We start from the raw sequence: 140,901 nt of genomic DNA, 5'->3' as shown, positions 1-140,901 counted from the left end.
CAGGTCTTTGATGGCAATTTGACTGAAGTTTGTTGATTCAGAGAGCTAATAAATAGTTCACAATTATTCTACAAGATCTGCATGACATGTCATTAACCAAACCAAAGAGAAAGGTGGGAGCTGGAGCTCTGCTTTTGTTGTTTGAAAGGCTAAAACCAAGGAATACCAACAATAATAGCAATTTTTGTTGAAGCACGGTTCTTTTTGCTTAAATATTTATTGCTATTATGCTTATTTTCTAAAAAACCTTCATCTTCACCAATATGATAAATATTTGTTGGGCATAGGGTGAGCTGGATCATTTCCCAGTGTATTTGGAAATAGTGAGAAATGCTTGAAACTTCCTGTGATGATTTGAACCTACTCTTGACTCCTTTTTCTTTTGAGTAGCCCTTTTGTCATGTTCCACTGCTGCTCAAAGCCTGGAAGCTCACAAATAACATGTTCTGTCTGGAACTCTGCTGTTTCCCACGTGGAGAAAGCTGCTCATGAAGCTGACGGTGCTTGTCCCAGCCCTAAAGGCACAGCTGGGAGAGAGACACGGTCAGTGGCCAGGCATTTGGGTGACACTAAATGGTTCCTTGTCACTCCCCACGCTGGGATGTGGCACCTGAAGTGCTCTGGTTGAACTGCTCACAGAGATAGGAAGAATATGTGCATTTCTAATTTTCATTTCTTTCTATGTCGGTGTAGAAACCCAGGTGAAATGACTTTACAATTCAGTGCCATTTTCCTCTTTGTTCCAGTGTTGCAGGATTTGGGTTTTATTTTTGTCTAAGAGAGTTTGGGAAGGCAGTGACTGCACAGTAATTAGAGACCCCATTTGGCTGCATTTCGACAGTTTGGAGGATGTAATTAGCTCCCGAGCCAGAATAAAGATGTACATCTCCAACTGTATTTCATCAAAAATGTGACTTGGTCACTGCTCAGTTTTGGGGTTTAATCTGAGGTTGTCTGCATATTGCAATTTGAGTATCTGCAGGATGTGTGTGTGCCATCCTGTCCTCCCAGCCCATTCCCTTAAACTTTCTTAAATCTGCTTTTCCTTTTGACAATCACACCACAAATGTTCTCTGGGAACTGCGGGTGCCCAGATCAGCTTGGGTGGCATCCTGGGGACACCCAGGTGTGGGTGTTGGGTTTCCAAATTCTCCTTGACAAAGTCAGTGGGAACAGAACTGACAAAAGCTGAGTCCCTCAGAACATCCTTTCTGTGTTTTATTTCCAGTCATGGTTAACTGGGACTCTCATACATTAGACAGCACTCAGAAACAGGCCAGAAGAAAATATAAAAATCCAACAAACTCTTCTCTTATTAGTGATTCCTTCTGCAACTTCTCTAACTCTGGGACTCCTGCCCAGCTCACCAACCCTCTGCAGTGTGAGCCCAGCGTCACTTTTCCATGCCCAGTGGGGATGTTTCCACTGGACTTCAGACACAAACAGGAAAACCTTCCTTCCGGCCACGGTAAACAACATTACCTCATCTCTGATACTATTCTTCTCCACGGTGGTTTATTGTAATGGGATGTTGGACACAATGCCAGAGGTTCAGGAGCTCAATCCAAGGTCTGTGAGCCCTGGAGAACAGGAGGAGTATCCACCCTGTCCCTGCACTGCGGGTTAAGAACCCGGCCAGAGAACATGAAGGCTGTAAGACTGTTGGGCCTGGCAGAGAGGTTCATCCTTTTTAAAGGAATGCCAGTAGGGAATGAATGCTCTCTGTGCTCCCAGCAAGGTTTCCTCCAGCACCAGCGAGGGACCAGAGCGCGCTGCTGCGGATCCAGCTCCCTGGAAAACAGCCTGAGACAGCGGGAAGCGCAGGAGGAACGGGCTGGGCTGGAGAGCAGCGACCAGCCAGCGCAGGCTGGGAGAGCTTTACCCTGGGACTGCTCAGTGCTGCCAGCCAAATCCTGCTGCTGCACCACAAACCTGGGCTGAGTGCAGAGATTTCTGTTCCATGAGAGACGCTGCAGTCTAAGAAAGACGTGTTTAGTTGTTCCTAAAATGTTTGAAAGGCTATAAAAGTCTCTAGATGATATTGCCATTTCAAAATGCACTGTGAATGACAAAAAGAGCCCAGGGAGGTTGGTTTATTGTGCTCAAAGCTCTCCTGAAAAATCTTCCACTTTAAACATAATAAACCCCAAGCACTTCTGAATAAAACATGGGTATATAAGGCAGAAGGATGTATAAGTTTGTTAATATTCCTGCTTACTGTGTAACAAAGTATATGCTCCTATAAGCAAATTCCTACCTCAGTACAAGAGGGATCTGATGGAGAACAACGTAAAAGAATAATACATAGACAGAGGATTATTTTTATTAGAAATAACAATTAAAGAAAATTATTATCCCTTTTATGAAATTAAAAATACTTGTAGCACTTCTCAAATTAAAATGTATTTTTTGTTAAAGAGTATTTTAATAGAAATTTTGTCTGTTTTGAACTTTAAAAAATTAAGCTGTAATATTTCTAGTAGCCCATTTCCAAAACTTAAAATCAAACATTTTTGTTTAAAATCAAACAAGAAATTTCATTTCTGATGGTGAAACAGCATTACATTTATCTAAAATATCTCACACTTCCCATGAAACCTCAAAACTGTAATCACAATTTGAAAATTCATGGGTTCTTAAAAACATTCCAAAAATTAAACTTTCTGTGGCTGATTTTTATCAAGCTAAATGTCTATTCTTGTCACAAGAATTCCAAAGCATAACTAGTACAAAACTGTGGTGTTTTTTGGGTTTTTTTGTAGTGTCATTTAATTTAAATGGTGTTGACTTAAAATCCTGTTGAGAAAGATTCTGATTGATTCTGGCTCTTTGATTTTGTACCAGAAACAATCCTGGGATGGATGAGGATGAAGTGCACGTGGGAAACAGAGTTACATACATTGTGGTTGTTTCTGGAGGGTTCATTCATTTACATGTAAAGGAAAATTCTGTCAGGTTTATTGTAAATACTGTTGTAAATAATTTTAATGTTATTGGAAATAATTCTTGCTGAACAGCCCTTGGTTTATGGCTGTGCTTTCTTCTTCAGACACAAAGGAAATTATTACGAACACAAAGTCTTAAATTTCTTTTATGAAGACAGGTGTTGTTGATTTATCTGCAATTCCCCATGAAATACTGGCTCGTGGTTCAAACTGAACCTAACATTATTTAGGACTAAGAACAGTTTAGAAATTTCTTGAAACTGAAGAGCCTAATAGGCACAGACAAAGGAATATGCAAAGCAGGGAAAACGCATTGGGAAGCAATTGCAAATCAAATTATTTCAAGAAAACAACAAAATGCTGCTGGCAACAGTTTGTGTTGCCAGAGATGACAAGAGAACTGCACAGAGCTTTAAAATGGGCAACTGAGCAGGAATGTGCTGTGGCCTGCAGGGATGTGTCAGGGCTGTGCAGAGGAAGGAGCGAAAGAGGGGACACAGAGGACCTTGGCTGCAGTCACCTGGCAGAAACACCTGAAAAGCACCAAAGACCCTTCACAGCTACGGGCACGGCAGAGAAAAGGGGGCTTACTGGGGAGAATGGGGGGCAGAATGGTGAGTAAGCCAAGAACAGAATAAAGGAAGGCCTGTGGGTTACACACAGTTATCAGGTGTTGTACTGAACTTGGGCAAATGGTCAAGCCACTCTAAACATCTCCAAATGCACTGAGGATAACACTTGGACTGGGGCAGAGTATTTGGAAGGCTAAATGTATTTGAAATAAAGGACAAAATTCCTAACAGTGATGTCAGTGTATAAAAGCCTATTCCAGACAGATTCATTCTACCACAAATGCTCATCTACAGTCCCAGATCTGAGCCGTGCACACCCTGCACCTGTGGGTCTGCATGTCTGATATCTCACTAATTCTGGAGCAATTGCTCCAGCCGAGTCTTCCCTCTCCACTCTTTGCTCCTAGTTCCGTGGGGTTGATGCCGGGGCAGGGCTGGGTGGGTGAGAGGTGGGTGACAGGTGGGTGACAGGTGGGATCAGTGGGTGACTGGTGGGTGACAGAGAGGTGGGTGAGAGGTGGGTGACAGGTGGATCAGTGGGTGACAGGTGGATCAGTGGGTGAGAGGTGGGTGACAGGTGGGTGACAGGTGGGTGACAGAGAGGTGGATCAGTGGGTGCAGCACGCCCTGCCCTCGGCCAGCCCTGGGCACTGTTGGGCTCCCGGAGCCAGGCGTGGCTGGGGAAGGCAGCAGGACAGCAGCGTGTGCTGCACCGTGCGGGGAGGGGACAGCGATGCCAGCCAGCCCAGGACTGCCAGCTCCTTGGGAAGTGCCTCGGAGGGATGTGCTGGAGCCGCTTCCCTTGATCACACGTACATGAGTGCATTAGTCTGGCTGACAGTAACAACTCCGAGACCCAAACACTGCACCTCCCTTTCCCCAGTCTGTTTCCCATTCCAAATGAAATGTGAATACCTCAAGATGAGAATGCGCTGCACTCCCACCTGTGCCTGACTCCCACGCCTTTCAGTGTGAGTCTATTCACAGCAACAACCGTATGAAACATCCTTGGAGAATCTGACTCTGGATAGACTTATTCTTGTGTGAACAGTTTGTGGAACCAAAAATTTGGGCTTGGATTAAGTTGAATTAACTAAAGAGTTTCGCTGAGGAGTATTTCTAAGGACTAATATTTCATTTCAATGGTCTTCAATTTCACATGTTGATTGTTTTTTTTTTTTCCAGAGAATGAACTGGAATTAATAAAGATTAAAACTAATTTATTTGAGAGAAAAAAGGTTTTTCTCCTGCTTTCTTGATGAAACTAAGAGGACTTATTGTGGAGTTTTTGCTGCCCCTGGATATTTCTCTCTCACACTTGTGCTGGAGCACTGCTATGATGGATGGCTGTCATCCTGCCTAGGAGCAGCAACACTGGCTAAGGACGGGGACTCTAGAGTGTGTATCCATGGGTCAGTTGCTCAATTGCCTTTTTTCACTCTGTTTTGCAGTACTTTGTGAGACAGCAAATAGAAGATAAGGCCTAACCAGCAGAATCTTGCTGATTCTTTGAAGGAAGTAGAGAAGCCACAATGGAGAAGGGCAAAAAACCAAAATAATTTTGCAGCTGTATCTGGGTGCACTGAAAGAGGAGAGATGGTATGGCCAAGTTCCCGTCGGAAGGGAGGTGCAGGGAATGAGCCACAAAATTAACACAGCGCGGATCATTTTGGCAACGAACTCTAGGAGGAAAAATTTTTGAGAGATGATGTTTAAGACTAAGGGTGGGAATTAACTAATGCCTGGTGGTAAAAAGGACGTGCAGAAAGAGGAGTCATGGCTGACTGAGAGGTTACAAACTCAGGTCAGGAAAAGGACAGCGGGTGTGAGCCAGGAGCGGGAGAGGAGCAGGGACAAAGCGGGGGACTGAGAAGGCTGCGGGAGAAGCAGTGGGATTTGGGGGCCCAGCTGAATGGAGAACAAGTCATTCAACAAAGGAAGTAGAAAAGATGATTAAGATATAAATCAGGATCCTTTGGGGATCTGAGCAAGAAGTAAAACAAAGAGAAGTCAATTCAAGGAAGTAAAGAAATGTGGGAGGCACATAACAGAGCGGGGCAGCCTGCAATTGCTCCACAACAGAGCACACCACAGAATTCACACAGAAACACATTCAAAAAGATATTTCAATTCTTTTATATCATATTAAGCTGAGAAATGGTTACCAATATATCTCAGTTTCATTGTACAATTTTCCCCCAAATATCCTAAAAGCAGAGAATAGAAACCGAAGAGCTTTCACTTTGTGCAGGGCACCTGCTCAAGGGTGTGCTGAATGAGACCAAGTGCAGGAAGGTAGATTGCTCAGGATGCTTCTGCACAGTTCTGCTCTCCACCCCTGCAGGAGTCTGTGTTAATGTGTAATATTTGGATCACTGACAGGAATGTCACTGGTTATGGAAAGCACAGAGAACGATCTTTCCAGAGCTCAGCTGTAAGCAGAGGTGGGAAACAGAACTTTGCCTCAAGTTCCTGAGGCAGGCTGGAAGAAAGGTACCCACCAAACACTTGGATTTTGTATTGGGTACTTTTCATCAGAGTTTCAATTCAAGAAAGAGATTAAAATGAAAGCACAAGCACAATCATAAAATGTAATGTATCATGCATGAGCTGTAGCCTTTAAAAAGTATGAAATGCTTTCCATTTTGAAAAGCCCATTGTGATATCCCACTGCAGAAAGAAAATTCTGGAACATGGCTGTGGCAAGAAGGTTAAGGAAACAGACTGGAGGAAGTGTGAGGGTCCCTTATACCCAAAATGTTTGTTTTAGCACAATTAAGATAAGCTTGCAGCAATAAAATCAATGATCCTGTGGTGAACTAATGAGGAAAAGTGTGAGAAGATCTGACTAATAAAAAATGGAAATTGCATGCTGTGTGAAAAGCAGTTATCACCTCCAGGTTGTGCAGGCTCTACTATTCTATTTATTAGTAGAATACAGTAGCATACCACCACTACAAAAGGCTGCAGTTTACTCCTTTCTAGTCTTCCTCTGCATGAAAGAAAAGTTGAATTTCAGCCTAGTCTTGAGTCTACCCTTGTTTTCTGTCCCTCCAAATTGTTAGAGAAGGTGATTTATAAGCGGATTTCCCCATAGGAAATAGAAGAAATGGCTGTAAAAATCTTCCTTCCCCTTCATTTAACGCAGACTTGTTCGTGACTCCCGGCAGGTGCCTGCGCTCAGGAACAGGTATCACTGTGTAATTAATATGACTTAGTTATTTAATAGTATAAGTTTATAAGAGTAAACATGTGTAAAGAACACATCTCATTTGTCATTTACCAGTCATTTCCTCAAGAAGGAAAGTTTTAATAACCAGATATAAATGCACAATTTTTTTAGCTGACAATGTATGTAGATGCAATTATCTCTGTGAATTTTACACTGCAATATTTAGAGAGCACTGGGAAGCTGAGGCACATTAATGACAATTATTCAGAGGTGTGTTGGTGACACAGGTGCCTGCAGGACACTGGCTGGGGCCACACAGCGCAGGTACATGTGAACAGCAGATCAGCTCTCAGCAATATTTGCTGCTTTCTGGTGACATTTTCACTGGGCAGGCAACAGCTCCAGCCTTCGCTCTGGAGCTCATCTTACCGAGCCCTCAGCGCGCCTGGCCCTCAGCGTGTCACCGAGAGGGGCGGGGCGGGGCGGGCCGGGCCCGCCCCCTGGGGTACTGCGTTCCGATTGGGCCAACGTTCCCGCGCCACGTGGCGATTGGTCCGACTTTCCCGCGCTGCAAGGCGATTGGTCCGACATTCCGGCGCCGCGTGGCGATTGGTCCAGCTTTCCCGCGCTGCAAGGCGATTGGTCCGACATTCCCGCGCCGCGTGGCGATTGGTCCGACTTTCCCGCGCTGCAAGGCGATTGGTCCGACGTTCCCGCGCTGCAAGGCGATTGGTCCGATATTCCCGCGCCGCGTGGCGATTGGTCCGACTTTCCCGCGCTGCAAGGTGATTGGTCCGACGCTCCCGCGCTGCGCGGTGATTGGTGCTCTCCCCTGCCTCGGGGAAGGTGCGGGGCGGCGCGGGAGCTCAGGCTCTGAGGGGAGCAAAGATGGCGGCTGCTGTGTGTGAGGACAAGTCGCAGCACTGCGCTCACCCTGAGCTCCCATGAGCTTGATCTGTTCCCACAGCCCTACAGCCCAGTGCAGTTTGCCCTAAAAAAGCATAGCTGCCCCTCCTGTTCTTCTCCATAAGCAACTTCATTTTCAGCCTGTGTCTTGCTTCATAGCTAGGCATGCCAGCTCCCAGAGCCACTGAACTGCCACAAAAAGTGAAAGAGCTGTGAGGGGTGATATTCCCCTTCAGGTAAATAAATCTTCTATGTGCCCCTGCAGTCTTAACACACTAAAAAGTGACAGATTGTAGTAACACAAGATACCTTGTAGGACTTAAAAGCTGACTAATTAAAATTATCTTAGCAGTCATACTGTATTTCCAGTATCATACAACATGTTTATTGCTCCTACTTCAGAGTGCAATACTTGATGAATTTTAAAATGCGTTTATTTAAACATAACCATGGATGCAGAAAAATTACACATTCTGCTGAGGAACTTCTGATGAATTTCTCAGCTAACTGCACTCATAACCTACCACAATTTTTGTGCATCCCCTTCTGTAGCCTGAATTACTGAGTAACATATTAAAAAAAAAAAAAAAATAAAAAATTAAGGAGTATATGAAAAAGCAAAAGCAAAATTTGTATATTGTAAATTGAGTAGTGGAGACATGAACTTGCCCATAAGAGTGTAACTCTCGCAATGTTCTCTTGGAGAGTTTCTGTAAATGAGCTTTTTTCACAGAATCAGGGTAGGGGGTGAGACTGTGAGACTGAGATCAGGCTGCAGGATTGCTGTAGCTGGGCTCTGGGCGAGTGGAGTGTGGTGAGCCATCAGTGGTGTCCTGCAGGCTGCACGCTCAGGAGCTCACAGCTGCAGAGTGGGGAGCAGCAGAATTAGTTCTGCAGGTGAACTTGCCAGTCATGAGGACAACTGAATTGTTTGGTCATCACTCATGCTGTGTGCTCTTCCCATGCTTTTCTAGTGCTAGGCACTGCAAAGAGGAGAAACAACTAAGATGTGTAGTTGAAGAAGAAAGAAGAGAAATTCCTCTTCTGACGAGTCTTTTATATATAAAAATATATACATACATATTAAGTTGTTCTCCCCTAGCACAGTGTTGTAATGCTTGTGCTGTAAATGCTCCAGAAAGCTATCCAAATTTGGAGGAAAAACTACTTAATGATTGCTCGGAAACACAAAAAGCTACAACAATACAGACCATTCTGCAAGTGTAACACTTGTGCAATTGTCAGCCATCTTCACAGCTTCATTTTACATGTTTGTTGTAGATTTTGCACAGCAAAATGTAAAAGCTGTGCCGGACTATAAACTGTTGTATTTATAACATTATTTAGAACCACTTAGTTACTAAAAGAAAATTATCCCCCTCTCAAAACCTCACTTGTTAGAAAGGAATACAATTACAAAATCTCTATGCAGGGGTTCTAAAATACATGACAAAGATTTTATCCCTTAAGTATGAATGCCTAGATGCAATCTGAATATGTTTCTGGGAAGGTTTTAATTGCACACTGATAACAGGGTGTCTTTGTGGCAACACTCATTCATCGGATCATGATCAAAAAGCAAAGGAGTTGAATTATGTAGAGACCAACTTCCTCCTTGCTGTATTCCCATTGCTGCTTTCAGGGCAATTATGATGTGTTTCTGTGTTCCAGACTTTAGGGGAAAGAGGATGGGGGAGGGAAACAAAATCCTTTGGTAGATTTGACTCATAAGAAATGACTCTTTATTCACAAAGAGGTCTGGCTCTATTGCTATTCAGAAACCAAACAATACCCAGCTCAGCAGCTGGAATGAACCGGGGGTACTGGATCTGTGCAGAGGGATGTGGGGTCATGTGTGTCTGAACTGGCCATGCTGATTATTATTTTCAGCTTTGTGATTGTGGTTCAGTAGCAAAATACGTGCTGAAGTCAAGGAGCGTGGCTACCCAAAGACTTGCAAACCCCAGTGATGGCCCACAGAGCATTGGTGAATCTGAGCAACTTATATTTTGTCTTCTTTTTGAGGCTTCTGGACTGTGAGAGATAAGCTGATCTGGTATTTCAGATCCATGGTGAGATACTAAAAAAGCCATTGTTTAGTCTGGCAGCTTTATAAATGGTGGTGGGAATTGTTAACCTGGTTCTCCTGCCTGTGCTGGTAGAATCTGGTGCTGGTACTGAATGCTACCGGATGTCTTGTGGCCTTGGGAATGCAACTAGGGACAGCTTTTTTGATCTATAAATTTACCATGTTCTCAGAGATAAAGTTTTTTTCTAAGTTCATTCTATTCTCAAGCCATTTTTGGTGTGATCTATTGTTATCCAGGTTCAGAATCTGTTTTAAGCAGCATTACATACCCAAGCATGGGACAGAAGGAGTGGGCAGGAGACCTTTTCCTTAAAGCTGGGGATCCCTCCAGCAGGCACTGGCCCTGGTCAGTGAGGAGTCGGATCTTTGGCTCATTTGTACCACAGCCCCCAGGCTGTCAGACACTGAGCACCCTTTCATCCTTGTGACTTCAAAGTGCTGCTCAGAACTGGGCAGGAAGAGGCTTTGAGTTAGATCTGTAATTGAAGTGGGTCTATTAGTCTTGCCCTGCCTCGTCTTTTCAAAGCGTGTTGTCTGCAACTTTACAGCAAACGGATGTGTCCAGGTAGAGCACGGTCTCGTGGAATTATTGCAGCTCTTTTTAGCTATCTATAAATGCACCTTCTGGAATTTCATTTGAGAGGTAAATCAAACACTACCTCATCTCCTGTTACACATACTTCAGAAATATTCAGTGCTCTCAAAGCATTGGAAGTGAATTGTGTTATTACAAAGTTGGCCTTAGCGTTTCTGACGTGGCCCTGCGGATTTGATCCTCTTTATCCGGAGGAGCTGATCCGTGATCAAAAAGCCAAATGTGGAGTTGTGTTCTGGCGGTACAGGTACCTTGCTGCCAATGGATTGTCAGAGTTCAGAGCATGATCTGCTTTGGTGTGAGTTCAAAGTGCTGTTGGCATAAGTCCTGCTGCATAGAAGGGCAGCAGTGATTCGAGGTGAGGTGTCAGGGCTTTGTCCCCGCAGCCAGCCCGGGGTGTGCTGGGGATCTGGGACCACACCGGTGTCCCCACCATGGGCCCTCACACGTAGGGCAGGCAAGGCACACGAGGGCTCGTGTTCAAATCATGAGCACTGGCAGCTGTGTGAGTGCTGCAGGCTGTGATATTCTGCTGGAAATAGTGTTTCTATATAAGCTGATAAAAATGTAAGGCAGCCTTGCTGTCTGAGGTGGAAGTGAGGTGTGTGAAGGTCTGGGTTCTGTCTCATTGGGAGCAGCCCCTCTTGGGTTTCATCTGTGAGATTTCTGAATAATATGTAACAGAGGAAAACTGCAATTAAAAATAATCAGGGTTGATCTCGAAGGTGTCAGGAAAGGAAGTGCCTTACAATGCCACAGGACTTGGGATCTTTAAAAACCCTGTAAAATAACATTTTTGGAATTTCAGCTGCCTGCTAGGGATACTGGTTAACCCCAGCCACACACTGGCTAGAGTCAGTGGCTATTGAATATCAACCATCAGCTGCAGGAGGCTTGAGGTCTAGCAAAGTATTCAAGAATTCCTGACAGTGAAGCTGACAGTGAAGAAAAAAAAAGGAGAAAAGATGATCTGGGATCTCTTACTTACAGGAAATTGGGAAAAGCACACATCTCAGTGAGAAGCCAGGAAGCACATATATGTTCTTACTGCTGAATTTTCTGAGCGTTCCCAGCCCATGGGAAGTTCTAAAAAACATTCTAAAAAACATTTGACTCCAGATTCGGTTTCCCTCAAGCAAAGAGCACTGCTTTTCTGCCAGATGTGTGGCCAGAGTCACACCAGGAGCTGACAGGGGAGTTCCTGCTGGTGATGTTTGCTCTGTGTTGCCACCACTGTCCTGGCTCAGTCCTAAGCCGTGTTGGGCAGGAGCCAGTGGCAGCACCGTGTTCTGGGCAGAAGGGTTTGTTCTGGAGGGGAATGTTTGCACCTTTGCACTGAACCACTTCCTTCTCAAAACCTCAATCTGTGTCTTTCAGGGATTACAAGGTTCCATGTAGGAAAACATAAAGCTTTTGTTTTTCTTTTTACCAGAGGTGTTGTTTTTCCTTTGGAGGCTTTGCAGATCTCTGTGAGACTCCAAGCTCCCTCTGAAAGTTGGAGCTGTTTCACAAGGGTTGCTAAGGTGATGTGGTGGGAAGGAAATGCACTGGTAATTTGCTGTTAAGTTGTTTACAGGAGAATATGAATAAAATTTTACCACCTGAGCAAGGCAAGTGTCTATGTCTGAGAGTATTCCAAAAAGGCTTCACTAGAGAAGAAAATAACTGTACAAATGCTCAATTCATCGCCCCCAAGGATGATAAAATGTGATATCTGCAGGGTAGAGGCAGAAACATCTCATGTCACCTTTTCAGCATTTCAACTGGAATGTGAAACATTTTCATTTTGCTCTCTTTTCTTTGATTTTTAAATGTATTTCTATATGTGAATGGTTTGTCAAGTGTTTACTGGGGAATATTTAGTGTTCCAAAGTAGATATTACACTGAGTCATCACAAATAGCTTTACAGATATGAACAAACCCTGCTGCCCCCATGCAGCTTTCCTCCCAGGAAAACAAGAAAGCACAGCAACTCTTCAGTGGGGGAAAAAATTCTTCTTGAACTCCAAATATCAGGGCTGCCTTATTCCTAGGATATGGTAATTCCACATGGGATACCAGCATGTGCTCAGCATCCTGCCTTTTCCAGTGTTCAGTCTGTCATGTCTTAGAAGGAAATAAAGTTATGGCTCATGGGGGAGGTTTGAAGAACAAATAAAGTGGAGAGCCAATGCAAGGAAGGTCTCAGGCGTGTAAATTCTAGAGGGGAGCTGTGGCAGGGAGAGGCTGTTTGCCACTGTGCCATCTCGATTTTACCTGCATTCTTCATTTCCCTCTGCAGAACTGTTATTTGGGGATACTGATGATTAAGTGTGGTCCTTCAGCTGGGTTTTCTGACCCAGCAGAAGATACAGGTGATTTACCTGTCTAGATCTGTTGACTCAACCTGTAAAGAGACTGCTGGAGAATTGTGGATGAATTTCCCCACACATTTAAGGACAAAGTTGAGACGTGGCTGGAGCTGTGAGGTTTGCAGCCCTGTGCTCTGACCGACAGCTTGTTAAAGTCAATGGGACTGGTCATGAATGGACTCAGTCTGGGCTCTCATCCAGGTGTGTGATCACAGGGGTTTGGTTTGGATCACAGAGATGGGTTTTACTAACCCAGAAGACCTGGCTCCAAGTAAAAACACTCAAAATAAACACCATGAAATATTTACTGCCTTCTGCAGAGCGAGTCTGAGCCATCTGAAAACCTGTCAGAATTCAGACATTGCTGAATCTCCCAAGTCTGCCCTGCATTTGCCTTTGCTGAAGTCTCTGTAATTAAAATACATTTCCAAATCTTATGATTTTATCTATTCTGTTTCCTTTCATATTCTCTTAATTTGTCTTGCTCTATTACTCTTATTTTCAATACAACTTTGAAAGACAAAAGCATTCCCATGTCTAAGCCTTGACTTTCTGGACATCAGATTGATTTCCCCCCATGTTCTGGGCACAGTGGTGATATTTAGAGTTTTAATAAAGAGGTGAAGAAAAGGAAAAATAACTCAGTACTTTTCTGATAAGGAATGCAGATGCTGTGACTCTGTAAGTGAGATATTAATAAACCATTTACTGAAGCAAAAATATTCCCATTTGTATCTTTTTGTGCAAATTCTTACCAAGGAGAGTTGCAAAGAGGGCAAGGGAGAATTTTACAGCTTCTTCAGTTTCTTTATGATTACTAAGATTTCCTTTATGTTCTTCCAAGCAGAAGAAGCTGTTGCTTTTTTTTTTCTTTTTCTAAAGTAGATATAAAAAGCTTCACACCTTGCATTCTGTGAGTTTCTGTAGCTGTTGTAGGAGCATGCCTGGTGAAAGGAAAGCTGCTTTACACAACCGCTGTGGCAGTCGGACTCTAGAGCAGAGAGGGATGGCTCTGGAAAATGAGTGACATTTGTGTAAATAGAAAAACTCTCATTTCTTCACTGAACAAAAGTCCTCCCGAGAAAAGATTCTTCTAAATTTTAGGCTTTTGAATGAAATACAATCTGAAAATTCATATGTTGCTTGGCAAGTTCCATTTGTATTCTGCAGAGAGCTCGTGCTAACTCTCTGCATACATGCAGGTCTCATTCTGAAGGTAATTTAGCTTTTTTTCTCACATAGTAACTAAAAATGCAGCAATTAACTCCGTCTGTTTTCATCAGAAAAGGCAACAAAAATGAGATTTCAAAGGTGCCAAAATGAGATTGAGAGGAGATTTCCATTGGTTTTACCTGGTTCCAGGACACTGCTGCTTCAGGCTTGCCAAATATATCACTGGAAATATTTTATTGATAAAAATAGTCCTGTCTTGCATGTGTTTTTCCAAGGACATGCCTGCCATTTTCTGGCACTGCTCTGAATTTGAATCATAAAGAGCTGCACAAAGACAAAGCTGATGGAAAACAAGTTCCTTTAAGAACAATAACTCCTTATTCACCGCACACTGATTTTGGAGGTTGTTTTTTAGTTTGTTTGTTGGCTTTAAACACGAATGAATCTGCTTTCTTGTTTCAAACGAAGAGAGTTTTGCTGTGGTGAAGCAAACAGCAGAGGCAGAGTGAAGGGTGGGCAGGAGCTGGCAGCGAGTGCTGCACAGGGCAGGAGGGGCTGGGAGCTGCTGGGGAACAGAAGGCAGCACAGGCTCAGCTCCCTCCGTGGCACAAATCCTTCCCTTTCCTCCTTTCACACTTACTGAAAGTTGTGTTGATGTTGTAATGAAATCACACCGTTCTGTTCCAATGAAACAACACCCCAGGCCTGCTCACTGACTAATTCAAGCATCATCTTCACGGGCTAGTGTTTCAGATATTGGTTTTCATCCTGATTTTTGTGTGATATGCTATTAAATCATGCAAATAATCTAAGAACAACAAGCTAAGGTAGCAGGATGCTTTGACTTACTATAGAGAAATCCAAAATGCCAATGTAATTTTCTTTTTCAGGTCCACATACTAAAAACCTTTCTCTTATGATGCCTTTGATAAAATCAGATTAGGAAGGTTATTAAAACTGTCAAATTTCTTGAGAAGATGCTCTAGATCATATTCTTCCTAAGAATGTTTAAACATGCTCTTGATATAATAAAATAATTTTCACCCATTTTGATATAATCAGAAGTTTATGTATCAGTCAGACATTAGTAAATGGTGCTCAACAATGCATTCAGATTTCAGAGTCCTGCAGGGCTCATCCTCCTTTTGCAGGACAGTAAATACCGTTGTCAAAGAACAGAGAAATGCAGAGATTCCAGCTGCGTGCTGAAGGAATTTGGGTTAGAGAGTAGATGTGGGGGAGCTTTTGTGCCTCCTAATGCCCTTTGGTAGCTGAAGGAGAAGCAGATGAATGGAGCCGACACTCCGGTGCTCTGTTCTGTTGGTGTGTCAGTGGAATGTAAAAGCCGTGTGGAGCTGCACACTGGAATTTCTAAAGGATGGGGGTTGCCATGGATACACTCAAGCGACCAGATTGGTGTGAATGCAAAGCTCTGATTTCTCTCTGGCTGCAGGAGGATTTGTTCTGATAAGAAACTTGTGCTGCCGCTGTTTCTCCTCCCCCTCCTACCGTGCCTCCTCCTCCTTGCTGGAGCAATACAACTCTCCGATGCTGTGTGTGATGCTGAGGGACAATTCTGATCATGTTGCTCTGGATCTGCTGCCCACAGCTGGGATTCTCACATGTCAGGGACACTTCACCTAAATGTTATTTCAAATGAATGCTAGAACTAATTAATTTTGGGTGCTGTGAATTCCTAATGTTGTGAGAACCCCCCCTGTTGTCACACTGTGAGTACACATGAGTGTGCCTGTCCTTCCACGGCAGGGGGAGAGGTGCTTGTGCTGGAAAAAAATCTCTGTAGAGTAGATAATAGGGCTAGAAATAAGATAGAGGGGGAAATACCAGAAACTTCGTTGAGTTCATGGCTGGTGTGTTTTTCTTGAGAGTGGGAGTCCCAAAGGGGCTTGACAGAAGGAAATACTTCTTTGGAATGTGCAGAGAATTGGTATTGTGAGCAAAAGGGCTTCAAAGTTGTGTGGGAAGAGGACTAGGTCTCTGAACTCCTGCTGTAGTTCTGAAAACTTGTCCTCAGTGCTTGCCTTGCTCTTGTGTGAGCTGCAGTGCTGAGGAAGGGTGAGAAGGGCTCTCATCTCTGCCTGTCCTTCCGTTCTCTGTTCAGCTGCTGAACTCCTTGAGAGCAGAATCTCCATTTCCCGCAGCTGGAACGAGGTGAAGGTGTGGGGAGCAGCCACATGCCCAGATCTTGTGATGCCCTGATGGGCCCTGTCTGTGTCCTCTGACAGACCAAGGAGTTTACATTGCGTGGGGCAAACAGCTCCTGGTTTAAATGCTGTTTCAGTGATAGAAGCACTGATGTCTGAATTGAATAATTGACCCCAAACTGTAGCACATGAGAGAGAGTTACTAAAGTACACTGGCTGATGTTGATAGTGCTGCTAGTTCTGGAAGTATTTCTTCTTGATCAGCAAAAAAGTTGCTGAAGTCCTGCTGTTCTTCACCATATTTAGGGATTTCTCTTAGTTCAGTTGATTCCAACTTGGCTGCTGTACACTAAATATCCAGGTCCTTATGCTTTACATCCCTGCTGTTGGCCTGTGAGTCTGTACTCATTAAAACATAAGTAACATAACAGAAGTAGTTTGGATGGTGGAAGACCCATGTGTTAGCCCTCATGGGGAGACAGGGGGAACACAGGAAAAACCCTGTGTCCACTTGTATCCCTGCCAAGGAGATGGTATTATTTCAAATGTAATACAGCCAGAGCTGGAATGTTTCCCTTGCTAAATGCCTTTGGGCGGATGCTGCTATGAAATAAATTCTTGAACAGTGGATTGGTTATTATGAAAAATACTTTTCCATAAGGACCCATAATTTTAGAAAGCACTATCCCTTGGAAGAATAATGCACCGTGGTTGGTAAATTATTTCCTTTTAACTCTCACTATTCAGATCTTATTTGGTGAAATTACAAAAACTTTCCAGTTAATTTTTCCCTTTCAGACCCCAACTAGATCTGAATGGAAAGCTCGATTAACTTGCTGATAAGAGCATTAATGTGCACTGAGGATCAATGCTTCTTTGTAAGCTGTGAGTGAGCACAGATGAGTGTTGATGTTTTCTGCTTTCATTAATGAGCAGTTTATCTCAGTCTCTGTGCTGCAGGACTCAGGTGGAGCTGTCATTTCTTTCTGCTCATCAGAACTGTTGGATACAATGGGAATGTGTGATTAAGGACAGGCCAAATACCTCAGTGGGAGCAATGTGACTGTATCTATCCTGGCTTGGGGCAGTCTGTGTTTGTAAGCCTGCTGTCAGGAGTTGGGTATTTGACTCCTTAGAAACTAAGTATATGCCATAAATAAGTATAAATATTTCTTCTGAAAAATCACTGAAAATAGCTGAATGTTCCAGATGAAATTGTTATAAAGCCTGGAGCATCAGTTTAAAGAGTCAGCTGCCTATGAAGACACTTTTGACAGACTTCCAGCAATGGGTGGTGTGATAAAGCTCTAAACTCCAAAGATTTTATCTATTTTGTAATATTTTGGATTGTCTCACTCCCACAAAATTTCCTTCTTGGAATTCCACTGAGTGTGTAAACTCAATAGTAATTAATGGCAACTTACTCCCCATGTAGTTCTTGAACTTCTTCAAAGTATTTTCTACTACCAGTTTCTCTTGAAAAACTGCACATTTTTTTATGGTCTTGTGGAAAGTGCAACCTGCATTTGTTACATTTTTGCTGGTTTTGCAAAAGAAGTGTTTGCAGTGGGACCAAAGACAAGATTTTATATGGCTGTAAATTGACTGCAAAATTCTAAATTCCTGAGCATGAAGAAAAGTGAATGAATCAGTCTTTCAGTTCTGTCCTTAAGTGGTGATTAGTTTCTAGATTAAGCTTTTGGAGAAAAATATAAAAATTAGAAATGTGCAAGACCAGCCTTGTACTGAATCCCTAATAAGAACGGATACCATTTGCTCTTTGCATAGATCCTATTTCCTGGGTAGCTCAGTGCACAAGTATTTTACAGTGGAAAAGCTCACCTGGGTATAAAGTGAGGGTATAAACTGTGAATGGACCAGAAAATGAGATGTGTGGGTACATCCAGGTGCTGCTGGCAGCCTGGCAGTGGCATGTGCTGGGAAGATCTTGGGTTAAAAACCCAGTGTGTATAGGTTTTGGCATGCTTTCACAGGATGGTTGTGTCTATTTACCCAGACAGATACTGAGAATCAGAATCTTTCCCTTCCAAGGACCAGTGGCCAAAGCAGCCCAGAGGTGCCGAATCCCTCCATTTATTTGATTTCTCTCTTGCTTCAGATTGCTGGCAACTTACCTCCTGGGCCGTGCTGTGTGGTTGTTATGACAACTGTGCAGTTTGCTCCTAGCACTGCTTTGCCTCTTGAGTGTTAATATCTGGGATGCCTTGAGAAAAGGTGACAATCCTTGTGTGCTGACTTATCCCGAGCTGTGCTAGCCCTCACACTGACACACTGTCTCCAAACTCCCTTGTGCTTCAAACAAGTTCTCTTAATGTGCAATGAGAATGTCTGAGAGGTCTATTAAGGCATATTGAGAATGCTATTTAGTAGCAACTTGGGCTTTCTATGCTTTTATGAACCAGTTATGAGACCAGAATAGATAAGAGCCTAAATCCATGTTGTAGCTTATTCTGCAATTGTTTCCCTGTGTAGACAAGTACTCTGTATTGAGGAAAGCTGCAGGATTGGCAGTTTTCATGGCCTTGAGTGGCTGCCAACACCTGAAGGAGCTAAAATGCATCAACCTGTTGCAGAAAGTGGGAGAGAAGTTCATCCTTCACCTGATTTATGCCATTCCCCGTTTCCTGGGATTTGCTGATGGTGTTGGCTTAGTGTCACAATGGATTGCAGCTTTCAGGCACGCTACTAGAGGGAAATGTATATCCAGCTGGATTCTGTCTTGTACCTTATCCTCTTCTGCAGTCATGGTTTGAAGAATGTGAGGCAAAAACCACACAGTGAACGTGGAGGTTGGCCCCATCTGACATAATGAAATTTGTCTTCCTGGGCCATCAGACTTGATTAGAAATATTTTCACTTATGCTCACCACTTCAGAGCCCTTTTGTTTGTTTGTTTTAATTGCAGCTTCTGTAGTGAGCTGCCTTCCCTTTGCCCAGGCCCAGCAGGCAAGTTAGAGCTGCTCTGCTGTAGCCTTGCCTATGAACACCTGTGGAGAACGGGAAGGAGGGAGGGAGAAAGGCTGATGGGAGGGAGGCCAGGAGACAGAGAGAATTCTTTTCTAGGAGGGGATTTTTATTAGCTCTCGAGATTGCATTTATAAGGATCCTGGTATTGTGTTCTGTGAGAGGCTGAGACACATCCCAGGGTGATTCTTAAGCAGTTTCCATACTCACAGCAGCAGAGCTGTTCTCTGCTCACACCTTGAGCTCTCAGAGCCCAGAGCTGGACCCCAGGCAGGGCAGTTACACAAAGTAATGCTGAACCTCCCACAGAGGGACTTGATCTGGAAAGATAGTGAATGCATTTTACAACCTTCCTAAAGAGAAGTGAAATGAGCAATTGTTGTTTAACAGAGCAAGATGGAAACAGGTTGTTAAATATTTACATTAGGTGCAGACCTAGTGCTACTCCATTCCAGAAGAGTCTTACTGTCTGTCATTGACTCTGTAGGCCAGGCCATGCCTCTCCCTAGCAATTCTGAGCAATTCTGAATCACCATCCAAAGAGTTAGAAAGTGTCATGATCTAATCATGATCTTAACAAGCTGCTATATATCCGCAAACAAAAGAAGAAACCACAGGAGTATTAGTTTGGAATGTTTCTCAGATGAAAGATATTGCCGTTTGCCTGAACACAAATTATTACAAATTCTGAAGCAATAAAGAAGAAATTAATTGGTTTTGTAATCTTTTTGTTTTCCTCTGTCAATTAGAAATTGTTCCATTGTATTGCTCAGCATCTAACTAATTGCATTTCTTGTGGGGATAAGAAAAGAGTCAGTGAGGAGAATATGGAGAAAGGCACAATGAGGTTTCATCTATTCCAATTCTGACAGCCTCTCCTGAATCTCAGGGAGAATGAGGAGATCCTTTTCCCACCTTTGTGCCTGACTTAAGGGCCTGAGACAAATTCTGCAAAATTAAAATGAACTATTTTTCATAGCTTTGGTAGTCTTGGAGCCATGTTCTTGTCAAAACCTGAGCTTTTCTAACAGCTTCCAAGAGGTGCCCCAACAGTGGAGGGAATGTGTTCAAAGTCGAGTCTTTGAGAACTGACCTGGGTAACAGGAATAAAACCATCAATGTCATCCTGATTTTTGTTTGTATTTTGTCTATTTCCCCCCCTTCCCCTATGAATGTGTAAACTCATAAGCAGTTTTGGGATTCAAGAGCTGAAAATTCATTTGAATTTACAATTAGCCTGTTGTGGAAAAGACTGAAATTTAACAGGAGATGAAATAATTTGTGTCCCTATGAGTACACATGGCTTGTTTCTCAATGCTCAGCCACTGTAAACTCTTTGTGGAGGTATTTTCCACTTCCCTATTTTGAATTGCAGTAAAATGGAAAATATTTGAAATATGTCTTAAATTTTCAGTGGCTCCTATTATAAGCAGAAAAAAGGGGAAATAAAACTTCTTGAGCAGGAAAGACTCAGAAGAACAGACCAGGTCTGCTACTGATTATTTTTCTGAACAGAACTAAATTCTTATTTCCCAGAAGACTTAAAGCCTTTTTACATGACCTTTATTTTGTGTTTTATGAAAGTCAATGTACTTTACTTTTATTGAAGCCCTACTTTTTTATCTCTTTAGGAAAAAAAAACAAGCAAAAAAACCGCCCACCAGTGGCAGTGGCTCTCCTTCTACCATGGAGGAATCTAATTGTCACATTTAAGTTTATAAATGTGCTTAACAGTGGAGGAAATTGATAATTTAACTTAAATTTCTGTGGACAAGCCCTTTCATCTTATGCATAAATCTGGGGAGACTTTTTTAAGGAAACAATTTAAAGATGCACCCTAAAACTCCATTCATCATTTCAGTTAACTCTAGTAGTCAGCATGACTCTGGGGTTTTTATCTTTGGAGAAGAATTAAATAGAGTTAAATGTATATTTTTATTGTTTAACACTACTTTAAAATTTGCTTTCTGGCATCAGTCAGATATGCTGTGTGTTTCTCATTGAAGCTCAAATTCTTTTTTATTGTTTTGTTCAGCTTCTTATAACACGGTTGTGCCTCTTGGGTAGGCACAGCTCCCCAGGTTGCTCTGGGGCAGGAGCATTTGCTTTCTGGGATCTCGGGGTGCCCTTCTCTCCTGAGTTTTCTGATTTGAAAGTGACTTTAAGGTTTGTGGTTCTCCACAGGATTAATTTGGAAAGAGAAACTTTATCTGGAGTATTTTTCTAGGAAAGACATTAGGAGAAGTTATTTATTGTTTTCTAATCTAACAAGGAGCACCTGTAGCAGGGAACTGTTCTCAAATGTGCTTTCCTCATACTTGATTTATTTAGTTTATTCTTAATTACCATATTGATTTTCTTTATTTCTAAACCAGCATGTCCTATCATGTGAAAATGATTTGAATTATTAATTAATTTTTAAAATTAGTATATTAAGAATGACCACTGCTTTTGATGTATACAAAAATGTTAATTTCATAGTAAACATGCAAACATATCTTAGGCCTAAGTTCTTGCTGTTGGGTAGGGTGGCTGTGCACCAAGATGCAGGGAAGAATAGGGCCTCAGTCATCTTGCAGAGAATGAGATTCACATCTAGGGAAGGCAGTTTGGGAGGGCTGCTTTTGAGGGAGAGGCCCTGCTTTCTCCAGGGTCAGAATGATGTTCAGAGCCCTTGGAGCTGGCACTAAACTGCTCCAGGGTGTGTGAGCTGCCACAGAAGGAGCTGTTTCACCAGGCCATTTCTGCTCCTCGGTGAAAGCCGGAGAGTCCTGGGGGAGCTCTTTCCTCACTGGGCTGTGTGCCACCCCTGCAGCCCGACTGGCACTGTGCAGTGTCCCTCTGTGTCCTGGCAGCTGAGCCCCACGTGTCCCTTGCACTGGAGCTGCTGGCACAGAGCTGCGGGTGCCCATGAGCTGCTGCAGGTGACCTTGTCCAGCTGCAGGTGACCTTGTCCTGCTGCAGGTGACCTTGTCCTGCTGCAGGTGACCTTGTCCTGAACACACAAATGGCCACTCCAGCCTCCAGCTGCAGCCGTGGGCAGGGAGAGCTGGAGCTCCCTGGCCAGCTTTGTCACGGTGACCAAAAGCCAGGGGACTGCTGCTTTCCTTGCCTTTGCACAAAGCTGTTGCAGCCCCTGGCAGTGCCCCCAGCCCTGCTGGGAGGTGTGCTGTGGGACAGCTGCCATTGGGACCGTCACAGAGACCTTCCCAGGCCCACGCTGAGCCTGGCAAGTGGCCCTGGCACAGGTGGTGCCACCAGCCTGGCCAGAATGGGTTTTCTGGCAAGCGTGGCCCTGGGCAATGTCTGTGGGGTGTGTGCACTCAGCTGCTGGACAACAGCACAGGGTTTGTATTGAACCACTGGGTTGAAAATGTGTGAGAGAGCAGCGTGTGCTGCAGGAGATGGCAGTACTCTGGGTAGATTGTAGCTTGCAATCAAAAAAGGAATTTGATATAAAAAATAATAAGAGAAATTTCAGTGCACAGAGCACAAATCTGAATGTAATCCCAACTCATTGCAGATGTGCTGTTACTGACTGCTCAGAACTAGGAAATGTGCATTTGAAAGTGATGCTTGGATTTGGTATAAACTATTTATGAACTTTATGAACTTTATGAACTTTTATTTATGAACTCTGTTTGCTTTATAGTGAAATCTATTTAACCTCATAATGCACAATGTTACGATACACATTTTCAAAGAAAAAAAGCTGCTCAGCTTTCCTTTTGCCTTTTCTCAGATTGTTTGAGGAACTGTAGCTGGGGTTGAATGTGCCCTCTGCAGTCTGTCTATCTATTCTGAAGTCATTGGGTGCTCCAAATGGTATAGGGATTGATTCAGTACAAAACTATTTTGGGGGTTAAAATAAGGAGGAACTGAAATCACTGTGAAGCAGGAAAAGCAGAAATGTTGTGGGCCAAGGCTGCCTTCCTAGCTGTAAGGGCTTCCAGACATGCCACTCTGGCAGATTTCCTGAAGGCTGCTTGGCCCCAAAGCTCACAGATGCTGAAAGGAGCAGAAAATAGCACAAAATAGCACAAAATGCTTTAGCATTACCTTTGGGAACACAGTGACCCCCTCAGCCACAGCCCCCCTGCCTGCTGACTGTCCTCAGTCTGGCTTTGCAAGGACCTTATTTGTCTGCTTACAAATTCATTAACTGGTTTTTGCAGCTTCCCCTACCTCTCAGAAGACCCATTGCATCCAGTTCTCCTCTGGGTTTGGAGGTAAAGGTGCAATTTCTGACCTTGTGTGGGAGAAATCAAACTTACATGGAGTTTCATTTCATGCACATGTGGTAAGTTTCCTGCTGAATAACTCTGAGTTAACAAACAGTTGCTCAACCTCAGTTCTGAGTTCTGTATTCCAAGCATCCTGTGATTCAGCAGAGAAAGATTTTGTTGTATGTTCTTGCTAACTGAATTTCTGAGCTTCACAAACTTATGTCATAACTATGTGATGGAAGGATAGAAACCCCCAACCTTCCAATACTGACTGTGTACTAAATTAGAGAAACTAAAGCAATATGATAGTCATGTAGTAGAAAAAAAAATTAAAGAATACATAGCAGCCTTGGAGAAATGAAAAAACATGTTACTTTTAGCAGCATATGGATGACCAGTAAGGCAAAATATGAGATATTTCCTTTGCTAACATCATGTTTTGGAAAAGCCTAATCATCCTGCAGAAATGAAGAGGAAATCCTTAAAGCTGAGGTGGATTTAGCTGGTGGAGGGGTCAGTTGCAATTTAGTCTGGGCTCTAGGAAAGTGATGGTTGAGATTAGAAAGTTTTCTGATACATTTATGAATGAAAAAGTTAAAATGTGAACGAGGGGAACATAAACGTTGGCTTTTCCAGTTCCAGAGTTGCAGCCTGTGTGAGGAGCCCTGCCCAGCTAAGATGAACCTTGTCTCCTCCATGGCTGGGATTTCCAAGGCATCCAGCACTCAGGGGAGTTGAACACTCATAGCAGCTTTCAGGAAGTAAATTTAGAAACAGAGTTCTGTATCTCACTATGGGCAAATCCAGTCTCATTCCTCCTCAGGAAGAGCAGCACGGTGTTACAGGTGATTGCAGCCACTGCCAATCTCTCAGCAATGAGCTGTTTTCTGGAGAGGCAGCTGCCAGGCCTTGTTTCAGTTTTAATCTGACTCTGCTGAAAATGTCCAGGTGCAGCACCCAGCCCTGAGGGATGGTTATGTTATTCTCACTGGCAGTCTCTAGTTTTCAGAATTCACAATTTGTGACCAAGGAGAATGAACAATGTCCACTAAAACAATTTGAAGTACGTAATGATGGTCTATAATTAAGTCATGATCTCTTTCTAAACTACAAACCTTATAAGAGCCTGACCTTTCAGAATTCAAAGCCTAAACTAAAAGAGATTTACAGAAGTATTTTTTTTATGTAACCATTATTTAAATTTTCCACTCTGTAATTAAATTTTGTCTCTTTGCAAAAGAGAATGAACTGTTCCTGAAAAAGCTTCTCATATGCTGAGCAGTATAATTAGAGAACTAGTTCTGCAAATGTCACACAAAAAATGACCTTTAATGAAGCAGTATCAAATGAAAAAGCTATTAAAGCTATGCAGCTTGAAGAATAGCTAAAAGTTGAATTATTGAAGTGGGTCCTGGTCCTGCTGCTGTTCAAATCCCCCATGTGGGCTCCTTCCTGTGTGTAACAGAGAAAGGATGAGAACAAATAGTCGTGTGGTGTACTTGGCACAAGAAATTGTGTAAGAGCTCGTGAAGGAAGAATTTCACTTTGTGCCACCACTGGCTGCAGGAAGATGCCAGGATCTGTTACCTGCGGGGCCTGTGAAGAAGCAGCTTGTCTTCAAGGACAACCCCAGTAGGAATGACTTCTTTTGGTGTTTTACCTCATGGATTTAAAAGTATTTCTCATAAATCAAAACACAAGATATAATTTTAGAAACAAATCACAAGCATCAAAAATCATGCTGTGAAACATAGACAGTATAATGACTCAAACTTTTTTGTTGCTCATTGCAGTTTTTTCTTTTTCACATATTTTATGTGTCTAAAGAATCACCTCAGACCAGGTTGATTTTTCCTTAAAGTTTGAGTCATTATATGGAAATAAATGTGGAAATATTATTGGGGGGGGAGAAAAAAGAGACCAAATACACTAATATTTTTATGTCCTCTGCAATCTTTTAACATTATGGCTTGAAAAGGCAGGTGGCAGGGAATGTTACAGGGTGGTTATGGCTTGTTAAGGGTACGAGCAAATGCAGAAAGGGAGCGACTGGAGCCGTTCCATGCCCTGCTCAGTCCTGGCAGCGTGGGGCAAAGCTGTGCTGTGGGTCCAGCAGCCTCAGCAGGGTCCTGCAGGGAGAGCAGGGAGCTTCTCCTCCTGCGGGCACGGCCGGAGCGTGCTGGGCACCGAGTGCCAGCCAGGCTCTGCTCAGAGGAGCTGCTGCTCCCCAGCTCCCAGTGAAATGCTAGCCACCTTTCCAAGGGAAATCAGCAACTTCTGATTCATGCTCCAACGTGGGATGGAAATTTTTAGATTGCAATTTTCTTTCATTCTGTAAGAGTTTATTGGGAAATAGCACTGCTGGTCCATCAGAGTCCTCAGACACTTCATGCAGGAAGTTGGCACCAAAACTTTATTTCACAATGTTTGAGTTTGTGATGATTCATACTGCAGAAGTAGTTAAATTTTTTCCTCCAGATTTCAGCCAAATTGCATTTCTGTGCTAGGGGTCCTTTTTTTAAAAAAACTTTTTTTTCAAGAAAATTTGTCAGGGTTTACCCTGTCCCTGAGAAAGATAAAGGTTTGGATAATATCAGTAATTTTTGGCCAGAAAAAGCTCTTTCACTGGAGAATTGCTGATTCAGAAGAAGCTGTCCAGAGCTTGCCTGTGAACCAGCTGCCCCATCTCCATGTTCCAGTCTGGTTCCAGCCACCAAAGCAGGGCTGCAGTTCAGCTCCCAGCCAATTCCCTTGGAATTTTCCAGGTGCAGCCCCAGGTTCATCCCATCTCTGACATCACAGCAGGGTTTCGATTGTCTGCCCTACACAGAGGTAGTGCTGGTGTCCCTTTTTGTCCTTACAGACAGGAGTGGTCTGTGGATAGAGTACCACAACTGAGAAATCTCTGGGATTTGGGAGCTGATTTGGTGTCCTGCTCTGGCACAGATTTTCTGTGTGGCCTTCAGCAAGTCTCTTACCACGTCTGTGCTTTACTGTCTTTGTGTCCAGCTCTCAGAAGTGAGATGGTTATCCACACAAGTGCCTTGCATGTTGGAATTTCCACAAGGAGCCCTTGGAGTTTCATGCTCTGTCCCTGCGGTGCCTGATGCTTTTGAGGCCTCTTGGCCCCAGCTGTTAGGCTGCTTGTGAGCTGTGTAAGCACACAGGTACCAGTTGGATGGTTTCCTGCAGGCTAGAATTCCCTTCTCTATAAAAATAGAGAACTCGTATCCTACCTCAAATCGAAGGTGAGGATTTCTGTTCCTCCCCACTGCCCAAGGTAAGGTGAACACTGGCAGCAAGTAACCAATCTACCTCTGCTAATGTGTTTGGGTCTAGAAGTTAATCACAGACCCAGAGCCTAAATTCCTTCTACACCTTGACCTATTTCATCAGTATCAGGAGACCATCAAAAATGATATGACAGTAAATGGCTTCAGCCAACAAGTTCTCTTATGAAACGTGTTTCAATGGTTGCTGAAGCATCAAGCACTTTTCTCTTTAGCTGTACACTTAGCTGGCAGTGTCTTATTTAATCTTATTTACCTCTGTTTATTTGATCCAGTAGTGTAAAAGCAAAGCATTTTATGGAGGAAATAGATGTTGTTTGTTTGTTTGTTTGTTTGTTTGTTTTTTAAATGAGTAGTGGTTTTTTTGCCTCTTTGGTCTTGTTTACTTTGAGTCAGTGAATTAATTAAAAAAGGCTTTGCCTGTAAGTGCCTGAGTTGCCCCCTTCAGATTCTTGGGTTTGAAGTCAGACAATTGGTCCCCTGCTCTGCCAAATCCAGGCTACAAGCACTGGAGCTGTGTTTGGGGGAGGTGGCTGCCCACAAACTTCTGGGCACTTCAGTGTGTCCTTGCACTTTGAGCAGAGTTAGCAAACAGTACCAGAGCTGGTGCAGCCAGCCTTCGGTGCTTCACCAGCTTCTGATTCTCATAGATGTCATTTGGTTTGCTGCGTGTTCAGGGAGCTTTTGCACCCAACCAAACAAAATACTGCGCTGACTTTAGATGTTGAGGGAGACAGGAGGCCATGGAACAGATCCCTGACTCACGGTGGTAATTTTCTCCTGTTTCCTCCCTAAGCCTTTGTTTGCCGACTCCTTGAGGGTGGGCTTCTGCTTTGATGTTTTATTGTCTCTCAAATCACTGGTTTTACTTTTAGCACCAGTAATTTTTGGAGTGCTTTGGAGGGAGGGGGGAAGGGAGAAAAAATAGATGTAGTAATTATTAATGTATTTGGTTGGATTATGAAGTCTCAAAGCTCATTAAAAATGAGAAACCATGGCAACCTCGACAATCCCTCCTACACATATTATATCTACCTTACAATGTGCAAAGTACATTTAGTGAAGAGAAATAAAGCATAAAGAAAGGGGAAGAAAAAGCATTCACTTTTTATATTACTATTTTTAATTCTCAGCTCATGCATACCAACACACTTGTGCTGGCAGCCCTTTGAACTCTTCCACGTGAAAAATAAGTAACTGATTATTAGATCTCTTTTCAGTATTGTTCTTTATTCTCCTGAGATTTCCTATGGTGCATTTTTTGTAAAGGACAGATTTTATGGGAAGTTTGTAGCTGAAGAAATGTTTCTCTGGTCTTGTCCCCTCCTGAGGCACTGAGAGTTTGGGGCAGTCATGCTTCTCCTTGACTCTGACTTGTACTCTTCACAAGTATAAATCTAACATTAGTGCTGGTCATCTATCAGAAGAAGGGTGAAATTGCAGCTCTCTTAAGATCAGTTAAAGGATTTTAGAGAATACTGAGTCTTACATCCAATTATGCCTATTTTCTGTTTTAAAATAGAGAACATTTGCATCTGAAACTTAATTAAAACTGTTACAGCAGTTTGTGTGGAACAGAAAATAACAGTGGTAGATAAGGCAAAAGTCAAGAGGCCGTGACCTCCATCAGGCTTTCCTGATAAAGGTTTTTCATTTTCTATGTCTGCATTGATCCAGGATGTTTTGGTAAGAACTTGGAATAATGACCCTGACATCACACTTGAACTGCACTGGCCTGCTCAGGAAGTTCTTCCTGTATTACAGCTCTTCAAAAGGCACGCTTTCCGTAAGGGTCATTCCTTCCAGGCTTATCCATGTTCTCTGCACAAAGGGCCTGAATTCAGATTTCTCTGTTTAGTAAGACACTGGAATGCAATCCTGATGAATAAGGCCTAGAAAGTGAATACTGTCAAACAGAGCACGTGGCTGAGCTCTCTGACAGCCCGAATGAACCGTTGCAGAATGGAGCTGTCAGCATGACTGTGAGTGGAGAGGAGTTCTGGGCAGGGTGTGCCCAGTGCAGTGGGGAGGGCAGCCTGGCACAGCGGGAATCAGCTCCGTGTGCTGCCACAGCAGCTGGAACGTGTTTCCTCTCCAGAGCCCACGTAACCAGCTGGAAGGTTCTGCTTTCCTCCTTTTCCTCGCTCGTCTCCAGTGCCCTGACAGGACAGGATAACATAGAGGTGTAGGAGTTCCCCAGGAGACAATAAATTCTGCAGAAGGAAAGATACTGGGACCCCCTCAAAGGAATTTGAGGTCACTTGCAGTGCAGGGGTGAAAATTCCTTACAAACAGGTGGGATTTACAGCTCCCAGGCACACATTTTGGGGGTAAGTATGGGAGTACTCCTTCATATGCCCAGCAAGGGCAAAGGCTTTATTTAACCAGTACTGGTTAGCTGACTCCTGGAATTTCCTGGTAGGAAAGGAAAGAGCTCCTGGTGCCTGGAGAAGTCTCCAACGAGAATGTATCAGACAGCCCTCCGTGTGGGAGTACTGAGTGTGTTCACAGTACATGCAGTACCAAACTGAAATAGCACGTTTAGCACCCTGGAGACTGCCTGGGGACACTGATGCTTTCTGTGCTTTCTTTGCAGTGAAAAATAACATTATTTGTTTCGGCAGAAGGCTATTTTTATATTGAGGTGGTGTAACAAGCTGGGGCTAAAGGAACCTGTAGGTTAGCATAGCCACAGGGCCCAAGAGGATGTAAAAATGGGTTAGAGAGCTTCTGAGGAACAGTTTTCCCAAATGCTATGCATAGGAAGTTAAGAATCCCAAGTCCAAGGTTAATTAATTTTATTTATCTAATGTACCATATGCACACTGTGCTCATGGCAACAGTGTATGAAATTTAGGGGTACAGTAAGAGGCAGCTTAGCACCAGGGAGCTGAGCATTAATGATCTGCTCCCCCCCACTTCAGGCCATTACAGCACCTGGGTTAAACTGGCATAAAACCCACAAAAGGATAGAAACTGAAGAGATTTTTACCTCTGTGGGAATTCATAAAATCTGATCATTATTGCTTCCTTAATGGTTTATTTTAAGCAAAAGTCACTATTGCTTTAGCAAAAGTCACTGTGGCTTTTCAAGAAAGAATGAATTCTGCTGTTTTTCCTGCCAGCTTGTTAGGAATGGCATGTTCTATTCCTTTGCTGAGGGAATAATACTGAAATTATAAGGGTTAGCTGTAACTGGAACAATGAGGAAAAAGAGATGGCATATTTGGGATAATATTAGAGAATAAGGATGCTGCTGTTCCAGTGTGTGTGTAGTCCATTATCACCAGTACTTGGAGTGGTTTGAGAAACAGTTGCTTAGAGTGGAGACAGATGCCTACCAGAAATGAAGGATCAAGTTGCTGATGGTTGATGCAAAAGTTGTGCACCTGAGAATTACAGCCTCTGCAGTGTGTTTTTTACTGACTGGCCCAACTTCTTGCATGTGTAACCCATTATAATTCTCATTATGATTTACTATGTAACCCATCTTGATTTTTACATTTGAAAAATTTTTCAGCTCAGTGGTTTGTACAGTGAGAAATAGCCCAGGCTGACTGTACCTCATCTGGGGACATCTTTCCAATGCTCAGCTTTCAGCATGTGACCTTCAGTGCTGTCCAGGAGCCACTTGCTTCCCTTTTCCAAGAGCTATCGCTGCTTTTTTAGCTGCAGTTTTTTCTGTGGCCTTAGATATACTCTGTATTCTGAGCTGGGATTTAAGATGAAGCAATTATTTCAGCTGGTATTTTGCATGGTGGATGATTGATGGATATATTGGAATGGTAGGATTTCTTGTCTTGTTTTCAATCATTATTACTCTTGCATTTTTTCTGGTTTTATAATCACAGTTCTCACTTCCTATAGCAACACCAAGCTCCTTGGTGGAAGAGTCAATTCACACTGAGTCCTGGATGGATTCCCTGGCTGTTGAAGCCAGGTAGGCTTCAAAGATTTCATTTACCATCACAATTTTACCTCAGAATTTCTGAGGGGCCTTGAAGAGCATTTGGCTCAAATGCATACACTTAAAATTAGACAGTTTAAATTACTTAGCCTGGCAAGTGGCTTCTGTGCAGTTCTCGTTGGGGATCCAACCAGATCAGGTTGATTCTCTCTGCAGTACACACTGCTGGGTGTCACACGGTGGTTAGCAGGAGGCAGACAGATAAAATAATTATCTATTGTGTGGGCATAATTACAGGAGTTCATGTTTTATTAGTAACCTGTGTTCAGGATTTTCCTATGTGCATAATTACAGCAAAACACACGAGTTCTTTGCTCTCTGTTGACTGCACTGTGTGATGATGAGCTGGCAGCAGCCCCTCTGACCTTTCACCATACAGATAGTGTATGGAAAGCTGGAGCATGTTTTAGTCACTTATCTCTTTTAATACAGTAAACATGCTGCAGTACAGCAGTGCACCATAGCTGTTGGAACAACTAGTTAAGATGTGGTTGTCAAAATCAATTAACACATTGATTTTCGATGTGTAACTCTTACTGCTTTCAGGTATTCTAGCTTAAATAGGTTTTGAGGACAGGGTTGTTGAATATGAAGGGATTTCTGGTTTGGAGCAGTTGTGAACTACAAGCTGGGGAATAACTTAACCAATGAGTAGTTCTGAATGGCTTCCTGATGCTCACACTTTCCTCCTCTTCTGGGTGTAAATGTTTTCTCCCTTAATGTGTCCAGTCTCCCCTACCCTGCCCCTGGGGTAGGAATTGGCTCCCAGCTGATACAGGGAGAACACATTTGTGAGCTCTCCCTGTGGCAAGATCCTCCCGGCCCCATCCTGCTTTCTCCTCTCCTTTCAGCAGCATTCCAAGGCGCTCTGCAATCGCCCCTTCAGGCCCTGAGGCAAACTGTTCAAGGCATGCCTTTTTATTTCCTCTAGATCATGGAACTTCTCTGACACAGAATTATTATTGTGGCACATAATTATGATTGGATGTCTTCATCATATAATTTCATGATATATAATGAGCAGCAAAAGCTTATTTCCTCTGCTCTTTGAATACTGAACTTCTGAGATTAATTAAACTGATACTGAAAATGCTTTTAATTATATATGCTGCATAAACAGCACTATTAAGATCAGATGAGAATATTATTGCCTGAACAGTTTCAATTTTTTTTTTTAAATATCCACTGTGTGTTTTATATTCCTGTTTAAAGAAATGTGGGGATTTTGGAGGGGATAAAAACCTCCCCAGACAGTGGATGGGATACTGAAGGAATACCTGAATATTTGCTGAAGCAAATCAGCTACTTTGCTCTAATTGCAGTGTGTAAAAGCAAGAGACTACAAAATTAAGAGTATTTTATTTAAGTAAATAAATGCTTTCACATGCCTAATCCCGAATCTTTGTAGGCAGGAAATTCATAAAGTGTTTTTTGATCCTTCCTTCTAAAGCTGTAGTCACCCCAAATGAGACTGCTAGTGATGCCACTGCCTGAGGCATAGGAATGGATGTGCTTTATCCAGTGTCAGATGTGTGCCATGTACCTGCTAACCCTGTGTGAACAGGATTAGAACTGGGCTTTGGTGACTGAGTTTGGGAGAGAAATTTCAGTGCACTGACAAACACCTCTGTGAAATCATTCTGGTGCAAGAAGGAATCTGAATTTCATAACCCCAAATTTAAGGGATGCACTACCAGAATGGAACAATGCCATGTTTAACTTTCAAGAGATATGTTGTTGGTATTTTTTAAGATTATTCAATATGCAGCAGTAATGTAAATGAGGCCAAAAAAAATAGAGATTTATGTTTTCAATACATTATTTGGTGTTCATGGACTAAGCACTGCACACCCTGAGCTGGGATTGCTGCCTGTTACCTGATGGGCAGTTTAACCATGTGAAAATTATTGCACCCTTACTCCTGCACTTCCAGTGGAAGTGAGCAAAGTCTTCTGGAGGCAATGGACATGGGAAGGAATGTGTGAAGTGAGTATCTGTCTCTCAGGAGTTTCTTCTGAGTGGAGGAGGGACCAGGAGGGAATTCCGTGTTGCATCTAAGCCATCACCTTTGACAGGCCCAGGTGCCTGGGGCATTTTGGCTGTCCTGGAGCTGGTGGCAGCCCCGGCTGGGTGGCTGCCCCGTGACAGGGCTGTGTTTCTGAAGGGAGCCAGCTGGGAGGGCCCTGCTCACACACCAGCTGGCCCAGTCTGTGTTCAGATGGCAGCACAAGGCTTGCGAGGCACCTCTGAACTCGCTCTTCACCTCCAAAAACAGGAAGAGCAAAGGCCAGGAGCAGCTTCCCCTTCTCAACCCTTAATGCAAACCTCAGGAAAAAGCTAAAAATGAAATTAATGGAATTTATTTGTGAGCTTGTTGCTACACCTTGATTTATTGGCCTTTTGTATCTTCTAACTGATAGAAGAGGAATCCTATAAGCTGGGATTGGTCTCAGTAGCAATCTGTTCTCCATTGACTGTCACTTTTTAAGTATCTGTCTAGTTACATCTCTGATGCCCTTTTCAGTGAGTATTTTTAGCATGCCAGCAGAACACAGGCAGAATAAACTTGGACTTTTTGGAATACCATTTGTTCTCTTGTGTTTCAGAAGACTTAAAAGGTTGACTAAGAATTACAGTTCTGTAGACCATGCTGCTTTGTGCTGCTGTCTTTATCCATCTGTAGAGCTCCCCCATCTCTTCCACAATGGGCATTTTGGTGTCTGTCAAGTGCTCAGGAAAATGAACTCATTTATGTTTTCCTGTCCCTCTCACTAGTCATTTGCAACCATTTGAAATGGATGTGTATTTGCAGCAGAGAAAACTCAAATTCACTAATTGATGCACAAATACACTCATTTACATGCAATTTGGTTGGGTTTTTTTTTTAAATGCATGTATTTGCATAAATAAAACCTCTTTCCCAAATATTAGTGTGAACAAAAGCCGTTTTCATGGATGCCAAAAAATGGCTGAATAGAAAAGCCAATTCAGAATTTGCATAATAGTTACTAATTGTTTTCCTTGCTATTAGCCTGTCTCTGCTTAATAGGCAATATTGGCTTCTGTTTCCTTTCTGGGTGCAGTCTGATGCAAGAATATGAGCTACTGTAGAAGTATAATAGTTGAACTTACCTGGTGTGCAGTTCTGGGGCCTGGTTCCACCCAGGAGCAGAGCAGAGGCTCCGGCAGAGGACATCGTGTGGCCAGGAACCAGGAATGTACTTCCCTCAGTGGGGGACAACCAGGAGATTATTTATTCCCACAAAACATTAGGAGGTTTGGAGAAAATCTCAGTTTTTCTTTGGGGGAAGGAAGATCTATCTTGGTTGCAGCCAACATCTTTGGTTGAATGTTTTGTTCTTTCCAAATGGTATTGCTAAAGCCTCTAGAGAGTTTAGGAGAAACACACACAGTTTAAAATGGCAGTAAATAAATAAATAAACAAATAAATCTCTGCTTTGCTCAAGTATATTTTGTCAATTTCCTTTATTTAGAGATACAGAGAAAGATCTCACATGTTTTTACTGTTCTTGGTATTTATTGCAGCGTTCCTGTGTTAAAATGTGGAAGTCAATATGGCTCAAGACCATTAAGTCAGACTGAGCTATCAACCGTCTGCAGAAACACAATCTGGTTTGCTGGGCAGGGATTTATCCAATAGAGAACTATTGATTCTCCTTATAAAGAAAGGGAAGAAGAGTAAAACAGGTATGTTTTATGCTAGAGAAGGAAGGATGATTGCTTTATTTCACGGATGTTTTGCTGCACCTTAATAACCTCACTGTTAAAAACAAATTGCTTCACTTCAGTGGAGTTGTGGATTCCAATGTGCCTGCCTGGAGCAGCAGGAGGAGCAGGGGAGGTGGAACCAGCTGTGCTTCACCTGCAGCACGGCCCCATGGCAAAGGGCTTGCCTGCACTGGGAGGAAAACACTTGGGATTATTTAGAGCATGCACAGTCAAAGGATTCAGAGAAGCTGTGCAGATTTAGGAGTTGGAGAAGTTTTGTAAAGCACAGGAGAGAAAAAAGTCAAATGGCTTGTTTGGAGGATTTATTGGGAAGTGTAACTTAGATCCCTTTTTAACTCAGATTTGTCTGTCAGCATGGAATAAAGTCTGGTTTGTGCTACAGCAGTTATTAATAGAAAAATTGCATTTCCTTAGAAAAAAGAGAAGCAAGAGGGTAATTTTGGCCAAGTTTGTCTTCCACAGCAAATTGCAAGATTTGCAATTAATCTTGAGAGGAATGAATTGGATTTTTTTTTTTAAAGACCAAATTATAGAGGGGACCTGATAAGTTTGTATAATATTTATTCAAGTATGAATACAGAGAGGAGGAAACAGTGTATCTGCATCTGTATATACATCTTGTCACTTGATACCCTGAAATTCGATATTTAGGGATGAAATACCGTAATCAACAGACCCTCATCCTCTTAGGTCCAGTATAGCTTTGGAGAGTTGGCATTCCTTGTCAGTCAGTGTTCATTTTTCCAGAGCCACCTTGGGCTGCAGTGGCTGGCTGTGAGTGTGCCTCGGTAAAGGCTTATTCAGCCCTGCTGCAGCCCAGCTGGGCTGGTGAGGGAAGGGGCTGTGCCCTGGGGACGTGCACTGTGCCACCAGCACTCCTCCTGCTACCCTGCAGCCAGGGGCAGAGCTGGCAGGCGGCAGCAGCCACACTGCTGCCTCTTTGTGTCATCAGGATTGAGACATCCCACTAAGGACACCTCCAGTCCCATCTCCAGTGCCACTCAGCAATCCAGGCAATTCTGGGGGTGAGAAAGATTTCTTCCTTTATTTGCAACTTTCTTTCCTTCTCTTGCCCATACTTCCTGCTTTTCAAAGCAGTAGTTGTAAAAGAATTTCAGGAAGTCAATCTATTATCAGTCTTTACAGATGTTTCTTCAACTTCTTGCCCCTTTCTGAAGTAAATCTGTTTCCTTTGAAGATGCAGTGCCCCTTTCCATGGCCCCAGTGGGAGTTCAGCATCCCCTGAGCAGGGCTGTGACCGGCCTCAGGAACACCCTGGTGAAGTTCTGGTTGGACATACGCTGCTGTGTTCCTGTCTGCTCAGGAAAAGTGTGACATTGTGGTTTCCTTGGTAAGAAACGTATCTCTGTTGAAAAGGAAACATATTTCCTTTTGGAAAACGGTGTCACAAAGAAAACCTGAGGCCACTGAAAGCGGCGAGAGTGGAAGTGCTGTGTGTGACAAGGTCTGTGCCCTGTCCCCCCGGACATGGCCCGTGCTGGGTCAGTGTGCCATGAGAACCACGTCACCCAGCACACAACTCACTGCACTGCCTTCTCTGGGGTGCTTTTCACTCTCAGCAAATTTCAGGATGTCTGACAAAAGAAAAGGGATTAGTGCTATCATTTCCACTGTGCAGAGGAAGAAGTAAAGCAAGGAAGGGTTAAATTTGTAGGAAAGAAAAGGCAGAGTGCAATGCAAGATTCAGGTCTCCTGAGACCGGTTTTTCTGCCGCTCTGTTACATCCTATTGCCATTTATAAGGATCCATTTTTAGAAATAGATGGTGAATTGGAGCAATAGAGATGAGGTTTAATTTCTTTATTGGCTAGTGATGTTCATCCCTTTTTGGTCAGTTGCATTGTCCAAGGTGCCAAAAATATTTTGTGCAATCTCCTTTTCCTAGAAGATGTTTCTAAACTCTTTATCAGTTTTAAAAAATCAAAGATGAGCAAGTCAGTTGGGATATTTAATTTGTATGTAGTCATTCAGTAAAGATCAGCGTAAAGGCTTTATCCTCTGCAGTTTTTAATTTCATGTAGGTAAGGAAAAGCTACATTAATCTTTTCCTGTGTCATGCTCAGCAGGGGTCACCATCCCCACTAACCTTTTGACCCAGGTGAGTCTCGGCCTAGTTGCTTTGGAGGTGTGCAGTGAGGTGCTGTGGCAGGTGTTGGAGCTATTGGTGTAAACACCTCAGGTACCCAGCTTCTCTAAAGAGCAGAAATTCCTTACTTTAATCTCCTCATTCAGCATGAAAAAAAATTATGATCTAAAAATCAAAATATACAAATGCAGTCTTGGCAAGATTGATGATCCTATGTTTTAATCAAGGTGATTAAAATGATGAGATTTGTTTATTATTATTGCTACAAGTATTGGGGAATTTTCTTCTGCAAAATGCATCTCTCAATTTAGCATTCAGCAATCACCAGTTCTCTCTAAATCTGTGGTATCTTGCCCACTTTTTTAACCAATACAACATAAACCTATGGCATAAAGAGGCAGGAATATCAGGATCAGTAAAGAACTAAATTCTGATTAAAGTCTCTTGATATCTTTTGCTTTTGTCTGTATGCCATTGGTATAAATTGTCATTATCATAATTAAACAAAAAAGGCACTGTGAATTTCGTATTCCCTTGATGATGCCACAGAAACAATATGCATGAAATAAATGTGATAGTTGCTATAAAGTCAACTTCCACAGCAGCTTTTAAAGTTTGCTGTAAAAGTCTTTGGCTGTTATGCTGTTCATAGTAAATTCATCTCTTCCTTTTTAGTTCATTGTATATTTTGAAGTTATAAAATTAATATTTACAGCTGTGTTATTGTATTACTATGTTACTCATTACTGTATTAATGGACAGTTCATCATAAATAGAAATAACATTATATTCTCCTGCAGCTTACTTAGTCAATGCTATTTATTTCTATTATTGTATTATTTCAGAAATGCTCACCTTAAGACCACTTGGAAATCTGTAAATATACTGCTGCTCTTGGGCAGGACTTGAAATGTTCAGTAGCTTCAGAATTACAGACCAGCTTCCCTTTGCTGTTAGAATATGTCAGCTAAACATAATCTTAAATAAAATTGGTATACCAGGTGCCATGTGTAGAGCAGGGTGTGTCTTAACACATTGTATGAAATGTGATATTTTAGACAATATTTCACTCCAAGGAGATATTTCATTTAAACCCTTGATGATTTTGTATTTGCCTCTTATTTTCTTCCAAAAACTACAAGTCTGTTTTGACAAGAATTTTACACATAGAAACACTAATAGCATGGTAATTCTGCTCAGAAACTGACAGTGCACAACCGGCATCGGGATAACCCCTTTCCCTGGTTGGAATTACAATCAGCCTCCAAAACTAATGTTTAGGAGACATTGTTAATCTGCCTCGTGCTTACTCACTTGAACAATAAGATCAGGATTCCCTCAGGCAGAGTGTAATAATCATTTGTCACTTTTGGGAAAGGACGTTTCCATTTATTAATTTTCACTGACGGGGACTTGGACTTCAGCAGTTGTAGTTTTTGAGCACACAGTGTTTCATCTGATTGAATTTTTCCCAATTCATCTGTGTTCCACGAATTTTGTGGCAGAATTGTCAAGACTCTAGAGCTACATCAAAAATTGTGAGCATCAATTGGGCTTAATTCAGTGGAAATTTTATTTCACAGCCGGTAATTCCAGAGCTGCTGGGTGTAGCTGTCCCGGAGCGTGACGCTGGCTGTGAGGAATGGTTTTCCTCCCGCAGGATGCCGGCTGTGCCTCGCGGCTGTGCCGGCTGTGAAATGCGCTCAGGAGACACCGGGGAGCCTTTGCAGGAGCCAGAGCCGGGGCAGGAAGCTGGGGCTGCTCTGTAAAATCCCTGGAAAGCGAAGGAAAGAAGGGGCCAACCCCTGTGGCTCCCTGCTCCGAGTGCGTGGGCAGGCAAAAGGAGACTGCTGGACATGGACCACGGGAGATCACAGGGGTCTTTTCTGTGTGGCAAAAGAAGGAGTCTGTTATCCAAGGAGAAGGGGTGGGGAAACCATTATAGTCTGGAGAAATTTTAAAAGGCTGTAAAGAAAATGTGGGAGATCACGGTGTAGAACACCTCATACAGCATGTCATGTGGCACAAGAGAAACAGGGACAGCCTTCAGGAAACTCTCCTTAATCTTAGGAGTGAGCAAGTGGATCTGCATTCTCCCTGACAAGGGTCAGATCCCAAATTAATCTTTGAGTCTTTGTACTTTTATACTTTATGCTGTCTTGATGTCACCTGAGCAAACAGTCCGGACTGATAGCATGGCATAGCTGGATGTTTGCATCTCCTTCTGCCCTTCCATCTGCTCATGGGTCAGATGTATTTCTGATATTAATTTAAAATTATAACAACGGTTTCTGGGCCACGTTAACTTCATTATTAGCAGTGTCGAGCAGAATACCAAAGCAAAATTGGAAGAAAAAAAAGATTTTGAAGGCAGGGCTTGACTGTGTGTTATTTTTAGCACTTTTTGGAGTGACTGTTCTTAACTGCCAGGAGCTGACAAGCAGGAGAAACACAGTGTGAATCAAGATGTTCACTTGTCATCTGTTCACATGTTTAATTTGTGAATTTGACATGCAAATGGTTCCTGTGCCACTGGTGTTGATGTGGCTGAGTGATGTACCAGCCGTGCTGCTGCCTTAGAGCAGCTCTCTGGGGACAGGGTCTTGCAGAAACGGGGGGTTCTGGCCATGGCCTGGAGCCCTGTGGGGCTGGGCATGAGAAATTCTCCTTGGGTTACCAAGGCAGGACATCCTAATTTGTCTTAGTTCTCTGTTGAGAATGTGCTTGTTTAAAATTTTTATAATAAAACTGGAGAAATAAATCCCAAGGGGAGCTTTCAGAAGTATTTTTATGTATGCTGAAAGTGGGAAAATAGTCAAAAATCTTCCAAAGAGGATGAATATTTTTCACTCTCCAGAAGGCTCCAAGATGTTCAGCAGGAGACAAAACGTGGTGTGGTGCTCACCTAGCCCAGGCATGGACAGCTAAAGGCTCCAGGCCCCTGCTGGCCACTGTTCCATGTGCACATGGGTCCTGTCTGTGACCACCACGGGAGAGAGGACTTGTCACACAGAACACAGGGACAGGCATTAAAAATCAGCAATTGTTCCAGCAAAGGAAACTGAATAGATTCCTCAAATAGTAGAGATGCAGAAGGAGGAGGAGAGTAACTGGGAGAAAGAATGTGTGGAGATGGATTATTGCAAGAGAATGAAGGAAGCTACAGGTGAAAAGTGAGGTGAACTCAGAGATAAACTGGCTGAATTTAGCAGGGAAAACAACCATACCTCACTGAGTCTGGAAATCAAAATGTCAAGAGGTTGTGTTAATAGTTTTATGATGTGCTTTGTGGCATGTTCCAAGCTACAGCAATTTCATATAGTCAGAAAGACAGTGGAAATGTTTCCACTTGCCAGATTTTCCCAAGGCTTTCTGGTTTTTAACACTTTCTTGTCTGTGGTATTTTTCCATATGGCCGAATGATTTCCCAGTACAATGTGTGTGAGGGCTGAGCAGTGGGTACAAACAGGGTCTGACAAGATCTGCAGAAGAGTAATCAGCATCTGTTAACACCAGAGCTGACAAGATCCAGCAGCAAAGCCTGCAGAATGACAGAAGGGCACGAGATTCCTGAGCTGCAAAATGTTCAGGATGGCTTGCAGCGAGGATTTGCACTCCTACCTACATACACACTGCTCTTTGTGCAATTTTATGTGATATTTTTGTTTGTTTCTGGCTGATTGCCTGGGTTTAGTGCATGGCTTGTGCAGCAGCCCCGTGAGAAGGGCTCAGCCCAGCTCTGGGGCTCCTTCCTGGCTCTGCTGGGAGCAGAAAGCACTGCTGCCCATGAACTGACACTCAGCAGATTCTTTTGCTTGGTTTTGGCTTTTTATCTGAAAGAGAAACAGCTCCCATGTTTGTGTGCAGTAGTAGGGAAAAGGTTCCATTGCCTCAGGCCTTCGGATAGGGATGTTATTCCAAAAGCCTCAGCAGCTGATCTGGCGAAGGAACAGGAAAACTTGTATTCCATAGTACAGCTGGACTCCAATTCTACTGGAATTTTAAAGCACTCGTTTAACATTTTCTTCTGTGATTCAAGTTAGCATTAAAACTCTGACAACAGCTGTTGCTTAATGCAGAAGTGGCAAATAGATTTTAAAATCCAAGACATTTTCTTTCCCAAATCACTTACATTCTTTCTACAGTACCTGAAATGATCATAAGGGTTGCTGCTGGCTCATAGAGCTAATGAATTGGATTTTAAACTCTGTATTTGCTACAGCTTATGACCCCTAATTTAGAAGATATATTAAATGTGGAAAATGAGTACAGAAACAAATCTCCACTATTTGCATTTCCTTGTCTGATGATATGTAAGGGACTGATTTTAAAAAATATTTTCTAAGTTCAATATATGAAGACATGGGCATATACTGATGTATTATAAACAGATAGTAGAAAAAAATCCATTTTCTTGGGAAATATGTTGGTAAAAATAACTGTTGAAAAGTAAGAAAAATATTTCTTTAAAAATATCAGATGGTCTTGATTTTGTGAAGGGCTAAACCTTCAGTGCTGTACTGGCCTTGTACTGTTTTATTTCTTTTGTATCCCAGTAATTCCAGAGGCTTCAGATGGGATCAAGATCCCTGTGTGCTGCTCCCTGCATAAGCTTAAGAATCAAGATCATCAGAAAGGAACCTTAATAAAAACCTGTCATTTAAATTGTACTTAAGGTAATCCGCAAAATCAGGTTATGGCAGCCCTGATTAGCGTTCATCTACTCATAGCTGTTTTCCTAACTAGTGCACATGGGCCACTTCTCTTTGTATTTAGCTCCAGCAGGACAGAGCAGGGGCTTTCCAGAGGAGTTGGATGGTGAGGATCACTCACTGGGGAACCCCAGTGTGTGTCTGTGGGTTGTTGTGGGGCAGCACCTCCACAGACGTGTGGCTTTGGGGTTCTGCAGGCAGACACCACGCTAATGCTGCAGAACAGAGACAATCCAAGCTGCAGAACCCCTCATCCTGAATAAAGTGTTGCTGTGGGGTGCCTGTAGCCTGTACCCTCACTGCTGGGAATGAGGATTTCAACTCTGGCCATGCTACAGATAGTGTTTATCTGTAGCTAAGTGGCTAAATAGTCAAAAAACCTCTTCTTTTTTAATACTTAATTTCCTTCTTATCAGAGTCAAAGTGTATGACTACTGCAACTCCCTTGTGTGAAAACCAGAGATCTGACTGTGCTGTCAGGGGATGGGAGGATTAATGACTCATGCTAATTGTATGCTTGGAATATGCTGTTTGGAAGACTGTAAATATCCACGATCAACTTGAATGATCTGAAGTTAATGCCCTGGCTGGGCATTTCAATTCTCCGCAGAACTGAAAGTACCAAAGGCTTTTGTGGGACCTGTCTGAAGACACAGTTCCCTCCTCTGCTTCTCCCAGTGCTTAGTACAGCACTAAGTCATGATTAAAAATCTCTGCCAATGCAAGAATTTGAAAGTCATACAAGCTGTCAGCTCAGCTGGACAGAGTCGGAGCTGTGTGGCTCTCCTCAGAGACCTTGGCACTGGCGGCGATCGTCTGCCGGCCCTCAGTCCTTTCATTAGTTCTGCTTGTCTAAAGACATTTGCCTTTGGCTGTTGTGGCTGCTGGTGGCTTTAGCCATCCTCCAGCTGGCTGTGGAACGTGCTCCCGTCCCCTCCTTCCTGGAACACAGCAGAGCCACAGCCATGGGCTTGTCCTGGCTGGAGAGCCTCCCCAGCTGCTGGGACACTGCCCTCCCCTCAGAGACACTGCCTTCCCCTCAGAGACACTGCCTTCCCCTCCGAGACACTGCCTTCCCCTCATAGACACTGCCCTCCCCTCAGAGACAGAGACACTGCCCTCCCCTCATAGACACTGCCTTCCCCTCAGAGACACTGCCCTCCCCTCAGAGACACTGCCTTCCCCTCAGAGACACTGCCCTCCCCTCAGAGACAGAGACACTGCCCTCCCCTCAGAGACACTGCCTTCCCCTCAGAGACACTGCCCTCCCCTCAGAGACAGAGACACTGCCTTCCCCTCAGAGACACTGCCCTCCCCTCAGAGACACTGCCTTCCCCTCAGAGACACTGCCTTCCCCTCAGAGACACTGCCCTCCCCTCAGAGACACTGCCTTCCCCTCAGAGACACTGCCTTCCCCTCAGAGACACTGCCTTCCCCTCAGAGACACTGCCTTCCCCTCATAGACACTGCCTTCCCCTCAGAGACACTGCCCTCCCCTCATAGACACTGCCTTCCCCTCAGAGACACTGCCTTCCCCTCAGAGACACTGCCTTCCCCTCAGAGACACTGCCCTCCCCTCAGAGACACTGCCTTCCCCTCAGAGACACTGCCCTCCCCTCATAGACACTGCCTTCCCCTCAGAGACACTGCCCTCCCCTCATAGACACTGCCTTCCCCTCAGAGACAGAGACACTGCCTTCCCCTCAGAGACACTGCCTTCCCCTCAGAGACACTGCCTTCCCCTCATAGACACTGCCCTCCCCTCAGAGACACTGCCTCCCCAGACCTCAGCCACCTCCCAAACTTCCACCCCACTAACTTCAACCTTGGGCTTTCCGGCTCCTTCCAAACCCTGCCCTGCCCTCTGCCCCACCTTTGGTTTCCAGCTGTGCTTGTTGCCAGCGATCCGTGGAGCAAAGCATAAAAAGCTGACAACCTGGCATTTTTTCCTGCTACTCTGTAATTTCAAGCTAAATATGGATCCGGGTCTGCCTTGGCTTGTTTTGGAATTGCCTCTTAGTTATTTTGGCACCGTTTCCCACCAGTGTAGTAGGCTGCCATGTGTATAGACTGTTAGCTGTCGTGGATGTGACTCACTGTTCACTTCAAACAGTACCTGGATTACAATCAATCAATGAAACATAACCTGAATTTCTGTATGGCCCTTCTGGCAGAGCCTTCCTGAAGCTGCTGCAGGACCTAATTCTCAGCTAGCGCTCCCCAATCCTTCGGAAATAACACAAGATGGCACTCTCAGGTATTACCACTTTCAGATTCACTTGGCTCTTAGAATTCCTACTTAACCCAACATACTTTGTTTCCCAAATGATTCCACAACTTTCCTGCTTCAGTAAGATGCCCTTCAGGTATAATGAGTAAGTTTTTGGTTAAAAATAACCAAAATGCTATTGAGGGCTGTAAAAGTCAAGCCAAACCCCAGGACCAGGAGCATGTGGAATTCAGGCCCTACTCAAAGTATCAGTTCCTCATTTTTCAGAGAAAAAGTCCAACACCCCCCTGCTTTTGCTGTTTTGTTAGCACAGTGTGTGTGTTAGTAACTTGTTGCTTAGATGTTTGTGTGAGTTTGAGTCAGATGTCATCTCTAAATGTGTGGATAGTGCTAGAACATAAGTAGAAAAGTTCACCCTCTGCACATGCCTTGGGTAGTGGGTAAACGGAGCATTTTGAAGGTGTATCACTGGTTACACAGTATGAAAATTCTTCACCAAGTTAGTGATTTCTGTGAGTTTGGATCGATCATTTCCACTTATTTCTCAGCTCAGATGGAGGCAGCCAGATTCCAGAAGATAAGAACATTTTCAGTGAAAAGTTACTGACAGTTTAATAGAGAGAATAAATTTGTGGTTGCAACACTCACAATAGTGAAAATGGGTGTGTTTTTTATTCTGATAATAGAAGCAGCATTGTCAAAAATATCAACGTGGGAAAGCTCTTGTGAGAGCTATCAACAGAGAATTTTCTGAGGAAAAATTATAGGCTTTGGCTGGTGCCTAGAGTGGATAAATTCCCTTTTCATTGGACACCATTGGTCAATGCAGCTTCAATATTTACAGTTCAACACCTACAAGAAACTCAGGACTTTTCTTGGGGACAAAATGGTCCCATTCCAGTGGGAATAGTGCAGTGCTCACAGCTGTCAAATTGAATTTCCAAGTGCATTTAATTTTGTTCTTTGCTTGGAATGTAGAGGAGACTGGCCTTGGTAAGCCCCATAACTGCTCATGGAGCACTTGCTCTTTGCTCCTTCCTACTTTGCTTTAGGAATTAACCTGGACAGCCCCTCTTATTCCCAGAGTTCAGTGCTGGTGGGTTAAACATCAAAACTAACATTGGGGCACAGTGAAGGGCCTGTCTGTGGCTGTACTTTGCTACATCACAGCTCACACAGCAAATAGCATCATGTCAGGTGACTGCAATGGATACAGGGCTGCAGATGTATGTCTCTTTGTAATTTCAACTCTATCCGCTTTCTGTGCTCCAGAGCATATCAATCCTGTTCTTTGGACACGTGGATTACTTAAATGTTTCCCAATCAGTTTTCCTTAGGCAGAGCATCTCTCAGTTCCATAAGATGCTCCAGCATTTACACAGTCCATTTCCTTCCTGTCGCAACATCCTGGAGCTATTTCTTCAGAGACAGATTGTTTGAGTTTCTGCAAGTCAAAGAATGTTCAGTACTGCAGAAGAATCACTGAAGCTGCCATCACACGGTGCTTCTGGCTGCACACACCGCATTCTGTTCATTTCTTTCACCTTCCAAAACCTATTTGGAAAGCGCCCTTGGAGTGCTTTAAAAATGTTAACACGTTGTCAGTCACTATGTTGTCAGAGCTGTTCATTTGTCCTTTCTTGCTTACTTGGAGCTTAGAAATGATTAAGGAATGGAGCTGTTCCAGAAGCTTGTAAATACTGACAGGTTTTTCACTGTTCCCGGTTCCCAATAGGTTTGTCCAAACTCAACAGTAGCGAGCAAACACACAGGTAGTGTACCCAGCTTTCTCCCTGGTTTTGTATCTTATTCTGTGCTAGAACAGATGCCCCACGTTGTTTGGGGTGCAGCTCTGTGTGCCAGGTACAGAAGTTCTGTGGTGAAAATGAGCGTTCTCTTGGAGCCCTCAGGTGCTCACAGAGGTGCCACATCTGCCCTGGGCTGGCCACGCTGCCTGCAGAGCTGCTGGCTCTTTCCTTGTTCCTTCTCCATGTGCTGTAAAATCACCATCCATAACAACTGATGGCTGCTGTAGAAATAACCTCTTTCTTTAAGCAGCCCTTTTACTATTGGAGGTCATATGCTTTTCAGGAGAATCCAAGCAATGTTTTTGTCACAGTCAAAAAATGCTGTGGAAGAAGCTCTGAAAGAGTGAATAGAATGGATCTCTCTCACATTAAGAACGTTTTCCCACTCTCATGATGTTAAACGTGGTATTTGAGTGGTTGTTCAAGAACAAATATGGCCTTCAGTAGGGCTCCAAGCAAGGCAGAGCTGTAGTTTGTCGAGCATCATCCGCTCTTTCCATGGCTCTCGTCTGGGAGGGCAGGGCTGGGCTCACAAGCTGGGCACATGATAAGGGACAGGGAGTGCTTTATTTGTTGTTTATGTCTCTGGCAGCTACCACAGGAGACTGGGCGGCTCAGCTGGCCTTGCCTTGCCCAGGCGGTGACTCCAGAGCTCCCTCCTGTGCACAGCAATCTGTGGATGGGATTCCAGAGGCTGCACAGCAAGGTGTCCATGCAGAGACAGTCCACCCCTTCCCTCTGCTGAATGCAGAGCCACAGCTAGGGCTGAACTCCATTCTGCACAACTCAAATGTTCTGTAACTCTTCAAATCATTTCCTGTGCCAGAATAATTTGGATGTACATATTTGAGTATTAAAAATAGTAGTTCTGTTTCCCTGTTTGTCCTTTTCCACACAAAGTGGAAGCTTGAATACACAGCTTCCTTGAATACACGTGTGTAGTTTTTTTAAAGAAACATCAAGGAATTTTTTTCTTTTTTTTCTGAATTTTAAACTCAACAGCCAATGTACTCAACCAAAACAGCAGAAAATACTAAAAGGAATGTGAAAGGACAGTGCAAACCATCTCACCCTCGTTCAAGGCCTGCTCGTGTGCAGTGGCTCTGTGCTATAAACACGCCGTATGTTCCAGCCTCAGTTGTCAGAGCTCCTCGCTGCCTGTGCTCTGGAGACAGGGGAGCAGATGGTGCTGGAGCTGTGCCACGAACAAGGTTTGCACATGCGAGTTTCTGAACAGAGACAAATTGGCTGAAAAGGGGACTGGGTGTTACCCGTGGCTGCTTGGTGGAACTCTGCAAGAACTTCTTCAGGGGTTTGCAGAAAATGAGCCTCTTACTCCCACTCTGAGAGTGGGGAAAAGTTTCCAGACACTTGTGAAACACCACAATAACCAGGAGTTTGGTAGAAAATTAAATTATGTCTCAAACCTAAACTTACTCACCATTGCAAGTCTATCCTATGGCCATTAAGGATTCAGCAGTGTGAAAGCTGACAGGAACAACTTCTCTGAAAGGAAATTGTTCTGTGTTTGCTTCCAGCCTCGGATGCAGTTTTCTCTGAAGTGAAAAAAAAGAGTTAGAAATTTTTTACATTTCATCTTCTTGCATGACACATCAGGTTTTTTAAGAATCTTTGGTGAAGGATCCCAAGAACAGCATTTTGAAAGTGCACTTCTCAGGGAGGTCCATCCCCAGTGCCCTCAGCCTGACATGAGATGATGGTGTGAGCAGCTCACAGTGTCCACTGCTCCCCACTTCCAAAAGCCAGGTTTAGCAGGAAAAAAGCTTATGACTTTTAAACACTTACAGTTTACAAATATGAGAATAGATATTGAATATTACATGTTCTGACACCAGGCCTTCTCTGGTGATGGTGTGAGATCTCAGCAATTGGAGCTGAAGTTGGTGGTGGTGGTCCTGGAGCTCACATTTATTAATAGAAAAAAGATCAAATTCATAGTTGATTAAAACAAAGCTAAAAGCACATCTTTTGCAACACTGACCAGAATGAAAATTGAAAGCCCAGTTTCTCTCAATTTGGAGTCTTTACACACTGTTAATCATCTCCAGCAACCAGCAAGAAGTTTTATTTTAAAATCTTTCGTGTGTTTTTATTTCAAATATAAATATGGATACAATATGTAATGTTCAAAACTTACCCCAAAACATCTGGAGGCCACAAAAGAGAAAAAAAAAAAAAAAAATAGCTCAGTCCTTTGTAAAGAGGAGCACAGCTTTGCAAAGTGGCCATTGGAAAGAAGTGTCTTGGCTTCCTGGGCCACCCTCAGCAGGTGAGCCAGCCACGATGGATGGGCTCTGCAGCTCCAGCAGTCTCTGCTCTGGAAGCACTGAACAGGGCATCGAAACTGTTCAGTCTCAAATCTTGTGTGGTTTCACAGTAGAAACCCTGAGCAACCAAATCACTCGTACAGGGTAATTTGGGTACCTTTGGGGAAGGTTTGGGCACATTTTCTTAATGTGCAGATAAAATATTCTTTGTGTCACTTTAAAAGACAAACTAAAGCAGTTTGCCATTCAGAATTGAGTGCAACCTGTATCTTTTCTTCTTGGAAAAGACCTTAGGGCGAGCTCCAGTAACCCAGATCTGAGCACAGGCACCGCCCAGAGCTGTGGTGCTGAGTAACCCAACTGTAATTAATGGCAGAAAATCCGCAGGGTGTGAATTCCCAGCAAGCATGAAGGGATTGCAGTCCAGTCCTTGGTGATAGAATGATCGTGTCAGAGTGCACAGCCTTTAAACCAATGGTGCCCAGCAGCAAATCTGTGCATACAGGTATTAGTTTTGCATTTTTGTTTTGTCTCTGTGCAAACTTTAAACAGGAGCATCCCCATTCTCAGCCTCTCATTAGTATTGAACTGTTCAGTGTTAGATAAAATTGGTGAGTATGAGTATTCTGTACATACAAAGTAAGAATTTCAGGATATTGAAATCAGAAAGTAGCTGGGGTTTTATAAAATGCCTGAGAATCCAGGTTAATGCTGAATATGAAGAGTAAAAGTCATAGTAAATACAACTGACAACATATCAGGAGTTTAGTCTAGGTGGAGGTGAAAATGATAATCCACAGATTTGTATGTTACTTTTGCCAGCACAAAACTGCCTCGGCAGGGCTTTGTTCCCCTTCCTTTCCCTGCTCGCTGTCTCCTGGGTTCTTTGGCTGTTAACACTAGCAATATTTACCCAAATGTCACGCCTAATTGCACGTGCTAATGCTCTGTGCATGAGAGATGAGGAGTACAAAGGAGCTTCCTTTCACCTATTCCGACAGCACAGAACAGCTTAAGATGCAACCTACATTTTAAGGGGTGGAACTAAGATTAAAGGACAAATTTTCATGTAGATAAATATGCTTATCTAGTTGTGTTATGTTGATAGCAGCGTTTCCAGACTGGGCCATACCTGATTGTACTGCAGTGTGGTTTAGAACATCCCAATATTCACTCCAGAAACATGCTTTTACATATCAAAAGGCTGAAGAGTATTTTTCATTGTAAGACAGGAACCTGGAAGCTGTGCTTAACAATGCTTGCACATCCTTATGCTTAGACTCACATCTTTAAAGCAGCAGGATCAAATCCTGAATCTGATAAACTCAAAAGACATCTTTTGCCAAAAAAATCCAACAACTCAAACCCAAGAATGTCCCTGTGGTCTATTTCTGAAAAGTCTGATCACTTATTGCTCATAACATCATCACATTCTCTCTCCAGCCTTGTCTGAATGCAGACAGGGCTGGAAGGGCTGGGAGCACCCCTGGATGTTTGCCTGTCAGGCAAAGCAGCTGAGACTTGTGCTGAGGGTTCTGGCTGTTACTGCTGGTTCTGTTACTGAAGAGGATGACTTTCCTTTGCTGTGGAAGCGGTCTCTGAGGGTTCATTTATAAATGGAAGCAGAGCTGTCAGTAACTCATCCTGCAGACACTGGATGGAGCCCTACTCTCTGAGGATGCCCGCTCCAGCTGTATCCGATGTGGCAGCGTGGGTCCGAGAGGAAAAGCCGCCTTACTGAATCCTTCAGGCGTTTTCTCAAGAAAATGTTGGACCTAAAAATAGAGTGTGGAACAGCAGCTGTGGCTCCCATCCCGGGCAGAGCCTGTGCCCAGCCCAGGCAGGACAGGACCTTCCTCTGGGGCCAGCTGGGAGAGACGGCGAGTCTGGGACTGGGGAAGTGCCTGAAATGAAAGGGAACGATAAAAATAAGTCTCTTCCAAAAACCAGTCAATCTGGGTTTGATTGCACCGGCGAGGGGAGTTCCTCTGGAGCTGGCTGCAAAGGGAAGAGGACTGGAGCCAGCAGCTGAAGCCCCAAGGCACAGTGACAACATGTTTTGGAAAGTTCTGGATCAAGTCTTTTGTTTCTTTATTATTCTGTGGTTGAGTGTATGCCTCTGCTGGAAACGCAGTTTTGCTTCATCAACCACACTTGTTTATTTATAGATTTATTTTTTTTTAATCAAGATTATAGACTAGCTTTGCCAGTGCTTATTACATTGAAATAATGTCAGGACAAAGCCCTTTGAAGCTACATTCTCAGGCCTTTCATTAGTATATTGAGGATTTAATTCTTAGAAAGAAAAAATAAGCATTGGAAGCATAAAGGTAAAGTTTCCTGGTTTGTTTTTTCTCATTTTCTTTTTTTTTTTCTTTTTTTTTTTTTATGTAAGTAAAGACATTTTTTAGATTCTTAATTTCCCTTTTCTCTTGTCCTGCTTCCCCCAGGCAGGCAGAGGTAGCATCTGTCTCTGGTAAGAGGAGACCCCAGGGCAGTCAGTGGCAGGGCTTTGGCCAGGCCTCGCTTGCCACAGCTGCAGGAACTGAGCTGCCCCAGCTGGGCGCTTCTTTTTCATTGGCTTCAGATTTGGGAGATTATTTGTAAGGGGCCCTGATATTTTAAAAGTAGCCTGATGTGGTTCCTGCTTGTTTTGGTGCTAGATTGGCTGACAGCTTTCTGCTTGTGGTGTTCTCATCAAATACCAGCTTCACTTGAGTCAGAGACTGAATGTGTCACCTCTTGGTTATTAATCTCCTTATATTATCACTGAAACACTGCCAGCCCATTTTATGGACTAGCATCCTTTTATTGCCAGAGATGCCTTCATGTTTTCCTTTAAATTATGCTGCAAATTCAAGAGCTGCAGACACACAACAGAATAATCTGGGCTGGGTCCCGTTCTGCATCCAGAGGGGAATGCCTGTGAGACACTCCCCAGTGTATTTGAAGAAAGAAAGGCTCAGCTTCTCTAACACCATTCTCTTTCCAAGCACTCAACTTCCTGGAGTGTCTGGAAGAAGCAGCTACAGGCAGGAGTGTGTCAGCCACACCAGGGCCGAGGAAGCAGGGAGTGAGTGTAGATCTGCAGGAGAGCACCAGCTCATTCCTGCTCATCCTGAGCTCGGGAAGCATTCCCTCATGTTCAGCACTTAACAGAAAGCTCACCTGTTTTCTTTGTCCTCTCCAAGTGCTGAAAAGTGTTTGGTGATGGTGGCATGTAAAGGAAAGGGGCCCAGAAGTGTACAAAAGCTGTTACAAATTTCTGCTCACTGAAAACCATTACTTATGTCACTCCTCAAATTCCTGAGGAATTTGAACAGCTCAGCTGTTCATCTCCCACCTCAGTGACACAGTCAGATTTCCCTGGCAAAATCAGGATATCTCTTCAAAATAATTTTATTAGCCTAAGTATCTTCAAATAATTAGTTGTAAAAGCTATTACCAGCATTTCCATATGCAGGGCTGCAGCCTGAGTTTGGAAAACATATGGACATCCCAAACTCTAATGAGCAGGCACTGTCTTTAGAGGAGAAGGAAAAGCTGTTTTCCTTTATTCTGCAATCATGAAGTGAATGTTAATCAGAATAGTTACCATTTCAGCTAGTATCCACTGGGATTCAGGGAAACACAAAATAGCAGCATGTCAGTCTATTCCCGGCTGGAATACAGTCCACCACCTGGCAGCTTGCTGCTCTGGGTAGAAGATCTAGGAAAATAGGAAGTGTTGGTTGTCAGATTTCCTCTAATGGCTTTAGCACATTTCCTCTGGATCTCCACATCCTCTGGATGTAGCTGCTGTGCTTGTTGGGACATGGTGTCCTCAGGGGCTCTGCACAGGGATCTTTGTGACAGGCTGAAAGCAGAGCCGAGGCTGCACGGGGTAGCTGTGACCTGCAGGGTCACCTCCCTGCAGAGCAGCCTGGCTTTTCCCCATTTTTAATGGATAACTCACTACAGCAAAAACAGCCCCCATGGGACAGCAGGGTGGGAGAGCCTCACGAGGTGGGAATCACCTCTGACCCCCCTGGGATGCAGGAAGGAAGGAAGAGTGGGGATCTGCCCTCTGATAACCCCCAGACTCACTTCAGCTCTTTGATCAGGCCCCAGCTGAAGTCCCACCTCATATTCTTTTTCTGTTGTTCTACTTCTTTCTTCTATTTTTAATCATCGGGCTAACCAAGCTTCCTTCTCTGGGAGGCACAGGAACCAGGGCTTCCTCTGTGCATTTGCTGCCTTGGTTTTTAATTCCAGGAAAACTGAGGTTGCTGGGGAAATCCAGGGTGAGATTTCTCATTCACTGACACTCAGTGCATTTGTCTATATATTCAAATTTTGTCAAGACCTGCCCAACCACTGTTTTTAATTGCTCAGAATGGCACATTCTGTCCTTAGGGTCTGTCCCTCCTTTGAACTGAGAGCACCTTAACCCCATCCCAAGTTTGATGCTCTCCACAGACTTCAGCGCTGCCACAGGCCAGTAATTACAGCATTAGTTGTGCCCTTATTTCAAGTGAAGCATTGTCATTTTGTCTTTCATGGCAAAAACAAGCCTGTTTCACCTCACAACAGTTTTCTGAAAGTAACTCTTCCTGTTAAGTGAATTATGTGTTTTCTTCCATCTCTCTTCTGTGCTCAGGAATGTCAAATGCAGTTCACACTTAGCAGTGAGTACTTACCTGTACACTTCCACTGCCAGGACTTAACACAAAAGGCAGATAAGTTCTCATTTGAGGAATAAATACACTGGATGCAGACCATAAATACTTTTGGTTCAATAAATGTTACAGTTGTTAAATGAGCTGCTAAGACCACAAAGGGATTGTGTTGTGTGGTTCCTGTGCTGGATGAATGATGCTTTACATCCCGAGGGACGACTGGCCCCATTCAGGGAACACTAGAGGCAACTGAAGGGTATTTTCAAGATAGAGCAGAGACAGAAGCTTGTGAGGTACTGTCCTACCTTTGGAGAGGAGCCAAGCACAATATTGGAAATGTCTGGGATTTTTCTGGGGAGCATCCAATTGCTACAGCAGTTACTACAGGAATAAGAGTGAGCAACATTTTCCAAGGTTAATAAGAGAATAAAGAGCTAAATAAACCAATCAGTGAATTTAAAATGAATGCAAGGTGAGACAACAGAGCATAGATCTAAATATTCCATCTGGACTTTCACAACCCAGAAGGGATGGTGGCTGTGTCAGAGGAGGCTTGGTGTAAAACAGCTTGGCTCTGGGCAGTCCAGTCAGCTTGAGCACAGTGCATTTGCTGATCAAATCCACGTCTTCCAGTGAAACCATCTGCAATGTGATTTGTCCTGCCTGACCAGAATGTAATGAGAACACACTACTGTGTGGCAGTACATGAGTTTCTGTGCTGTTGTTGACAGCTTCAATGGTTGTTTCCATAAAATTGGAAAATAATCATAATGCTGCCCACGTAGAGAGTGGAAGTATTCTGAGAAAGTTGAATTGTCTTTGAGCTTTCTGCACCAAAGGGATGGAGGCAATGCAGTGCTGAATTACCAGAGGATTCCAGCCATGGAACAGCAGAATCCAGGGCATAGGAGGAGGGAAAGACACAGAATCTACAGGCACTGCCTGGTTACCTTTGGAGAGAATATCTTGCAAACCTGTCAAATGTGGCCATTCCTTCAACATCTGCAGATGCAAGTAAACGTCTGAAGACAAGTTTAGGCTCTGAATGGAACAGCTGCACTGTTATTAGAAGATTCATAAAACCTACAAAAGACCTCATGAATTTCTAAAGCCTCTGAAATGAAGAGTGTGCAAAATAACATCTGCTCATCTTTCCTGAGGTCTATTGTTGCATCTGCCCTGACAAAGAATCCCAAAGAATGCACATTGTTTGTATGTTTTCTAAACACTTTAGGAGACATCATTTCTAACAGCTCATTTGAATCTCCAGGAATATCCTTTGACACGAATTCCCTCTGCAATCAAATGGGAATTAAGAGGAAAATCTGTTCTTGTTTTACTATTTGAAATAGAAATCTGCTGAAAATCAAACAAGTACAGTTGCCAGAGGCACTGATGGGAATGGTCAGGCCCTGAACAATTGGTTCTTTCTGTGATTTTGCTTTGGTCACACAAAGCTTTTGCTCCCACCAGTGACTGGGGGGAGGGAGAATACACAGAATTTTCAATGGCTGTGAAAACCTTACAGATCTTCAACAGTACTGAAATAACTGAATGATGGTAACAGGAGTGTTAATGAAGAGGTTACAGGGAAATGTACCACCTCTTTTTTTTCCCCTCTTCAAAATATTTCAAATAATAACAGGTGCAAGAGTAGTAAACCAGAAAGTAAAATTAATTCCCTGTTATTGATTTAGCTTCCAAACAAGCTTTAGCTCTTCATCTGTCGGAGGGTTGTTTTGTGAGACAGAAAATTTTCTGTGGAGAAGCTTGAAAAAGGCAGTGCTGTAGGAGATATCTGTAGAATCACTGAGTTGATTGGGGATTGTGCAGGAAAAACAGAAGTACCTCTGCTGCTAGGAAAGCCACTGTCTTTCTTCACTCCATCACCAAGGGAATGGACAAACAAGGTTTCATTTGGTGTTGGACCAATGTGATCCGGAGATTTAACATGTTAGAAAGAGGCAACACAAAGAAAACTTAAAGCATTTGAATTTTTCTGAGTGGATAATTCCGGTTTCCTTCTCTATGACCTTGTCAATGTCTTGGGTAATCTCAACAAGGTACAGGGAGTTCCTTCTTGACTGACATTTCCTAATTGTTTTGTGACCTTTTCTCCTCTCTCTCTCTCTCTCTTCACACTCAGTTCAGTGCTTATTAAAATAAATTCAAAAAATTTATGTAATTAATATTGATTACTGTAGCTAGTGGTGCTGAAAATGCAGTTTATTGGCTCTGCTGCCTCACAGATCACCCTGCAGAAGCTGAAATTGTAGATTAGAGTGGTGGGATGCCTTTAGAATGTGCACCTTGAGTCTACTCCAGGAAAGTCCAGATGACAGGTGCAGTCACTTGGACTGGACGGGAGTAGGATAACATTTCAAATATGACAAATATAGTGATAATTTTAATCCAGATTGATAATATTATTTTAATGTTATTTTAAATGTGCATAAATATTATCTCAATATAATCTCTAAATTAAGCAATAGGCCTCATTGTTACTTTGAATAATTGGTAATTGAAAAATCTTTCCCATCTGTTTATAATAAAAAACATCTGCTCAACATCTGCCAGAGAAGAAAAGTCTTTGGTGGGAGAGGATCTATGGCTTGGAAAAAATGTGGTCTCTGTTCAGAGGGCAGAAATCATTGGGTGCACCTGCATTATCTGCCTGTTCGAATTTTAAATTCACTCACTCAGAGATGGTTTCCTGGGAGGAGGAAGAGCTGCCAGCTCTGCCTCAGCCTCATCCCCACATCCCCCCCTCCAGCCATTGTCTAGCTCTGCCTGGATTTAATTTATTATTATTGCATCATTAATGAGAATCACACATTCATCTGAGAATCACACCACATTTTGTTTTTTTATCTAGTAAAGTCAATTTGATTTTACTTAATCCATTCATACTATGGAATCTTTTTTTCCATCTTCCATTGGCTCACATACATGAAGAACTTGAGGGACTAAATAAACCCTTATATATTCTATACCACATTATTCCTGTGATGGCTTTTCAAAGCAGAATGATAAGTTTTCATGTTAATCACCTGCAATCCACAATGACCATAAGGTTGGCCTCAAGGATTCAGACAGATCTGTACTTGGAAATGTGTAACTGATCATGCTCACATGAAATTTCAGTTTCATCTAGAAAGATCTCTTCAAAATTAATGCAAGTGAAAATTTAATTTTACCAGGTCAGAAATACCCAAAGCCTTGTGATCTGGACAGTTTTTCAGACACCATCACACAGAACTGCTCAGAGTCTGGGTGCTAAATGCAGAGCTCACAGGCATTTCAGTGTTTTACTTCTTAAAACTGACGAAGCCCAGAGTGGTGGTTTTTAGTAGTACCTGTGGGTAGGGGTCTGAGCTGGAGCTCAGCATCTGCAGGTGTGGGTAGGGGTCCCAGTGGAGTTCAGCATGCTCTGCAGGTATGGGTAGGGATCTGAGCTGGAGCTCAGCATGCTCTGCAGGTGTGCACAGGGCTGACAGATGCTGGCACGGACCGGCACGGTGCCAGTGCTGAGCCAGGGGCACCGGCTGGGAGGCGAGGGCAGCTGCTGCTCCTGCCCATCCCATCCCATCCCATCCCATCCCATCCCATCCCATCCCATCCCATCCCATCCCATCCCAGCTCCCCAGGACCCGGGGCAGGGGGGCAGAGTTGGCACAAAGGGACTCCTCAGCCACAGCCGCCTCCTCTGGGCATCTCTGCTGGCTTTGTTCTGCCTCAGCTGCAGCCAGTCTGACCTGACATTTGCCCTCAGGCAGGAATTGCCCTTGGAGACATTAACCTGATCAATTATTCTGTAGTTGTCTTTAATAAATTCTCATTTTGCATTAATACTGAACGACAGCCAAATGAGAACCACTGCTGTGTGTAGCTCGGGCCGTAACCAACAGTCCATGGCCGGTGTCTCTCATCTCCTCTTTGGTGACGAGATGGGCTGAGTTTGATGGAGTGGAGGACAAGGGCTGTGGCAGAAAGCTGTCCCTGCAGCCGTGCTCCCCTGGTACACAGCGAGAACCATGTGCTGCTTTGTGCCCTCAAAGCTTGCTACATCCTCCCCACATTTAGGTTTCTCTTCATCCCTCTCCTGTAGTCACAAGTGCTTTTGTTACAAATCACAGCAGTGAGGAGACACGTCTGTCTGCACCTCGAGAGGACACGTGTCTGAACCTGTGCCACACGGTCACATCCTCCTTTCAGCCACTTGCTGGAAAATACCTTCAGCTCTGAGAATCAGGAGTCCCTTCAGCTGCTGAGCTGTGACAAAGTTGTGCCTTTAATCAGTGTCAGAGCCAAACACACAAAGGCAGTAGTGGAGTAAAAGCTTTGGTAGTGCAGAGCACATCAGAAGGCTGCCCTGGGGCATCTGACAGTGTCTGGCAGGTGACATTTCCATGGCAGCAAACCCAGGCCAAGTTCACGGTGGGGACACTCAGAGCCAGCCAGCTCCAGCTCCAGGTGATCATTTGCAAGCACTGGAAATGGTGATATATGAAATGCAAGAATATCCTGTGAACGGTGTTTATTGATGCAACTTCAGATCTTCTTTCCACTGGATGTATTGAACAGCTCAAATAACACTGGCAAGGAATTATCAAACAATTACAGGATTAATTTGCCCTTTCAAAATTTGATTACATGTTTTGTGTCATCTAATCCTGTCACTCAAGGAAATCATAATTATGTTTCCCTGCAGCATAAATGTTAGTGAAATGTGCTGTCCAAGTCAATCAGTGTTATGAAGAAATTAATCTAACCCAGTTCCTGTTGCTAATGAACTTTTCCATTAGCTGTGAGCTCTTGTCTGTGGTCTGTGCTGGTCAGGCAGAGCAGCTTCAGCTGCAGCTTTGCTGCCGCTCTCTCACATGGCTCTGTCAATGTCTTCCCATGGGAAGAGGGCACAGAGTGCAGGTTTTTGTGGAGAGCTGTGTCCCCTGGCCATGGATCAGAACTTGGGCTTTTGGTGTGATGGATCTGCAGGTGCATTTGGGCTGAGTTAGAATGTGAACACCCCACAATGAGACAGGCTGAGCCTGGCAGAGTGACAGCAGCATGGCTTTGCCTCTCTCAGTCCTACCCTGCGTTTGACAGTGCATGGAAAAAGGGTTTACCTTCATAGCAGTTAGAGAGCACAAGTTCACAGCACCAAATAATTCTGGTAACAAATTTGTTTTCTGTGCTGGTTCCTTTTAAAATGTCTATGATTTGCTGCCCCAGTCTCCTGGACAGAAGTGATTGGGGAGTGGTGGAGATGGAGCTGCAAACACAACAGTATTATCAAGGGGCAAATGCAGGTTTGAAACTTTGTGACTAAGTTAGACACAGAGTCCATATTACATTATACTGGTCCTTTATGAAAAACTGTAGGATAAGTTAAAAGTTGTATTATATTTGATAAAATATGATGGAAGATACAGTATAAGAAAAAGTGAAGGGCTGAGATGTAGCACTGTATTCCTGCCCATTACCTAGCTCTTCATTCTTCCTATTGTAGTTCCTTTCACACTGTAGTACCTCTGGTTCTGGAATTCCTTATTCAGCCATTCCTCCAACAAAGCACTTGAGTGCAGAGACAGTCAGTTGCTCAGAAGATGCTTATGTAGGTGACAACTCTATGTGTTAGAGTTAAGCATGAAATAAACAATACTGTGGTGTCCTCAGCACAGCTTCCTATCTGAGTCAGCAAGGAGGGGGTTGGTCTTTATTGCTGTTTCTCTTTAGCATATGATTAGTATCAAGTTTCTTTTCAAGTGCTTTGCTCATGGATGTTTCATGTTGGAGTTTTGGTTTCCAAGATAACATCCCTCCTCACTGAAAGACAACATAATTTTTCTGACTTGTCTTTTCATTAATTATGCCATGACTTCCCCCTGATAATGCAGGGGGAAGATATTTCATTTTCATTTTAATAGCAGAACTCCCTTACGTACAGTGATGAATGGCTGAGATCCTGACCTGACCTGAAGTCTGCTGAAATCAGTAAGTACCTTCTCTTGGCTTTTGTTGTCTTAGGATCAGACTGTGGAGCATGATCCTGTCCACTGAAGTCAGTGGGAATTCTGTCTTTGATTTCACTGAGCACTGCTGAAGAGGACATTTAATGAACAGTGCATTTCATGGTGGCAGGCTGTTACTCTGGTAAAATGAGCTACTTGTAAAATCCAGATTTCCTTCAGACATGATGTTATAGGTAGAGAAATGAAAAGTCAGATGGTCAAATCTTCCAGAAATTCACTGGGCTTTCCTTCCTGTGTTTAGCGTTTCTTTATGACCAACATGACAGCAATTGCTATTCCAGATACTGTTATGAGAAAGCCTCACATGTCAGACAACAAACTGAATACCTCATTCTTCTGGGACATTCAATCACCACTGAAGAATTGTTCCAAAATATTGTGTTGCCAGTTTGGATTTGGAGATTATTGTTAATTTGATGACAAATACAGCTTTTCCTTTCCCTTTCCCAACCAGGAAGGCTCATTTAAAGTTTAGGTACATGAGCTCTGTGAGCCTGAGGATCACACAGGTTCTCAAAGCACTGGTTGTTCCCCTGCACACAGGAACCACCACATCCAGACAACAGCTCCACCAAAACTCAGGCAGAATGGCTGTAAGGTCCATTCTGTTTCCTCTTCAACGTGTGGGGAGCCTCTGGCAACTCACGAGGACATGAACTTTCTGTGTCTGTACTATTCTTAATTGCCTACTATGTGGTCACCATATTATCTATTTGTGGCACTTGGCCTTGCAGCCAGCTCATTTCTGAGCCACAGACCTGGGGCAGCTCCTCCTCAGGTGTCACTCCTGAGGCTCTGGGAGGCTTCTCTAGGGAAGGCTGTCATTAGACAACAGCAGCAGGTCCAAACTTTGGGCCTTGTTTCTGGATTTAAAGTTAATGTGTTAAAATCCCAACTGCAGGCATACAGACATGGGATTTTAAGACTGTTCCCTTGTTTAGGCTCATGGCAGGGTAAATATAATGGATCCATGTTATCTGGAGCAGTATTTGCATGAGATACACATCATCAGCTGAAGTTAACCTGCCTGTGGCTCAGAGGAATGTGCCAGCTGGAAAGCACATGCTGTTTCCTTTACTCCCCCTCTGACCATGACAGTCCCTCAATGTGCATCTGTGTAGGACTGAGCGTTCCAAGGAGCTTGGATTGTCCAAGGGTTGTGTGGCCTTAGGCCTGTTAAACCATTTAGGCAGCCCTGCTGTGTCCATAATCCCCTCCTGAATCAAAGCTGGGCAGCAGCTCCTGCTCAGCCTCCTGGGCACTCCTGCCTGCTCCATTCGATTTGCTCAGGGTTAGCAATGGCTTCATTAGGGGAGAAATGCTTTTGGGAACAGAACTCCCTGGCCAAAGCTGCTGGGAGGCTGCTAAGGATTAATCCCACCTCCCTATCTCAGGCAGCATCTCTGGATAGTGCTTGGAACAGAAATCACTCACCATTGGAACAACACACTAAGGCATAACCAACGACTCCAGTTTCTCCCACATGCTGGCCCAGAGCTGCCTGCTCCCTTTGGATGCCCAAGCACTCCTTTGTGCAGGCTGCACTGGGAACATAGCTGGGGATGGGTTTGTTCCCTGTCCCTGGAGTTTCAGTGGTGCCTGAGGACAAAGCCAATCTGTTTTGCAGCACCCTGTACCTGAACAGTTCCAATGCAAAAGCTAAACTGAGAGAGGTGGGTGTGTGCTGCTCAGGCCCGAGTCCCTGGATCACAGCTGTCCTTGTTTTCTGCTCCTGCGGGAATGCAGGATATTCCAGTATGAGTCTGCTGGCCCCTCCTAGAGATGTCAGCCTTCTCACCACTGAAGCTCTGAAGGCCCCTTCATGTGGAATCCCTTGGCTTCACCAGCAGCAAAGTCTGAGCCATGTTTTGACATGAGAAAATTCCTTGTTTTCTTTGGAAGGTTCAAACAACTCCCAACTGTCTTCAACTGCTAATGACAAAAAACCCTTTCCCACTCCTCTAGGGATTTAACTTCTATCCTGTGTCTTCAAATGAGGGAGACACAACTGGTCCTGCACTTTAGGGGTGGATCTGCATGTTCATTAACTGCCTAGACAGTAAATTGAGTTTAAACATCCATAGCACTATTCATTTTTGTCTTCAAAGCTTTGGAAATCCATCTAGCTCTGTAATGATATGGAGAAAACAAATAAAGCAAAAGAATGTACATTTCTACAGAAACATAGAATATGTTGTATCTAAAAATACATTTAATCTCAGCTGAAAAATAAGAATAATATATGCCAAGATCTCCTTAATCACTGAGAATGGAAGGATAAAACATTCTTGGTACATGAAAAGCAAAGCCTTGTCCAGCTGTGGTCCATGTTGGGAACTGTTCAGCAGTGACCAGTCAGGGCACACACTGCTGGGATGGATGGAAAGCAGGCAAGGTGCTTCAGATGAACATTCTGGTGCAACCAGAGGGACTCAGCACATCTGAGTAATTGACTGCAAATTGGCAGATGGCTGTGGTAAGAGGATTACCACAAATCAAGTTAGATGGCAAGTGTAACAAAGCAATAGCAAGCAAAAACAGCATTGCTTTTTTTCATTGTTTTTAATTCCAATTAAAAACTAAGTGAACACAAATAGCTTTGAAGCATACTGAATGACAGCAGCTTTTGATGTCAGCTCAGAGCTCCCCCAAAGCTCCTCTTCCCTTTCTCATCTCCTGTCCTCCCTGGGGCTCTGTCCTTGCTGCCTCCACTTGCACAGAGCATCTGCAGGGTTTTCCCTGCCACGCTGGTCTGACAGCATCTTGGCTGCTGGACTGTCACCAGCAGAATTGCCCTTGAGGCTCACCAAGAGAAGGACCCAAACATCCCTTGCTCTTTACAGCACCACCAAAAAGCCTTGTGAATGCAGTGTGCCAGGCCTCGAGCCATGCCAGTGTCCCAGCCTGGGAGCATGTGGCACTGGGGACAGGGATTGTTCACTGATGTGTGTTTGCTCTGGCATCTCTTCCCTGCTCTGTTCCATGTCTGGTCCCATCTCCCTGCTGCTACCAAGTGATGACACAGCCCACTCCAGGCAGATCTGAGACAGCCTGAGTTAAGTTTTAAAGAGCTAATCTCCGGGCTGGCAAGAGAAGGTGGAACAGAAATCATCTCTTCTTGTGCATGTCCCACAGGACAGCCAGCCTTGGGCCGGTCCTGCCAGAGCCAGCTGCTGGTGGAGAGGGCTCTGTTCCCAGCTCACCTTCCCCAGCACCAGCTGATCCCATCCAGTTCCTGAAGCTCCTTGCATTTTATTGCACTTCCAACTGCAAGAATTTCAGAGGACATAGAGCTGTAGAACCATGGAATACCTTCCCTGTTTGGGAGGCAAAAGTTGGTAGTTACAAATGAGACATTCCAGAAGTCAGTGCGTGCTTGGTGCTGAGGGAAGGCCCCCAGGAGCTGCAGTTCCCTCCCCACTTCTCTAACTAAAAGAACACCAGTGTAGAAGGAGGCAGGTTGGTGAAGAGCAGAAGATTTAAGCTTTGCTTGGCTCCACAGACCCTGAATTTCACACAAAAACCCAGGATGACAAAACACCTGCCAAGAAACAGATCTACTTCACTCATCAATTACTCGATTTTTCTGTAGAAATTACTATTTAGGTCAATTATTACCCAACCAAGGCTATGTTATATGTCAAGCACATGGTGCAGCACGGGGTCTCTGTCACATTTATCACCCGCACAGTGCTTACATGGTGTCCATGTCACAGGGGTGCCTGATGGAACCAAGGAGGTGCAACATGCAGTGGTGCTTTGCTCTTCCCTGAGAGAGCTCAGAAATAACAGCCTGAGCCTCCCTGTCTTCCTTTCCTGGTTATTGGCCCTTCTGGTTTCCAGCTTAGGGCTCATTCCTAGCGAGATGCTCTGTTTGTGTCCAGCAGCAGCACAGGAGGCTGGGTGCACACAAGGCATCTTCTCAGACACTTGGGCCATTTTGATGTGCTGCACCCCAGATGAATTCAAAGATGAGTTTGTATTGTTGAGAGCAAGCTGACACATCAGGAGAATGTAATGTGGCGGGAAACCTGTGGCACTGTGTTGATGAGCTCTTTTGCCTCCTTCATTCTCTCAGTCTCACACTAGTTTTAGACCATTTCCTATAGTAAGGGTTTCCCAAGAGTGTCAGGCTTCCCCTTTCTGTCCCGTTTCTCCACTCTGTTGGTAGTTCCCTTAGCTCTCTCTCCATTGCTGTCCCCAGCTGGGGTATTTCCTGGTCACTGCTGAGGGATTAGCTCTTGGAGCACGGCTCTGCCTGCCTGGGGTCCCCAAGCCAAGCCCTGATGGCAGCACCCTGCGAGGAGAGCTGGCTCCAGCTCCCAGACAGGGCTGGCAGCTGCTGAGAGCAGCAGCACTTCAGAGGCAGCAAATCATCCCAAAGCAGCCCTGCGATGAGAGGGAACTGCAGGCTGGTGGGGAAGGAGCTTTGCTGGCTGCCAGGACCACCAGAGCCAGCTCCGTCTCCAGCCACCGTGGAGAGGAAGGCAGCAGAGGAGTGTGTGGGCCAAGGCAAAAAGCTGATCCTTGCTGTGACAGCACAGCACGTGTGCATGCAGGAGGGGGAGCTGGCCTCTGGGAGGATCACTGCAAGGGGCTGAATCCCCAGGGATACCGCTGGCTCCAAAGTGCCACAAACCTGTGACTGCTGGCCAGCAGAGCCAGCTCGATTATAGCCTTGAAACTGGAGAGGAGTGAGGACAAAGGTATCATTATAGGAATAAAATATATATCATTAGATACAGCTTTATCTGACACTGACATTAATGGAGATCTTTTCAAGAGTTTCAGTGGGCCCAGACCATTCAGTCTTCAGAGGAATTAAGTGCTTGAGATTTTGAAGGACTCTCTGCCCTTGGTTTTCTCCCTGAGCTCTGAAGGTTTCCCTTCAACTGTCATCTCTGATACTTTGTTTCTGCTAAAGCAAATAAATAATTTTGCTTTTTGTTAGTTCAGGTTAGGCAGAAGCTGGTAAAAAGACTAAGCAAGAGGTTTCTGCCATGGAAACCAGGCAGGAAAACTGCCGTCGAAATGGCTCACGAAACGCGAGGAGTGTCAGCAGTTGTTCCTCGGGAATGGATGGCAATTGCTGCAGTGCCACTTTGTGGTGGGATTGAGAAACAGATCCACGGGAAACTCACTCACCAAGAGCAGACACGGGGCTGGGACACTGAGCCGTGGTTTATTTAACTCGGCCCAGCTCGGGTCGGCTGTGCAGGGAAGGGTCACGCTCTGACCCGAGGCTGAGTGACCTCCAGGCCCTTTGGCCAGAGCGAGTGGCTGTCCCCAAAGCAGCAGTGACCCCGCCACCCTCCAGCCTCTCCAACCCCCAGAGCGAAGCACAGGAGGGAACAACCTCTGGCCTGGGTATCCGTATCTGAATCTTCCTTGAGGTGTTTCCTATACACCTCTGATCCTCCTTTCTGCCTTACACATCTTCAAAACCTGACTGCTCCTTTGCCAGTGTCCACAGACCATCAGAGGAATGACAAAGGGATCATAGTTTCCTTTTTTCTAATCTCTACGTGGATATGACCAACCCCTTAATTCTTTCAAAATTCAGCAAGAAGTGAGGAGGCCATAGGTGCAAGAAATGCCGCTGAGTTCAGAATCTTTACAGCAATAATTAGTGCTGGAAATTGCAGGTACTGAATGAGCCGGATTGAAGGTGGCCCTGCACTTTGCCCAGGGCAGAAGGTGCAGTTCCTGCTGTCCCAGCTCCTCCTGTCCCAGCTCCTCCTGTCCCATCTCCTCCTGTCCCAGCTCCTCCTGTCCCCGCTCCTCCTGTCCCATCTCCTCCTGTCCCATATCCTCCTGTCCCATCTCCTCCTGTCCCAGCTCCTCCTGTCCCAGCTCCTCCTGTCCCATTTCCTCCTGTCCCATTTTCTCCTGTCCCATTTCCTCCTGTCCCATCTCCTCCTGTCCCAGATCCTGCTGTCCCATCTCCTCCTGTCCCATCTCCTCCTGTCCCATCTCCTCCTGTCCCCGCTCCTGTCCCCGCTCCTGTCCCCGCTCCTGTCCCCGCTCCTGTCCCCGCTCCTGTCCCCGCTCCTGTCCCCGCTCCTGTCCCCGCTCCTGTCCCCGCTCCTGTCCCCGCTCCTCCTCTGAGCCGGGCAGGGCAGGGCCAGCCCTGCATCCTCTGCCTTGTGCAGGAGGCTGCGGAAGCCCAGGGCAGCCCGGGGGTTTTATCTCAGCTCCTGATGCTGCTGAGCATGAGCAGAGGGACAGGAGGGTGTCCCAGAGGGTGTCCGGGAGAGCAGCTCACTGCGGGAACAGCGGGGTGGGACCGGGGACCGACAGAACGCCACTGCCCAAGTCAGAGTTAGCTGAGTAAGTGAGAAAATAGAGCCACGGGCGTGTTCTTGAGCAGCAAAGCCATTAGCTAAGGGCCTGAGGTGTGAGATGAGGGCAGTCTGAGCCCTGTTGCGGCCTCGGCACATCCTTGGAGGGTCCCTGCCCGGCACTCCCTGAGCCTGGCACCGAGACGGCACCGGGACCCGCAGGGACAGCCTGGAAAAGTGCCACCCTTGAGGCATGAGGATGGCCTGGAGCTGGCTGTGCTGCACTGCTCTTCACCTCCAAGCACAGGGGGAAACCCAGGCGGCAGCTACTGCTGCAGAAATTCCAGAAATTCCTGCTCGGGGCTGCCTGTGATGCAAATCAGGGTGTGAACCCGGGAGAACCAGTGCTAATGCTGATCTCTCTCTGCTTCCTCCCGAAACGTCGGCTTGCTTTGCTTTACAGAAAATGTGGTTTACCCTAAATTTATCCAAAAAGAGCAGATAATTAGAATCCATCGACCGGCACAGCTCCAAGCATTTCAGTTCCTGGGCGACTTCTGCATTACCTGGTGGGAGGGACTGGGCAATCCTGCACTAACCACAGTTACTCCACAGCCAGAGACTTGCCACAGCACTTTCAGATCTCTAGGTGCATGCTTCATTTTCAACACATACACATAGTTTAAGCAAGAAAAAGACATATTTTCTTATTTCATCTGTCATCTCTTTATCACTCTGTCTTGGTGAGTGACCAAAGAATTCATAAAGGGCAGATGCAGCTCTCAGCTCCAGTGAGATTATTTACAGCATGTGCCAGAGCTGCACACGCCAGGCAGGTGTTACAGGCGTGTGCCACTTTTCTGAAGGAGTCTGTAATCCAAACTCCTCTTGGATTTCTAGCACATCCCTGCGCTCATAAACATTTCTGAGGTTAGAAATCAGATGAATAGCTCTGTCTAGTGGCACTTGCAATAACTACATGAGAAGGTCGTTATTTCTAACAGAATTCAGTCCATGTGTTGAATCAAGTGAGTCTAAAAATAGTTGGTTGGTTTGCTTTTCCACATGGCAAATGCTCTGAGTACTTCTGGAGACACGAGATAAACATGTGAGGCCACACTCTGCCATGAGCTTTCTGTTCTTTTAAAAGCTTTGCTGCCTTTATTTAGTTTTCACCAAAAGCAATCCCAGAGGCTTTGCCTTTCCTAAAGCTGTGATTGTGATTTGGATCACTGTTCTTCCCTGCCCCTGAGGTGTTCGGTGTCGATGTCCCAAACCCACCCCAGCTCACCAGCCTGTTGTGTGGCACAGTCACTTTGGTTTGGGTTTTGGGCAAGTTCCGTGATACTGCTCTGTGTAATTCTTAACAAAACCATGCAGCTGGGGAAATGATTGTGGACCCTGCCAGAACCTGGGCTGGGGACGCCCTCACTTGACCAGTTTTAATCCTGGACACTCACTCTTACCTACCCCAATTGTTGCTTAGAGAGTGATTCAAGCACACTTGTATGTAAGATGTTGATGGTAAAGCAGCACCTTTGCATCAAAGGAGGACATGGGTGTGAAGGGAGAAGGCAGTGAAGTTTCTGGGATTAGAATGGAGTGGTTTGTGTTGGATGTGTGTGTGTGCCTCCCTGTGCAGTGCTGCTGGGTCTGACCACAGCCTGTGTTACCTGTGCAATCAAAATTAGTGAGCACAAATAATAAAGAGACTGCACTAATTATTTCAGGGTAAGGATTCAGCATGTATCCTTGTCTGGTGACTTCAGGTTATGGGGCACCGAGGTCAGAGCCTAAAGAGGGAAGGTGAATACACTGGAACTTGCTCAAGATTTCGGGTGAGCCACAGCACAGAGCACCCATGTGCTACCACTGTGCCCAGGCCACAGCTGAAGAGCAGATGCTGCAGAGGTTGCAAAGCAAGGGGCACGTTATTTTATATTTAAATCTCTCTTGAAACAAGGACTCCACCTTTTCTTAGCAGGCAAGGCTCTGTTCCTTAACTGTGGCAAGCAGGTAGAGACAGAAATAAAGACTGGCTGAGAGTCATGCCCAGCACAACTTTCATATGGAGTCTAAACTTGCAGGGTTTTCTGAAATCTCCAAGGAAGCCAAAGGAATGCATTCTTGATGAATCTGTTCCTCGCTCCCTCCAGCAGCATCCCTGCAGCCCTGCCTCACTTTGCATAGCAAAGCCTGGAGATAAGGAGAGTGCTGGGCACAGAAACCTGCAGGTTCCTCCTCCCCAGGAGGGATTCCAGGATTCCATTCCAGTGCCTTCTCTGGACTGTTGCCTTATCCCAGTTCCCTGCAACTGCTTTTCTCTGGGTGCCCCATCACCCCTGGCTGTTGCCTCGCTCTGCCACAACCCAGACTGAATCTGGAGAACTGGGGTTTTCAGTCATTTCCATCCAACATTTTGAAGCTGCAAGTCCTGGATCGTGTCTCCTTTCCCTCCTTCTCCCTTGTGCTGAGTTTTCTTTCTCACATCTCCTTCTCTAGGTTCTGACTCATTTCACTCTTTGTGAGCTCTCATTTGGCATCTCCCGTGCTGTCTGCCTGCCAATTCCTTGCAATCCCCACTGTCTCTCCACTATGTTACTTGGATGTCTGCCAATTCTCAGCCTTTAAACTTCAGTATTTCTAGGATCTGCTCTCCTGAGATTCCCCCCTCACCCTTTATTTTTTTAAATTTCTTCTCCCTTTTAATATTTCTAACCATTTTTCCTTTGGCCCTGTGCTGAGCTCTCTCTAGGCACAAGGAAAATAAGAAGGTTCTTTTGTGACCTGACTTGGAACAGATTGAATTCTGAAGGGTGGCGTAGAGATTTGTTTCAATATGCTCCTGGAGGCTTTATTCAAAGTGCAGGGGCTCTCAGCTGCCTCTTTAAAGGGATAGTCTGTAGATAAACCAAAATTCACAGTTTTAATATGCTCCAGTGATCTATATATGCTAAACACTTTCATTTTTTTGACAGCCTTGGGAAAGGCAAGAGTTGACAGACAGCATTATTCTGATAATTTTATTCAGTGTTCTTCCTATTTGCTATAAAGGGCATTTCCCACAAACAACCAAGTACAACTGAATGAGGGAAACTTGCTAATTTACAGGGGAGAAGAAATTCTGGGATGTTTTTCCATGCCAGCTCTTTGATCAGTACTGCAAATTTGGAGCAATGTCAGTTCCAATGCCTCTTTGTGGAAGGCAGCTCCTCTGCTCTTACAAACACATCTCTGAGCCTCCCTTCTATCTCACACCTGCCCTGGTAACAAAGAATGTGTGATGTGTTATCTGTATAGTGTCCTTCACAAGCTGGAGCCCAACCAGGAGCTCAGGTCCGTGCTGGTCCCAGCATCAGCCCATGGCTTCCCCAGCACTTCTCCCAATGTCCCAGACACAGCAGATCCACGTCCCCAGCTCCCAGCCAGGAGGTTTATTTATCTTTGCCTGAGGGTTCATATAAACTCCAAGTCCAGTAATAAACTGTGCAGCTTTCTCTGTCACAGGCTCTTGAATACTCTCCTTATGATTTAGTGTTTCTACAAATGACTGTTTTCTATTTACTCTCCCGAGCTGCATTGACAGCAGTGGGACTCTGGTTACAGTCTGTTGTGTTTCTTATTAATGCCACATGTGTTCATCACAGCTGAAATAGTGCAGTGAATACCAAAGGAATTATGCCCTAAGTAGTCTGCAATGTAAATCTCAGGGTACCACTCTTGTGATTCATGCAAGCTGCCTTTCACTGCTTTGCTCCCTAAGTCCTTTCACAGAGCCAGCCTGGTGTGGAAGAGCTGTCACTGAGCTATCACTGAGCTGAGAGTCAGTGACAGCGCTGAAAGCCCTCTGCAGAGGCTCCTGCAGCAGCCTCGGACAAGGGGGACAGGAGGGTCCCTCGGGGTTTTGCTGGAGGCAGGAATCCGAGGCACTGCCAGCTCCTGCAGGGTTTGCCTGTGGACGGCTTTCCAGAAGGGACCTGCCCTGGCTGGTGGATTGCTGGGGAGGCAAAGGGGACATCAGGGAAAGCCTGAGCCGCCCTGCTGGGCATCAGCCTGGGAATAGGGGGTGGGAATGCAGCGTGGAGAGCTGCAGCAGGTGAGGACAGAACCACCAGAGTCGAAAAACGAGAGAGAAAAGAGCGGCTGCAGCTCAGGGTCAGCCCATGTCTGCAAATCAAACACGTGTTGTTGGGGGATCTGTTTAAACCGGTTCATCTCTTACAAACTGGGCTTTTGCAAGTGATTTAATTGCAGCTTGGGTGAATGCTTGTCCCTGCAAAACACTGAAATGAAAACAGCTAATAATGAGTGTCTAATAGCAATTATTGCACTGGGTGTCTCTGCTGCAGCTCTGCTTCATGTGGGCAGAACTGAAATGGGATTGGGTCAGCAGTAATTTAGCCTGCTTAGGAATGTGGGCTTTGGACTCTTTGATGGACTTTTATTTATCATCTGTGTCCCGGTGAGATCTGTCAGATGCAGAAAAACCTCAGTGAATTCAGCTTCATTTTGAAAGCAGATGAAAAATGCTGTTAGGAATGAGTCTTAAGCTTCCAGGGAAGCTGGAGAGAAAGGCTTATCCATTTATTATCCAGTACTTTAACCAGGGTCACTTTGGCTTAGCTGAATTTTATCTCCTCAAGGACAGGGAAATCTAACTTTCTCCATTTGCTTTTCACATTTCTCCTGGTGCAAGGCTCTTTTTTGAAATACATTGTAAAATAAGGTGAAAAAGAGATTGAATGCAATTCTTCTGTTGCTACCAGGGGAAGCAATGACCAAGGTCAAACACTTTCACACTTTTTCCACCTTCGAAGTTTTAGTCACACTACAGTTTCATCTGGAGACTTGTAAAGCTTGGTTGGAAACAAGCTTATCAATCTAGGAATGTAAGTCATGAACAACTTCAGCTCTTTATCTCCCACAGAATTTGACTGCAGAGGAAACAAAGGATTAATAGACCTTGGATCCTGGTGTCCCAGATGCCACAGGGCTCAGGAGTGGATGGACAGGGCTGGGAGGGGATGGACAGGGCTGGGAGGGGATGGACAGGGCTCAGGAGGGGATGGACAGGGCTCAGGAGGGGATGGACAGGGCTCAGGAGGGGATGGACAGGGCTCAGGAGGAGATGGGCAGGGCTCAGGAGGGGATGGACAGGGCTCAGGAGGGAATGGACAGGGCTCAGGAGGAGATGGACAGGGCTCAGGAGGGGATGGACAGGGCTCAGGAGGAGATGGACAGGGCTCAGGAGGGGATGGACAGGGCTCAGGAGGGAATGGACAGGGCTCAGGAGGAGATGGACAGGGCTCAGGAGGGGATGGACAGGGCTCAGGAGGAGATGGACAGGGCTCAGGAGGGGATGGACAGGGCTGGTGCCCTGCAGCTGCTGCTGGAGCTTGTCCTGCTGCCCTGCAGAGCCCTGCACTGCAGCACCCAGGGCAGAGGGTAAAGCAAGGAGCCTGACAGGAACTTTCTGTCAAAGTGGGGACATCCAAACAGAGCCCTTATTTACTAAAGTGATTAAGTCATCTGTTCATTTTCACTGACTGGGGCTTGGCCTGTGAATACAGAAGTTGGAACTGCCTGTTCTTCACTTGTTTTTCCATGTCTTGGGCATTCTCTCTCCAGTCATGTTTTGTTCCATCTCATCCATTTCCCTTTAAGACACAGTGTCTGTTTAGCAGTGACTTAAGAAATAAATTAATCTCCACTTCTGCTCTCTGTCTTACCCTTAATAGGTATTGAAATGTTTGAAATGATTCCTAAGTTGTTTAAGAATCATTGTAATTATCCCTACTTTACATGTCATTACTTTTTTTAAAAGGACTCTTTTTATAATTCAATCTTTAATAAGTGAACAGTCTTTAACAGTGTTTATCACAAAGGCACATTTAAATCTATTCTGTTCCATTTTGGTTTCTCAGAACAGTCTTTTCACTTCTCCATAGAAAACAGGAATGGACAAAATGTGAAGTATGTGTGAGTGAAATGATGGTGCATGGCCTGGTGGAGAAATGGATCTTTTAAAAATAGTATCTTGCAATCTTTCCCCTGATGGATCAGAACGGGCCCGTTCTGAGCTCGTTAATGTGGGGCTGCTGTAGCTGCCAGCTCAGCTGCCTCTGTTTAGCTTTGTGAAGAGCTTTCCCTACTGTATTTTTTAAATACAGAACTAAAACCATGCTGAGCTTTTCTTTTACCCTGACAGGAGCTTTTATGTGAGAGCAGTGGCTGCTTCCCATCTGCTGTCCTGCGCTGCAGCCCTGTGCAAAGCTCGGTGTGTTTTGGGAACAGCCAGCCTGGCATCACCTCTGGTTACCGGGAGCTTCTGAAGGAACAACCCATTTTGGGATTCATTATTGCCTGTCCTCCCTTTGCACAAGTGAGGGAAATATCTGTCCCCTCTGGCAGGGAGTGGGAGATGGAGAACAGTCCCCGATTCCTGGTCAGTGACAGGTTGTGAATTCCTGTGTTTCCCCAGCAGCCACAGCTGTCCGTGAGCTGCTGCTCTGGGACACCCTGGGCAGGCTCAGCTGGGCAGGGGACAGGGAAAAGGAACCTGACACAGAGGATTCATTCTTTAATGAAGGTTTATGAGAGTGTGTGAGCACACACAGGTATGAGACTAATGAAATCCATGTGCTAAAAGAAGAAAAGAACCTGCATTACTGTTCCCTGTCTCAGCACCAGGCCTGGCACTGCTGTGTGCCAGGTAAAGGAACGGAGAGCTGAGTGGGCACAGAGCCACAGCTCCCCTTCCAGCCCTGCTTCCCTCTGGGACTCCCTCGTTCCTCTGGGCACTCTCCAGTGCTCTTACAGCCCTGAAGGGTCTCTCAGATCCTGCCACACAGACCCTTCACAGCTTCTCCAGCAGCCCTGTTCCTGCTCAGTGGGATGTGCCTGGTTCTGCCCTTCCAGCTTTGGGGGCATCTCCCAGTGCAGTGGCACTGTCCTTGTCCCTGGTCCCCTCTGTGTGCCTTTCTCTTGCTCCCTTTTCTTTAGGGAAAACAAGATGTCCATTTGTACATAAAAACATCTAATAATGTGCCTAAAATGCCCAAGTAATTCCTTAATTGAAGTATGTAGAATAAAAGCAGTGTTCCCATATTCATCCCCAAATAATTCATCCCCCCTCCCTGTTTCTGTGCTGAATTCCAGGGTGCAGCACCCGTGGTGTGAACTCTGGCCACATTTCCCTTACACCCTGACACAGTAAGGATGGAAATTTACCCCTTTAGCCAGGCTCCACTCGAGCAGGATGAGGGCTGCCACCAAGCCTGATGTGTTAACACATCAGAGAGATTCCCATGGCAGGGATGGAGCCAGGGGCTCACCATCTACAAATGGGATTTAATGTTTTGAATGGATCAAGGCCATACTTCTGTTGAGCTTTCTGCCAAGGAAGGAAAGAACTACAATTGTGCTTTATGAGAACAAGGTGAACAAGCAGATCTGGGACAGTCCAGGCTGATCTGGTTAAACAGACACAACCTGTGCAGGAGCAGAGGGGCTGCCTGCTGATGCTCTAATTTATTCAAAACTGTGCAATTAATTGAAGCATGGTGGGAAGAAATTATGTGTATGGGGTTCATAAAGGCAAGGTCCTGCAGGACTGAGATGTGTGAGACTGGAAAAAAGGGGTTTCCTTATCATTACCTTCTCCCTTTCCAGATCAGTTTCCTATAGAACTCCACATAAAAACTGCAGATATTTCAAGTTATTTGCTTGCTATGTTTGACCTGTGTATGTGGTGACATAAAAGACAGGAGAACTGACAAACACTTATTTTTATTAGTTTTCTTTTCCTCCACATACCTGTTATGCTCAAAATAGAAGCAGTGTAAATAATGCCAAAGATATTGGTACCTAAATCCCTCTGGGTGCAATAATGCAAGGAATTTATGAAACCAGGTATAGTCTGTTGTTAAAACACACTTTTCATTCTGAAAACAACCATGGATTAAATCAATTTGGTAATTAAGAATTGGAATTTGATTGTGCAAAGGGCAAAGAAAGATTTCTAATTATATTATATATATTCAGTCATAGTAGGACTCTGTGAGAAAGGCTATCTTTGGACTGAAATTTTACAGCAGACCTCCTCTGCTCTAATACATCATAATTCTAGTAAACCTCCTGTGTCTCAAAGATCAGCTTTCCAAACTTTGTGTCTCAGGAGCTTGTTCTTTATGTGGTCTTTTTCCCTATTGGAAGTGTCTCAGTTTTTGCAGCTTTAGTTTTGGATGGACAGTTACAGTGAGGGAGTTTAGTCCAAGAATATCAGTGTGGTTTTTATCATTGTGATTGGGCTGCTCTGTTAATGGTTTACTTAAAACAAAGAGATCTTTGCTGTGGTGTTTGCTGCCCAGTCATAATTATCTGGAGCATTTCAAATATTCCTAGCTTTTCACTCACAAGGATATGAGCATCTGCAGCTGGCTGTCCTTTCGAATGTATCTTGCTTCTGCCTTAAACATTTCCCTTGGAATTCTCAGGAGCTTTGGGAATGGTTTTTTAAACTCTCAATCCCTGGCTGGCTGTAGCTGGACACCCAGCAGGCTGTTGTGTCCTGTGCTCCAGGCAAAACCTCTTAAAATGATTGAGAAGCCTCCCTCAGAGCAGCTGGGTTCTGCCCTTGGAGAGGAGCTGGGTTCTGCCCTTGGACAGGATGGGTTCTGCCCTTGGAGAGGATGGGTTCTGCCCTTGGAGAGGAGCTGGGTTCTGCCCTTGGACAGGATGGGTTCTGCCCTTGGACAGGATGGGTTCTGCCCTTGGACAGGATGGGTTCTGCCCTTGGACAGGATGGGCTCTGCCCTTGGACAGGATGGGCTCTGCCCTTGGACAGGATGGGCTCTGCCCTTGGAGAGGATGGGTTCTGCCCTTGGAGAGGAGCTGGGTTCTGCCCTTGGACAGGATGGGTTCTGCCCTTGGACAGGATGGGCTCTGCCCTTGGAGAGGACTTCTCTTGGAGAAGATGGGTTCTGCCCTGGAACAGCTGGGTTCTGTGCTGGGCACTGCAGCACTGGGAACACTGGGCAGTGGTTATAATGCACTGCAGGGACTGGTGCTGTCACTGGTCAGTGTTTCTGCCTTGTCTTCAGATAGAGCCTGAGCATTCCCAGTTCTTGTGACGTTTTGGGGCTGAGGGCTTTCAGCAGTGCAGAAAGTGGCTGTTCCAGACTCAGTTTCCTCCTGCCCTGAGGTGCTGCAAAGAATGTTACTGTGGATAGGAATCAAGTTAAACATCAACAGCAAAGTAAAGAGGATCAGGATACAAGTTGACTGGTTGTGTGCCTGTTTCATTAAGGCACACACATGGTTTTATGGTCTGAAAACACCCCATTTAATTAGTGTTTTGTTCTTCAGATCGTTAGTTCCTCTAAGAAATTATTTACTGATATCCCATTAAGAAAATGAAGCTGTTAAAAAAAAGCTGTTTCACTGTTTCTAGTGGGTGACAGTTTGCACTTTCTGTTTCCCTCGATGGGCCAAGGTCAGTGCTGAAGCTGCTGAAGGACCCCCCTCACATCCCAGCTGGACACAAGGAACTTCATTTTTATTGTATACTGATTTAAACTTGTATTTGGCATTAGCTTAAAAACGAATTCTAAATCAGCAAACTCCTTTAAGAGCATTTCCAAAGGAGCTGGGACATTAAGAATCCCTTGTTGCACAACTGGAGAGGTGTGGGTTGTGCTGGGCTGGGGTTGCACTGTCAGACCAAATTCCTTTCCCGGGTGTTTTATTGTGCAGTTGTTGCCACGTCACAGGAGTCCACAAGGTACACACAAAACTGCACCCAGGGAAATCCATAGAAATACAGTTGGAAAAAATCTTGTTTGATAAAAATGAACATTCCCTCTGCTCAGTACATGACAGTTCACCTCATGAAAGCATTTCTATCTGATTTTTAACATCTCTGAGCTTAAAAGAATTGATCTGTTCAAAGAGCCCATGTAACTCACAGTGAGATGACTAAATCATTTCTTTGGTTATTTTGCTACTTGAAGAATTAATTCATTATGATATGGAGTGAGTAGGTATTGAGCAGAGCAAACTGGCTGGTAACACATGTTCTTCTCTTCTGTCTTAAAGGGAAAAACATGTTCTCTATTTCCTTCTAGTGTCTGGCTTTTATCACTGAAAAACACGGGATCATAAAATGCATCACAGCATTCCCAGGGAATGTTATCCATGGCTGCATGGGGAGGTGCTGAGCAGGGCTGGGCAGTGCCAGCTGAATTCAGCACCCTGGGGCAGAGCATGCCAGCGCCTGAGTGTCCCTCTTCTTATTTGTCTAAATTCTTAAGAGAGAAAGAACATGCAGAAACAAGAACAGGAAGCACCGAGTCTCACAGCAAAGAGCTCCTTGCAGTTCTCTTTTCGGGGTTTCCAAGCAATGAAACAAAAGGTTTCTTTCGCTTTCAGACTGCATTTGAAAACATTTTCAGTCACTTTATTTCCCTTTCATCTCCTGAGAAACCAAGTAAAACTGTAAATAAAACAAAAGCACTTTGACACCACAGATGAATCCGGAGCTATTTAACAGCACAGAGCTTGCTAGGAAGAAGCCAGGCAAGGTTTTCTGAGAAAGAAATGTTCTTGCTGTACTCCCGGTATCTTAATGCACTGCTACCTTTTGTCTTCTAAGCCCAGAGGAGCGTAATTCAACATTAAAAATCCCTCCTTACAGGACACACAACAGCAGCCCGTAGAAATGCAATGCAGAGCACAGTAAGACCATGTGCAAACACTGAGCAGGGCTGAAGCAGGAATCCCACTGCACAGGGAGGCTCCTTCTCATCCCTTGGACAGTCCCTGTGCTGGGGGCAGTGTGGGGGTTCAGTCCTTGCCCTGGTGCCTCTCTCAGCTCTTGGGGAGCACCCCGGGGCCGTTCAGGGCAGTTCCCCCTTGTTCCCGTGGCCAGCTCAGGGATGCACCTTCCCCTGGTGTTCCTGGCACTGTAAGGTCTGTGCAGAGCGTGGAGCTCCAGCAGCGTGTCCTCGTCCCTGGCAGAGGCTCTGGCCTGCTCCAGCTCTTCCCAACTAGGTAAAGTATGTGCAAGGACCCTGCCCAGCCTCTGCTCCGTGCCAGCCCCACGCCAGCCAGCTGACCTGCTGGAAGAAATCATTCTGCATTCTTCTTGTGCCAACTTTTGTCAGAGTAACCAGAAAAACATTCAAACTCTTTATTAACATTTGTAAACCAGTTTATTCTCCATGGCAGTGATGCTGGGCAAGCTTCTGCTCATTTTGGGTGCAGCCCTGCCTCCCTGGAAGAAAGCCTTTTGCAAGGTCTTGATCACCTTCAGTTTGATTTAAGGAACAAAATCAGTCCATGACTAATTTAGAAACCAACTAAAAAGCAATAAAATTGTTTTGTCTGTGGGGACTTGTTTCACTGATAAAATGAGTGGTCTCAGCCAGATTTGCTGCACTGGCCATGCTGCTGCATCAGAGGCCTTGGCAAAGCAGGACTTGCTCCTTCCACTCCATTTTTCTCTTCCTTTTGAAACCATTCCTTTCTTTTGTGAATCTGTTTTTGGCTCAGTGAGTGTCTCTACCCCCTTGTCTCTCTCTTTTCAGTCTTGTTAGAAGTGCTCTAAGAATTCTCAGACTCTCCCTGCTCCTGACCTGCTGCTGTTCCAGCTGAAGGGCTTTTCTCTCCTGCAATATCCTCATTTACACACCCCCTCTCCTTTTGTCCTCAGGACTGCACCTATCAGGTCTAGGATTTCAACTCTGTTCTGTGCGGTAGGCCAGGAAATAAGTCACAGTAAGGTGAAGGATGAAAAAAGGACTTAGATAATATGACAGAAATTATTTCCAAATGAGAACACTGAAGTGACTGCTAGAAAATCAGAGCTTGGATCTGTCTGGAAAGGAGACAACTCAAGAAACTGAGCTTAGAGAAACCATAGAGTTGAATTTTGGCATGTCCCACAGCAGAATAAATCCCACTGATTAAAGTGTATTTGAGCTAATTAGTAGGAACAGAGTTGAATTAGGAACACTTTTAATAGCTTGGAGAGGAAAGATAATAAGAGAAGTGCCAATTTTTCAAAATGTTTAGGAAAGGCGCAGGGGGGTGGGGAAATGTGAGCGGCCTCTCGCTAAGCACATCAGGGAATTCATGGTTAATAACTCATGGTTATTTAGGTCCAATTAGGCCTAATGCAGCCCAAAGGCTGTTGAAGTGAGATGGGCAGGTCCCAGGCTCTGGACACATCCAGCCTTGCTCAGCCTCCACTGAAGGACTGCAGCCAAGAGGGGCAGGGAGCCTGGCTGGGGCAGTACCGATGGGAAACCGCAATTCGAGGGGGAAAGGCATGCTTTAGAGCTTCAGCTCATTAGACAAAAACAGACACAAGCTTCCCTGCACTCCAGATTTCCACACTTTCTGCTTCTGTTGCTATGGCATTCACAAAATTCCAGCATTTCAATGGAGCAAAGGGGAAATCTGGCACATAACTGTAGGTTAATCAGTTGTTTGAAGCTAAATCAGGTTCAGCATTTCTCAAATCACCCCAATTACAGAATCACAAGACCAGTTAGGTTGGAGAAGACCTCTAAGATTCATGGAGTGCAACCTTTGAACTCTGCCTTGTCACCTCGAACTGAGGTGAGCCATGCAGGCAAGGCACACCATTCCCTGGGGCTCGTGTGTCCCACCTAAGAGAGTTGGGTTTGGAAAGTCTCAGCCTCTGGTGACAGCAGCTGCCCCTCTGTGGAGTCAGAGGGACCTGTGGAGTCCCCAGGATGTCCAGTCAGCAGTGGGTGCCTGGAACCTCCTGGGAAGGGCAGGGCTGGCCAGGCCCAGGGGCTGAGAACAGGTGATTCTCCTGCTCCACTGCAGAGTGGCAGTCATGTATCACACCCAAAAATTACTGGCTATCAACAAGGAAACAAATAAAATACAGTGCTGTTCTCTCTCTCTTTTTTTCTTTAATTTCTGAACAGACAGAATGTTCCTTCCTTAAAGAAAACAATAAAAAACAAAACAAAAAAAAAAAACCCAACACGACCCAAACCAAAAAAACCCAACAAAAACCAAAACCACACTACACCAAAAAAGCCAGCAGCAACCAAAGATAGGGAATAAGCAGCAGCAGCTCTTTGGAGAGCTGCCCCCATCCCCCTGACACTTGCTCAGGCATTTCTGTGCACAGCTGACAAAGGGAGAACAAAGCACACCCAGCAGCCCAGCCTGGAGCTGCACAAACTGTCCATGCACGCTCCCAGCTTGCTTGAGTTTCTAATGGCAACCACAAAAACTCCTCAGCTATGGCAAGCAGTGCCTCCATCCTTTTGTTAGGAGATGTTTGAAATCCTGCAAACTCTTTAAATAGCAACATCTTATGAACTACAGTCATCAGATTAAAGAGCTTTTATCTACATTTTCTAGGACTTTCTCTTAACTGTTCTCCTATGGAAAGAATGGTCTTTGAATCACAGAGAGGAAATTCACTGTCAGAATTTTAAAATGGAATTGTAAAACTGGGAAAAAGATTGTATATAACTAAATTGGAAGTGAAGGGACACACTTCCCAGTTTCACAATTCCCCTTTAATATTCAGATTAATTTCATATTCACTGAACAAAAATTAGAAATAGGTGTAACTTTTAGAAGGTTTCATAACCTCTGACAGAAATTACCTACTTTAATGTAAGACTGACCTAATTCTACTGGGCCTGACTATCTGCCTTGAAGCCTGTAAGAGTTTTACTGGTGAAAGTATTGGGAGATATAAACTGTGTTGGAAAATTAAAAGCAAAACCAAAGAAGGACATATAGTTCAAGCAAGGCAGGAAATATTTTTCACATCAAAATATGAAATACACACACACAAAATACGGTTAACGTATTACAATCTCAAATAGTTCCTGTTGGAAAATTCCCAATCAACTCTATAAATGATGGGGCTGCCAGGTACCCTCCTTCTCTCACTGAGGAGACAATCTCTGCACCCACCTCTGAGGCAATAAAGGAAGAGACTCGATCAGGAAACTGCTGGAAAACCACCTGGGAAACAAGTAATGTCAGTCTAAATATTAGCAAATACAAAGTTAATTTTACAATCATAGACAAGAATTTGTAACCTCCATGATAAGAGTGACAGAGGCAGCAGTACCTCAGTCCTCAGTTGTTTTTCTTGGGTACACATTCTTGCTTACTCTTTTTCTTTTCATCCCAGTAAAACAGCATCTTGTTTCAACTTTGATGCTCCATGGGCATTACCAGGTCCTTTATTCCTGCAGCACAATGAGATGTGGTTTTCCCCTAAAGCTTTTAGTTAATGCTGCAAAGCTTTCTATTATTGCTATTTTAGCAACAGCAAAACACAATTAAGAGGAAAATAGGAATAATTAAATGTCTTCTGCCATCTTGGATTGATTTACAGTTAAAATCTGGCTGAGCAGTGTTCAGAGTAAAGTCTCTCCCAGCCTATGTACAGCTGTAGAGAAAAGAAAGAGGGGGCAGGAGGTCGGAAGGCTGGACCCTTCCTGAGTGCTGGCAGAGCTGTGGGATTGTGTTGCTGGAGTAACCGTGTCCTCCTTGGGAAAATCCTGCTCCTTGCATTGGAAAGAGGCTCCACTCCCTTGCCTCATGTCCCTGGAAAAGCAGTGAAAGCAGTGACAGAAGGATCTCAGCAGCCAGCGCCTGGCTCTGTCACACTGACACCTCGTCTTTGCTGGTGGTGACCCCTGCCACTGCTCTGCTTGGGAAGGGTTTTTGTGGGACAGAGGGAGCCTTATTCCCCCTGCATGCTAATTCTGGGACAGAGACTTGTTCTGAGCAGGGCACGGCTGGCTCTTCTTCAGCTGCCTGTGAGCAGCCCAGGGACACAGGAGAGCTTCAGAAGGATGTTATTGATACTGCTGCTCCCTAGCTGGCAGTAAGTACAGACGGGACATGCAGTCCATTCCTTTGGGGATTAACCAGCAGCTGGGCACTTCTCCTGGAGCCACTGCAGTTCCCAGAGGGGACAGATGTGCTGGGAATGCCCCTGGGGAGGCCAGAGGCAGCAGGCACTGGGCCCAACCAGCAGCCAGGGTCACCTGCACAGGGCATGGCCAGGACCATCCCACAGGACACAAGCAATGTGTTTGAGACATGAAGCATTTGGGTCAGAAATAAAGCCAGGTCTCACTGCTGGTTTTGCTCTTTGATTGCTCAGAGAGGCAAAGTGTGCTTTTGATGGGGATGTAGGGAGAAGATGAATAATCCTCCATTTTCCTTGGCAGATTTTCAGGCAATAACCATGTTCCCCATTGAACCTATCTGTGCACACCCTCAAACCTCCACCTGGTTATGATCAACGTGGGCTTCTGGATATCACCGAGTGCTTGGCTGCAGGCAGGTGTCCAAATGCTGCTGGTTTGGTGCCAGTTCCTGACACCAACTTTACGTCTTGTGGCTGGCTCCTGAAACTGGAGGTTCACTTCAAACTCTCCCTCATAACTGCTCAAGGTCCTGTCTGTGTTTACTGGAGTGCTGTGAAGATGGGTGGAAACTGCTTCCCTGCAGGTTCCTGCTCCCCATGCCAGGGGTGCAGCACTCCAGGCTCTGTGCTGGGCAGGATCTGACCCCAGGGATGGATGCAGCACTCCAGGCTCTGTGCTGGGCAGGATCTGACCCAGGGATGGATGCAGCACTCCAGGCTCTGTGCTGGGCAGGATCTGACCCAGGGATGGATGCAGCACTCCAGGCTCTGTGCTGGGCAGGATCTGACCCCAGGGATGGATGCAGCACTCCAGGCTCTGTGCTGGGCAGGATCTGACCCCAGGGATGGATGCAGCACTCCAGGCTCTGTGCTGGGCAGGATCTGACCCCAGGGAAGGACACACTGCCCTGCCCGGGCTCTCATGTTTGGGCACTGCTACACAACAGCCTCAGTGACTTCAGTGACCTGGCTTTGTAGGAAGGCCTAATAACCATGTTTATATTTCTTTCTTCTCTTAAATTACAGAGTTGATTTTACTTTTCTTATGATGGCAATTTTATTGTAAGGTTTTATTTCTCTTTTACTGAGCATGAAATGAACACTGAGGTGGCTGTTCAGGAATAGAAATTACTCTTGCAATTGCAGCCCAGTGAATAAGTATGTGCAAGAGAATAATCTTGTAAAAGCTGATTACCTCAGTAATTAATAATTAGGATTTATGAGTTAAGTAATACACTGCAACTATATCCAATTCCTTGGCAATATCATCTGGAAATCTGAGAGATAATTTTAGAAACAACGCATTGGGAAATCCCAAGTGACAACTAAAGCAGCATCTCAGGTTCTGCCTGCGGCTTCTCCCCTCAGCTCTGGCTGTTTGAAGCTGAAGTGGCAATTTGCAGTCTTGTCTCATTTGTGGACATACACATTTGTTCATTTTAATTTCTTTGTGCGTTGCTTAATTTGATTCTTAGCAAGATGTTTTGTTTTACTGGGTTGTCTTGGCAGAAGAATTAATAATACATCTGAAGTTTAAGTGCATGTACACACAGCTGTCTGGTCCTTACATTTTCCTCTGTGTTTTTTTCTGATTGTTAAACAGGCTCAGTATAAATTAAATTTTTCATATATTTAAAAAGATAAGAAAGCACTTTCAATCTACTTTGGGGTTTTTTTCTGATTCAGTAATAGATGAAAACTGGCAAATTCAAGTCTTGCAAGTATGGAGAGGACAGTTAGAAATCTAGCAATCTTTTTTCTGTCACTTCTCCCCTCAAGCTCAGCCAGGAGCCTAAGTGGGTGCCCATCTGTAAATAAGAGGTTTTGTTGAGCACCCTCTGCTCTCGCTGTGCCTGACCTCCCGCATCTCCAAACATTTCAGCTATTTCTGCTCTGCCAATCCGGACAGGAGGCATCACTTACACGAACACAATCACACCTAGATTTGCCTTTTTGTGCGATTGAGGGAAACCAGGCAAACAATTCAGCTTCGCAATCCAGTACTAGGGAAGCATTCTATATTGTATTTTCTATTCCTAGCCAATGTGGCATTTAATACTGGAGCTAATTTCTCACATAAATGCTCCCTGTGCTGCGACATGGCTTTTAAAACATAGGGATCCTTTTTTTTTCCAGTGGAAGCAGAGGCTGATTTTAAGTGTAGAGGAGCAGATAGCAAAATAATGGCATGTTGTAATTATGACTAATGCAACAGAGCAGAAAAATATCCATGTCACTTGATTTCAGGACTCTGTGCTGAAGCTCTCCCCTCCTGGGAGTGCAGGGACCCTTGGCTGGGCTGCTGGAGTGGGCAGAGCTCGTGTCCTGGTACAGAAACGAGCATATATTTTGTTTTGCTTTTTAAAATCTACTCTATTCTCTTTTGATGCATGATTAAGCTATATGTTGTCCCAAAGTCACAGCCAAGTTTCACCATTTTTACAGACACAGGTTTCTCAGGGCGATGTAGTTTGTCAGAATTCCCAGCAGATACATGCCTAAGTTGCATTTTTTTAGCAGAAAGTTGTTCCTTTCGCAGCTGTGTCCCAGCTCGCTGGCAGGCAGTGAGGCAGCCCCAGCCGGGCAGGTGTCCCCAGTGCCCGGGCAGGTGTGGGGGCACGGCCGGGGACGGTGAGCTGGGCTCGGGGAATGGCTGAGAGGGATGGCTGGGATGGCTGGGAGGGATGGCTGGGAGGGATGGCTCGGGGGATGGCGCTGCCCCAGCACCGTGTGTCACACCCGCAGTCCAGCGCCTTCCCCGGCACCGCACCTGCGGCTCCCTCCTCAGCCAAGGCCGGCCCGGCTGCTGGAGGGAGCCCTCTCCGCTGTCCCCGGGCACAGCCGGCCGGGCCGCAGGCCCCGCTACCTGCGCGGGCCGGGGAGGGGCCGGGCCGGGCCGGGCCGGGAGGTGCCGGGAGGTGCCGGCGGCGGAAGCGCCGCTCCGCCCGCCCCCAGCCGGGCCGCAGGTGGGGCTGCTGTGCCCGGCCCTCCCCCGGCCCGGCCCGGCCCGGCCCGCGCTGGCCCCGCGCCCGGCGGGGCTGTGGCCCGGCCGAGCCGCGCTCCGCGCCCGCCTCCCCTCAGCGGCGCCGGGCGGGCGGCGATGGACGGGCGGCCCCCGGCGGGCCCCGCCGCGCCGCGCTGGAGGCGCCGAGCGACCCCCCGCCCGCAGCCCCTCGCCTGGAGCAAGCCGCGGCCGCAGTCGTACCAGAGCCCCAGCGGAGTGCTCGTCACCGACTTCCCCGTGGAGGACAGGTGCGCCTTCTCCGTGCCTCAGCCCGCCGGCACCGGCAGCCGCGCCATGGGCTCGGTGTCCAACGGCACCGTGCGGCCGCCGGGCTCCCCCGCGCTGGCTCCGGAGCGGCGCTCCCGGCCGCTCGCCCCGGCCCCGGACAGCCCCGTCGGTTCCACCGCCAACGGCAGCATCTCCCCGCCGGGCAGCGGGCAGGGCCCCCGGCCGCGCCCGCCCAGCACCGCGGGGCTGGCCCCGCAGCACGAGCGGATCGTGTTCGGAGCCAGCGCTCAGCCCGCACCGAGCCCCGGCAGCGGCGGGGCCCCGGAGGAGCCGGGGGGATGCCCCGGGAGCGGCGGGGCCCCGGAGGAGCCGGGGGGATGCCCCGGCAGCGGCGGGGCCCCGGAGGAGCCGGGGGGATGCCCAGGGAGCGGCGGGGCCCCGGAGGAGCCGGGGGGATGCCCTGCGGAGCGCAGGGTGAGCTCGCAGCAGCAGCAGCAGCAGCTGATCCCCCGCAGCCTGGCCGAGAGCCGGCCCGCCGGCCACGAGCGGGGGCTCAGGGTGCGCAGCCTGGTGGAGCCCCCCCGGCTGGCCCTGGGCAGCGACCCCGAGGACGAGCCCGAGGGCGGCCCGGGCGCGCTGCGGCGCGGGCTCCGCTCCACGTCCTACCGCCGGGCCGTGGTGAGCGGCGTGGACCTGGACGGCTCCAACAACTGCAAGAAGAAAAACAGAATGTCCCAGCCCATCCTGAAAGCGGTGGTTGAAGATAAAGAGAAGTTCTCGAGCCTGGGGAGGATAAAGGTAAGGTGTGCTGATGGGTGAAGGTGTCGGCTCCGTGGGAGCGTGGCCTGCTGATTCTGCATTTTCCATAAATGCTGGGAGTTTTCAGTTTGGTGTTTTTTTTGTTGTTTTTTTTTTTTTTTTGCAAACACAAAACTTTTCATAGTTACTGTGAGTTTGAAAAGTGCTGTTTTCCAAGTGAGGTGTTTGAGATGACGGGCTCTGTTGAAATCCAGGAGGTTCAGAGCCTTTGCTGGCTGCCTCCTGCTTGCCTTTCCCGCCAGATTCTCCAGCTTTCACAACCGAACCACGGGCTTAAAACCTGTGTCCCACAAAGGAGTAAACAGGAAAAAAAGAGACATTGTCTTAATAAAGTCTGCATGCTAGAATAGAGACATAAAAATGAGCTTCCTCCCCCACTTCTCTATCTGAGACATTACTTTCAAAATATTTTTTAAAGTCACTGAGGGATTTTTAAATGGATAGAAGTCGCTCCAGGTATCTTAATTTTAATGCCTGAAAGTAAAAGCAGCATGCCTGTTTGTAAATCTTGGTTGTAATCCCTTAGATTCCTGTAGTTAGACTTACATTGAATGTTAATGTATTATAAAGACATACTGATAGTGTTCTTTTACTTATCATAGTGTAATATTGTGTTTCCTTATTTCAAACATAACTTGTTACTGTATGAAATGTGTTAATAGATTTCTGTGTAATATGGTATGCCAGGCCAAGAGCTGATGCTGTAGCTTTTAAAATAATTATCAGCTTTATGGCAGTTCCCAGCCAGTTTGAAATTATGGTAGTGGATGCTTCTGTGAAAACACTGCAAGTGGTGAAGTAGAACTTGATGAAATCCTGAACATCTGCAGGGTGTGGGGTGGTTTGGTTTGGTTTGGTAGTAGACTTAAAACAGTGAGTTCTGTGTAAGATAGGAGGACATGCCACTGTCCTGTCCTTACAGAGTTCTCTGTAAGCAGTGTTTCATTAGACTCCTGCACTCTGGGACTTGTTGCAGCAGAACAGCTGTTTGATTTCAGAGGTTTGTTGTGCTCTCAGAAGGCTCCTTCACAAAGTGCTCAGAGTGGAAGGGCAGCCTCTCAGTGCCGCGCCTCTGCGGAAAGCCCTGGGACAGAGGATGAGCTGCAAGTTCACTGAACCCCTCTCGAGCCAGTGTAGTGTGTTTTTGAAACACAGGGAAAATACATCTAAACAAGGCATGAGAGAAATCAAACTAGAGCACTTTTCACTTTCTCTGGTGACACAGTTGTTTTTACTGAGCTCCTGTCCAACATCCAAAGTTTACAGATTAGGGCCTGTTAATTTGGTGCTCAGGTCTTGAGCAAAACATTCTTGTCACTGTGATTATTTTGCGTTCTCCTCCTCCTAACATATCTCTCTTTTCTGTTAAAATTGTCTGCAGAAGATGCTGAAAGGACAAGGGACGTTCGATGGGGAAGGTGAGCCCTGTTCTGTCCAGAGTTGCTAACAGGACTGTGTTGCACACTTCCTTTGTCTGCAGTCAGAGACTCAGTGCCTCGTTTTTCAGTGACGGGACTGAGATGTGGGACTATCATTGTGGCACTAGACATACCTTAGGGATATTTTAAAGACTGTGAAGTGGCAGACTAAAAAGGTGTGTCAAGGGCTTCTTTTCCACTTATGCTCCTGTCCCTGCCAAAAAGTCAGCTGCTGGCTGTGTTTGCCTCAGCCCTGGCAGTTCCATAGTGAGCTGCTTTTTGTGGGACTGCCTGCCTGTCCTGGGACTCTGCCCAGGTGCAGGACATTGGAGCCCTTATGGGTTGGTGCCATCCCTGCAGCTCACACCTGAGTCCTTGTTCCGGACTGGCGTTCACACAGCTGTTCCTGCTTTCTCATCAGCTGAGGGTGCTGGGCTGAACACTTGGACTCTAAGCATTTTCTCTTTTTGTTACCTAGGCTTCAAATTTAAGTGTCAGAAGACACTGTCTGTGGAGCTGTATTTTTGTGTTGCTCTGTTAATTCTGGGTTTTGCCAAGTTTGCTGCATTTCCCAATGTCTGAACGAGAAAACATCTATGATGAGTCCACAGAAGTTCTGGTATAACAACTGCTGCTCTTGGCTTTTCTCAATGCATCCTTGAGGTCATCTCAGCTGCTGTGTTACCTTCCTCTTGTTTCTGTTTTCAAAGCTTCCCACTCTTTGCATCAACCCCTTTCCTACTCTTTATTTCTATCTCTTCTCACTCCATCTCCTGATGATGTTTTTTAGATTCTCTTCCAATGGCTCCCTTCTGTCTTGGATGATCCCAGCTAGTCATTTTCTCTGAAATGCCTCCCAATTCAGTTGCTGTAACAGTTTCCTCTGTTGAAGGTGTATAAACTCTAGAGACCCTTCCTGAAGAACTGCTCCAGAGGCCACCCCTGTTGTGGCACCGGGGCAGGGCTGTAGGTGTGAGCAGGTGGGACAGACCCACCCAGCCAGGTGTGACTGCAGGAGCTGGGGCCTTGCCTGGAGCAGCCAAACTTCCACTTCAGCTCCCCTTTCTCTTGTAGGGGAAGATTGGATGCTGTCCAAAGCCTGGCCGATCTAAGAGTACCTTTCAGAGCCTGCCTGCTTAACAGCTTAATTTGTCTGTGGGTTTTTGTGGTGTTGAATTTCTGTCCTTGCTCACTGGTGTTGCCCGGGGTGTGTGGCCAGCGAGGCTGGGAGTGCTCCACGCCCGTGTTCCTTTGCCACTGATAGTACTGAATTAATGATGGCACAACTCAAATACACCATGAGTGTATTCAGGCTTAAGGTTCATAGGTCTCCTGCTTACTCAGACAGGCTTTTAATTTTCTGTTCAGAATAGTTCTGACCAGAGATCTCTGACATTGGAAGACAGTGAAATGCAAAGACAGTATTGAGAGTGGACACAAGAGGGGTTGGCATGGGCAGTGTGCTTTTCCTGGACCTGAAAATTGTGAGACCTGTAGATCAGTGACTGCTCCACTGACACACAACCCCATTTTCTAATTGCTGGTTAATTACAGAACTGGGTACAGCAAACCAAGGAAGAAAAAATTGTTTGCTATTTTTTTTCTTGACAAAGGCCACATCTGTTCTTTAATTCGGTCTGGGAGGATCTTTGGGTACAGTGATCCATTGTCACTGTACTGCACCATTGTCCAGCCCAAATCAGTTGCTATCTTTGTCTTGTGGAGTGTGAGCATCACAGTGACACTTTGGTTTCTTTCATTGTTTAAATGTTACTTTAAATTTTTATGGGAACATCTATACTAACTTTCTAGCAATGGCTGACATACTGTTGTTATTTGACAGAAAATGCTGTATTATATCAGAACTATAAGGAGAAAGCTCTGGACATAGATTCTGATGAAGAGTCTGAGCCCCAGGAGCAGAAGCTGGATGACAAGGTTGTTTTTCACTATAAGCCCCTGAGGTCGACGTGGAGCCAGCTCTCCGTGGTGAGTTGTGATCCTTGTATGGCCAGAGACAGGATCTAGGGTGGGCTGGAGCAAAGCCTTCTCTTACTCGTGGCTGGAGTTTTTGGCTGAAATTTGTCATTGTCTTTTTCATCTCTTAAGAACTACAGGGAAGCCCCAATCATTTACTGGTCTTTGTTTCACATAAAAAACAATGAAACCAAGTTCATGTTAGAGTCCTGTATTTGGCAAAGACACAACTTTACTGATTCATTAAAAAAAGGGTTGTGTGAGTTCACTAAAAGGGTGAATTATACTAAAGAGAGACTTCAGTTAGTTACAAACAAGTTGCTGTTGAATTGTTCTAAATCACTGCACACCAGCTCTTAAGCTGACTCAGTGCAGATGTTTAATGGAAAGCATTTTGAGAAGTGGGGAGCTGAGCTGCTGGTGCTGTGCTGGCCCTTGCACAGGCTGGGAAGTGTCTGCAGGGCTTTGGCAGAGCAGCATCATTAAACAAACTCAATTCAGCTGTTCTCATCAGGGCTGCAGTCTCACTGCCTTCCCTGCTAATAGCTGACAAATTACTGATAGCAGCTGGTACTGCCACAGCTCTTTCTGGTACCTGTGATTTTGGGACTGAAGGAACCATAACAATTCTGTGTTTATGTGGTTGTTCTTTGATCACTTCTGTGGCTCTGGAGGGCTATCCCTGAAATGAAGGGTTTGGGGTTGTTTTTTGTTAATGTAGCTTGTAGAATGTTGTAGGTGCTCAGCTCTGGCATTAGAGAGATTATGCCATGACAAGATCACCTGGAGTATTTGACCATCAGCTCTGTATATCCCAGTTAATGAGGGATTAAGCCTCAGGGAGATCCCCAAAGGCTGGTTAGATGGTCTGATGAGCAGAGCTGTCTTACAGATGCCAATGACCTTTTGCAGTTTAAAGTATTGAAAGATGAATCTCTCTGCATCAGTAATTATAAAGAAAGCAAGACAATGTGGTTTGAAAAGATGTGCTTTACTTCTCTTTTTCCAGCAATCAAATACTTAAAATATAGTTCATTTTCTTCATGTTGCAAAAAAAAAAAAAAAAAGTGTTTATAATGAAGTCAAATTGTTTTTTCTGCCTTCTGGGCAAACTAGCAGTTAAACAGCTGAGGTATTTTAGAAGGAATGCTATTTAGTAATAATAATAATGATAATTTCAAAATACTCATTTGCTTTGAGACAAAAATAGCATGAAGACCATCTGAGGAGGAGAACTGTTCTGTGCTGTGCTACACTTACACAAACCAACTTGTTCCTTACTACTCACACAGAAACTTGGGCACTGTCTGTATTTGATTTACAGGATTGGAAGTGGGGAGTATATGGGAAAAGGTGGTGCATGGAGAAAACAAAATCTGGGAATCTGAGACTCATAGTGACTGTGTTTATAACTCTGGAAAAATTACATGCTGTCAATGTGTATTAAAAAGTTAAAAAGTGAGTCTGGAGTTGTTGCAGGAAGTCAGCTGGAAAATGTCAGTCCTGGGTTTCAGCATATGCTAGGAGAGGAGGAGGAGGATAAAGTCTCTGGTGTTTATTTGCAGTGCCTGTGCTGGGAAAGCCAGGGCAGATGCAGAGGGATCCCCTCTCCCTGCAGGAGTTTCCCTGGCAGCTGCTGCAGCTCCAGCCTCGCTGTGCTTGAGGGGTAGTGCCCTTCAGGTATGCAGTTGTCAAACTCTTTATGAGAACAATCATAAAACATTCTGTCTTCCTGAAGTGTGTGTTCACACGTGTTGATCTTGGTTGTGACTGGTTTCTCATTCATGTAAAAACTAGCTGCTGTGAGTGGCTTTGTGAAACCACTCACAGAGTCAGTGTTTAGAGCTGCCTCCTTCCAGGACCATCACAGGGTCAGTGTTTAGAGCTGCCTCCTTCCAGGACCATCACAGGGTCAGTGTTTAGAGCTGCCTCCTTCCAGGACCATCACAGAGTCAGTGTTTAGAGCTGCCTCCTTCCAGGACCACTCACAGGGTCAGTGTTTAGAGCTGCCTCCTTCCAGGACCATCACAGGGTCAGTGTCCAGAGCTGTCTCCTGCCAGGGTCACTCACAGGGTCAGTATTTAGAGCTGTCTCCTGCCTGGGTAGTGTCCAGGGCTGATGTCTGCACTGTCTCCCCTTTCTCTCCCCATAGCAAAGGGCTTATTGTCACTTTGGGTGCAGTGCAGCCACTTTGTAGATTTCTGGTGAGTTCCCCCCTCCTTGTTTTGAAGGAACTTTTTGTCCCTGGCCAGAGTTCACCTGGCCTTTCATCCTTTGCTTCTCACCTCCATGGCTGAATCAGTCAGTGGTGGGGAAGAGCCAGTCCAGTGTGATTACAGCAGTAGTAGCAGTGATGTTGGGCCTCTTCCATTCCTTCTGGTCATGTTCTTAGCTTAAATAAAGTTTAAGTAGTATTGCACATGTGATATTTCTTAGGTTATTTCAGCTTAAACATTTTTGACATGTCAAAATTAGGTATTGAATTTTCTTTGGCAAAAATGGCCAAAGCAGTCTTCATATCTGGGCTCTGTCCTTTGGAAGTGCTGCTGTTGATGGGGAGTGTGAGGCTGGGCCTGTGAGCTCACATCCATGGATTTGTGTGTGCTCTGTGGGACATGGCCCTGTGTGACAGCAGTGACCAGGAGACACAGCTGCTCTTGGGGCAGGAATCCAGCAGTGCCCCATGCACCTCCCTGGGCACTGCCAGTGCCTGTGTGAACAGGGAGCACTGACATCTGGGGATGTGTTCATAGGTATTTCCTGTCTTGGCCTGTTTTTAGAAAACTCTTCCACTGCATCCAGAAAAAAGTGACATTGCACCTTTCAGTGCCATTGCACTTCCTCTGAATGCTCTGAAGCTTTCAGCTGCTGATTAAAATGTAGTTTAATTGTTTAATAGAAAGACATCCAATTAGTTCTTTCTCAGCATCCAGAAGTGTCTGCATGTGGTGCTGTGGGAATCTGGGACGTGTGTTCCAAAGGTCAGTGGCTCCCACACTGGAATGCTGATGTTACTTTCATTGGCATTTACCTGTGAGTCCGTACTTGGGTGTGCAGACCAAAGTGTGGCACCTCTTTATTCCTGCTGTCCAGCATTGTGGGGCCTGGTGTGCAGGAATGAGGAGTAATATATCCTTTAAAATTCCAGGGAACAGGTGGAGCAAGAGGAGAAAGCTGCTGGTGATAGTTTGCTAGGAGCTTTTGGAGAAGACTGACAGAAATGGGTGTGAGGTCTCGTGTCTGTGCTGTGCCTCTGCTCCAGGAAGAGAGCAGGCCCTTCCCCATGTGTGGTGCTGTGGCCCTTTCCCTCCCCTTGCCCTGGTGTCCCTCCTGCTCTGGGTCCTGTGTTTAGAGTTCCTCTAGAGCCAGGCCTCTCTTGGTGCTTTGCTTTCTAGTTTTTGACAGTCCTGTCTGTTCTAAGTCACATTTTTCCACAAAAGATATTAAAAATATCGATTGATTTGTTTTTTTAGGTGAAGAAGAATGGACTGTCAGAAGCAATCAGCCAGGAAGAAAGGAAAAGACAGGAGGTATTTGCTTTGGGGCTGGCTGCTCAGGGCTGTGCTTCACTGGGTCAATGCTCTGTTGGTTGATCAGAGTTCATTGCTTGGCTCCCTGCCCTCCAGTGAAGTGTCCTCTCTCCCCAGGGAGAAAACGTGGCCCCAGTGTGTGCTGAGGGACGTGTGTCCCTGCCAGGGGCTCCTGGGGTGTTCCCTGCCCCAGCTCTGGCCTGGCAGCAGCAGTAGGGGTGACATTGACCCCCAGCTCACAGGGCAGGGACGTGGCACATGAGTTTTTACAGCAGGGAGGAGCAAAGAGCCCCTGTGGGCAGTGCTGGCACTGAGCCTGTGTGCCTGCTGGAGCCCAGCTGTCCTGTGCCTGCAGTGGGGTGCTTGTCTGTTCTCTCTCTTTCCCCTTTGCTCCTTGTGTCCTCCTCAGCCACTTTCCTTTTCCCCTTTGCTCCTTGTGTCCACTTCATCTGCTGTACTCCTTCCTCACTGCAGGGCTGTGTCAGAGGGAATGAGGGGCTGCAGAGCACAGCCTGGCCCAGGCAGCTGTGTCCCTGCAGCTCCTCCCCAGCTGTGTCCTTGACAGGAGGCACAAGGCCTGGCCAGGAGCCCTGGAGCTTTACCTGCCCTGGGAATCTGTCCCTTCATTCCTCTCCAGGACATCCCTCAGCCTTCTCCTGATGGGAAGCTTTTGAGACAAGGTGTATAGTTCATATCCTTTAGGAGCCTTTAGGCTGTGTTCCCTGGAACCAGACTTGCATCCTTTCAAAAAGAACAAGTTCTTTGGATGCCTTTTAAATGTACAGTCATTAATGCTACCAAAAATGTTTTCATGCCTAAGGGTTTTTTATTTGAATTTTAGAGGCCAATTCTTTCAGTGGGAGCCTAAATAAGTATTTTTAAGTTGTAATTACATTACCAGTTCATGCTTCTGCTGTGTTTATTTTAAACTGCCTTTTTTTATTCTTTATCTGTTCTTTAAATTGCTTTTTAGAGCCTATTAGATTATTTTATATTATATGCATTGTCACTGCAGAAAAATACATGTCTTCTGCCTTAATTCATGTCCATGTCCTGTCTTCATACCCATCCCATCTTTCAGAATGTGTTAGTGAGATGGATCTCTGTGCCTGTTTTGGCTAAGGAAAATGTGTCACAGGCTGATTTGAGCTAAAATGCTTTTCAGTAGGTCTTTCCTTGCAAGCCTGCAATCCCCATGTGTGTGTGCCTGGCCCTGAGTGTTACTGTCCTTGGGGGTCACACGTGCCCTGACCCTGTGTGTGCAGATCAGCCCCAGTGTGGCTCCAGGGGCATCCAGGAACACCCAGCGAGCCCCAGGGAGCTGCCCCCAGCCCTGGGTGTGTGTCAGGCACCCTCCTCTGCTTTTTGTGCTCCAGAATGTGGCTGGGTCATGGTGAGATGGTTCTCCCTCCCTCCCTTGCACATCACAAGCAAAGTGCCCGGCCCATTCCTGCCTGTGCTGATGACTTTGTTCCCAGTCTGGGAAGAGCTCCACCAGGGGCCTCGGCCTCCTGCCTCACTCCTGTGTTCTTGGGGTCACACCTGGTGTTGTCTCCAAACTCCTGCTTTGGAGTTGCATTGAAAACTCTGAAGATGGACTTCTTAAAAATGACATTTTTTTGTTTTCACTTATTTCTAATTCGTGATGCAACTATTATAGAGATGAATATTTAAGTTGTAATCTCTAGCTTACATCCAAAACTTTGCTTTGCACCCCTGCTCAACATTTTCTTTTTATTTTTAAGGAAAAAAGCCCAGTCACTAGTAAGTCTCTTCTTTTCCCCCTCACTTTGCAGGCAATATTTGAGGTGATATCTTCTGAGCACTCCTATTTGCTGAGCCTGGAGATTCTGATCCGGATGTTTAAAAATTCCAGGGAACTGAGCCTCACAATGACCAAAACAGAGAGCCACCACCTCTTCTCCAACATCACGGACGTTTATGAAGCAAGCAAAAAGTAAGTGTGGCATTTCTGTGTTTAACAGAGCTCTGCATGCTTAAACATAACAGCAGGTTGAGTTGTGGAAGCTGAGCTAACCATTTTAGTAGTGACCATTTCTTCCAAAACTCCTGCTGGTTTGAAGATGGCAAGAACAAGTGGCAGAGATGTGGACAGGAGGGTGAGCGGGGCTGGCCTGGGATTTGTGTCTGAGGATGGGGAGGGAAGGAAAGCAGTGAGTGAATCGTAGTGGAGATCAGCATCCTTCAGATGGAAGCAGCTCAGAGCTAAATGCTGATCAGGCATTCAGACCTGGTCCTTGCAGTGCATCAAACAAAGCTTAGTCTGCCTTGTTGAGCTGTTCAGTTGGAGCTGGAGGTTTGTTCTTGCCCTGGAGAGCTGGCTGGTGCCAGGTGATGCTGAGGGTGCTGTCCTGGGGCCTCGCTGTGCTCTGGGACTGTCACCCCTGTGAGGACACCAGGGCCTGGCTCTGCTGCACGGCTGAGCTGCCCTGCTGCTGCTTTTGGGCACATTCCTTCAGTCTGGAGCCAGGAACAAGGGACACAGACACACTGCAGATTGTGCCTGAAGAGGAGGAAATGGCAGATCTTGCATGATACTGATGCAGAGAGTCTTGTTCATGACTGGTAATTACTGCCAAGTTATTTAATCCGGGACATGCATATGTATGTGCTCTGAGTACCTCACACTCTCTTTCCAAAAGCTGCTGAATGTGACTTTGCCTCTTTGCAATTTGTTCTGCGTTCACAGCAGCAGGTGGATTATGTGTTCCACATAAGTAAAGCATCAAAATGCCTGTGTTGCTTTTCTTACCCCTGCTTTCCAGTCTGAAGTGAGCACGGTGGCTGAAGGATGCTCGTGGCCTCGTGAAGGTACTGAGTGGTCTCAGCTGTAGCTCTGCACTGCTTTACATTTACATGGATCTTTACATGAGGAACAGAGAAATACTGGCCTCCTTTCAGAAGGGGGCTGAAGGTTGAACAAGGATTCTGAATAGTTTTTTATTTTGTTACCCATTCTTTTGTCCCCTTTGTAGAAATTGCAAATTTTTGAGTTCTTTAGCGTTAAACCTTCATTTACCTTGGTGGGACTTGTGAAGTTCTGTGTTCCCAGTCATGGTAAAGTCATTTCTTGGCTTTTTTCTCTGAGACCACAAAGTGTGTGGAATTTGACATCTGTTGTGCAGCAGTTTGACTTTTGTGTTCTGAAGTTTATGCAGCAGCAAGATTTTGTATTTTGGAAGCCGATGTGCTGTGTCAAGTGCAAGCCCAGTTTAGGAGTTACAGAGCAGGAGAACATTTGGGCTTGGTTGGGGACCCTTCCTTTCTCCCTCCCATTCCCCTTTCTTTGTCTCTTGCAGTTGAGGTTTTTTGCCAGAGGTTGGGGCTTGTGTGGCCCCAGAGCCAGCCCAGTCTGGCAGCACTGGTGTCAGGGACAGCAGCTTATCAAAGTCTTTGTTTTCAAGGAAAAGTTCCTTTTACAGGTACTTCTTACACAAAGTGTGAGGTGTAAAAGCAAAGGATGGTGGGGGTGGGGAGAGCAGTACTCCTCAGGGAACTCTTACATCCCTTTTGATTAAGAGCCTTCAAAGGAAGTGGGAGGGAGAGGAGAAAAAAGAATGGAAAAATACCACACTAGAATTATAATCTTATTCTTTCTCCTCTGTGAAGTCTCATGGTTTAAGAACTTGGATTTTTATGACTTGGGGTAAAATCAGAAGTCATAACTCCTTTTTAAACTTAAATGAAAACATAATTTCTTTCCCAAGTTTTGCAATACTGTTAAACTAAAACAAAACTTAGTGCTGGCTTTGAGCAACATCATTTGTGTAAATAATGGATGTGATTTTAAACCAGATACCAGCATGGTATCTCCAAACTGTTGCTTTCCATTTTCAAGGTGATTCAAAGCAGCAAAATCCACCCTTTTGTTATAAAATGGAGCATCTGTCCCACTCTGGTGTATTTTAAGCAGCCTTTGCTTGGTACAAAACCTGAGTATGAGTGTATTTAGCAGTGGTTTTGGTTGCTTGGACAAAAGTTTGGTGAGCTGAAGAACCTGAACTGATAAAAATACTTTATAAAACCTTTAGTCAAAACTGCTTAAAGCCTCTGTCTAGGAACTTTGATTTGGAACATGTTTAATGGAAACTCTCCAGCAGCACCAGGATAGGCCTGTAGTGCCTGACAGGGCCATTCCTGGGGGAACAAAGCTGCCTTTGTTGGAAGCAGAATGCAGAGAGCAGAGACTTCTCTGCTTTTGGGAGCTCCCTGGAATGTCTCTGACAGAGAGGAGTGGAGATGAATAATCTGTGCAGCACATGCTGTGTGTTTATGGAAACCTCCTGGCAGGTGGCTCCATGGGGCTGGAGTTGATGGCCCTTGTGTAATGTGCAGTGCTGGAAGCCAGCCTGACACTGCTCCAGCCTGGTCAGGAGCTGCTGGGCTGGGCTGGTGGGGATGGCAGGAATGGGACGAGTCAGGAATGCAGTCTGAGGAGTCAGGGTCGGGCAAGGGAGGGCACAGCCCCCAGGAGCCTCTCTGGGGAAAGAGGAGTCAGGGAAATGAGGGAAGTGTCTTCAGGAGCAGCTGGTCTGCAGGGTCAAATCTCCAAGTTTGTGGCAGAAAGGAAAGCTTTAGCATTTGTGCTTTCTCTGCCGTTAGGCCAGCAAAGGACAAATGCTTTTGTGATACCAGAGCAGCATTAGCAGAAAAAGAACCTAACAAACCCATTTTAACAGATGCTGTCTGGTTTTAAGCTGGTCTTAGTCACAGAATCACAGACTGTGAACACTCTTGGTTGTGATGGGTTCATGACTTACCAAAGACATTCCCATTTTGTTGTCCCAGTGTCTCTGGGTGCATTTATTGGCTGAGTTTGTTGTCCTGCAGGTCCCACCTCTGAGCAGGTGCTGTGGGCACCTTCCTGCTGCCTGGGGAATCTCTGGAACAGGATATCTGGGCAGGGCTGCTGTGGCCTTTCCCTTGCCCTGGCTTTGTGCCACAGCACTATAAATAGCTGGAAAGGCAGTGGCTCCCCAGTGGGACAGGCCCTGGGCGTGGGCTGGTGACAGAGGAACAAACAGGGTCAGCTTCTCCTTGCTGGGCTCTGTGGCTGCTCCCTGGATATTGCCCAGGAAAAGGGGTTTTATGGGCTGGGAGTTTGCAGGGTTAGGTGTTAGATTTATGTGTGTAGCTATGTGTTGGTTTCCATTATTGAGACTGTGGGAACTCACCAAACAAACTGATTTCAGTTCTGCACTTTAATCACCCTCTCTCCAGCCTTTTGGTTTTTGGGTTTTTTTGGTTTGGTTTGTTTTTTTTTTTTGGGTTAAAAAACCTGATTTTTATTCAGTATAAAAGTTCTATGGAAATAAGATTATTTTTCCCATTTTTTACTATTTTAAATCCCCTTCTCCTTCCCTAAATAAAAATAATGTTGCAGATGTTCAGATTCTGTTCCTGATGAGAAGGTTCAGATTTGGAGAGGTTAATCAGAAATCTCTGTTACTTTTGGCTGAAGTTATCTCAAGTTGGCAGTTACTGCAGTGTCCCTATCTCCAGGGGGAAGAAGCTGAGTTCTGCTTGCTGCCACTGCAGTGCTTTCTGTCCCTGGATGTCAGCAGCACCCTGGAGCCAAACCTGCATTTCTGAATTTGGCCCTCAGCCTTCAGGAGTGTTGCAGAGTGGATGGTTCTTCTAAACAATGTAAGGGCAAGATGAGGGAAATCGAATTCTGCCTTTTGATGCTGTTTGACTTTCTCTGAATTGGATCTAACTTTAACCAGAAAAGTCCTGGATTTAATAAAGAGATGTTTGAAATAAATCCTTCTGATGTTCAGCAAAAAGAGCTGCACACATCACAGCAAATTCCATCTTGGTTACATTGAATGGAGTCATTCCACCCCTCAGTCCTGAGCTTTATGGCAGAATGTGTCCTAAAATGTAAGTGAAAGGCTTTATGATGTGTCTGGTTCACTGTTTGTATCTAATAATTATCAGATTAGATGTGGAAAACTACAACTTCTGATTAAAACTTTGGTGCAGGATTTCCTTACGGATCATACTGGGAGATGGGACTTTGATATACAGCTCCTCTTTGTCCCACTTTTCCCTTTTTTCTTTTCTTTTTTTTTTTTTTTTTGTCTTCTACTCTCCCAGATCTTTACTGTTCATACAGTGACTGTCTCTGGTGATGTCACTGATGAAGCACCAGATAAATTCTAAAGGTGGAAGTTGTGGCCCAGCAGGGTCCAACACCTTGTCAGTGTGCCATTACACAGCAGGAAATGTTGGATTTCCTCATTTCCTGAGCAAAGTGAATTGGCAGCAGTGGGAGGTTCTCCCAGCCATAAACATGTCTGAGCAGAAACAAATGCCAGTGTGGGATGGGGTTGTGCTGTGGCTCCCAGACGCTGCAGCCTCCATACTCACAGGCTCTTTTTCATGTCATTTTGTTATTTACATGCACCCTGTGGGGCCGGTCCTGACACGGGACAGGTCTGTGACAACTCACAGAGTGTTGTGAGAGGCTGTGGGGGACTGCAGGGTGCTGGAGGACTCTGCCTTAGCAGTGACAGGCTCTGACAAATTCTGCTCAGCACAGAGCCCTGTTCAGCAGCCAGTCCCTCTGCAGTTGCTGTGTCAGAGCTTCACAAAGAGCAAAATCCAAAACCAGACCAAAATCCACCTGGTTGTGGTGGCTCTGGCTGGCCCAGGGAGCGCCTGGCAGCTGCTCAGTGCAGCAGCTCCTTCTGAGCACACCTGGAGAGTGCCTTCATTTAGTCAAGCCCTGCTGCTGCACACGTGGATGATCAGCTGCTGTTCACCCTGTTCTCCTCCTCTCACATGTCTGAGGTGTGTTCCTAAAGCAAACTGTGGAGAACAGCTCTTGAAAAAAGGTGGCAGATTTGAAAAGCCATTGTTAGTGATGCAAAAATGGAATAAAGGGCTGAAATTAAATAGAGCAGATTTCAAAACACTGGAGCTTAATGTGAGCTCATGCGTTCTAATTATTTCCTTAATGTTTTCTGTGCTATATGAGAATTTTTTTATGAACTGGTTGACTCCAGGGAGTTGAGAATTCTTGCAGTGAATCTGCTGTACAAAGGCTGCAGCCAGGACAGCTTTTCATGTGTGAGGGGTGACCACGGAGCTGATCTGCAGCTGTTCCACCCCAGATCTTGGGGCATTTCCAGTGAGCATCATGGAAATCAAGGCTTGTGCTTTAGGAGCTTGGGAGTGCAAAAAGCAGAGGGAGGCTTCCAGTGCCAAAGAGCCTCACATGTGGGACAGAGCACAGGGAAATTGTCACAAGCAGCATGGTTAGGGGAAGAGCCAGCTCAGGATTTTGCGTTCTGTGCCCGTTTGCAGCGTTTCCAGGCCACGTTTGGCTCCAGTGGAGGATTGCAGGACGTGCAGCACCGTGTCCTGCTCCAGCCCCACACGTACCTGTATTCCATCGGGCACTTCTGGTGTTGTGCTGCCTTTAATTGCAGGAGGAAATGTGTTAATGAGTGTTTGAAATAGTTACATTTCTCTTCCAACCCCATTTCTGGAAATTCTGGTCTGACCAGCTCAGTGCTGCTGTGTGGCAGTGGGAAGTGGCTGTGCACAGCCCTGAGCCATGTTCTGGGCCGTGTCCTGGGCCGTGTCCTGGGCCAGCAGCAGCCCTGAGCCGTGTCCTGGGCCGTGTCCTGGGCCGTGTCCTGGGCCGTGTCTTGCCAGCGCTGCCCCAGCAGGGATGCCCCGCTCAGCCCAGGCCAGCTGGCAGCACTTGGGTGACCGTGGGTGGTGTCTGGTGAATGCAGTGAGGGAAAGATGCCATTTGCATGTAGAAGTGAGCAGTTGATTTGACCCCCCAGGTTCTTTGAGGAGCTGGAGGCAAGGCACCAGAGCAGCATTTTCATCGATGACATCAGTGACATCGTGGCGAGGCACGCGGGCTCCACCTTCGACCCCTACGTGAAGTATTGCACCAACGAGGTTTATCAGCAGCGCACCCTGCAGAGACTGCTGTGAGCACCGCGGGGCCTGGGGCCTCTCTGGGAGCTGCACAGCCCCCTCCTGCCACAGCTCCTGCCTCACCTCGCCCTCCCTTCATCCCCAGTTCAGTGTCACACGGTGTGACAGTGGCCCTGTGTGGCAGGGGTGGCAGCTCCTCGGGTGCAATGTCAGCGCTGGGGCTGCTGGATCTGAGGGAATAAAGCTGAGGGTTGGGGTGACCTGACTCCTGCAAGTCACGCTTCCTTTTTTGTAAAATAATGGTTTATTTAACATTTAGCAACTTGCACAATCGTTTGTTAAAACACACCATTGAATTCTTTCCTCCTCTTTCTCCCCAGAGCCACAAATCCAGCGTTTAAGGAGGTGCTGTCCCGGATCGAGTCCCACGAGGATTGCCGGAATTTGCCCATGATCTCCTTCCTCATCCTCCCCATGCAGAGAGTCACTCGTCTCCCCTTACTGATGGATGTGAGAACACCGACTTCCCTCTTTCCTTGCTGCTTGTTCTTGCAGTGTTAGCATTGTCTCCTGTTCAGTTTTGGTTCTTTCCAGTCTCTTCATGCCTGGGCTGTGAATTATTGATTCCTGCTGCATTTGTTTGCTGACTGGGACTGGGCCCTCCTGCTCCCCCATTCAAGTTAAATGTTTGGATGTTACAATAGGAAAATTGTACAATAAAGGGTCAAAATGGTTCTGAAACTCAGGAGAAGCCAGCACAGGAATTGTTTGTAGTGCTGGTATTGGAACAAACCCTGCAGCTGAAAAACAAGAGCTGCTGTAGTGTAGGTTGGGTGAGGGCCCTTTGGCAGGGAATGCTCCATTCCCAGGGGAGCTGTGTGTGAGTGGCACTGAGCTGTCCCTCCCTGTGCAGTGACCGGGGACTCGGAGTGCTGGAAGTGCTGGGGAGTGTTTGTCAGGCAGGATTCTCCAGCACTTGGGGTATTTCAGGACTAAGTGGGGAGCTGCACCACCCACAGGAGTGCAGGTTGTGATCAGGCTCTGATTCCAGCACTGGTAGGAGCCAGAAACAGAACTTACCATTTTTTGTGTATTTTTAAATTGAGCACTGATGAATTTGATCACCTGGACAATTAGTTCATTCACAGGCATTGAATTCTCTCTTCTCTGCAATATGTTTCTAGGTAAAAAATGGAATAATAATAATAATCCAGTATTCCTGCAGTGTGTCACTGGGGATGCCTTCCCCTTCTTGGGCTTTTCTTTCCTATACCTCCTTCCCCTCTGTGGCTGAAATAATCCAAACAAGCAAATCAAGCATTTTATTTCCCACTCTTTCAGTTTGGTTTTTTTTGTTTGGAGATGGTTGTATGAACCTTTCCTTGAGAGGTAAAGCATGACTTTGTTCCCAAACCTTCCCAGGGAGGCATTCCTTAGTGTGACCAAGTGACCGGTGTTCCCTCTTTATCTCAGTCCACAGGCACGATTCAGCCCCTGGATTTCAGTTAAGATGAGAAATCTCTGTGGGTTTGATCTGTGTTGCTTGGTTCTCTGAAGTAACAGATGTTTTGTTCCAGACTATTTGCCAGAAAACCCCCAAAGATTCAGCAAAATACGAGAACTGCAAGCAGGCTCTGAAAGAAGTCAGCAAGGTACGTTCTCAAGTTATTCCTGTGTACTTCCAGGCAAAAATGGATGTTTTCCATGCATGAATAGTGCAGGTGGGAAGAGCAGTGAAGCATAAAAGCTCTATATTGTTGTATTTAAGGAAGAGCTCTGGGGATTGGGTTTGTGCAGAATTACTGGTTCCTGCTTGAGAAAAGATCCCAAACTGGATGATACCGTGGTGGTTCTGGGGGTGTGTGTGGGATCAGTGTGGGAAGTTAATCCAGCTGGGACGAGGGTGTGTGTTTGGAGCTGATCATCAGCCTGGATCAGAGCAGTGGCCCTGCTCAGGCAGAGCTTGGGCTGAACCTTTGTTGCCCCTGGAGAATCCCAAATGAGCGGGGTGCTGTGGGATCCCTGGGTGAGGAGGCTCTGGGAGCGGTGCAGCCGTGGGGACAGCCCTGGTGCTGCGGCCCTGCAAACACCACGTTGAGGTGGATGTGTCCCAGCTGGGGGTTTGTGCCCCAGAAGTTCCTTTCCAAGGGAGCAGCAGTTTGTGCTGGAGGTTCAAGGCTCAGCCCCTCTCTCGTTTGCAGCTCGTGCGTCTGTGCAACGAGGGCGCCCGCAAGATGGAGAGGACGGAGATGATGTACACCATCAACTCCCAGCTGGAATTCAAAATCAAGGTAGGGTGAGGATCATAGTCCTGAGCACTCGGGACAATGAGTGGAACAAACAGTGGAGCTTTCCCAGCATGGTCACATCCCACAGTGATTCTTGCAAAGAAGTGATCTGGTGTGGCATGACACAAATTAAAACATTTGGTCAAGTATTTTAATTTTAGTAGAGAGTGATGCTACAGCACAAGGGATTTTGAAGAAATACTGAGTGAAGAGTATTCTTTGCTGTAAAGATAAAGCTGCTGTGAAGACTTTGGTGTTAGGAGAGAGGCCAAAGGCTGCTGCTCAGTGCTGAGACTTGCTTATGTACCTGATGGGAAAGGTGTGCCTGGGTAAACACTTCCAGGCCAGGGAAGGATCCAGGGGGTGTTTGTCCTTCCCCTTAAGGGTGGGATATCACAGGTTTCTATTAAAAAGTTCTTGTACAATCAGTCATAGGTAGGGGAATGTTATTGGACTTTCTTCAAGTGCATTTATTGTTTCTGTTCAATGTTTGCTACAATCCTGTTTCTGTAATTGATGTCTGATACCATTACACGATGAGGATTCTCTGGGGGAAAGATTGTTTCATTATCAGGCATGTAGTGAGTGGAGGTTGGTTCATGGTTTTACAAGCACAGCTCTTGAAAGGCTCTGGGTCAGGCATAGGGAAAATGCTGCCTCCAAAAAGACATTTTCAACTTGTCTAAAGTATTTTCATTTTCAAACTTTGTCTAAAAATTGGCAATAATAAGATTTTCTTATAGCAACAGCAACAACAAATACAACACTTCTGGGCAAGTGACAGCAGAGCATTTCCTGATGGGTGGTAACAGACTCAAGTCCTCAGCCAGTGTCAGGGCTGAGCTGCTCTGTGGTTCCACTCAGATCCCAGGAGTGCCTCAGGATCTGTGCCTGCAGGTCCTGGAGTCCCTCACCTTCTCGAGGACAGGACATGCTGGCTCTCCCTCCCGTGCTGTCCATGCCTATCCATCCTTCTCTGTCCCTGTCCCTGTGTGTCCCTCTCTGTCCCTGTCCATCCCTATCTGTCCCATCCATCCTTTTCTGTCCCTGTCCGTCCCTGTCCATCCCTCCCTGTCCATCCCTGTCCCTGTGTGTCCCTCTCTGTTCCTGTCCATCCCTGTCCATCTCTCCGTGTCCCTGCCCATCCCTCTCTGTCCCCTCCTTGGCTCTGTGGCCCCTGGGTGACCCCAGGCTGTCCTGGAGCAGCTCCTGCTGGTGCTGTGGCAGCAGCAGCAGCTTTGGGGGCTTTGTCTGGCCGTGCTTTTGTGACATTTCCCTTGGTGCACCCAAGGCCCAGCCCTGCAGCCCCTCAGGCCCTGTCAGGGTGGGGAAGCCCCGCTCTGGTTAAATGCATTTTTCACTTCTGAGAGCGTCTTTTCTGCAGCAGGGACATGGTGCATGTGATTTGCTCCTTTGGCAATTAAGGAAAAATTAAAATAAAACCAAGCTGCCTCTGGAAGAGAGTCAATTAGGAAAATGGGATGAACTCATTTGGAGTACAGATTAGAGGAATTTTTTGTTCGTCCTCAAATAGAACTTTTAAAAGTATTTTTTGCTTGTAAACCAATCATCATGGGACTGTAATTCTGTTTTATAGCCATTATAAAGCCATTATAAATTAGTTAAAGTATTTCTGTTCTTGCCCAGCTTCACAGAGTTTTGGAGATTGTTTATTATTTTGTTAGATGTAACTGTGGAGAACTTCATGGGGGCCCAAGGGAAGTGACTCAAATCTTGTGCTGCTTGTGTACATGGCTCAACTGTAGAATTAAATTTTTAATTAAGTTTCAGCAGTTTTTGTTCTTAAATTTTGCATCTTTTGCACGAGAGAAGCTGTGGGGGTTTGTTTCTGGGAGTCAGTGTTTGCTCTTCTCGCAGCGCTGGGTTTGGGTTTGGCTCAGCAGGTATGGGCAGGCTGCAGTTGGCTTGGCCAAGGGATTAGCAGATACAAAAAGCCAACTCATGCAGAATGGGGAAGGCAGCTGACAAACTACATGAAGGGATGTTTTTTAAAAGCATGTGAAAGGTGTTTAAATGTGGGGAAAACAGGCAGTTGTGTTCATTCATGTGGACCTTGGTCTGCCTGGAGTGTCTGTCTCGGGGCAGCCTCAGAGGGATCTGTGTCACCAGGACAGTCCCACATCTCCCTCTGCCTTCCTGGCCCAGAGAAGGAAAGGTCCTTCTGTGGGCTCTGTGTCCTGCAGCTGGGAATCATTTGGATTAATAAAGGCAAGTCTTCACATCAGGCAACTCAAATCCTCTGGGGCTTGGGTGCCTGCTGCAGGTGTTTGCCCTCACTTAGGGAGAAAGGGAGCTCCTGCTCCATCCACAGGAGCTGGATAAAGAGAGGAGCTGTAGGATCCCTAATTAGCCATTTTCAGTGAAGCCTGACAGGTAACTGAGACACTTCAGGAGCCCCAGTGAGAACGGCAAGGCCATGGAAACCTTTCCCTGGTGCCATGGAGGGAGAGCCCTCAGGGGTGTGGAAGGAAGGAGGCTGTACCCGCCCGTCCCGGTGACACCAGCACAGGGAATGCCACCTCTGGTCCAAGAACAGCCCAAGGTCCTCAGGGCTCCCATGGCCCCACGTGCTTCCGGAGCAGGTCTCACCCTGCAGACACATTCCTGAAGTCAGGCTGTGCCCTCAGGAGGTCTCACAGCCTGTTCATCCCCCGTGTGATCAGTCAGGTCTGTTCATTTCTACTTTCTATGAGCAGTGATGACAGGTGCCCGAGTGATTCCCAGGTATTTGCAGCTGCTACCTGTGCGCTGTAGCAATGATGAAGTCCCTTAAATTTTGGTAACCTCTTTGTGTTTTTAATCTCTGAGCTTTGAGTTTATTGAAGCATTTTTCCCAAGTGGATCATACTCTGTTGTCTATTTTTAAAGAATTCTCTGATTTGGAAGGATTATAATGTGATTTTCTTGCCCTGCAGCCATTTCCATTGGTTTCCTCTTCACGGTGGTTGCTGAAAAGGGGAGAATTAATGGCCTATGTAGAAGACACTGGACTCTTTTCCAAAAGAACCTCTAAGCAGCAGGTGTACTTCTTCCTCTTCAACGACGTCCTCATCATCACCAAGAAGAAGAGGTAAGAGCTTCACTAAAACTGCTTTTGTGTTCAGTTCTTGAATCACAGTGAACATGATCCTGGCTGTGGAATGAGTGCAGGAGTTGAGCCTCTATCATGGGTTACAAATAACAAGTAACTGCTTATTAACAGGATTTACTTTTGGCAAACACAATGAAGATTCCAAATTGTCAGACAAATTAAAAATATGATTCTTAATGCACTAGCAAAGAAAGAAGTTTGGGAAGGATAAAGTATTGGGAATGTCCTTTCCCCTCCACGCTTCCCACGATTCCAGGAGCATGAAACTCCCTCTGCCCAAGTGCCAAAGCTCCTTAACGGTGCTGGAGCTCTGAGTGAGCCGTGCTCCCACCCACAGTGTTGCCATGGCGCCACAGCAGTGGACAGAAATGTTTATTGCTAGTTGGGGTTGAATGTTTGTGGTTTTCCTTGAGCAGCTCAATCTCAGAAGACTCTTAACATTGCACTAAGGCAATGTTCACTCTCCTCACTTTGTGCTAAAAATGGCCATTTCTGAGGCTGCCCTTGGGGCTTTACCCAGAGCTCATGTCCAGCCTTGGCTCAGCAGCCACTGTCCAGCTCTGTCCCAGCTCTGTCCCAGCTCCATGTGCTGCAGCTGTGGCTCTGACCTGCTGGAGATGCTGCAGAGGACGGGGCCAAAGGGGTCTCCAGTCACAGGGCTGCTCCCTGGGACTGGGCAGGAGGGACACGGGGATTTGGGATGTGCACAAGGCTTTGAGGAGGGATAAAAGGCTGCTTTTCCCCACTGCTCAGCTTTTCATTTTTTGGGAATGTTTCTTCTGCCAGTTGTCCTTGTAGCCCCTGCTGTGTGTAGACATAATCTGATTTAAAAAAAACCAAAAACAACATTAAAAATGGCGTAATACTTGCCAAGCACTACTGCAGTGTCTTGAGAGGAGCAGTCAGTGGGCCGGGGATGCTGGGTCCTGGGGAGAGGCCAGCTGGGATGGGGCTGGGGCTGGGGAAGGCTCAGTCCTGCTCACACAGCCCTGCCTGGGGGCTGGGCTGGGGCACGAGGTGAAGGGTGGGGGGAGATCAGGGCAGTATTGACTCCGAGGACTTGAGGGAAATGCACTCACTGCTTTTACGTGGGTTTGGATTCCCTTCCGCAGGAGTCTGATCCAAAGGGTTTGTGGGATGGAAGTGAGGAGTAGGAAGGATTTGTAGAGGTTTATCTGTTGATTAATTAGTAAGAAATGCCGTTATGATTAGCTGTGCACATGTTCAGACTAGCTGATTAATTCATAGGAAATGCATTTATTATTCATTGCACAAATGCATAGACATATTTCTTTTTCAGACACAAAATTCCCAGGTAGTGATGGCAGCACTCCCAGCTGGGATTGCCAGTTCTTCCCTTGGCTAAGGAGTTATTCAGCCTAAAATAGTGAACTGAGTTCTATGAAAAAAACAACCACACCCCCCCAAAATTCCCAAACTTACTCAAAAAACCAAGCCCAAACCAACCCTTCCCCTGGTTCAGAGCATCTGAACAGGGTTGGTTCCATTAGAAGCATGTTCTCTGTCCATTGTTTGGGAGTGCACAAAGCTGTTGTGCAGAGAGAACCCAAAAAATCCCATCTCAGTGTTTATTTCACAGAACACGGGTGAAAATGTACCCCGAGAGCTGAAGTAGGGCTTTGTGTTGCACCAGACCCGCTGGCAGAAGTTGGTTACCCTGTGTGGAGCTGGGTGGTGCTGGAAGAACTGTCCCTACCGTGGTGTTAGATGTGGCTGTGACTGCGGTTGCTTCCACACAAATGAGTGAACGGGAAACTGAATCTTAACTGGCGTTTCCTAAACCTTACCCGGTGCTTTCTTCCTTCTGGCTGTGCCCTGCAGTGAGGAGAGTTACAATGTCACCGAGTACTCGCTGCGGGAGCAGCTGCTGGTGGTGCCCTGTGACGGGGAGGATCCCTGCTCCTCTCCCGGCAGGAACACGGCAGGGATGCTCCACTCGGGACGGAATTCTGCGTGCCACCTCTTCAGGCTCGTGCTCCTCAGCAACCATGCCGGGGACAGGGTGGAGATGCTCCTGGGAGCAGAGACTCTGTGAGTACATCTACTTAAGAGATTGCTTCACCTGATTGTCTCTGGGTTGCTCCTCCCGCCCTGCCCAAAGTAGTAAATATTTATTTATTTATTTAGATTACTTATTCTGGTTTATTAATTTAAACTGCTGGGTAAGGCCTTGATTACCCTGCCTGCAGAGATCAGTGTAGCCGTGCCCCAGGCAGGTTCCTGTGCTCATGTCCCTCTCCCCCACGGTCAGTGCTGCAGGTGGGTGTCACCGTGGGGCTGTGGCACACCCGGAGTGCTGTGCGCCCTGAGCTGTGATGGCTGGTGGTGATGGTTGGATGGTGCAGTGGAGCACAGCTGATGCAGGAGGAGCCCTGCTCCTTGCTCTCCTGGGTACCCTGAGGAGTGTCCTGCCTTTGAAACCAGCAGCCAGTGCCTGCTCGAGGATGTACAAGTGCCATCAACTTCCACACGACCTCCCAGCACTGAAAGAGTTCATTTGTTCTGGGGGAAGCTGGAGGCGGGACAGAGACATGAGAGGGAGTGCTCCAGACATGGCCCTGCCTGGAAAAATCGATCGTTTTAGGTTGGCTTTCAAAGTTTAGAATAACTGTGAAAGGAACTGAAGATCATCAGTGCTTACTATTAAAGATCTCATTATGAAGGCAGGAGATGATTCAGACTTGTTTGGAAATGAAATTTTACTGGGGAAAAATGCAGGACATTTTTAGTTGTCTGTGCTTTGTATGAAAAGACATTTTGTTCTGCAGACTTATTATTGATATGTTCTGTGCTGTTTGCAGTATAAATAGCAGTCCAGCTGATCATCACTCGCAGCAAGAGACTGAAAAGAATTCCTGTATTTTTTTTAAGTTACCTATTTTTATAGTCTTATCCTTTGAGAAGGATGGGAAAGGAATTTCCATGACCAAACAGTTCAGAGAGTTGATCATGCAGGTAAAACCAAAATGTTGTCTGACACAAAGATTTGCAGCACAGTTGGATCCTGTTTTGCCACCTCCTGTGGCATGTGGGTCCCAAGGACAAAAGTACCAGTGTTAGGTGAGAACTTTCTATTGCCCTGTGAAGAAGGCAGAGCAGGCAAAGGTGGTGATACTCAGGGGTTACTCACAGGAGCTGAAGGGAGAGGTGCTGGCACTGGAAGAAGTGAGAGCAGTGTCAGTGCTGCCCATTATCCAGGGCACGAGTGGGGACACTGGGCTCTGCTTTGCAGGAGTGACAGAGCCCGCTGGATCACGGCACTGGGCCAGGACAGTGACGGACACCACACGGACAGGACCAGTAAGTCACAGCTGCTGGGACTCGTGAGTGCTCTGCATGGGGACAGCACTGCCCACACTGGGGCCAGGCTGGGCTGCAACTACCCCAAGTGACGGGGGAAGGTGTAGAGTGGACACTTTTTAAATTAATGGTGATGTGTTGTAATAATCACCTGCTCTGTGACTGGTTTAACTAAGCCTGGCTCACTCCTTCCCCAGCACTGGCTCAGGTGGAGATCATCAGAACGTACACAGCCAAGCAGGCCGATGAGCTCTCTCTGCAAGTCGCTGATGTTGTTTTGCTTTATCAAAAAGTGAATGATGGTGAGTGAGGATTTTGCTGTCCATAACCATTTGTCACCTCTGCAGGGGGATCCAGCTACAAAAACTTGTTTCCTATTAGCACAGGACTGCAGTGAGTAAAAGTTCAGCTGCCAAGGAAAACGTACTCGTTTGTGTTCAGGTTTCTGAAGGAAGCAGCAGATACAAGCAGCTGTAGAACGTGGCTGCTGGCCAGCTTTGGCATGGGAGGTGTCCACAAATAGGAAATTGAACTTGTCTAAAACCATGGAGTTCAGACATTCTAGTGAGTGGCAGGGCTGTCCAAGAGAAACATCCCCAGTCTGTCGTGCCTGGGCTTTCCTGCTACAGCTCTGGCACAGGGTGGTTGCTGAGGTTTTCCACAGGATCAAGTATCCCAAGATCAAAGTGATTCCTGCCCGGGCCTGCCCACAACTGCACTGATAGCACCAAGTGCTGGCTCAGGGATGCAGGACACTGTCAGTACTTGAGGGACTCAATTCTAACTTGTGGTTGCTCAATTACCTGTGAAATCAGGGATCCTGTCACTTGTGCTGCATTGCTGTCTTCAGATTACAGCACTACTATAGCATCACTTCAAACTATATTTGAATGACAAAGATAGTTAAATTGTGCAATACTTTGCAGAGATTATTTTTTTCCCAGTCTGGCTGTATTAAAAACAACTGCCAAAGCTATCCTAAACTGGTCTTTGATTCCCAGTCAAGGCAAGTGCAGAATGTATGTGATGACAGTCATCTGTGTCACCTCAGTGCCACCAGCCAGGGGTGGGGCCAGGGGCAGAGGTGTCACTGTTGTCCCTTCCCTGCAGGCTGGTACGAAGGGGAGCGGCTGCGGGACGGTCAGAGGGGCTGGTTCCCCTCCGAGTGTGCCAAGGAAATCACCTGCAGGGCCACCCTGGACAAGAACATGGAGCGCATGGGACGCCTGCTGGGGCTGGAAACCAACGTGTAGCCTCGTCCTCACCCCCCACCCTGGGGGCTGCTCTGGCTGGAACAGGGGACAGCGGAGCCACAACCCAGCAGCAGCACACTGGAGCCTCACGCTGGCTCCCGCAGCTCCAGACTGAGCCCTGGCCCCACCAGCAGCACCTTGCAGCAGTGTCCTGAGCACTCTTCTGAAGCTCCTGCCTCCTTACACTCCTGCTCCATCTGCTTTGGAGCATCTGAACTTGTTTTCAGCCCCAGAACTCTGCAGGGGCCTGGGTCCCCTGGCCCCACACCTGGAGCTGGCAGTGAGCAGCAGTGCTGGGGTGTCCTGCTCCTGAGGAGCTGCAGTGCTACAGCCCCAGATGCTGTTCCAGGACACTTGCCCTCGTGTCAGCACCAGTGTGACACCTGCACTCGAGGCACCAGCTCTGTACTCTGTAAAGGCTGACCTACCTGTGCAGTGCAGATCCAGGGCTGGCCCCAGCCTGGCACAGGCAGAGCCGGCACAGCCTCGGTGAGGAATCTGCAGCTGTGCCTCCATGAGGCTGCTCAGACTGGCTCCGAGTCCTGCTGTGGGCAAAGGATTTCTGAAAGGTACCACAGCTGTCAGTGCTGCTGCTCCATCTTAGCACAGCTATTTTACTGCAGAGGAACTGCTGCAAGTGGGGCAGTGGTTCCTGCTTTCCTCAGGGCTGATGAGGTCTTGCACTTCACTCAGTGCTTCAGAGCAGTGGTGTGATGAGAACATGAAATGCACTGACTGCTCGGGGAACAAATGCCCTCCAGGGTGAGCAGCGTTCCAGGCACGTGGCTGGACAGGTGTGAGAATCTGTATGATAAAACCCTCCCTTTTAAGGACCAGCTGCTGCCTCAGCGGTGTGGAAACTGCTCACTAGAAACGAGGAGAGAACTTGGCTTTCTTCTTGTTGCCTTCCCCAGCCTCTGCAAAGGGGAGGAATATGCTGGTTTTTATCCTGCAAGATGCTGATTTGAGTGTTCAGAAAGACGTGTAGCTCTAATAATTTAAACTACATTAGGAAGACAGTAATTTTGTACAAAAATACTTACATAGACAGTGTGACAGTGGTTATACATACAGCCTCGCAAATTAATTTATAAGTGGACTGATAAAATAGTAATGAGAGAAACTGTAAATTGAACAAAGACTTATTTAACATAGTTAAAATACTGCTAGCGTTTTAACAAATTTTATTGTATACTTGCAGATGTTTAACACATAACTGAATGTATAAATCCAGGCATTAATTTTATTCAGATTTTTTTAATACACTGTATATATTTTTCATACCTAGTTTTTCCAAAAATGCTGTAATGTTTTGTAAAGACATTTTTCATTTTTCCTATTGTTGGACACAGTTCTTCAGGAATTAAAAGACTTCTATGATTTTATAGGACAACAATCAATAAAATGCTTTTAAATCCTTACTAAAAAAAGTTTTGCTTTTTTTTTTTAAATGTAAAAACCTTTTTTTTTAAATGTAAAAAGCTTTTTAAAGGTGCCAGTTGCTGTTGTCATTTTTGTCAGACAAATTAAATCTCTTCAGTAAACACTGGCAATTTAATTTTTCCTGTTCTGTAAGATGAATAGAGTCCTGCTTCATCTGTCAGAGATCCCATTGATTTGTTGGTCTTGGAGCAATGGCCTGGGACAGCATCTCCTTGCTGAGACACCATTTAAGAGGGAGATGGGAAAAGTCTTCATTTCCCAGAGGGTTTGGCACAGTTTATCTGGAAGGGACCTACAACCGTGTGCAGTCCAACCCCCTCAGAGCTGATCCAGTGTTAAATCCCATTCCTGAGTGTTCTATAACACCCTCAGAGCCACATCCCCACCTCTGCAGGGTGCCTGTTCCAGGGGCTGTGCCTTCCCCAGGGCAGCTCTGCCTCCTTGTGCCCAGTCCAAACCCCAGCTTAAACTGTTATTCCCCAGCCTCCTGTCCCTGGAGCCCAGCGAGGAGAGATCAGCCACTCCACACTATTTTCATTAGCAAAAATAAAAAACAAAGAAAAAGTTGCTTTTAACACTGACTTCTCTATTAGCACTGCTGTTGCAAAGGAAATCGGCTGACAACCCAAGTCCTGTGCACTCTGAACACACAGACACACTTTTTAACTGGGGGTGGGCTTTACACCAGTACCTCATTTTTAATTAGAAGCCCAGCAATGACAGAAGTCAGCTGGGAGTTTATTACTGTAAAATCAGCTCTCATCTCAAGACATGGAATGTGTGTCCCCTTCCTTCTGTAACTTCCCTAATCAGGAAGCAAATTGCCAAAAGGCTCTCAAGTTGCCAAGCTGCAATCTCCAAGTGAGTCAAGATGCCTGCATGTCTCTGGTGGCTCCACACGGGCACCTGTTCAGAAATCCAGTGCCCACCTGACTTGAACCTGGCAGTCATGGCACACCAAAGAACAGGTTTTGGTACTGTCCTTTCTGCTGCTGTATACCAGCCCTGCAACATAACAAATACATCTGTATCTGCTGATATATGTTGTGATACAGTGTTGTTCTTGACTTCCAAGGCAAAGAGCACATTTGTTTCCACTATGCAAAGCTAATTTACTGAACGTAATAAGGAGAAAGCACAGTCTGCTCAGCATCATACTCACATTTCAAATCCTGGATCAACAAAATATATTCACAAAAGTTCATGGGTTTCCCAGGTATATTTTGTTTCTAAAGTAACACACATAGGTAAAACAAGTGTCTAGAACACAAGTGTTGGAAATAAACAGTATATCTTTGCCTCAACCAAGTTTGAGGAACTCTAAGGCATTACCTGCTTTGATCTGCAAATTATTTTCAACAGCTGTATCAAAACTTCATCATTTAGGCAAACTGGAGATAACATGGGGGCAGCAGAATTTACTACATCACTGAACTGTTACATTCCATAACCCAGAGTTTTAGAAGGTGCTAGTAACTAAGAGAGAAGCAGACTTCATTAAGTACAACATGACCTTGACCACTCTTTGTCTCAGGCTGGCTGTTTAGAAGCCAAGTTACAAACCTTACATCAGCCTTACCTCTTCAACATCTAAATATCCTAATGTGGTGGTTAAAACCTGGTTTGCAGCTCATCCCCACAGCGGGATGGGGAGTAAGGGGCAAAGTGAGAGAAGTCATGAGTTGGGATAAAGAGAGTTTAAAACAATAGCTGCATGTGCAAGCAAAGCAAAGCAAGGAATTCCCCACTTCCTGAAGACAGGTGGATGTTGAGCCAGCCCCAGCTCTGTGCACAGAATTCAGACTTGAAAGGACAAATAGCAGCACTCCAAACATCCCCCTTCCCTGCTTTATCCTGAGCATGATGGCCTGGGACATCCCAGGGGGCAGGCAGGGTCAGCTGTCCTGGCTGTGGCCCCTGCACACCCCTGGGCCACCACAGACCCTGGGCTTGCTCAGCCATACCTGGAATAACACTCATAAAATAAAAAAAATAAAAATCCGAACACAGCATCACACACACTAGCAAGGAAAAATTAACCCGAACCCAGCACCCCTACCATTTATGCTCATTTGCAAACTCTGAAGAACACAGAAGTTTCTGGTACCTTCGTGCATAGAAGAGTATGCTAGGCTGTGTGCTTTAACCACTGTAAAAAAGTACAGCAGCATCACTATTTACAGTTCAATAACTTCCTAATCTCTACCTGTGACCCCTCTGAGTGTTTCTTCTGGGGAAGGCCCTCACGCCACTGCTGACCCTGAACCTCCACAATGTTTGAGGGAATTAATCTTCAATTGAAACTACAATTCTTATCTAGGCTCTACCATTGTCATTTCCTTTTGCCCTCCTTTTGCATTATTAAGAAATTAGCTATCATGTCTTCTAAATACTGCAAAAATCATTAACAAGGAGAATAATGCAGGTACCACGTGCCAGCCTGTATTTTGTTACATTTAATTCAGCTACGCCAATAGCAGCACCACGGCCTCTTTTTCCTCAATAAAGCACCGATTTTTCCTCAATAAAGCACCGATTTGTGAGGCAGAGCAGCCGGCCCAGCCCGGGCTCAGCGCCGCCCCTCAGGACAGGGCGCCATTTTGTTCCCTCCTGCCCCAGCGATGCCCATTGTTTCCAGCACAGAAATTCCGCACTACAAATTATTTCGTTCTTCTTTCCACACGGTTATCACCAATTTAGTCCCCTTTTCTCTCCCCTTTGAGTCCGGGGCTTACCTCCATCAAGCCTCCTCGGAGCGGAGGGTCCCGGAGCCGTCCCCGCCCGGTCCTGCCGCAGCCTCGCTGCCCCCACAGCCCCGCTGAGCCGAGCCCCGGCGGGTCCCGGAGCTGTCCCCGCCCGGTCCTGCCGCAGCCTCGCTGCCCTCACAGCCCCGCTGGCCCCCGGAGAACGCTCCGGGCCTGGCTCCTCCCTCCCCGCGGCCGCCGGGGTCTCTTTTCCCCCTCCTCACACTCCCTCCGGCACCCCCAACCCCCTGAGCAGGGCGATTCTCCTCCTCCGCCTCGTCATTTAAAACACCTGAGGGTGGAACAGTCGCTGGAGGTGGGCAGGGGGGTTAAACGATGTGTTAGTGTTGTGCAGCTGGCAGTGAGGAGCTAGACACGTTCCATCCCTTGTTAACCCAATGGAAAACACAGCCAGTAACTTCCACTTAAAAGTTTCACCTGAGCTGCTCTGCTTTCTTCGAGAAAAAGCACATAAATCCTCCTGCTGATGATTAAAGTTATTTTTGCAAAGAAAAAAAAAATGAACAAAACACCAAAGAAGGGAGAAAAGTTCTATTTCCAGGCTTTTTTTTCTCAAGGATAAGCCTCAAAATCCTTAACAAACTTTGTTATTCAAATATTCTTCCATAGCTGGAGATCATTCAAAACAGAACAACATTCAAAACATTGAGAACAGTTGAAATAAGACTTGCAAAAAAAGATTCTTAATGTAATACTATAACCCATACATGAACTTCTTAAAAAAAACCAAAAAAACAACTCAAATTAAATGAAACCTTAACATATAACCAACATGACTTTTATCTAACCATGCTTTCTGTAATCTGTAATTTCAGTCAGTAGTGATGATGGATGGGGACAGAAAGCAAAGGAAGATTAATTGAATGGGATGAAATGCAGAAAAGGAGAAGAATTTCTGAAGATTGTTTCCTCCCACCATACAAATTCAACATGTGTTTTCAAGTTTAGTTTAATTAAGCTGTAATTATCTTCTGTGGAAGTGTTGGTGAGCAGACTGCTGCACAGCTGGAATAACACAGCAAGTATAATTACCGCACCCCATTAAACAAAACCCCAAAACAGTTTAGGTATTACTAAGCAGTATTTTAGCAGGTGGTTTTTAATATTTGTAACCTGATGGGTAAAAATCCCAAAGAAAACACTACAACAGGACAAGAACTTTACACCACCCAACAACTGCCGTTCTCTCCCTCACAAAGCTACACCGAGCACAGAACACATGCACGTGCACATACTGCCAACTAGCTCCGCATAACTGCCCCTCAGGATGAGGAGATTACCAGCTTACCCTACAAAAGTTGTTCCTCTAGCTAAAGAAATGCTATAAAAAAGAAGGCGACTGGGCTGGCCTGGGTGAAGTGCGTCAGCTGTAGCGCTCACCCTGGAACCGCGGCGCGAAGTTCCTGACGCCCTCGTTCTCCTGCGTGGTGATTAAGTCTATAATAGCTGTCAGCACTGCTGTATCCCTGCATTTTATATCATTCCAGTCCACGGGATGGGGGTTTTCTATTTTTTCTTGTAGAAGATCATCAAGTTCTTGTCTCAATTTCTGGAAAGTGTTGTGAAAAAGGAAAGAGATGGGCAGTTAGAGCTACACACAGCATCAACAGAGAGGTTCCAGTGCCTCGGGCCCTCTGCTCTCCTGACATTTACACCCGCTCCTCTCCCATCAGTTCATTTCCACATTGCTGTTTTCAGGATCAAACACTGGCTCTCAAAACCCAGTCTCTTTGATGAGAGACTACCAACTCTGGATGTGATGCCTCTAACAGCCCCCCCAGCACTTAGCTGACTATTTCAGGATTAAAAAGACTGGTTTAAAATAAAAATAAATTTTAAAAAAAGAGTCAGGCATGATTTCAGGGATCTAAAATTAAACAGTTCTATGGAACCCATTACTATTAACTGAGGAGCCCCACTCTGATGTATCCATATCCATGTGGATATTTCCTGGATTGACCAAGTCATCCTACAGCTTCTCAGCAAAATTAAATCTCTTTTGTTTACTTTGTGTGCTTGAACTGCTCGCCAGGAGTGCATTTCAAACATCATCTCCCTGAGTGACGAATCAATAGGCACAAAGGAATATCAAATTTAGATTAAGTGTATAAGCAGAACCAATGTTACACTGAGCTTTCCAGGTACATTATTTTGAAACAGTCACCTTGACCAAGTTTGCTATTTTTTCTGGAGACTGGAAAACAATCCACTCATCCACAGCGATGGTGTCCTGGTCCTTATCCTTCTGAATGGATATATCCCCTCCAAAGAACAAGAGGCAGTATGGAGACACCTCCGTGCAGTCATACAGGTAAATCTGCACAACAACAGAATCGTCTGATCACCCTCAAAATGCCTCAAGTGCCCTCAGTAATCCTTAATGAGACTCCTACAGAACTCCAGAAGTTCCTTACTCAGTTACAAATTCTGAAGATGCATGAAGCAACTCAGTTCAAAAGAAGTTACATGAAATCAGACTGAACAAGGGCAAAAATGGTCTTAAGTCTTCCAGTCTTTCACACAGTGGTGAAATCAAACCAGATGCTTCATAACAATGAGAGGAAAAAATGTCAGCATATCGAGAAGTGTTAAGATTGGATTGGAATAAAAAAAAAAAAAAAAACCTAAAATAAAAGAATTTACACCTGTTATTGCCAGACCTTCAAAAACCCCAAATCCTCAAAAAAAAACCCCAAGAAGTAAACAAAAGAAGTTCATTATTTGTGGTACAATGCCCCCAGTATCACAAAGGACATAATCTGATGGGGTGTACAAGGAATGGCCCGGGACAGGAAGGGCACAGAACAAAGGCTGTTCTCATCCCCTCTGAACTCTGATCCAACCTCATTGAAAAAGGGATAATAAATAAATCCCACAAGCATAGCCCTGACTCACGCTGCTGGTCCTCATCTTCAAATGGTACACGAGCCAGTTGTAATGGAACTCAGTTTCCTCCACGTTCACCGATTTGGGATGGATATTAACTGATCCATCTGTCTTGGTGCAAACTTTCACCCTTCAAAGAAAAAACAACAAAAAGTCTGATAGTACAAGAAGTGATAAATCAACAGAGCGGGGTCCCTGGGGTCTCTCTTCCCAAATAACCAGAAGTGACAGGGTTTGAACTCATTCCAAGCAGTGCTTCTGAGATGTTGTAACATTATCCATGGCATGGTAAGGGCACACAAATTATTGCAGGTGTTCGCAAGAATCCAGATGTTAAAAAATCAACAATCCCACCCTTCTCAAAGGAAGTAATGCACAACCATGACTCAAACTCTAAAGTGAGATTCATTCATGCACTCAGGCCACTGCTTCACCTTGCCAAATTAATCCACGTAGAAAACACCCTGAATACAATCCAAGATTAAACCAAACCCTCACATTTTTCTCTTTTTGCTGAAGCTGGGCCGGATCTTTGCCACTTTGGGATAGAGGCCAGCACAGATGACTGCTTTGAGCAGCTTCTCATTACCTGCAGGAGACAGCAAAATAAGTGAGGCAGCTCTGCAAGCTGAGATTTCAGCTGGGATAAATTCCTTTCCCTCCTTGGTTACCTGAGTTGGTGTTAGATTTGGGATCCTTGGGGTTTCTGCTATTCACAAACCCAGCTGCAAGGAGATGCTCAGCAAACTGTCCTTTCATGTTATGCAGCATCTAGGAAACAACAGAAATTGTCCCAGAATGATGCTGTGCCAAAGGCTCTGCCTCTTCCCCACGGGAATCCTGCCTGAACCTGGCAGGATGCTCTTACCTGCATGGTATTTGAGGACAGGAAATATTCCCAGCAATAGTCCTTCTCATTCCTGAAGCCACAACTCCGAGCCTCTTCCCAGCCCTAGGAACGAGAACCACAGTTCCAAGGCATTTGTTTGTAAGGGAACACACACTACAAACTCAGGGACACCGAAAACTGGAGTTCAACAAACAACTCTAACAGGTTCCCTGCCAGGGAGAAAGTAAATCCTTTCATCTCTCTGTATATGTGCACACACCACAGTGCAGAAAAACACAACTTCACAACACATTGAATCACAGCCTTGCTTTTTCCCTGGCGGGCAGTGACACCTGGCTGTGTTTGCCAGAGCACCCTTTGTTGTAATTAGCAGTTCTGGGCAGTAACTGTGTTTTCCAGGCCATTTATTTCCTCCTCTCCTCACCCCAACACAATACAGCACAATGTCCAACACTTCTGAAGTTGGCTTCAGCCTCTTGCCGAGCCCAGAAAGACAAGAATGAACAACTTTATTCACAACCTGCAGCAAGGTAACTGTAACACCATGTTTCCTTTGTCCTTTTCAGACTTGTCCACCAGAAATCAGGTTACTGAGCCTGGAGACAAGATTATGCAACACCAATTAGATGAAAATCAGTTTGGTTTTATGTTTCCTTAGAAGCCAAACAAAAAAGCCTACAAAGCAAAAACTAATCAGCTTCTCCCTTAGGATCATCTATATTATCCAAATTAAAATTGTAGAAAATAAATAAAACCCACACAAAAACATGCTTACAGTGAAAGCATTCACCACAGTCAGATGGTCGCTCTTCGAGTTCTTTGACAGTTCTTTTCTTCTTGCATCTGCGATTTTCTCTTTGCCCTAAAAATCAGAACCTATATAATATCCAGACTGACACGACAGTTTTCTTTTCCAAATTCAGTTACATCTGTACAGCAGTACTTTGTATGTAACACATGAAAATTATAATTATTTCCAATACTCCACAGGAAAAATGCTAACTCATAGTATGCAAGGGCAATCTCACTAATAAAAATGTAATTACCATGACATTAATGAAAGTGCTCTTAAACTCTAACACCTCACTAAGTCCCAGCATCCTCCTGAGATTCTTAAACTCCTACATGGAATTGTCATCTGTGAGACTTTACCAGAGGAATGACAAAAGGGTCCTTGAAGCTGAGGCTGGCTGCAATGGTCAGCACAGGGTCCAGGCAGCAGAACAAGGCTCCAAACAGGATCATCTTCCCGATGTGTGGCTCCACGGGCAGCCGTGCCAGGTGGACACCCAGGGGAGTCAGCTCCTCCTGCCTGTCCAGAGCATTCTGCCACGACAAGGGCACAAAGGAAAGAACAAACATGCTATGTGAAATGGGGAGGATTTCCTCAGAAAAGCCACTGGTACACGGATATCACCCACCAATATCCAAACCAGATGTTCCTATTTATGGCTACAGCTCATTTCTACAGTTATCACTGGAGCAAGCAGAACTAAGGTGCCGTGAACCTCTCCTTGCCCAGCACCCAAGGGAACAATGACATGAAGGACAAGGGGCTGCAATGGCCCGAGCTGCCTGGCAGCACGCAGTGCCACAGCTCTGAACACACAATCCTGCACATGAAGCAATGCCCTACCAGCTCCATGAGGTGATTTATGGCCAACATCACAGCATCACGAGATGGGGGGTCCATCAGTTTGCTAAGAAAATTGGCAATTCCACCAAGCTTCAGGATCTGAAAGAAAAATCACAACAAAAGCCTACAACAACCGGAGAAAAAGACTGTTGCCTATAATTGGTCAGCAGTAACCACACTCATTGAAATAGGGTGAGTAATTCACAGCTTGAGTTGGAATTTCTTTAGTTAAAAACTTGGGACAAAAACAATGTATTAGTGATGAAATTTGTAGCAGAAGGATCTACTCTTCATTCAGTTCACACATACATGGCATTCCTTCTGCTTGCATAAGGAATTCAATGCAAACTGTCAAAAAGGGAAATTCACACCAGTTCTAAAACTACTTTGTATTAAAATTCCTTAAGAAATCACATAAATTGACTCACTGGCATTCTCACTGAAGATTCTCTGATTGAATGGTATGTGATATTTGGGGGTCAGCACAGCCCAAATTTTTGTTAGTGGACTTCACCTTTTATTGATACCAGATAATTCTATTTTCCCTGGGTTTGATGCACCCAGATACAAGCGTGCATTTACAAAAGGTGCTGTAATTATTGGCTAAATATACTGCATTTCTGGTGTAATAGAATTTTGGTTTAACAACCCTAAGCTCACAGTTGCATTAACTTACTCTCTCAACCACTTATCCCAATGGAAAAGTAGATAATAAATATATTTGAAGATTCCTCCATTTACCTTGATCTGTAAGCAGAGCTCTTCCAAGGGTGTCCTCAGGATCTCTGGTAGCTGATAATCATCCAGGAGGCTGGCACGCAGTCCATTGTACAAGTGGTAACAGTGGCCTGGCTGAACTCTGCAATCATTTAAAGAAACAATTCTTTGGGGTTTGGTCACTTGTTGGGGGTTTCTTTCCCCTATGAAACTGTGACATTATGGTTCTGTTTGCTTACAAAGAGCTTCCCAAAACTGCTCAAGGAATTAGAACTGAAGTGCATTCAATTGTAAAAGCCATGTCACTCTTCTGAAACACAGAGCCATCAGCAGGAAAAAGGCATAGAGAACACAGAAATTAATTTTTACATCATTTCTACTTTACTATATCAGCCTCATAAATCAGATGTGAGAACAGTGAAAAAATTAAAATAAAATGCAGGATATTCTTCTATAGGAGGGAAACTCTAGAGTTAAACACAACACAAGTCAATTCAGCTTCCTAGGAAGAGAAGGAAATCATTCCTTGCCCAGGAACAGGAGGCAGAAGTGCCGGCACATGCAAATAATAAAGAACCTTCAGCACTGCTGGAAACTCAACATCCCCAAACCTCCCTAAGCACCCCACTGTTGCTACCTTCCTGCTCGACCCTTCCTCTGCTTGGCATTGGCTTTGCTGACCCACTCTGCTGCCATGGTGCTGATGTTGTTCTGGGTGTCAAAGTGAGTCTCCTTTATCTTCCCCCCATCTATTACAAACACCACGTCATCGATTGTGATGCTGTTGAAAAAAAAAGAGGAAAAAAAAAGCAACTTTTTCCAAGTGTGACCTAGGACTGGGTTTGGCCTCTCTTTATTCCCTCCCAAACAGTCAGCAATTAAAAATCTGTCTTTGGAATTTCATTAAGAACTATGTTAGTGAGCAGCTCAAGAAAGAGCTGATTTATTCTCTTTGGTGTGGCAGAAGTCCCTGCTTGGACTGTGAAGAGAGGACAGGCAGCTCAGATTATCCTGTACAAGTCATTCTAGCAATTGTTTAGCATTCCTGTAGTTTAATTGTTCAAAACAATGTATTTGTTGAATTGTTTTAAACAATTATAGGAAAACTCTGTTTAGTCTAGAAATATTTCTAAAGACAGAGTGTTATAAAACACAGAAACATATTTTTGGGAACATCAAACGGGTTTATACTTATCACTTCCATTTCTTTTGTTAAAGACACAGCTTCCTGTGTGCCCTCCTGGCTCAGGACAGGCAGGCACTTACCTGGTCTCTGCAATATTGGTTGCAATCACGATTTTCCTCACTCCTGGCAGGGTCTTCTTGAACACCTGTAATTATCCAGGGCCCATTTATGTCTTTGCCAAAACCAAACATGTGCTTCATTCTTTTTCTTTTTTGTAGTTGTGAAATATTGCAATAAAAGAGAAGCATACCTGAGTCTGGTTAACAGTAGGCATCAGTGAATGCAAAGGTATGATAATAAACCTATCTGAAAGTTAAAAATCAGTAAAAGATATGGTGTAAGCACAGAAACTTCCAATTTTACAGGAAAATCTATTAAATCAATTATGAAGAACAGAGAAAATAGGCTGCAAGTCAGGCTACTGCTTCTTGCTCTGAGATCACAGGTATTTGTAGCATAATAGCAAATTCTAAAGTAGAAAGGTATAAAGGCCTTTTTTATGATGCTATGACATGATGAGTTCAAGAAAATATATGAAGTTATGTATAGCAATTTAGACTTCCTTTTTCAATACTGAAGTTATTTAATAATTGGTCAAGTTTAATACACAAACTGACACTCAATCTTTCAATAAACTGGAATTCTGCATCTATGGAATGCATGCAAGCACAGTGCAAGGCACCATCTGAACAGCCAAGAGCCCAGCTAAGGTGAGATGGAAATGTGAGAGATGCAAAAGTACAAGTTAAAGTGTGTCACACAGGCACAGAGTACTTGAGAGTCTGCAAGAAGGCTTCTCAAATCAACAGGACTGAAGGGAACTATCAGCAAAGCAGGGGAAGCTGCTCAAGGATGAAGTGCAGAGGCAGCACACACAGAATGGAGTTTAGTTTTGGATGGGAGTTCTCCCAGCAACAGGAAAGGACAAGAGGAAGAAGATGCATGTCAGATTGTTTTTCCAATTGCCATTCCCACACTGAGAAAAATGAGTTGTTGTTAGCAGAGGAAAGATACCACAGACACACAAAAACTGCTGAACACTTTGGAGAGGAGACAAGGGAAAAAATTAATCCAGTGCAATTGCAGCCACCCCATGCAGGAGTCTGCCCCCAGTGCCACTGCCAGAACACCCACAGAGTTTGGGTTTTACCTGACTTAAACATGACTTGAGACATCAAGATCTCATGCAAAGTGCTGATGTTATCCCAGCCAGGCAGAAACACCAGAATTGCACCATCCTATGGAGAAAAGAGGCAGTGAAGGGAAGAGAGGTCAGAACACATCACACACTGCAGACAGCCAGCTCCTTGCACATTGATACATGGTGGGCATGTGAGATCTGAAACCTCACTGACCCAGCCTGGAACAGTCTATCAAGGGTTTTTTTCTATAGAAGAGCTACCTGCCTGTATTTATTTGAATGTAAGAGTAATTCAAAGCTGTTCACTTACTTAGAAGAGCAACCAAGAATTTCCCTTCTTTCTGTGTGACCAGCCAAAGTCAGTGTCCCCAGCTCAGTCCCACTGTACCTCCTCTTCCAGCACGATGTGTCTGATCAGTGCTGCTACAAGGTCCAGGTCCACCTTGTCATCATCCATCATCTCCAGGGCATCGATTGTACTTGCTGAATACCTGTGGCAGGGAAAGCACAGGCACTGGTCCCTTGCAAAGCCAGGGCTCCTGCTCCTGCTGCCTGGCTCTGAGTGAGCCACCCAGCCATCAACCCACCTCCAACCAGCTCAGTTCTCTGAGCAATTCCTGCTCCTCCAAAGTCTCCTCCACAGTTAGCTCAGTGTGATCATTGTCAGTTCAGAACACTTGAAGAATTTCCATGTCATGACTGAACTATCTTTGAACACGGCCTCTCTCCTCATCGATGAGCCAGGGACTGACAATTTGTATTTGGGTAATGAACTGAAATTTAACCTGAACAACTCAGAGGCAAAGGGAGCTAATCCTGCTGTCTCTAAAGCACTTCACTGGCTGTCAGCAAACTGTACAGGCAATTCCATCACCATTTTCCACAGCAGCCACTATTATTAAAGCCCAGAAACATAATATAGCACTAATTTGTTATTCTCACTTCAGAGCTGACTGAAAACTGAAAGCAGAAGAGAAACTTGGGCCCAACCTGCCCTGCAGCTGCCTTAGGTAGCCTGGCCACTGCTGCCTGTAGATCTCCTCCTTCTCCTCCTTCTCTGGCCTGCTCACGTGGCCCTGCATGAAGCCCTTCCTCCAGTGCGTCCGGCGATCCATCTTCTCTGGGGTGTACCTTTACACAGGAGGAGCAAACACAATTCCATTTGAAACTGAGGGAATTAAAGCAGCTGCACAGCTCTCCAAACCATGGACAATAAGCTGTGCTTGAGCTACACCATGTGTAAGAACGGTTCAGTTCCTCTTCTGACAGAAATCTTACAAAAGCAGGGACCAATCCTAGTAAGCATGAGAACATGTAGGGGAAAAAAGTGAAAGGCAAGAAAGACTAATTTGATTTGGAGACCTGAAATTTCACCACAGCAAGCAAAATTGCTCTCTCCCTCAAGCCAACATTCCCAGGTAGCTGTGTGCCACCTGTAGTTACTAATCAAGACCCTCTTAGAAGGTTTTCTGTTGAAAAATAAAGGCAATTCTTCACGTAAACTAAGCCAAACCCCCCCTAAACACTCTCTGAAATGATGTTCAGAAAAAACACTTGCCTCAACTTCTCAATGACATCTTCAAGCAGATATTCCACGACTGGGAAGGTAAATCCAGGGATGTGAATCATTGGGCAATGGTCTGTGGAGGGAGGCAGAACTCGGTTTTAAAACTACTGATGACATACTGCATGGAAAGAACAGAAGCAATAAACATTCCTCACTATTTCTGCAATATAGCTGCCATGTCTACAGGACATTTCCAATTGTCAGGGAAGATGTCAAATTCACCCCCAAACAAGGCTGCTGAATAAAAAAAGCACAGGCAGCAGCAAGCAGTATTCTGCACAGCAGAATGTTCAACTGCTTCCAGCTACTGGAAAAAGCTGGGAGACTGAACGACTCAAAGTTTAATCTGCTTGCCCACTCAGAGCAAGAATGCTAAAACATGGTAAATATTCACTAGGAAAACACTCTGTGGATTCTGTTTCCATGAAGTGTCTGAAATGCAAAACCAGAAGCAATATTGGGTTGTAATGAGATAAAACTGCATCTCCAGCAGCTGGCAGATATTTGTAAAACTGAAGTAGTTTCTTCTTTTGATACAAATCAATTATATAATTCGAGAACTACACTATACTGTAGGAGCCTAAATTACTGAAGATGAATATTTCTAGGAAGTACTTCACCTACCAAAGTACTCAGAAAACTTCTCTGCATTTAAAGTAGCACTCATCAGTATAACTTTCAGATCCAGTCGAATATTCAGAAGATCTTTAATAATACTCATTAAAACATCTGATTGAAGATTTCTTTCATGGATTTCATCAAGAACTACATGACTGATGCTGGACAAGTGCCTAAAATAGAAGAGGCAGAAGTTAAACTTTTGCTTTTAGGAAAAATAAAAGGCAGAGCCATGACTGGAACAGCTCAGGACTCATTTCATAATTGCATTCAGTGTCTCATTAAACAGGAGCTCTTACTTATCTGACTGGAGCCACTGCAGGACAATTCCCGTGGTACAGTACAAAATTGAACCTTGTTTCCTTGGCAACCGACTGAAAGAGACACAATAAGAACTCCTCAGTTCTCTTCCGTATTTAACAAACTACTTTAGAACCTTGAACCCCAGCTGCAGGTGCCACTGCAGACATGATGCAGATGTGCCTCACTCACAGCACAAGGGCAGGAACAAGGAATGAGGCCACTGCTGCATCACTTTTGTGGGTGGGGAATGGAGCAGGGAGAGGCCCAGGCACCCTTTGCCATCTCCTGCACGCTGAGGTGCAGATCCCCACCTGCTGCAGCTCTCCAAGCTCAGCACAGAGGGCACTCACACACACAGCAGACACATTCTATGACTCCAATTAAAATGCTGCGAGGGCTGAGCTCCCCTCTCACCAGCAGTTTTGCTTCAACAGTAGGGTTCTGGTGTGGTGGTACCACTTCAGATTTTTCAGTTATAGCCGACTACAAACGTGAAAGCTTTTCCTGTGCAAGCTGCTGTTGCTGCACCTATTACATGGTCCCAGAGGATTGATGCATAAATATGTACAGCAAATACACAGCTTTCCATAGAAATATGGTTTGGAGCATTCTCCCCTTCAGCATTTTCACTTTTCCTTGAAATTCATTGATTAGGGACATCAGTTTTATTTCTGCCCACAGCAGAACCTTGTAGAAGAGTTGAAAACAGGATTTATTAGAAACAGCCTAACTTAGGCCAGTCACTGTCACACAGGGCACAAAACACAGTAACTGCACTCAAACCTTTTCCTAAAATTCAGAAACCTCATTCCTTCCTCAAAGGAATTCCTTCAGGGAGAAATATCAGCAGGAAAACAGTTATTTCTCTTTAGAACTACTTTTTTAATTGTCTCCTTGGGCTAACAGCAGGCCCTTGCCACGAGCTGCTCACCTCTGCAGGCGGATCTGGTACCCCGTGCTCCTGCCATTGCCACAGCCCTCAGCCCTCTCAGCAGCCACTCTCTCAGCCACCTGAGGGGGAGAAAGAAAATCAGGCTGATCTTCAGCTGAGCTGTTCATCAATACCTGGAACTGAGATGGTCTGTAAATAACAAAGAAATGCCTTGAAAAGCACCTTTTCTCCTCCCCTGAGAGCAGCAACTCAGGGACAGGGGCATTAGCAGCACACTCCCCTTTCAGCAGGGTGAGCTCTGACACTGAACTATCAGGGAGAGCAACTGCTGAGCACTTGAAGGCCAGATTCTTTCCTGCTCATTAACACACCTCTCCAGGCCCTGATACAACATTAGTTTTCATCTTAACTGCCATTTGCACTGCCCAAATCCATTAAAATCACAGATAGAACCCATGAGCTAGAGTGAGGGAAGGAGGAGGCTGCAGTGCCAGTGCTTTGCGGACGGACATCTCGTGAATATCGGAGCAGGGCACACTGACAGACTGGCTCTTTGCAGCAGACTGGGGACAAAGCCGAGCACTGGGAAGGGGCACTCACAGAGATGGCGCTGATCCTGCGGGGCTGGGTGCACACGATCCTGCAGGTGGAGCCCAGGCCACGCTCAATGTGATCGTCCAGGATGAACTGGGTCACCTGCGTGGTTTTCCCGCAGCCCGTCTCACCGCTGATCACCGTCACGCGGTTGCTGTTGATCAGCTTCACCAGCTCCTGGCCCACACAAAGACACGGCAATTACTGTGCTGCCCTTGCAAACAGATCGTAGACAATCTTAAGAATCCTCTGCACCAGTGGGATGAACTCATGAGCAAAGTATCAGCAGCTCAAAAAATGCTCAGATGCTTCTTGTAATGCTACAAAAAAGTTTAGTTTAAACCTCACAGAAGTAATTTCTGCACATTTGCACTCCCCATGTTAGGGTTTAAAGCATACCCAACCTCAACAATAGCTTTAAATACTTTAGATCCTGTATGTAAACGTGAAAGGACTAAAATGAAAGCCTGAAATACATTTTTAACCTTTCTTCTTCCTGCTCGGTTCCTGCAGATCATTGGAGACTGAACATAAGAGTTTGCCCTGTTGGACTCCAAGCCTGCACAAACTAAAGGTTTTCAGCACAATATTTTAACATTTCTTGTACCAACAGGAACAGTTTCCCAGCCTCCTTCTCCCCACCCCAAGGACTGTTAAGGGGAGTATGACTATTTTAAGAAACAAATGCTAAAAGAAGGGACATGATGGCAAATAGAGGAACTGTAGGAAGGAGCTCGCTAATCACCCACTGAGACTGCTAAAGCAAACATCAGAATACTCCATTTCTACTGCTTCCAGGGGATATCAGCCTAAGAATTAACACCAATTAATAACAGCCCCTACTGTCACTGACCTTATCCTGTGGCTGGAAAACTAAAGGCACTGAGGGCCAGCAGTGCACCCATTAATTCTGTGGTTAAAGCTAAAAAAGCTTAATTTGCATTATATTCAATTCTAAAGTGGCTAACTGTTCAACAAAGGGCACAATTTTATACACAGAAGAAAGCATAACAATCTGAGTAACCAGGAACCTTCTAGAAGATTAACTGGCAGAAAAAGAAGACCTGTTATGAGCTGTATGTAGCAGCCATGTATTCCCCTGATATTGCCAGTTATGTTCCCATGAGAACGCTGCACTGAGCCCCGTATCACGGTCAGAGAGCTCCTGGCACTGGCTGGATAGAAATCCCTCTCAGGGTGGGAATCTGGGAGGCTTCTCCCCTTCCTGAAGGCCACCAAGGCTTGCTGCCTGTCACAGGGCACACAGCTGCTTTCCCCTGCTCTGGAGCACAGCACCACCAAGTCTCTCTTTCAACACACTCACCTCTTTCATCCCGTATGAGGGGAGCTTCTCTCGGAATCTCTGGGGAAAAAGAAAAAAATGTTTCTCTTTAAACACCTTTTCAGCACTGAAGCAATAGGATAGATTTCACCTCTAAACTGCAGAATAATGACAAACTGCTCAGCAGCACTTGTATAAACACAGGCCCATGGGAAATAACTTTAATTCCATGTGTGGTTTCAGTTTTGTTCAATTTAGAAAAAATATTTCAGCCCAAGAGTTCAGTACACGATAAGGTAAGTATAAACAGGTTAAGAGCAGGGCCTGGTATGGAAAAGAGAGCTGGTGTTCAGGGTAAAACAATTTTCTGTCTGCGGCTATTTAAAACAAAACCTCTGCTCTGTTTTGAAGGCCATTCCTTCAAAGCCCAGTGCTGTGATTTCAGTTTCAGACACAACTGCAGGGACACAATCCATAAAAAAGAGAGAAACCCACCCAATGAAACAACATGTCAGCCTCAAATTTCAGATTCTAACTGTTTCTGAAATTTGTAATTTCCCATTTCTAATCACTGTTCTATTACTAAGTATGAATTTTACAAATTCTAGAGATATTTTTTAGCAAAAGTAACACCAGGACAACTTTCTAGTAAATTGCAAAATATTACATTTTCAGGTTAGCTTAATTTAAAAAAATCCAATGAAAAGTTTTCAACTTAATACAGGGTGAAGTACCTGCATTTCAATATATCTGGGATCAGATCTCTTCTTCATTAAGTCTTCTTTAAGTTGCTCATCTAAATCAGCATCCTGCTCGGTTTTTTCACATAGATATTCCACATCCAGATCCAGGGATGTTTTTTCCCAGGCTGGTCTCTGTCTCACAGGAGCTTTTACAGCATGTGGTTTCACTTTGGCAGGCTGTTCTGGAGCAGGGCTGGAATCACAGAACAAGAACCTCAGATTCCCCCAGTGGTGCCTGGCCACATGCAGGGCGCAGGTTAATCCAGCAGTTAATGAACCAACAGTGCATGGCAACAGAGAATGATGGAATGGTTTGGGTTGGAAGGACCTTAAAGCCCCTCCAGTGTCCCCCTGCTATGGCAGGGACACCTCCCACTGGCCCAGGGGCTCCAAACCCCAATATCCAACCTGGCCTTGGGCACTGCCAGGGACCCAGGGGAGCCACAGATGCTCTGGGTCTGTCACTACAGTGAAAGCCATTAAACCATTATGAAATGAAATGAAAGCCATTAAACTACATTAAACCAAACTACATTAAAGTCTCAGACTACCAACCACCAAAAACCTGACATCAGGATCTAAAAAACAACACATTCTTTTGTACCAAATGAAGTTACAAAGCAACAAAACATCATCAGAGAATTACTGCTTAATCCACTGCCCCCTAACTGGATCCCTCAGCAAATGGAGGCCAAACCCCCTCGTTTCAGCACACTGGCCTATTCCAGCTGTTCCTGAAAATCTTTAATGAGTCCAGAACAGACCCTGCTTCAGACACTGCACAAATGTCCCAAGACTGCACAATACCTGAAAACAGAAGCAAAAAGTCACCTCTGGAAGAGTAATTCCAGAAGCCAAGGGAACTGAAAAATCCCATATATCTACTGTCATAGGCCCTGAGATGAGTTAAAAGTTTTATGAGTTTGAGTAGAAATTTAACACCCCAAACTCAGCAATAATGAAAGAGTTTTACAGCAATGACTACAACCATCTCATTGTCTCAGTGCGACAATACATGTGGAAATACTGGAGTACATTTGTTGAGTCAATACACTCAATAAAGGTAAATAACTTCTGACACATCTTCCTGCCAGCTTATGGAAAGGTTGTGCAATTCAATACAAACAAAAGAACCGGTAATTATATCTCTTTACCCTTCTTCATCCCCGGACCACCAGGACATGGCTTCTTGCTCTTTGTCGTTTTTAGTCTGGACAGAATTCAGCAGCTGCACGATTTGCTCTTCCCTGCGCTCGTCCATGCGCACGACAGCTCTCTAGGGCAGGGAGCACAGCGTCCATCAGCGTCCCCAGCCGTGCACAAACTGCGTTAGCAGGGGTGTGTGTGCCCGAGCCTGCCGGGCTCCCCGGCACCACCAGAAACCTGCGCTTTGGCCCAGGGGCAGCTGCAGGGCGCACGGGCACACACCCCCGCCCCCGAGCGCGTCCCCGCGTCCCTCACCTGCTGCCGGTCGGCGTCCCGGCTCTTCTGGCCCTGCTTGCGGGCGTACCACAGCCCGATCTCGCGGCCCTTCAGGTGCCCGGGGTGCCGTCCCCGCCCGCCGGGCCCGCCCGCCGAGGAGGAGGCGGCGGAGGCAGAGCCGCCATCACCGCCCCGGCCCCGGCCGCGGCCGCGGCCCCAGTCGCGGCGCTGCTCGTAGCTCATGGCCGCGGCTGCCGGCGCGGAGCTGCCGGCTCAGCCCGGCCCGGCACGGCTCGGCCCGGCGCGGCCCCGCCTCATCCGCCGCCACCGCCCGCCTCATCCGCCGCCACCGCCCGCCTCATCCGCAGCCGCGCTTCCGCCCGCCCGCCCGCAGCGCTCAGAGACCTGGGTTCGAGTCCCGGCCCGGCCTAACCCGAGCCTGTGGGACCCGGGTTCGAGTCCTCGCACTGACGCGCCCCGCAGGGTGCGGGCTCCAGTCCCCGACCGGCCGGTGTGTAACAGAATGGGGAATTTGTATCGTTTTCTTATCGTTTTATGAATGTAGTATGCGAAGTATGATCTTTGCTCTACTTTCAGGCCTAATCAACAAGAAGAGAGATTTAATCCATGAAACAAAGAGCAGCCAATGAGCTTTAAGTGATGTCCAGGTGTTATTAAAGTACTTATGGTATTATGTGGATTTAGATGTTGACAAGAACTGCAAGTGAATCAAAACTGCTGTACCTTCCCACCTTTGGAGCTGCTCCCTCATTTCCACAGGCTCCTGCAGGCATGCCACCCAGTGCCAATAAACACCAAAGCTGGGATGTAAGACTTTATTTGATTCTCTGTAGACACACATGTTCCTCAAATAAATAGGTATATAAATAAATAACTTAAAATCCACCATGGAAAGCTGTAAAGCACTTGAGTATTTGTTATCCCCTTGATACAGCATTAAGAGTTTGAATTGATTCACCGCTGCACCCAAATAAAATTGTATGATAGAAAAAAGTAGCTGCTGTTGTATTTGCCCGGGTGACTCGAGGCGAGGGGAGCACTGGCTGTCAGAGCAGTTGAGGGTGTGGATTAAACACCTTTTAGCTGCCGCTGCCCTGCTCCTCCCGCTCTCTGTAGGCTTTGTTCAGCAGCTGTATCTCCTCCTGGTACCCAGCCCTGGCCGAGTGCTGCTTTTGGCTGTTCCGCCGATGAGCCTCGACCGTGTCGGGGATGGAGATGCTGAAGTCGCTGCCGGGGCTGTGCGAGGGGATGAGCAGGGAGTAGGAGGCACTTTCCCCCAGCTCACAGCACACGAACCTGTTCTCCTTGCGGGAGTAGCGCAGGGATGGTGACCGTGGCTGCGTGGAGGACTGGCTGATGTTGCTGATGATGGACACGGTGTCCAGGGCCTCTTCGTTGTCACAGATCTCCAGCACCTCCAGGTGAATCTTAACGCTCGTGTCAGCGAACGCGTCCCGAGGCTCCCCCGGGCTCGGCTCGTGCCCGACGCTTTTGGAGCGGTACACCTCGATTTTCTTGGACGTGGGGGTTATTTTCTGCCCCTGGGAGCTCACCTCGTAGGTGGACAAGGAGAGCGTTTTGCCGCCGGGGGCCTGCAGGGACACGGTGCCCTGGAAGGCGCACAGAGGCACGGCCAGGGCCCCGGCTGCGCGCTGCGGGGAACAAGTGCTGTTAGTGCTCAGCCTCACCCCAAAACCCTGCAGAAATCAGCCAAGTGTGCTCAGCTTGTTAACTCTTACTGCCTCTTCCTTACAGAATTTTAGACACCTGGTATTTATGACTTGAAAGAGTAGTGAGAAGGTTTTTGTGTTATTATACTCCTTATTGTATGAAATCCCAAGTGACTGTGACTCACTGTGAAATCTACAGAATATGAAAAACAGAGTTTAAATAAAAGCTGATTCCAGCACTGCGAGGTTATGTCCTGTTTAATCAAACTCTTTGATTTGTCAGACTGAACATGAGGCACCTGGGGGGAGAATGAGCAATCTCCACTTGCTGGAATGAACGCTCCAGGTCTGGAGAATGAGACATTTCCCAACCACTTAGTGCCTTTTTCTGAAAGTCTTCTCAAGTTTTCTCTTGAGAAATCAGTATTTACTGTTAAAGTGAAAAAGATCCATCAAGTCTGCTCTGTCACTGCCCAGTCACTAACCAGGGAGATACTGAATGCTGTCATTTCCCACTAGAACAGCTCCTGTGGAAATGTTCAATTCCAGACACCTTTACCTCTTTCTGAATCCATTTGTCACTGTAAACCACAATGCTGTGCTCTGGGGAGCACAGTGCATACAAGTGCTGGGACTAAACCCATGGTTATGGGCCCCAAGGGAGGGATAAATGCATTTATCATGGGTTTAGATACAGCCAGGTAACACTGATTATTACTGAAATTACTTGCAGTATAAATTATTAATAATGAGAACAGAAAGTGACCTTTGTCTTGTCCTTGATACCACGATTAAATACCCAGTTCTGCTTCTCATGCCACATCCATGGCAATAACAAGGAATCCAGCAGCAAACCAGACTCTACTGGTACATCCTGTGAATTGTTTTGTCTCCCCCTCCCACGGTTCCCTGCAGTTCAGCTCCTTGCCTTCAACTCCCAGCCCTTCCCTCACCAAGTTCCACTGTTTGTGGAGAGGATTTCCCACCTCAGGGCATCCCCCCATGCAGCCCCTGCCCACTGTGCCTGGACAATGTTCTGGCTGTTGGAATCTGGGACAGGGATTTCACTGGAGAACTCCATGTACCAGCACAGGCATCTTTTAAAAGCAAAGACAAAAAAAATGCCAGTGAAATAAATCACAAATTTCCTTGTTCCTCACGGAATGCTGATGCATTCTGAGCAGAGAAATCTCTGCAGAATCGATCAAGCAAATCCCCTCATTATTTAATTATGCATCCACCTTCCAGAGCTGCCAGAGGACAAGAAGCAGCTGTGGCTGCCATGAGGCAAAAGCTCAGGACCAGGTTCCTTGTCCTGTTCCTGCTGCCTGAGCAGGGTCTGGGCTGGATTCACCGAGGAGGATGTTGTCCATAGGGAAGGCCTGGATGTGTCTGAGTCCCACAGCAGCTGGAACAGGCTCTGACAGGCAGATTTCCATTTGGAAATGGTCAGACCACGGGCTGGGGGCTGAGTGGGACACCAGGACACCATCCCAGCTGGTTCTACAGTGTCTGCTGACAAACTCAAGCACAAGGCACTTTCAGACTCTCCCTCACAATTCCCAGGCCCTGGAATTGGCAGATAGGTGTGCCAGCAGTGTCCCAGTGAGGCACACATGGACTGGAGCCTGCTCCTCCTCCCTGGGACAGCTCTGCACGGGGCAGCACCAAGAGCACACACGGGTTCTGCCAGGTCTGCTCCCACTGCCAGGGCCACGCTGCCCTCCCAAACAGAAAACCAGCAATCTAAAACAGCTCTGAGGAGTTTGCTTTCCTAATTATTTGGTCAAACACAGCTCGAGATGAAAAGGTCTATTTTTAGCATGTTTCCAGTAAGGATCCTGGCTTTTTCTTTCCAGAGACAATGAGTTTTCTGTTTGTTTTAAAATAGAGGCTTAGTCTTCTCCTTCCCTAAAAACACAAATTAGCTGCAGTGAAATTAATTACTGCAATGATTTGCCTTTTCTGAGGCTGACTGCAGTAAAAGTAGAGCCAAGGTGGTGTGACAGGAGGAGACAAGCTCACCTCAGATGGCCTGAACCCAGCACTTGCCATTGGCCTGCACGACACAGACAGACCTGGATTTGTATCAGTCAGCACCAGGAGGTGCAACAGAGCATTCGAGGTGAGGAATGGGAGCTCTGTCCAGCCTCGCCCCCCTGGGCAAATGTTCCTACTCTCACTATTCCTCACTATTCTGCTGCTGTTGGCAGTGGAACTGCAGCAGGGAGCCAGCATCACACAGAGTACACACGGCTGTGGGAGCAAAGCGAGAAGATGAAGGTGAAATGTTACACAGATTTTCCAGCCACAGGAACCTCTTTGGAAATCAGGAACAAGTTCCAACCACCTGAGCAGGAAGAGCCCTGATGGGAAGGGCTCAGCACATCAGCAGGGGTGCAGATTCCCAGGAGCCAGTGGGAAGCAATGAGAACTTTCAAGGCCATTCCTAACTCAGCTTCTGTGCTGTGCCTGGTGTTTAAGGGAATGTTCACAACTTCCCTGCAGCGAGTGAGAAGCTTTGTATTTATCATGTTAAAATACTCCTGCCTGTGCTGGCTCCTCCTCAGTAAAGTCACTTGCACAGCCTCCCCCTGTCTCTCCTTGCAGGGCACATAAATAGGTTCTGTGCAGAGTCTCTTCAAAGACTTTTCTTGAGGCAACCCACAGATGAGGTAGAGAAAAATAATCAGCAAGCCTGGAACAAACTGCCAGCCTGAGAGATTTCTGTTGCCTGAGGGCACTGAAGCATAGACAAAATAAGACATGACATATTTACACTCAATCTCTTTAGGGAGGGAGATACATGGGGATTTTATGAGATGTTAAAGGTATTTTTCAAAAATGCAGCTGAGCAGGAGTTAGAAATGGCAAGTACAATTTTCTCTCTCCCTCTCCATTACAGCCATCCTATCATGTATTCAATAAAACCTGCTGCCCCATTCTCTCATGCCACTTTTATTCCAGAGAAAACACTCTGATGGAGTGACTCTTTACTCACAGAATGGCCAATGAAGAGACAACCAGCTCCACAGTCATTACTGTCACCCCAAGGAAGTGCCATCCCCAAGCCCACAGTTTCCAGAGGACACCAAGGCATCCCAGGCCCTGTCCTGATGCCACATCCATGGGGATGGCTGCTCTCCCTCCTGCTGTCAGTTCCCACAGCTTCTCCTCCTGAGGAGAAAATCAGCAGCACTCCAGTAGGAACCCCTGTGTTTATGGACTCTCACAAGAACCCCTGGATTTCCTGCAGAAGGATGTGGCCAATCAATGCCAGGGGGAGTCTCCTTCTTTAACACATGTGGGAAATGCAGAGTGATGAGAAAAGAGTGATTTTTCTTAGACTTTGGAACTTACAGACAGGATGAATAAAGGAGGTGGTTTTCAAGTTATTAATGTGTGACCCAAATTGATCTTTCATCCAACATAAACCTGAGCAATGCATTAAAGTAATTTTTTCAAAGTTTGCAGGGGTTTCACACTCTGCCCTTTCCCAGCTGCAAAGCAAATGTCAGCTGTGAAGCTCTGGCAGCTCCTGCTCAATGCCAGAACCAGGCAGAGCTGTGACTCCAGAGCCTGGAACTTTTACCCCATAGGAGCTTTAGTGCCTGGCACTGGCTTATACCTGGGAAGGTGTCAGAAGTGCATGAGTTGTGATTCTTTGTAAAGCAAGAAGGGAAGAGTATGTCCAAAAGTGCCATATGAGGCCCCAGGGCACATAAAACACCCCAGGCAGTCACTGCCAGCTGCTCCCAAAGAGCTTCTCATACCTGAACTGGCACCACAGGACACAGGGAAGGAATTACTTTGGTTTTTTAAACATGGTCTGGAAACTCCTGCAAGGAGAGTCACAGTTATGAACCTGATACTGTGATTTTATTAACCAAGCTGTACATAGCCCATGAGGCCTTGGCAAGAACTGGTAGATTAAAACCAGGCTGAGTCATCACTTCCTTTTGCCCCCAAGTGCAGGAATTCATCTCTGCACACTGCAACAGAGTGAGCATTGGGCTTTTATGAAGGGGGTGATTGGTCACATTTGAAATATCAGCCAGATTCCTCCTGTGGATCAGATGATAAACTTGTGTTTATCAGATTCTTGTACCTGAATAAAAAATGCATCTTATCCATCCCCTATGTGTGTATGCAAAGGCTGAGCACGAGCTGATCTGGCTCTGAATTCACCCTGCTTGCAGCAGGAGGTTGGATTAGGTGACTTCCAGAGATCCCTTCCAGCCTGAAGCCTTCTGGAGCTCCTGTCTCATGGACTTCATGTGAGCTCTTACCCCACTGCCCCCTACTGTAATGCCCAAGGGCCACTGAATTCCCCAGTGAAATTCTTGGGAAAATGTCATCTTTTGGAGAGAAACTTCCTATTCATTAAGATAAAGTAACATAATTCATACCTACTTCTCACCATACACGAATCATGCAGATGCACAAAAACAAGAAAAGCCCATGATTAAGACGACAACGAGAAATTATTGCAGAATCAGGACCTGCAAATAGGTCTGTGATTACTAAACATTATACAGTGTCATAAGTTTTACTAAAAAATAGGGCTAATAGAAGTCTCAATGTCAGTAAAAATCAATCTTACTTCATAAGGAAACTGTTATTATCAGAAAAGAATAAATTCCTACTTTACCTGACGAGGGTTCCTCTCGGATTTGCTCCGGCACCACTCCCAGTCCGAGAGCTCCGGTGTGTGGCTCTCCTCGTGGAACAGCCTCCACTCTGGTCCTTCAGGGAATGCTGAGGGGTCACACTTTGTGCCTTCCTGGCCCTGGCAGGCCCCTGGCCCTCCAGGAGCTGTCCCAGTGCCCCCCAGGCTGTTCTGGGAGCCGTGTCCCAGTGCCAAGGGTGGGATCCCGGTGCCTCTGCCAGGCCCCCGCTCCTCGCAGTCAGGGCTCACCAGGCTGTGGTGAGATGAGGATTTGCCATCGCTGCTGTGGTGGGGAGGGCTCTCCTGGGATATCCTGTAGATTCCATAGCCCTGCTGGAATGACAGCTTGAACTCAAAACCACTGCGCTTAGCTAAGCAGGAAGGAAAGAAACTGTGTTAGGAGTTGAGACCAAAAAGAAAAGTGAGATTACAAACACCATGCAAATGACATGCTAAAACATGGAACAAATTATCCAGCTCCTGCTGGAAACAAGCAACTTTCCCTCCATAAAAAAAGTGAATTGTTGAGAAGAAAGACTTCTGAGAAGGAACTGCCTTCTAGATGAACTGCAGTCGTTCTCTCTGGGAAAGTGGCTAAAAGGGCAGCAGGGGCAGCACAAGCCATTCTGCACTTGGATAATGTGTATAAAGCGAGTGAAAGCCATGCACTGAGGATGGCTTTTCTCTAAGGTTCAGGAGTTCTTTCTCCCTGAACAAGCAGGGAATGTCAGGAATTTGTCCACTGGTGGTAGAGGATTTTCACTCCAGAGAATGGGAAGCAATTCCCACATCCTCAGAAATATTTAGCGCTTAACATTTGCCATTGAGACCAGATGATCCCTGTGAGTCCCTTCCACCTGAGCCGCTCTGTTCCTCCAGCCTACATAAAGCCCAAGGTAAAACAGGGCTCTCCAAGATGCCAAGAAGGTTACCAGGGAAGGTCTGGCAGCCTGTTACACCAAGGCAACCCTTCCACACTTACTTGTGGCATCTTGTGAAGACACTGCATAGGAGCTCCTCCTGCAATTGATGATGCAGCCGCAGGGCAGGTGGAGCCAGTGCTGGGACAGGACAAACACCGGGGTGACCATGGCAGCCAGCACGGTCAGCAGGAAGCTCAGTGTCTCCAAAGAAAGGCTCTGCAGCCCAGTCATGTACTGGACAGCCATCTGTATCTGAAAGGCAGAGCATTTGGAAATTTAAATCACTTTGGACGCATGAGATGCTTCCAGGAACAAAGAGAACATCTCGCCATGAATACGACACCACTGTAACAATAATAACACAGATTGTCATTAGTGTTTGCTTAGGACAATTCTGGCTCTAACAGACAGCAGGGGAAACATGCTGACTGCTCTCCCCTCATGCTGCATTTCTCAGAAAACCCCTCCCTGAAGCTAAACAGGGCTGCTGAGCACCATTGAACAGCTCCCAGTGCCAGCCAGTGCCATGTGGTACCGAGGAGCCCCAGCCTCCCATGCCCAAGGGCAGGGGTACCTGCCCCAGAGCCGTGTTCTCTGTTCCCAACACATCCCTTTCTCAGGTTCCTGCTCCCAAACACACTCACATGCACACCACAGCACTCCCTCCTGCCCCAGCACTGCAGCATTTACAAAGGTGCAACCAAACTCCATTTTTCTACCAAACTCCCATTTTTTAACCCAAAGGATGTATCTCAAAGGACAGGACAGAGAGGCCCTTACTCAATTCCCAGCCCCAGAATGCTGAGCCAGCCCTGTCCCACAGCAGGCAGCAGCAAAGGGGGACCTTACAGCCCACGGTGTTCACAGTGACATGAATGATGTGATGAGAGTGTCAGAGCACTGAACCAGGCTCTGCCAAACCCACTGGCACCAGTTAAACTCATGCAGTGACACAGACCTGCAGGAGAGGACTTCTGCTGGCACAACTGCACTGTGAGGAACCACTGCAATGGCCACTGTTCCTCTGCTTCAATCCATGGCCCAGAGGTGACATCCCACTGAAATGTAAGTGAGTATTGGAAAGTGAAGCCATCTGAGAATTTACCATCATTGGGAGCCAGAGAAGGACTTTGGTCAGTGCCAGGATCAGCGAGAATCGTTTCTGGGCAAAGCCCACCGTGAAGCTCCTGCTCTGTGCGCTGCTCTCAGCCACGCCTTTCCCAAAAACTGCCTCCGAGTTTTGGAAAGGCTGCAGGGCTTTGTCCCCGGGCTCCAGCAGTGGCGGCGGAGGGGCAGCAGCCCCGCAGCCCCACGGTGTCCCGGGGGAGATGAAGCCTGGGGAGCCCCGCAGGTGCTCGGGGTGAGGCGGCCGGGGCTCACCTGAGCACAGCAGCCGCAGTGTCAGGGGAACAGCCAGCACTGCCAGGAGGGAGAAACACAGCGAGTACACAGCCAACACAAACAGGACGTAGGAACTGGCACAGTCGGCAAAGCAGCCCCAGGACGTGGGGATGTACCTGCCCCAGCCACAGAGAGGCAAAATGCTCATCAGCAAAGCGACGGTCCAGGTGGTGAGGATGGCCCATACCACGCTCACACGGCGCTCGGAGGAGCTGCAGCTCAGGGTCCCGGTCGTGTTGAGAGTGTAGAAGTTGTAAGAAACTATAAAAGACCCTTTCAGGTTGCTAGAAATGCCCTGGAATAAATACATAAACGCTGAGGTGGTGCACAGAGGCTGGGGGAGGGCTTCCCTTGACCACTGCATGAGCATGAAAATAATCACTGGGACGATGCTGATCAGATCATCTGCTGCCAAAGAGGTCACAATCATCGAAAGCGTGGTTTTGTTCTGCAGTTTCAGCAGGGAAACTAATGAATAAATACTGCCCAGAAGGGCTGGGAGTGCAATGGCAAAAGTCAAGCAGAACAGAAAGACATTCCAGGTTCTCTGCTCACTGGGTTTGTCCACAATGCTGTGATTCTCAGTGAAGAAGCTCGTCCCATTGAGTGACAAATTACCAGGAGTTACCGACATTGTCCTGGGCATTTTTTTCTTTCACTTGCCTTCTCACTGATTCTGCAAGTTCTCACCAGCTGAAACCAGAACTGTCAGCTCCACATCCCAAGTTTCTTTGTTTTCCTAGACTCTCTTTTGTGGCATCTGATGAAGAAATATTCAGGTGGCAGCACCCCTAATGACCAGAACTCCCGCTCTCAAAAAGCCAAACAATGAAGTAGCGAAGGTGCTGAAATAAATGGAATTAATTCTTCGGGATGGTTCCGGTGCTGGCGGATGGTGAGCTGGGGCGCTCGGGTGTCCCGGTGGCAGTGCCCCCGGCGGATGGCGAGCACTGCCGCACTCAGGGGCTGGGCTGGCAGGCAGGGCTGTGGCAGCTCGGGCTGTGGCTGTTCGGGCTGTGGCAGCTCGGGCTGTGGCAGCTCGGGCTGTGGCAGCTCGGGCTGTGGCTGTTCGGGCTCTGGAAGCTCGGACAGACATCGCGGAGAGCCGCGGGGCTCGGCCAGCGCTCTCTCCCGGCTGCAGCGGGAGCAGCCGGGGGCAGCCGGGGCGCTCCCCCGGCCGGAGCGGCAGCCGGAGCGGGGTCCCCGCCAAGCCCCACCTCCGAGCCGGCACCGGAGCCCAATGCCGGCGCCGCGAGCTGATGTCACCGAGGATGTCATTCCCGTAAATCCCGAGCTGCTCCAGGGCTCGCACGCGGGCTGAATGCTCGGATCGCTGATCCGTGCTCCGGCAGGATGCGGGGATGCGGGACGGGGATGCGGGACGGGGATGCGGGGATGCGGGGATGCGGGGATGCGGGACGGGGATGAGGGGATGCGGGACAGGGATGAGGGGATGCGGGACGGGGATGCTCTGCCCTCCGGCACTCCCACACGGACTCACGGATGCTCGCTCGGAGCCAGCTCTCGGGAGCAGCAGGGCGCTGTGTGAGGCTGCCCGCTGCCCTCTGCCCTCAGCCCCGTGGTCGCTCAGCTCCGCCTGGGGTCTGAAAACTTTCATTCCTCTCACGACCCCAACCCGAGCCTCACCAGGTGCTGAAAATCCTCTCTGCGGTACCCTGAACCATCACAGGCACCCGACGCAGAGAGCAACACGAATTTCCTGCAAGCTCCCTCAGGATCTTCCTCCTCACACATTTCCCTGCCCCCGCTTGCTTTCTTCCTCTGCCTCTCTGCCTTTCTGACCCTGCGGGCAGAGCAGCCCATCCCGTGTGTCCTGTTTGTGTTTGGAAGGAAATGTTGGGCCGTGTTCTTGGGAAGAAAGGCACTTTTCATTGCCTTGCATTCAAGGCAGGTGACCTATTCAGTTTGTCTTCTGACTCAGTACCTGTGATCTATGATCTGAGCTGCACCCCGCCACTCACTGTGGCAGCTTTTATCATAACTCACAATGTGGTGAGGTTTCCTCCAGTTATCACTGCCCCCTGTGCCCCAAATTCTCTAAAGAAACAGGGCTAGAATGGGATAATACAGCTCTGCCAAAAAGGCACAGGTAGTGATGGTGCAGAGGCCTGGAGGAGGCACCTCTGTGTGTGTCCTTGGCCAGAGGGGCAGGAAGATTCTTTAGTCCTGATCTTTCCTTCTCTGCCATGATGGGAGCAACAGCGCCAGAACTGTCCATCACTGCACAAGCATTTATTCCTTGTCCTGCTGTGAATTCTCCTTGCTCAGGAATGGTCTCAAAGAGAAGATCCATTGAGATGGGACCTTCCATCCAGCCTCACTTCACACAGAGCCCAGCAGGCTGCGAGTGGAACTCACGGAACAGCGCGAGGTGAGTGATTTTGGGTTTGCTGTGTCGCAAACCCAGTGTGTCAGTGAGGTGCCAGCCATCACTGAGCACATCCAGCCACACCACACTGCTCAGGAACCACTCCTGCTTTGGAGGCTCCAAAATGTCTGTGGCATGTTGGAGAGAAAGCCAATGCTGTGCAGGCTGTAACACCACACCACACCACGGTGCACAGGGAGAGTTAAATGTAGAATCCAAACTGCTGAAGAAACGTTTTTCCCTTTCTGGAGGGAGGGATTAAAAAAAGATGGCATATGCTTGGAGTGACCCAGCTGTGACCCCATCTGGAAGCAGCAGAAATTCAGCTGTATATATGGAACTTTCCTCCAATAAGGATAAAATTAATGGCTGCAGGAGCCATGTGTAAAACTGCACATTTCCCTGCCTGCTGTGTGTTCCCAAGAGCTCTGCTGTGACTTGTCTCAGCCCTTCATTGCTCCATCTTTACTTCCCCATCTCCATCTCTCCCACTCAGCTCCAAGGAAGGCAGAGGAAGCAGATCAGGAAATTGAACCCTAGGAGTTGTGATCAAATTGAGTTTTAATGGTAGATTGAAAGCTCTGGAACCAAATTCTGCCTCTAGAAGACCAGGGACTTGTGTAAGAACAGTGCTGGTTAGCACTGCTCTTACCTACACCCTGCATTTGATGGGAAACCTTTAGCCCAAGCCTCCAGGGCTGCCACCAGCTGTAATTCCTGGGAATCTGCACCTTGGGAAGAGCCCTGGCAGGGGCAGTGTCTCCACTCTGCAGAGTCCCACGCGTGTCTGAGGAAGGGATGCTCAGGGGATGAACACCTGACAAGACAAAGCTCTGCCCTGGGGCAGCACCCTGATTAGGAGGTTTGGGAACATGTGGAATATTGAAAGATCCATTCAGAAAGGAAGTGTGGAGCCAGTGACATCAAGCATTTATTAATGATTCCAGTCAAGAGAAAGAACTCATGAATATTTCAATGAGATTGTGAGGGGAAGCCTCCCAAACACGATAAAATCACACTTATCAAACAGCCTTTCAACTGCAGTGACAGCTCCAGCCTCTCTGATCTGCGGTGTCTGAGACTCAGATTGTGACAGAGACTGCAGAAGCCAGGCTTAGTGCCAGCACAAGCTGGACAGAGTGTGTCAGCAGGAGAGCAGGCACTATGGAAAGCCTTGCCATAAACATCTTTCTTCATCAGCCTGCATGGAAACCATGGCTCACTGCCTCAGAGATGAAGGTTTCAGAGAAAGATAAAAGAAATAATGCTTGAGAAGAAGCCAGAGTATTTTCAAACACTGAATCTTTTCAATTAATGTATACATCTTATTCCCTGGGGCTGATGACAAACTGGGCTCTGTGTTCACAGGGGAGTCTCCATCAGTGTCACTGCAGGTAAAACAGCCATCACTGGGGACACCCAGTGCCCTGGGGACACGCAGTTCCCCCCAGGGAGCCCCAGGCCCCTGATGTCAGCATTATCTGGACAAAGAGGGACCCTGGTGCCTGCAGCTTCCAGAGGCAGGGAGCAGCGGCTGCTCAGGGAGCACAGTGGGCTGCGTTCCTCCCCACAGCGTGGCTGCTACTGTTTCATTTCATCAACATTTCCCACCTACATTAACATTATTACATGACATTAACAAGTGTGGCCCCGTGATGTGGGGT

General features: G+C 46.1%; 3 protein-coding genes and 4 long non-coding RNA genes across 12 annotated transcripts; 3 read left to right on the top strand and 4 right to left on the bottom strand.

Moving 5' to 3' along the window:
- Window positions 1-7,549: 7,549 nt before the first annotated feature.
- On the top strand, window positions 7,550-39,060 carry LOC111933261 (uncharacterized). Its single transcript, XR_015274490.1, has 5 exons — window positions 7,550-7,831; window positions 23,130-23,254; window positions 33,984-34,145; window positions 35,386-35,538; window positions 37,139-39,060. It is a non-coding gene; the product is annotated as an uncharacterized LOC111933261 (long non-coding RNA).
- A 4,761-nt stretch (window positions 39,061-43,821) lies between these two features.
- Window positions 43,822-82,627, bottom strand: LOC111933260 (uncharacterized). Of its 3 annotated transcripts, XR_015274489.1 has the most exons (7): window positions 82,452-82,565; window positions 78,274-78,324; window positions 50,927-51,040; window positions 47,202-49,235; window positions 46,485-46,599; window positions 46,115-46,291; window positions 43,822-45,860 (listed from the first exon to the last, which is right to left on the bottom strand). It is a non-coding gene; the product is annotated as an uncharacterized LOC111933260 (long non-coding RNA). The 3 variants fall into 3 exon arrangements; XR_015274487.1 differs by lacking the exon at window positions 78,274-78,324 and having other exon boundaries at window positions 82,452-82,627; XR_015274488.1 differs by lacking the exons at window positions 46,115-46,291; window positions 78,274-78,324 and having other exon boundaries at window positions 82,452-82,570.
- On the top strand, window positions 82,324-109,549 carry ARHGEF26 (Rho guanine nucleotide exchange factor 26). Its single transcript, XM_023933246.2, has 14 exons — window positions 82,324-83,276; window positions 84,679-84,715; window positions 86,559-86,704; window positions 90,166-90,222; window positions 92,019-92,179; window positions 98,046-98,198; window positions 98,526-98,655; window positions 99,723-99,797; window positions 100,347-100,436; window positions 103,370-103,524; window positions 105,388-105,597; window positions 106,799-106,866; window positions 107,064-107,168; window positions 107,977-109,549. The coding sequence occupies exons 1-14, from the start codon at window positions 82,347-82,349 to the stop codon at window positions 108,117-108,119; spliced, it is 2,460 nt and encodes an 819-aa protein (XP_023789014.2). The 5' UTR covers window positions 82,324-82,346; the 3' UTR covers window positions 108,120-109,549.
- Window positions 109,550-109,677: 128 nt separating this feature from the next.
- Window positions 109,678-112,420, bottom strand: LOC147651389 (uncharacterized). The gene is made up of 2 exons (XR_015274492.1): window positions 112,298-112,420; window positions 109,678-110,567 (listed from the first exon to the last, which is right to left on the bottom strand). It is a non-coding gene; the product is annotated as an uncharacterized LOC147651389 (long non-coding RNA).
- A 423-nt stretch (window positions 112,421-112,843) lies between these two features.
- Window positions 112,844-128,475, bottom strand: DHX36 (DEAH-box helicase 36). Its single transcript, XM_086843900.1, has 25 exons — window positions 128,204-128,475; window positions 127,897-128,018; window positions 126,734-126,935; window positions 126,042-126,080; window positions 124,724-124,894; window positions 124,163-124,242; window positions 123,228-123,302; window positions 122,935-123,101; window positions 122,302-122,383; window positions 121,734-121,874; window positions 121,132-121,234; window positions 120,753-120,840; window positions 119,853-119,908; window positions 119,683-119,747; window positions 119,054-119,197; window positions 118,441-118,558; window positions 117,700-117,798; window positions 117,216-117,389; window positions 116,839-116,925; window positions 116,082-116,165; window positions 115,885-115,984; window positions 115,712-115,802; window positions 115,223-115,343; window positions 114,492-114,644; window positions 112,844-113,876 (listed from the first exon to the last, which is right to left on the bottom strand). The coding sequence occupies exons 1-25, from the start codon at window positions 128,405-128,407 to the stop codon at window positions 113,691-113,693; spliced, it is 2,952 nt and encodes a 983-aa protein (XP_086700026.1). The 5' UTR covers window positions 128,408-128,475; the 3' UTR covers window positions 112,844-113,690.
- LOC147651388 (uncharacterized) lies at window positions 128,359-130,094 on the top strand. The gene is made up of 2 exons (XR_015274491.1): window positions 128,359-128,675; window positions 128,762-130,094. It is a non-coding gene; the product is annotated as an uncharacterized LOC147651388 (long non-coding RNA).
- GPR149 (G protein-coupled receptor 149) lies at window positions 128,987-138,074 on the bottom strand. Of its 4 annotated transcripts, none has more exons than XM_086843908.1 (5): window positions 137,864-138,074; window positions 136,553-137,819; window positions 135,507-135,699; window positions 134,507-134,895; window positions 128,987-129,837 (listed from the first exon to the last, which is right to left on the bottom strand). In XM_086843908.1, exons 2-5 carry the CDS (start codon window positions 137,492-137,494, stop codon window positions 129,265-129,267), a joined length of 2,097 nt encoding a protein of 698 aa, XP_086700034.1. In that variant the 5' UTR covers window positions 137,495-137,819; window positions 137,864-138,074; the 3' UTR covers window positions 128,987-129,264. The 4 variants fall into 4 exon arrangements, with proteins under 4 accessions (XP_086700034.1, XP_086700032.1, XP_086700033.1 ...); XM_086843906.1 differs by having other exon boundaries at window positions 136,406-137,819; window positions 137,864-138,000; XM_086843907.1 differs by having other exon boundaries at window positions 136,406-138,063.
- Between the last annotated feature and the right edge of the window lie 2,827 nt (window positions 138,075-140,901).

The sequence above is a fragment of the Cyanistes caeruleus genome, chromosome 10 (assembly GCF_971803275.1).
Source record: "Cyanistes caeruleus chromosome 10, bCyaCae1.hap1.1, whole genome shotgun sequence".
Lineage (NCBI taxonomy): Eukaryota > Metazoa > Chordata > Aves > Passeriformes > Paridae > Cyanistes > Cyanistes caeruleus.
This window is presented reverse-complemented; position numbering and strand designations above follow the sequence as displayed.

Excerpts from the sequence above, each read along its gene's own strand:
- DHX36 (XM_086843900.1), bottom strand. The coding sequence starts at position 128,407 with ATGAGCTACGAGCAGCGCCGCGACTGGGGCCGCGGCCGCGGCCGGGGC. Across the intron at positions 119,198-119,682 it reads ACCAATATTGCAGAGACCAG|CATCACAATCGATGACGTGG; the intron begins GTAAGTGCCTGC and ends TTTTTTCAACAG. Across the intron at positions 116,166-116,838 it reads CTGTGGTGAATGCTTTCACT|GGCTGGGAAGAGGCTCGGAG; the intron begins GTAAGCATGTTT and ends TCTCGTTCCTAG.
- ARHGEF26 (XM_023933246.2), top strand. The coding sequence starts at position 82,347 with ATGGACGGGCGGCCCCCGGCGGGCCCCGCCGCGCCGCGCTGGAGGCGC. Across the intron at positions 98,199-98,525 it reads CGCACCCTGCAGAGACTGCT|AGCCACAAATCCAGCGTTTA; the intron begins GTGAGCACCGCG and ends CTTTCTCCCCAG. Across the intron at positions 99,798-100,346 it reads CTCTGAAAGAAGTCAGCAAG|CTCGTGCGTCTGTGCAACGA; the intron begins GTACGTTCTCAA and ends TCTCGTTTGCAG.
- GPR149 (XM_086843907.1), bottom strand. The coding sequence starts at position 137,494 with ATGCCCAGGACAATGTCGGTAACTCCTGGTAATTTGTCACTCAATGGG. Across the intron at positions 134,896-135,506 it reads GTCTTCACAAGATGCCACAA|CTAAGCGCAGTGGTTTTGAG; the intron begins GTAAGTGTGGAA and ends CTTCCTGCTTAG. Across the intron at positions 129,838-134,506 it reads CCGAGAGGAACCCTCGTCAG|CGCGCAGCCGGGGCCCTGGC; the intron begins GTAAAGTAGGAA and ends TGTTCCCCGCAG.